The 121,896-nt window shown below is 41.4% G+C and overlaps 6 protein-coding genes across 16 annotated transcripts in view; 4 read left to right on the top strand and 2 right to left on the bottom strand.

Moving 5' to 3' along the window:
- ghsra (growth hormone secretagogue receptor a) overlaps nucleotides 1-3,099 on the bottom strand; it is a 3,120-nt gene extending 21 nt beyond the window's left edge. The window contains exons 1-2 of the mRNA XM_079370084.1: nucleotides 1,092-3,099; nucleotides 1-873 (exon numbers count right to left, since the gene is read on the bottom strand). The exon at nucleotides 1-873 is cut by the window's left edge and continues 21 nt beyond it. Of these exons, the coding sequence (XP_079226210.1) occupies nucleotides 560-873; nucleotides 1,092-1,929 (1,152 nt within the window). The 5' untranslated portion in view covers nucleotides 1,930-3,099 and the 3' untranslated portion in view covers nucleotides 1-559. The remainder of the gene's footprint in view (nucleotides 874-1,091) is intronic.
- Nucleotides 1-13,703, bottom strand: part of nceh1a (neutral cholesterol ester hydrolase 1a) — a gene marked incomplete at its 3' end in the record, with an annotated part of 204,343 nt that extends 190,640 nt beyond the window's left edge. Inside the window, exon 1 of the mRNA XM_079369237.1 lies at nucleotides 13,688-13,703. The remainder of the gene's footprint in view (nucleotides 1-13,687) is intronic.
- pld1a (phospholipase D1a) lies at nucleotides 4,697-32,370 on the top strand. The gene is made up of 26 exons (XM_079369745.1): nucleotides 4,697-4,941; nucleotides 14,647-14,862; nucleotides 15,229-15,398; nucleotides 16,541-16,683; nucleotides 17,354-17,465; nucleotides 17,671-17,736; nucleotides 19,403-19,461; nucleotides 19,700-19,792; nucleotides 20,666-20,818; nucleotides 21,853-22,002; nucleotides 22,623-22,706; nucleotides 24,232-24,313; nucleotides 24,449-24,559; nucleotides 24,657-24,842; nucleotides 25,381-25,618; nucleotides 25,790-25,918; nucleotides 26,247-26,365; nucleotides 26,851-26,964; nucleotides 28,388-28,498; nucleotides 28,599-28,687; nucleotides 28,851-28,964; nucleotides 29,113-29,162; nucleotides 29,272-29,406; nucleotides 29,890-30,043; nucleotides 30,573-30,690; nucleotides 31,720-32,370. The coding sequence occupies exons 2-26, from the start codon at nucleotides 14,679-14,681 to the stop codon at nucleotides 31,942-31,944; spliced, it is 3,189 nt and encodes a 1,062-aa protein (XP_079225871.1). The 5' UTR covers nucleotides 4,697-4,941; nucleotides 14,647-14,678; the 3' UTR covers nucleotides 31,945-32,370.
- Nucleotides 32,371-37,576: 5,206 nt separating this feature from the next.
- Nucleotides 37,577-103,533, top strand: tnika (TRAF2 and NCK interacting kinase a). 10 transcript variants are annotated; one of them, XM_079369001.1, is made up of 35 exons: nucleotides 37,578-38,035; nucleotides 51,327-51,392; nucleotides 68,951-69,007; nucleotides 69,984-70,109; nucleotides 71,765-71,875; nucleotides 75,383-75,473; nucleotides 75,984-76,114; nucleotides 76,197-76,251; nucleotides 76,561-76,639; nucleotides 76,763-76,938; nucleotides 78,266-78,332; nucleotides 78,661-78,862; nucleotides 80,633-80,749; nucleotides 82,422-82,508; nucleotides 83,280-83,486; nucleotides 84,392-84,970; nucleotides 89,031-89,195; nucleotides 89,755-90,021; nucleotides 91,099-91,205; nucleotides 91,613-91,728; nucleotides 92,311-92,408; nucleotides 93,465-93,533; nucleotides 94,074-94,180; nucleotides 94,365-94,467; nucleotides 94,688-94,837; nucleotides 95,095-95,191; nucleotides 95,328-95,504; nucleotides 95,620-95,763; nucleotides 96,177-96,311; nucleotides 96,950-97,050; nucleotides 97,254-97,403; nucleotides 98,269-98,286; nucleotides 99,727-99,886; nucleotides 100,561-100,700; nucleotides 100,970-103,533. In XM_079369001.1, the coding sequence occupies exons 1-35, from the start codon at nucleotides 37,979-37,981 to the stop codon at nucleotides 101,051-101,053; spliced, it is 4,596 nt and encodes a 1,531-aa protein (XP_079225127.1). In that variant the 5' UTR covers nucleotides 37,578-37,978; the 3' UTR covers nucleotides 101,054-103,533. The 10 variants fall into 10 exon arrangements, with proteins under 10 accessions (XP_079225133.1, XP_079225127.1, XP_079225129.1 ...); XM_079369003.1 differs by having other exon boundaries at nucleotides 94,365-94,458; XM_079369004.1 differs by lacking the exon at nucleotides 98,269-98,286.
- A 315-nt stretch (nucleotides 103,534-103,848) lies between these two features.
- On the top strand, nucleotides 103,849-110,017 carry slc2a2 (solute carrier family 2 member 2). The gene is made up of 12 exons (XM_079370204.1): nucleotides 103,849-104,088; nucleotides 104,545-104,640; nucleotides 105,055-105,263; nucleotides 105,510-105,634; nucleotides 106,550-106,665; nucleotides 106,756-106,918; nucleotides 107,368-107,474; nucleotides 107,798-107,878; nucleotides 108,176-108,280; nucleotides 108,394-108,495; nucleotides 109,269-109,472; nucleotides 109,601-110,017. Exons 1-12 carry the CDS (start codon nucleotides 104,074-104,076, stop codon nucleotides 109,793-109,795), a joined length of 1,518 nt encoding a protein of 505 aa, XP_079226330.1. The 5' UTR covers nucleotides 103,849-104,073; the 3' UTR covers nucleotides 109,796-110,017.
- Nucleotides 110,018-113,168: 3,151 nt separating this feature from the next.
- Nucleotides 113,169-121,185, top strand: eif5a2 (eukaryotic translation initiation factor 5A2). 2 transcript variants are annotated; one of them, XM_079369380.1, is made up of 5 exons: nucleotides 113,169-113,278; nucleotides 114,193-114,360; nucleotides 114,500-114,604; nucleotides 117,528-117,665; nucleotides 117,983-121,185. In XM_079369380.1, exons 2-5 carry the CDS (start codon nucleotides 114,199-114,201, stop codon nucleotides 118,043-118,045), a joined length of 468 nt encoding a protein of 155 aa, XP_079225506.1. In that variant the 5' UTR covers nucleotides 113,169-113,278; nucleotides 114,193-114,198; the 3' UTR covers nucleotides 118,046-121,185. The 2 variants fall into 2 exon arrangements, with proteins under 2 accessions (XP_079225506.1, XP_079225507.1); XM_079369381.1 differs by lacking the exon at nucleotides 113,169-113,278 and adding an exon at nucleotides 113,345-113,582.
- Nucleotides 121,186-121,896: the final 711 nt, after the last annotated feature.

Below are 121,896 nucleotides of genomic sequence, written 5' to 3' on the forward strand. Positions count from 1 at the left end.
ACGCGCACTCTGTATCTCTCTAAATGAGTACAGAGGTGCCACAAGTTCTACAGTGCTTTCTTTGTCATCCAGAATATAAATACAATATAAGGCAGTTGTATAGGTTGAGGATAAGAATGTGCAGGTCATGTGTGTGCTTTTTCAGTGGCATGCACAGCCTTGCTCTTTTGTGTGTGTGAGGTTGTTTTTTTCTTTTCTTTTTTGGATCAATATAATTACTTGAGGAGGCTGTTGTGTGTTTTGCACTGTCGCTCTTTTCTGTTGTGTGTGCTGATGAGTAGGCTAAATGGCACTTGCTGAAATAATCCAACAAGAAAGGTTGAAAAAGAAAATCGAAGTTAAATTGATGCATGTTTTTCACAATGACAATAGAGACTCGCAGCCTTTTCTTGCTCCAGTTTTTTTTTTTTTTTTTACTGTGCCTTTGTCCCATCAAACATTGAAAGTGCCTGGCCTGTAAACAAAGTCTTTTTCTCAGCCTGGCAGATATTGGCTTTTATGCCTGATGTGTTGCACACTTTCCACAAACTGCTGCAGAGTATTTCAGACACTTTGACGTTCAATAGCTGACTGTTGATTCCGTCCAGCCGTTCAGGCCGTCTCCCTTCAGGGTGCTGGCTGTGCGTCCTCGTTGAGGCTGGCTGTCGGCGAGGCCGAAGAGACGCGCCGCTGCGCCCCTGTACTTCCAGGACATTGTGTTGTAGAGGATGGGATTGATGGCGGCACTCAGGTAGAAGAGGACCACGGACACAAAGCTGCAGTACTCGGACAACACGGACAGCAGAGGAGACGGGTCGTCCAAAGAGCGAAACTGCAGGTAACGGCCCACATGGAACGGCAACCAGCAGAGGACAAAAGCCAAAACCACCACCACTGCATGAGGAGCGAGAGTGAAAAAGGTGAAGAGTAGAAAGACGTGGTTGCAGAGATGGATAAAGAATAAGACAAGGAAGAGTTAAATTACACAATCTTAATTCAAACTTTCTTTTGTTGTTAAGATAAACACATTTTATTCACTCTGATTTCGACCTGTATAATTTCACCAATTTTGACAACATGCTTTTGCGTAATTGCGCGCTCTCCAAACTTACCCAGCATCTTGATGGTCTGTCTGTTGCTTTTGTCGCGGTGTGCCACGCGGGAGTTTATGTTCGTCTCCATGTGTCTCTGCCACAGCCTGCGGCCAATGAGGCTGTAGAGCACCGTGAGGCAGAACACCGGCATGAAGAAGAAAACCGAACTCAACCACACCATAGCCCCCATCAGACCCGACTCCACCGCGTAATGCGTCATCTTACACTCACGAGTGTCCACCTCCTCCAGGGAGTAAACAGTCTCATTAATCCCCGAGCTGTAGTTTGGCGAGGCCATACTGTCGCGCTCCACTCCCACCATAACAAACACGGGCCCCGCACTGAGCAGCGACACTGTCCACAGAAGGAGAATGAGTCCACGCACTCGCCTTTTGGTCACCACGGCCTTGGCGCGCAGCGGGAAACAGATTGCCAGGTAGCGCTCCACAGACAGAGCGGTGATGCTCAGGATGGTGGAGTAGGTGCACGACTCTGACACGAACTGAAAGAGTTTGCAGAGCGCGTCCCCAAAGCGCCAAGGCCTGTACCTCCACATCCGGTACAAGTCCAGGGGCATGCAGAGGAAGATGAGCAGGTCCGACACGGCCATGCTGCACAAGTACAGGTTGGTGGTAGTGCGCATGTCCCGGTACTTGCTCACCACCAAAATAGTCATGACATTCCCTGCCACCCCGACCAGAAAGAGAAGTGTGCACGCGATGGTGATGGCGGTAAGAAGAGGGATGGAGTAGTAGTTAAGCGGAGGCAGACCGAGGTCAGTGTCGCCTGTTGCGTTAAAAGTCTCCCATCTGCAGTTTTGGGAGATGCACAGCGACTGATTTGGCCAAAGGGGCATGCTGATGCTGTGCGGTTATTCACGGGGCCGTATCTGGCCCTTACTGCAAGAGACACCCAGGGTCTGGGACTCTTTAAGCCCCTCGGCACTCATTTGAACTGCCATCATCATGGTTTTACTGGTAAGGACAAAGATTGGCAGCTGTGCGTAAAAACCAAAATTCTCGAGATCTTACACTGAGTCTGAGATCCTACAGAGAACTCACAGTCAAGAATACAAAAAACATATTTCAATACGACTTAAAAAAAATCCACTTCGCTTGAAACCAAAACCCTGAAGTGGTGCTGGCTTCCAAACAGTTTGCAATAACATCTGTATGCAGGCATCACCAGGTAAAGTCAGGTGTATTCCAATCAAAAGAGATGCAACAGGAAAATGCAAGAAAAAAAAAAAGCACTGATATCTATTTTCCAAAATTTACTGGAGAGAAAAAGACGAGTAGCATCCGGAATCCGCTCTGTTTGTGTTCATGAGTTTACGTTTTGTGAAAAAAATAAATAAATAGTGAAACAAGCATCCTTAATACGCCAAAGACGTCCAATCAGCAGCAGCTCCCAAAACAAACTAGAAGATCTGTTTACGACTTGCACCGTGCAGCATGCGGAGGTGAGTCACTGGCATGCGGGGTCGTAATGATGCGGTGGCTGCGTGAACATCTGTCCTGGGAGGGTGAAACTCATCCACACACGAGCGGGTGAAAAACAACAGTGACAACAAACACTGTTTGACAGAACGGAAACAGTTTAGTAAAAGTAACAAGCACCACAAAGGAACGATGTGGTGTCACTCTGAACATAATCATGGAAGTAGGACCTCAGTCGCTCTAAGTTGAACAAAGTTGTTGAGATTGGGAGAAAAAAAAATATCCGAATCTGCTCATCTGGTGCTAGTGAACATTCCTTCTGTGTAGCCAGACTCCCAGTGAGCAGAACACCATACAGCCCACAGGTGCAGTGCTGCTGCTCTGGACAGACTAGTGTGTGGGGGTGCGGCAGTGAGTTCAGTGCTGCAACGCCACCCACAGGTGCTTTAGTGCAGTGATGACAGGGGCTAATTCTCACCAGCTTCAGAGAAGTCTTAGGAGAGACCGTTTTGAAAGTTGTTCAGTGGGAGTTGTCCATGATTGAGACCCAAAACAACAACCTATACTACAGGAGTTCGCCTTTGCAGTGAATCCTGGAGAGGTGAGCAAAATGTATTTCCCCAAAGAGGTCAATTTTTGGCAATATTAAAAGATTGATAATGATTTCTCCTTATAATTGCCCAGTTAAGGTTCATGAAATATTACTGCAGTACTGTAGGTCTATCTGTTCCTTATTTTAACGATGCTAAATGCATTTTATTGGTCAGTTTGAAGGCCAGATTCATCCAGGCACATTTCTTTCCCCTTGGTGAATACAAATAATCAGAAGATGTCTTGTGGCTAAAACTGTGAATTGATGGACATGAAACCTTCAATTTACTACCGCTAATAGGCAAACCTTGATTACAGCTTGCTTGAGGCCTGAACGTAAGCGTGAATGTAAATACAGTGTGACTTAAATGTATTTTTACTGAACTGATGTGATCCTCAGGACTCAAATATTGTTATCTATTTGCCCTTTGTGCTGTGTTTACCAGGAGATACTCTTATGTTTATTACCAGTGAATCATGATATGGGAGAGGCAGAGAAAAAGTGAGACTGAACACAAGAGAGAGAGAGAGAGAGAGAGTGTGAGAGACACAGACGTTGGACAGAACACACGCAGGACATGTGTCCTTTGAGCTTCTGATACCATTTCAGTCTAACTGGTAAGTCGCTTTTTGCGCTCTTCTTTTTTGTATTTGTATCCAGACAGAGTGTTACATGAGTTTGTGCAGATGAGTGTGAGTGTTTTTGGGGGGGTGATGATTTATAGGACAAATCTTAAACTTTCCATCTGACGTGTGTATACTAAATAATCCAACTACGTCTCAGTGGACCTCAAAACAACTGAGGATAAAATACAAAATAGATGGGGTTTTTTCTGATTAGTCCATTAATGTCTGTGGACTGTGATTCAGAGGCAGATTTGCTGCGTTGTGTTCTGCTCATGTGATTCCCTTACCGCTTTACCTTTCCAGGCCCAACTCTCATATGCGTATAATGTATGTGGATGTGGAGTGTGTCTGTTAAAGGTGGTTGAAATCTTTCATTCTTGATCCATATTATGGGTGTCATTTTTGCCAGAACGGTATGTTTACAGGGTGTGGTAGTGGAACACAGGGTAAAGTCCCTGTCATCAGGAAACACGTCACGCACACACATTTGCGAGTGTGTGTTCAGTCTGTGAGCTGGGTAACACATCTGTTCATCCACAAGATGGAAGCAGAGATCTCTTTTGATTTTACACTCAAGCCTGTGTATCAGTGTTTCTGTATCACTGATCCAAAATCATGAACAGTTGTAAAATGAATGTACAAACACAAATGTGATTGAATGAACAAACCCACACTACCAAATCAAATGTTTGCAGACAATTGTTGTTTTTTCTTCTTTGTTTTATCTAATTTATAAGCAAAGTCTTTGAGTTTTCACGGCTCATCATTACTCAAAAGGCACACACTTAAACACACTATTGGAAAAAGAGGAAAGTGTGAGATGATGAGATAATAACTGGCAGGATCAGTATTGTATTTTCTCCCCAGAGGACTCCTCCTACTCCAACAGAGTCCAGAACTTTATATTCATCCAATAAGAAAAGCATGTGGGAGGAACCTGCTCGTGTGATTGGTGCAGAGTTTCACAGCTCCCTCCCTCCCTCCCTTTCTGAGGAGTTGGAGAGAGTTCCCTGTTAGTTTTTTTTCCTCAGCCTCAATTTCTGAGTTGCAGAGGAGAAGAAGGACTTAGCCTGCCTGCTGCCTGTGTACGGTGGTTGCCAGTCAAGTTGGAGAGAGTGCGTGTGTTGGCATTGTTGTCGATTTCAGTTTAGCAGTGAAGTGGATCAATGAGACTGAGCAACATGTGGGCTGCATGTCCACAAAAAGAGCAGGTGGGTAACGTCTCCCTCTCTCCTTTCTCTACTTGTCTCTAAATCTGCTCTGGTCTATTTGTGTCCATGGGCTGGGGGAGATCTGTGTCTCTGTGGCCCCTTCTTGGGATCATGTAGAAGAATGTTTGAGACTTACTTCTTTGTGTTTTGTTTTGTTTTGTTGTGTTGCTGCACTAAATATGTTAAGTTGTAGCTCTGTGCAGTCATGGTGGAAAGATGTCTTTGGTTCTTAAGTTGAGTTTGTGTGCACTTTTTTTTTTTTTTATCAATGAAAAGCTGCAACAAGTTGAGTGTTACTTCAGAGCTGTGTTTGTGTGTACTGTACTGTCCTCATGACCCTGTACTCACACCCCTCTGTGAAAGTTAGTCCCTGCAGTCGGAATGTCATGCGAAGCCTGGAGATATTTTGCTTCTCTTTCTTTACTGCTGCTCGCTCATACCGACCCCTCCCCTTAACTTTCCCCCTTCCTCTCGTCTTCTGTTGTCTTTGCAGCTGATACACATGACACTGACCTCTGGCATTCAGTAGCCTTCCTCTTGCACAGGCAGTGACCTCATTACTGTTGTGATGCAGTAATCTTGAACTGTTGCTCCTTTCTCAGGCTGAAAGTTTGTGGTTGAGTGTTTAACTGTGTCGACCTGTTTCATGTGGTGAAAGGTTTTTGTGATCAGTCACGAATCTGAACAGTGGGGGAAGACAAAGAGTTTGAGTTTGTGGTCCATGACAAACTCGTCTTTTGTTGAAAAATGGAAGTCATGTTTTTCTTATCCCATGGCTGCCTGTGTACTTTATCTTCTTTGGAAATGTTGAAAGAATCTGGGATATCTTTAGCTTAGCAGGCAGATTTAGTGCTTCAAATTTGTTCCAGATGTGGGCAACTGTTTCATATGCTCGCTCAATATCTTTGAAAACCCACAAACCCTTTTGCAACTTTTTAAAGGTAATCATTTGTGTAGAATCGAAATTGTAATTATGGCATTTTTCAACAGACATCTGTTTCTGGAGCTTAAATTGTGGATCTGCATCACAACACTATTCTCCATCTTGCTTGTCTTGAGCTGTTTTTACACATGCAGTTAAGGCCTGGAAATTTCCAGAAATCTTCAAGGCGAGCAACGTGTAAAAACGAATGGCTGAATGTTTCACTCTGACTTTACTCTGAACATATCTATGCCAAGCCCCAAAGTCAAAGTTGGGTAAGCCTTTGTGTGCACGCAGCATGTGACATTCAGGAGGGGGCGATGAGGTGGAGCTGGACACAGTTCATTAAAATCTATCAATTGAGCCGAATGAAATAAAACAACATGCGAAAATAGCAAAGATTTATTTCCATAGTAAAACATGTTCACTGTGTCATTTGGTGCACAGACCTCATAAACACTTTAGATTGTCTTTTTGTCTAATCAGTTTTTTTGTTTTTTTTTGACTATTTCTCGTTCTGGGAAAGTCTTGTTCAAAACCTATGTCAACAAGTCCAAAACATCAAGATGTGTCATGGTATGAAGGCATGGAGATGAAGGCATGGAGATAGTTTTGTTGTGAAACATTCACTGCTTTGTCTTTTAATTAACTGGAACACAATACAATTTTCACCATTCTATTGGGTTGAAAATAAAGTTATCACGACTCGGTCTTTAACAAGCCAAACTTATCTTTATGACCTGTTTCAAGTCAACTTGAGCCGATCATTTCAGTTCTCAAATGTCCTATACTTTCAGCCCTGCTACTGTAATGATGGCGACTGGGAGTCACATAAGTACTCAGAGGAGAATTTTTGCTTTGGTAATAACCAGGCTCTGACTCGGTTGCCGTGGTAGGCCTGAGTCAGGCTTGGCTTTAAGTCAAGCAGAGAGAGCAGTTCCACCACTCCATCAGCACAATGATGCCTTGTTTTAGCGCCAGCAGAACACTACTCTGGCGATGATGACACTTTTCTCCCGCTCCTTTTCTGGCATCCACTGTATGTCTTGCTTTCTCTGCCTATGTGACCATCCCGATCCCCCTCTCCGTGGTGTGAAGGATTAGATAATAGGCAGCTTTAGTGTGGGCAGAGAGAGAGAGAGAGAGAGGTGTCACAGACCTCTCTTGTTGCTTCTCTCTCTCTCTCTCTCTCTCTCTCTCTCTCTCTCTCTCTCTCTCTCTCTCTCTCTCTCTCTCTCTCTCTGTACCATCTGCGCCATGTGGAGCAAGGCACGGCACAGTCTATAAATGCCAAGTTAGACTTATTCCAACTATACGCATGCAGTGTGTCAGTGTGTGTTCACCTGTTACCATCAGTGGTAGTCTGTTACGCAGACGATGTGGTGGTGTACATTTACAATAGATTCAAACATCCACTTTGAAAGGCCAGAGATGTCCATCAAACATCCAAGAATAGATGGTGCATGTCACAAGTTCTATCTATCTTTTTCCGAACACTGGGTAATCAGTGACAGCACCTCTGCTGATGTTGACATAGTCATTCAGTCCGCCTCCAGTGTTCTCTTCAATAATTTGACACTTTGCAAATACGACCAAAAATGTAAAAGCGGAGGGACAAAAGTGGGAGTAACAGTTACTGTTTAAAACAGAGATATGAAGAGTTCCTGTGACTGATGTCTTAGAGTTTGGTAGAGATAACTAGACTGTATCAACATCACACCCATTGATTAATAAAGCAGCTGTGACAAATCTTAATGACTAATAGTTGATCACTGTGTCACACCTTTAAAATGAAATGGCAAAAGTGCAACTAGCTACAATGACGTTCACTGCTTCCTCGAATGTATGATTAAAATCTCATAATTTGTAGTTTTCTCACTTCTGATTGGGATAGATCTGCCGCTTTTGTCAAAAGAAAAAAATCCAACAACAATATCTTTGATATCATTTACACCATGAAGGTCAATCCTGAAATCATGGTGTTAAACATAATGGAAATGTAAAGAATATTTACACGTCTATAAATCAAACAGATTTTTTTTCATATGATAAATAGCTTTACACACTGCTGTGAAATGACATGTTTTAACAACAGCAACACAACCAAGATTGTCATTTAAGATGTAGGATTACATTCTTTGTAATGTCTCTATAGTTCTTTGGTGTTTTCTTTGTGTTTCCTCCCAAACCACATTGTTAATGATCAGCCATCAGAAGTGATTAAAATTAAGACCCATTTTTGATCACTCTGACAAGCTGTGTAAACACAGCTGTCTCTTCAGTGTCTCAAGTTCTTGTTCATAGCTAGACAGTGGAAGGGGATAAGATAACAAATAAGGGACTTCAGTGGAAACATGAACACCATCAGCCCTGTTTGAGGACACTGACTCCGTTGAAGGTTTGTTGTAGGTCTCATGCAGCGTTAGTAACTCCGCTCTCAGCAGTAAACGGCTCCTATCTTTCACACCTCATCGTGCTGCTCCTGAATCAACACACTACAAACTCCATTGGCGTCACAGAGATGTTGAATGTGTGGTAAAGGCGAGGTCAAAAGTTTTGCCATAATTGTTTGAACTGTGAAGATTTTTCATTCATTGCTGATTCTTCAAATGGTCTGAAACAGAAGATGACATTTGTATGAAGATGCAAATGTAATATTAACATCACATAGTTGGGAAAAAAAGGTAATCCAGGAAATTCAATTCAAGACCACGAGAATAAAATGTTGTTGCGAAACAGCACTTTTGGACAGAAATAGCGAAGCAACAGAAAATGCTGTTTCTGTTTTTCAATAGATTCCTCCATGGCGGGTCGACCTTGTCCTCTTTCCCATGTGACCCTCCCATGTCCCTGCACTGTTGCAGAATCAGGCTTACTTACTGGACAAGCTTACGTTTCTGTGTTTGGTTTTCTCTCTCTCAAAGGAGATGAATGTGTGTGGCTGTGAGAAATAAAAGAATCAACTTGAACACATTACTGATTGTAGTTTAACCTCGTGTAACCTTCAGTGATTGTTTAACTTTTGGTACCACTCTCCAATGCGCCCAAATGTATCATTAACTCGTGTTTTATTGATTTGGTTCATCCTATAAAAAAACACAGTCTGCAGTTCAAACAATCAATAAGGTGTCGCTGAAAAGAGCTTTTGGCTCACCCTGTTAATACAGGCCATCAGCTAAAGTTAGCATGTCAGTATAGAAAAGTATCAAAATGTTAAAGCTAAATGGGCAACATTTAGCATTTTTGCTGCAGTGATTCCTGCACAGTACCTGCTGAAAAATACAAATTCACTTATCAACTTTTTGATGTCAACCATGATCATGAATCAGCCTTAGAGGTGATCGGCACAATATTTCCCCCCTTGTTTTTAGGTCTTTATTATTATTTAACTCTAAGCAAATAGAAATACTGTTACTCACATAATCTTGCTTTTTTAAGACTAACCTGCTGCTCTGTGAGGGACAGAGGCAGAGATGCCGTGCTATCCTGTGGAGCTTTGTAAACATATCAGAATGTATTTTGGTGTTTCAAACATATGCATTAATCTCCAGCTGATCTATAACCTTCTCTCTCACACCAGAACAGATACTATAGGGATGCAACAATAATCACCCGACGGGTCAGTTTGTACCTCAGTTTGAGTGAAATCAACCTTGAAATGTCGAGAAAGAGTAAAAAGTGCTGCCAGACTTTCCAAAGTTTTCAACTATAGTGCGTCTTTGATTAAAATAGTTCTCCTGATATTGAAGTTAAATTTTACATTTCATATAATGGATTTTTTTTAATATCAGAATTAATGAAGGCTGTGTTGTGCATAAAAAAAAAAGTAGTAATATCTTTTAAATGACTTTCTGGTGCTCGGTGAGTGGTTACGTTTTATGTGTGGCTCATTAAAAAGATTGAGTTCCCACTTTAATGATTTAATGATACCTCATTCATTCCTCTCTCTCTCTCTCTCTCTCTCTCTGTCACACTCCACCACAGCTCCTCTGCCTGTCAGGTTGAACTGTGTAATGCTTCAGGTTGGGCAGAGTGCGTACCCCTTCAGACGTTTTCAATGTCTTCATTTCACCACCAGGCTTTTTTTTATCATGTTTCTCCAGTTTTCAAAATCACTTGACATTATTAACAGTGATGTTGTCTATCAATGATAATAAAACGTTTCTCCACCTATTGACATCTTGCCTCATTAACACTTCTAGCCATTTGAAAGTCACCTGATAACTTCATATTCTTTGGTATCACAGTATTTCCTACTGCCCATTCATTTCTCTGCTAACTGGAGCACCTACTGTATGTACCATGGCTTCACACTTCTGTCTATTTAGATCGTACCCTGACGTTGAGTTGTGATTTTGAATGATTTGCATATGAGCTAGTAATGGTTTTCCGTAAGTATTGCCATGACAACAGGACAGGAAGCAGGAAGCGCTCCATTCGACTGTAATAATGAGATAACCTGTGCATGCTACTATAACCTCACCGTCTCTTTTATTTTCTGAAGTATCACGCTGTAGATGCAGCCACCATGACCAGTGCTTTTAATGTGCCTGCTTATATTTAACACATGTGTGCAGACATTCAAAGCGCATGTAGAATTCCAGCTCTGAACACTGCAGTTAACCTTTCATGTCCTGCTGGGTGGAGGTCATGGATATTCTTGGAGAAGCTTGAAATACTTCTGCTGGAATTCAAGATCGCACGCAAAAGCTCATTCATTTGGCCTTTTTTTTTTTATTTCATGACATCGTGTTTGTCTACCAAGACAATAATAATAATTATAAATGGAGCTTCAATAGCCTTAGCCTAGTGGCCAGTTTCGGTAAGGTAGGTATGACACATATATCTTCATTCTTAATTCTATCCTCCAACTCGAACTTGATCAAATGTCGAAGACACTCACTCTCTGTAGGTTGGTCAAACTCTGATGTTAAAATAGTCTTTTTCATAATCAGAAGCAGGAGTACTGTCAAGCAAACATCAAGGCCTATGCAGTACTCTTCCTCCAAAGAGGCATGACAGAAAACGTTTGAGAACCACTGGCCTATAATCTGGTTTTAAAGAGTTGCTATACAGTGGGGCGCCGGGGTTCGAGTGGTTAGGGCGTGCGCCCCATGTACAGAGGTTGCACGGAGCCGGCGACCTGGGTTTGGGTCTTACTTGTGGCTCCTTTTCCATGTCTCACTGCTCGCTCTGTTTTGCTGATTTACTCCATCCACCATCCTATTTCTAGATTTAAAAGCATAATCAAGAAAAAAAGGAAAAAAAAGTTTTTGAAGTTTGTAAAAGGTACATTTCCCCGTTTATTTCTTACTGTATAAAAGGTTACTTGAAAAGGATTTCTATTGAATTCTTACACGTGTCTCAATTCAGGAAAATGAAGAACGAGAGAATGAATGAAGAGAGCTAAGTGTTTCTCATGAAACCCAGACACTCGGTGACTCCTCTGACTGTGTGAGCGTGTTACAGCTTGTTGGTGCAGTGAGAATGTTTACCGTCAGCTTGTCATCTGTTGGCGTGCGGGCTCAAGTGTTACTTTCTTGGCATGAACATTTTTAGCTGCGAACTGAAGAATTCGGCACTACGCAGAGAAATAAATGCTAAACACCTGTTTCTTACTTTAGCTGGAGGAGTGATGTTCATCCTCTATCGACACTTGTCTGGAAAAGAGTTCAGGATGAGGACAGTCCTTACAGATAAAACCCCGATAAGTCTGAATGAGAGGGATTGCTTTCCTTTTTTGGCTCCACTGACTGTAAACACATTGACTTTTTCTGTGTTTGTGTTTGTTGCCACCCTGACTAATGTTCGAAAAAACGATGAATCACCGAAAAGCTCATTCCTTTGGTGCTACTCCTCCCTGTTCCCAGGCAGAGAAACGATTGCTCTGTCTGCTGTTTTTTCTTCAAGAATTGCCAAACTCATGAAATAACTTTTAAGGGATTTCTAACTCTTCCTGAATCTTTGGGCCTTATGTTCTGAAAGTGTTTTTATTTCGCTTGAAACACTGTTTCTGTTCGAAGTGTCTGCTTATTGCATGTCTAATGTGTGCTATCATGTTGACTTTATTTGTGGCATGATGATCATTCTTTTACACTGCATGAAGCGTTTGGGATCACTGTGAGCTGCTATGAGATAACCGAAGGCCCTTCTATCCCTGCCCGTGAAAACACTTTCATTTCTTCTGTGTAACTCTTCTTTTGAGCTCGCAGGCCTCGTGCACTCTTACACCTGTATGTTGTTCCCTCTGCTGTTTGTCTTCAGCTCTGCCCACGCAGATGCAGCTCCTGATTCTTTTTTTGAGTCCTTTTTTTTGCCCTTCAGTTTGACTCTAAGGTGTTTGACGTCACTTTATTGGGTCCATTTGTGGGTGGTTGTTGTTGTTGTTGTTATGCTGCATTCATGTGCTGCTCGGGTGGTCCAAGTATCCAAGTTGGGAAGTCGTTCTTTTGACTTTCGTGCGCTCGCGTGATTTCAGTCCAAAAAGTCGGAATTTGAGCAAAGAGTTGATGTGTAATATGTGAATTTAGAAAAAAGTGTTTTTACATTAAACATATTCTGACGTCAAGTCGGGAGTCGAGTTGTTGTTTCGACTTGAGCAGGTGTTTGTGTACATTTTAAAAGTCGGAAACATGTTTCTCCGATTTATCCGACACCACATGAATGCAGCATCAGCCCCACTGAGCCGCCTTATGGTGGGAGCGTAACAGGACGGAGGCCCTAAGCAGACATGCATCCATGCATTTTAAAATACACTGTGTTAGTTTGAAGTTTCCTCTCGGGCCCAAAGAAGGCTCAACATATCACATTAGTGTGGGCAAAGGCAGTACGGCCTGTCACAATGGCCAGCCTGAAAATGATCCTGTAATCACAAGAAATGAAACTTACAAACTTACTATGAGCAGCCTGAGTAAAGGTGTAGATAAAATAACCTGCTGAGATGTGGGGACTTATTAAAGAGCGAGAATGAGCATGAATATAATGTATGAAAGCTTGATTGTTTCGGGCTTCCATACTGTGAGAATCTTCCAGAACAGTCTCTATTACACCCCAGTGAATACATCCTGGGGGGGGGATTTTTGGTGAACTTTTATAGTTTGCATGCTTTATTCGACAACATGTTTGTAAAATAAGAGATGAAGAAGGATCTCAAGGCAAAGGAAGCACCGACTGTTCCTTTCTGCTTCTCTCTTTCTTGACTCTTTTCTCATTCGTCGTCTCGACATTAATGCATCACAAGTTTGTGGATCAGTGTTGGATGACTGATTTTTCTGCTTGCGTGTCTTTTGTCTGAACGAGTCTTTCTTCTCTTTTGTTATTGTTCTCTTTTCAGGACCGTTTCCTCCACTGTGAAAGATTAGGAAAGATAACCGAGCTATTGCAGCTACTGTAGGTGCCGCTTTTGTCATCCTTCACACCCCGCTTGGTTTTCAAGAAGTCTGCTCTGAAAGGGAAGTCAGAGACGTTCGGAAAGCAAAAATGAGAAATATCTTCATGCTTAAACGTCTCAGGAAGAGTTTATTTGACATATTTAAATCCCTTTTCTGAGACGTGTTTATGGTTGAGGAACTGGTTAAAGTGTAAACATGAACTTCACATGACAACATGTAACCTTCTCAGTGTTTACATGTGTGCATGCTGCAAATATTGACTGATAAGGTGTAGAAAGTGTGTTCAGTCTTTGAAGTCACAGAACCAGTGCAGGTGTAGACATGACAAAGTCAAAGAAAAACAATGACAGAATATTTAGTGAGGTTGTCTAATTTGAACTCAATCTGCTGCTCTCCTCTCTCAGTAACAGGTCGACGACTGAATGAAGTGGACACATCAGGCTGCAGATGTTCTGCCTGGTTTACACGTGTCTGTGGTGGATTCAGACAAATATCTTGAAACATAATGGCACTGGAATGCCAATGGGCTTAAAATGGGCTTCCTTGATGTTTTCCTCTCTGTTAATGGTGTCACGATAGCGTGCAGGGTTACTGTATATGGTCTGGTTTGTGTGGAATGTTCTCCGCTGATATTTTCATTGTGCATGTTTTTCATGAACAATTTCACTACAGTCAGAGAGTTTATCGACTGGGTTAGCTTCCCCCCCTGGAGGCACAGACAGCAGAGGTGCAGAAAGACAGTTTTATCCTTCGTCGACTTAAAAAAAAACTTGCAGCAGATGTTTGAATGGGGGGGGGGTGCCTTTAGAGGGCAGTGCTGGTGTAGCTCTATTGTTATGTGGCATTACCATGATGTATAGAACAGAGGCTATAATCCTCGTCACACTGGTCACAGGTTAGACCCCTAACGTGATGCTGCCCCCCCCCACCCCCCCCTCTCTCTCTCTTTCCCCACAGTTACTCTCTCTTTAAAAAAAGGGCCCCAAAGCCCCCCCAAATAATCAAATCCAACTATAGAGGATGTTGTCCTTTACCGTAGAAGAATTCTCTGCAAAAAACACAAACCTAGCACCCTCCAAAGCCTCCCTCCACACCTACAAAGAGCATACTACCATATGTACTCACGCACACTCCTACACACACAAGAAATGTCTCCTTCTGTGTGTACAGTGAGAAGCATGTTGCTCTCCTCTAAAAGAAGGAGCAGATTGTGCAAAGATTAGTCGGCTTGTTCAGTTCTGCATTTTGTGACTTGAGTGGTGACCACGATTGACCTTGAAACCCTTCCACAGCTGTGTCTACAGTGTGTGGTTTTATTATGGAGTCTGTCTGTCTGTCTCTTTTGGAATCGGTTATATACACAGTAGCTCATGACATTTTTTTCTTCTTCAGGTTCGCCCTGCTCTTTGGGTTAACTGCTGAGCATGCTGGGTAAGGCTCCGCCAACGACCAGTCGCCTGAACCTGGTGAACGCTGAAGTTTCTGACGCCACAGCGGCCCTTGACGAGCCAGATCACATCAAAATGGCCGACCTAGTGGAGAGCCTGGATACCAGGGAGCTGGACATGGGAGAGGGAGAGGAGATCGACTATGAAGGGAGCTCCTTGGGTGCGTTTTGACATATGTTCTGTTTGTCTCAATCAAAGTGATCTCAGCAAAATTTAACCAAGAAAAAAAAGAAGCAATGGAGAGAACATGATCAAATAAAACAAAGGACATACTGCTGAGCCTCAGACCTGGTTTGAGAGTTTGGATTTTTCCTTTACATAATTTAGATCTTACAAACTTTACCGGAGAACAAAACAGACACATTTGACCTCACACCACGAACTAGCGAAGCGCAGAAAATCTTCAACAAAGGCCGACTGTTTTCACTGAAGCATCCTACTCACTCCCAAGAAGCCTGAACAACTCCTACATGCACAACCTGAAACAACATGCTCACCACCCTCTCTCTCTCTCTCTCTCTCCCAGGGGACACTCGTATCCCGTTTTCAGCCGTGTACGCCACTGTAGGCTTTAAAGAGGACAGCGCTAAGGTCTACCTCCCCACCGTGCCCATCACTGCCCGGATCCTGGAGGTGGAGAGATTCACCACTGCGCAAGACCGCTTTAACCTGTCGCACCACAGGAGCGTCAACAAGGTCCTGACCACACACAGCTAATACTTCAGGCAAACATTGAGGGAAGATTCAGAGATGACTCTGTTTTCTTGTTCTCATTCCTTTGGTCATTTAAAAAAAAAAAAAATTTAGAGGAGTTATTGTAAATGCTTCTGTGGTCTCAGCTTTAATGTTGAGACGACATCTTCAGCTCCTTTAACACAGCTGTCTGTTAAGCAAGGGTCTCCAACCTATTTCTCGTATGCTATGGGAGCTTGTGGCCCGGTTTAGGTCGCCCAATAGTTACAAACGTTCAACAAAAGATGCAGCTGGAAAGTCTCTCAATCAAATACACAAATTTCCCACCCAATCCAAAACATTTAACCAAGATAGGCTTAGCAGCTTTCTAAAGTTTTTATTTTTATTTTTTTCTAATATGTTTGTCATCCCCTGAACCCAAACAAAAATGTAACACAACCTTTAATCAACATGTCCGGTCCGTTTAGTACGCTAGCTAACTGAGCTAAAGTGACCCATGCTATAAGAAGGCTTGTTTAGCCAGAATTGTGATGAACAATAAAAGTAGCCATGTCAATAAAAAGCAGGACGTATATTCCCGCGTGGGGAGAGGTAAATCACGTTATTCACAAATGTGAGCGACGAGGGTGTGTGGGTGGTCTCGTAGCTTTTCAGTCAGCAGAAGAAGCGACGTGAAGCACCACCACGCTTAAGTCCATGGTAACTTCACACAGAACTTACCTTTGGAGGAAGCTGTATGAACTGACGAGGTGAACGAGCTGAAAGCAACAGCTATTAATGGTGGTAACAGAGGTATCATTTAAAGTGGCGCACACCCAAGAAGCCTTATTGGACCAAATGGCGTGATGATGAAGGAAGTGACTGGCCACAGTGACTGTTGTCTACTTCTGCTCATTTACATGTTGGTGCACATGTCATTACACAATGACACAAAGTCTCTCCACTTTGTGTTTTTGGAGTATTGACGTTGGACATGTAGCTTGATTGAACAGGTGTTGTGTTGATAGTTTGTGACTAAAGGTGAGCGTGATGTCAGATGGAGCCGCTGCTCTAATTAGATGATTCAAACTGTAATAAATTTAAAGATCATCATGTACACTTCTTCATGCCCTTACCCCCCCGTGTGTGTTTGTGTGTGCGTGTAGTCTCTGCCAGCAGTGTTTAGGATCGAGCTGAAGCACGGAGAGTTTACCTGGGTAATAAAGAGGAAGGAGAAACATTTCATGGAGCTGCACAGAGAGCTGAGGACGTACAAGACCTTCATGAGGATACCGCTGCCTTCACGCAGGTTTGTGCCTACACACACATAGATTTGAACTCCCACTCAGCCATTCACTTCTCCAAGCATCACGTTTTGGATGTAAACAGAAATTCACATGCATACTTGTTTCTGATATCATTGCACTGACTTGCAAGTCTTCTCAAGTTTTTTTTATTACACTGAACCAACTTTAATTTGAAGAATTGAACATGTTCTTTAAAGAACAGTTCTTCGTCCCTGCCTGGGAAACAGATCATTGAGAACTTTTTTATTTCTGAACTGCACGTTCCTTTATTTTAACTTCTTCCATTGTGTCTCTATTTTTCCCTGCCCCTCTCTCTTTCTCTCCTTCATACACACTTAATAATTCAGGAATGTGGCCCTTGGTGTTTAACAGGATCTACTTTTTGCCCTCCTCCCTCTTCCTCTGTTCCTGTCAGTGTTCTTGGCCACTCAATAAATCTCTGTTTCATTCAGTTTATGTCCTTTTGTCTCCCTGTGGTCCTGCTTGAGATAAAAAAGTGCAACAACAACCCACAAAACGTCACATTTATCCAAGCGTTTACAGGAACACTGGAAATTGTGTTTGAATTTCAGAGCTGAGAACGTGTTTTGTTTTTAGCCTTAGGCAATTTGAAAAGCACTCTTTGGAAAAGTGTCCTCAAATGGCCTGTACTTTCTTTCCTCTCTGCCTCAGCCACACAGTGAGGAGAAGGACAGTGAGGAAGAGTGAGGTGAGGGAGATGCCCTCCCTGCCGAGGGGAGGTGGAGACGAGCTGGTGCGAGAGGAGCAGGTCTCCAGCAGGAGGGTAAGTCACAGCCGCGTCTGCAGCCTCTTTCACTTTTGTCACATCTTAACATGATGGCAAAAAGCTCTCCTGGCACACACTTGTTGCCATGGCTCTTAAGTGTGTGTGTGTGCGCGTGTGTATGTGTGGAAGTGTGTGTTTACACGCATGATTTTGACATTAAAATACTCACAATGGCCAAAATGAAGTGTGTGTGTTTTTACAGAAACAATTAGAGGACTATTTGAACAAGCTGCTGAGGATGGCCATGTACCGCAAATATCACCACACTGTGAGTAATCGTACTAAGCACTGCAAGCTGTGTCACTTTAACACAACCTAATAAAGACTGCCTGCCAAAGTCAAATTACACTTCATATTCATGTTCTGTTTATTATTCATTTCTGTCAACGTGAGCCAAATGTACCACGCCGACTTCTGTAGAAACCTGAGATGCACTATTAAAATAAACACATGAACCTGTTACTGTACTTTTCATTTTACTGTCCTCTCCCCTCTGGCTAGAACATTGTGTGAGAACACACGACATGACTGTGTTTACCCACAGCACTCTGTCTGCTTTATGTTGACACATAGGTGTTTAAGCGTCTGATTACTCATTGAAGCTCCTGTGAAGAACTTTTATCCGTTATAAAACATGTTGACATGGATGGTTTTTTTTAGGTAGGTGTCAAACGACATAAACTATAGCATACTGAGGAAACAGTCTTCCCTTTACATTTTACACAGCAAATGTTCACAAAGATACATTTGACAGTTAAATAAGCAGGATGAGGGCCACTGGTGGAACAGTGGTTAGTGCGCGCGGGTCATGTACAGAGGCTGTAAGACCAAGGTTCGAATCGACCTGTGGCTCCTTTCCCGCAAGTTGTTTCCCACTTTCTCTCACTGATTTTTTCGACTCCATCTCTCCAGTTAACAGAATTTGTATCAAAAAACAAAAACCAAAACCCTACCTGAGGGGGTCCTGATAGCCTTATGTCACATGCCCCATCTATGAAGGGAATCATCCTTTAGTAAAAAATATAAAGACCCCCCTCCTCATTACTGTACAAAGTCATCAACTTTACGTTGTGTTATGCTCTGTTGGTCTGTATGCTTTCCAAAAACGCAAAACAAAATCCTCACTGTAAAACTGTAAAAAACTGTACAGCTATCTTGAGCGACTTATAAAACTACTTCCTGTTTGATGGTGAACACTTTTTTAACATGTCAACAGCATTTGACGCAGACTTTTGAGCTCAAAATGGGAGTATGTCCAAGGTGTCAGGACGGTCCAAACCAATTGTGAGGGAGATAGTAGCCACCCTGTAGGAATGGCTAGTTGTAATTCAGAGGCAGCAACTTCCTGTTGTCAACAGGTGGCGCAGTGACGATAAGAGAAAAGAACAACTTGAAGGCCTTCAGTAAGAATAATGCACCAATGATCAAAATGTGACTTTAACATGTTTAATTTCTCGTACGTGAGACAAGACGTTCAAATTATTTAACGTTAGCTTCCTTACGTTTATAATGTTAGCTTAAATGTAGAATTCCCTACGTCTCACTCATCCAAAGATTTTCTACATAAAACAGGTGTGGCTAAACAGACAGTAGATTTATGAGTTTAATCTGACTTCTTGGAGAATATTGTACTCTTTATTATACTAATTCACTGACAGAGCTTGCTCACACAGCAGTAGGCCTACTATTTTTGGCCGTATCACCTTCCCTGATGTGCTGACGTGCATCATTCTCACACTTAACAATTTAATATCTGAAGTGATGCCACTTGTTGAAATAATTTAAGCGACCCACTTATAGACGGTATGTATAAATGTCATTGGTATCTGCTCACAAAGTCACACGTCTTTCTGTGTACAGTATGTCTGAATGTTTTCTTTGGCTAGCTGTAATAAATGAGTCATTGTGTGAAAACTCTTCCTGTCTGTTCTCAGATGGAGTTCATTGACATCAGCCAGCTGTCTTTTATTCATGATTTGGGACCCAAAGGACTGTGAGCACTGACTCTTCTTTCAAATATCTCTTTCTTCTTATGTACACAAAACAGATCCTGTGTCAGGTGGATGAACAGTTCACAGCAGAATTAAGTTCTTGAGCTTAAGTTCACAGGATCAGGGGGACAAAGTTATTTTCTAAGATTAGACTATTTTACAAACTTCCAAGTTAAGATCTGTACTCAACCTGCATTCCAACTTTTTGCAGATGTTTCACTTTTTTTCCGTCTCTTGCAGGGAGGGGATGATCTATAAGCGCTCAGGCGGACATCGTATACCTGGCATGAACTGCTGTGGTCACACCCAGGCTTGCTATCGCTGGTCCAAACGGTGTGTGATTACATCTCTCCTTTTTTGTTGCTTTGTCTGTTTTTTCTTTACTGTTGTTCTTGGTTTTCAACCTTTTTCTTATTTTTCTGCCCCCCCTCCCCCACATTTTGCTCTAGTCACGCTTACATACTGTGTAAATGTTGCTGTTGCTATAACATGTTTTCCCATATTTAAGCAGTTCTTATTTGTTTTTTTGAATGGAAGATATGAAAAAATCATTTTATTTCTCAACCACGTTGACAACAAATGGAAAATCCTTAATGTCTTAAATAGGATGGATTGGAAAGATTTAATAGCAGATTTGAAGTGTTTTGTTCCTTTTGTACTGGCAAACTTGTAATGTAGGTGTGATGGAAGTACAAATTTCTGGCAGGGAGCGTTCTCAGCGCGGGTGTTAAAACACAGTGACCGCACTTTGCATATTTAAAAATACAAAAATAAGAACTTCTTCAGAAGTGATCGCGTTGGCTCCTTATTTGTAATTTTTTTAAACTTTCTTATGTATTTTGCTAACACAGTCTTCGCAGCATGTTCAAACCAGCTGCAGTGACACGCGCTTGTCTCTTCATTTGTTTGTCTGTTCCTGTCCCTTTCGCTTCGTCACACCCAAATTATTATGTGAGCATTTTTTTTTTTTTATTGTTTTTTTTTTTCTTCCAAAGACAACACAAAATAAATCCCACACGTTTGAAACGCTCAGCCCGTCCACCTACATCCCCATGTTGATTTTCATCCTACACCCGTTCCAGGAAACAAGAAATACAAGAAATGGTCCACAGAAATCCACAAGAACTTCACACAGAAACACAAATCACGAATCGTGATGACCATGATAAAAACTGTTTGTGTGTGTGTGTGTTGTGTGTACTGTAGCTGGCTGGTGGTGAAGGACTCCTGCCTACTGTACATGAAGCCGGACTCAGGGGCCATCTCCTTCGTTATGCTAGTGGACAAAGAGTTCAGCATCAAGATGGACTCCAAAGACACAGAGACCAAACATGGAGTCCGGATTGATAGCCTCTCCAGGTTATTTTACTGTGTTTGTGTGTAAATTATTTCATTTGTGTATCAGATGCCTGTAGTAAAGATTCCCTCTAACACAAATAAGTTTGCATTTATGGGTGGTTTGAAGTGTAGAAAGAACATGTTTACAAAGTGCGCCTACAGCATGTCCTACTGTATCACAGAAGAAAGGCCTATAAAGCCAAAAAAAAAATCCTTAAAAAGCAGAGATAGCATTTCCAACATAGCGACCGCCATTGACGGGCTTCAAAATTCCACTTCAAAAAGCCTTCGATGAGGTCACTGAGACAATGTCCGTGTTTTATACAGTCTATGGTTCTATACATAAAAATAATGACCAAAAAATTCTTTCATAAAAAATGAGTAAATAAGTATTTATTTTGGTGGCCCCTGTGGACCAGAGCAGTACCTCTTATTGTTTTTCTGACGTCCTGGAAATGTTGTCAGTTGTTTTTTTTTTCTTCCCCACAAAAAGTCACCCTGCTTAATCTAAACAGTCCAATGAATCCCTCATTGAGGATCTTTGCTAATGAAAAAGTGAAAATGGCTGTTTCCAGTGTGCGTAGTTGATCACTTCATCGTAACACCGACTGTACCCTGAGGAAGCACTTTTAGCCATTAAAAAAAGAAGGGAAAAAAAGCTGTTTAATCTGATGGTCTTGTTTATAGCTCATGATGAGACATCAACATTAATTTCAGCAGGTTTCATAACCAGGTAGGTTGTTAGATCCCCTTGATACCATGTGCTCAGCACAGTGATGCTTTTACCACAACTCCTTCATGGTTGGTCCACTATCATCGGCTGGGCTACCACAGGCTCACTCACTTCAGCTCAAAGAATGAACCATATGTTCTCTTATCTGCTAGTATTAAGCACTTTGTTTTGCTGAGGCCAACAGCTCCATGTAATCACTTCAGGGACCGCCAAAGAGAACTAAAAACTGGATTTTAAATATTACCACTTGAAAGATAATGTGAAGGATTTCCTGTTTCAATGTAAAACATATTTTCTACTTCTTTCTTCATTCTCTTGACAGGACCCTGGTGTTTAAGTGCAGCAGCTACAGACACGCACGCTGGTGGGGTCAGAGCATCGAAAGCTTTGTGAGGGAGAACGGGAAGGCTTTTCTTCGAGATCACCGCTTTGGATCTTTTGCACAGGAACAGGAAAACATCCCGGCAAAATGGTAACTGTGCATTTGAAACTCAAAATAAACACATTTTCCTCATAAATTCAGTTTTCTTTGTGTTGAAGATGTCTGACAGGTGTGAGCCGTTATCGCTCTGTACCATCTTTAAAATCTTTTCTTAAATCCTCCTCTGCTGGCAGATTGTGTGATACTGAATCATCTCATTATGTCGTCTTTGCACTTAGCTCGGATCCTTGTGAGAAAAACATGCTTTGCGGCTGTGAGCAAACGGACAAAGAGTGTTTAAAGAACTGTTATGTCATGATGACACAGCGTTGGGTGCAGTCTGACGCCTGCAAGCTTAAGAAAGTTGGGGAAGTGGAGACACAGACGCACTTCCACTGCCCTCGATGTCTTGCCTCCTTTTTTTTGCGCTGAAAAACAAACTGTGGTTTTGTGTTGGGCTGTGAGAATCTGACGCTTCTGAAAAAGCAGAAGTAGTTAAACATTTACTCTGAATGGTTCAAAGTGGGGCACTGCACACGCTTGTTTACTGTTGTGTAAGTGTGTGTGTGTGTGTGTGTGTGTGTGTGTGTGTGTGTGTGCTTATAAATAAGCCTAAGTGACAGATGTCTACGTTCACAATTCAATCTGAATGATTGTGTTTTTGTTCTCAGGTATGTGAATGGAAAAACATACATGGAGGACGTGGCTGATGCTTTGGAGGAGGCCAAGGAGGAAATCTTCATCACTGACTGGTGGTGAGTGTCATTGCATCTCCAGCTGCAAGAACTGCATGAGATCACAGAATTCGGTGCTTACTGAATATCGATCCGGGTAATGAAAAACCTCAAAGCACATGTAGGCTAGGTCAGGTCTCTTTATTTGTATCTGGAGGTAGATTGATAGTGAGGGAGTCGGCCTTATTTTGCACACATGATCATGAGGACAAGCCAAGACATGATGGTGAAAGTGACAATAGTGCTCAAGACTAAAAGTTAACCATTCAGAACACAAAATAGTATAATATTATATACCATCAATCAAGAATATAAAAGTTTGTAAAAACAAGCCATACGCCCAGCTGTGAGCTGAGCCAACTGGACACTGGGCTACCCTGAAAGTGTCGTGTGTACTGTCACACATTACATTTTACATTACCCACAAGCCATTGCTCTCAGCCAGTAATACAATGGTGCTAGCTCTAATTACAGTCCATCCACACACCCAGAATAGAAACACATTGACAGAGAGACAGGCTCGCTATAGTATCTGTCTACTTGTTCGCTACACCCACCCTCCATGTGTCACCCTGCACTTTTTTATGTGGGGTTTGCATACCTGTGTGTTATTTTCAAGGCAAGGCATCCAATTACTTAATAAAGTTTGGAGTGTGTGAATTTAAAAAAAAAAGAGAAAAGGAAAAGTGGTGTATTTTTTTTTTTAAGTATTGAGTTATATAACAGGAAATAAAACACTGTATTTGTTCGCAGTTTTCATTGTTGCGACGGGGTCGTTCAAAACAGTCTGCAGTCCCTCAGAGACGTATCTGTGTCCGTTTGACGTGGCTGAACGCTTTTTGTTCCAGGGCTGTAATCACAGGGCTTATGGTTTCAACCAATGAGATGTCTGTGTAAAGTGAGACAGTTGAATTGTAGACATGTAAGATCAGGGCGCCAATGGGATTGAATCCTGAGACTTTATTAGTGCTTAATGTCTATTCTGTCTGAATATTAGGGTCAGACCGATTTTTGGTGCTGATACTGATATTAATTTTGGAGAAGTGAAAAAACAAAACAAAAACTACCGTACCGATAAATCAGCCAATATCTTTCTTAGATACTCATTTTGTTCATCCCTTATTTGCAGTTAACAAATATTTATAATTAAGACAAGATAGTCACTCAACTGGAGAGTAACTTCACATGTACCTGCATCAACACTTGACGCTCTGGAGGGTGATAATTTTAAATGTAAGCCACATAGCGCCCTCTGCTGGTGACAGCGAGAAGGAGAAATACTAGTCTAATACAATGTAACTCAAATTAAAGGCTATTTAACCGGTGGAAAATTCTCACATATCTGCGATTAAATAATCCGATACAGATAGTCCCTGAATACAGTAATATCGGCGGATATTATCGGCCGGATGATCAATCGGTTGGGTTTTACTGTGAACTGAATGTGTGAAAGAATTCTCACTGTTGATCTCTTTCTCTCTCTCTCTCTCTCTCTGCGCCTCTCATTTGTCTTTTGTTTCTTGGTTTCTGTGACTTCCCTGACCAGGCTGAGTCCAGAGATCTTCCTGAAGAGACCTGTTGTCGAAGGGAACCGGTGGAGGCTGGACTGCACCCTCAAACGCAAAGCTGTAAGTATGGATTAGACAAACGGCTAAGACGAACACAATTATGTTGAACATAAAAAAGTCACAACGTCCTCTTCATTCTGGATACAAACCAAACAAATATATTTAAACAGTCAGTTTCACATTTTCTTTCTACAGCAACAGGGAGTTCGCATCTTTGTGATGTTGTACAAAGAGGTGGAGCTCGCCCTCGGCATCAACTCAGGCTACAGCAAGAGGACCCTCTCGCACCTGCACCCAAACATCAAGGTGACTAAATCACTCCGGGTAACCAGAGTGTGTGCAGGAAGATTGTTTCACGTACGCCTATGTGAATCAGTGTTGCGTTTCATTTCCTGTTGCTCAGGTGATGCGACACCCAGACCACGTCTCCTCCTCCGTCTATCTGTGGGCGCATCACGAAAAGATTGTTGTCGTCGACCAATCGGTTGCCTTCGTGGGTGGTATCGACCTCGCGTACGGTCGCTGGGACGACAAAGAGCACAGGCTGACGGATGTCGGCAGTGTGACGCGCTCTGTTGCCCTGGAGCAGGTTGGACACACAAATACTCACAAACACACACACACACTACTAATTAAAAATCAACAGTTTGGAGTTATTGGCAATAAACACCTTTCCAACCTCCTGACAAATGGTTCCAATAAAAGAGGAGCAAACAGAGCAAACTGTGTGATTGTAACTCTCACAGTTGGGAGGTGTTGGTGGGGGAAGGAGGAAGATGAACTGCGTGTACCCTCAGTGACAGCCTGTGGTTTTTATGCTGCTCTCTCACAGTGCAAACCTTTGAATAGGCTGCAGGTTTTATTTCACTAGTTTTTTGTGGTTGATTATCCGTAAGTCACAGACTTTAGCCTTTCCTTTCAGTTTCTGACAGTTAAGCACAATCATCCCTGAGCAAAGCCTCAACCTCTAAGATGTCGTTTTAGATTCCTTTCCTGTGTCATTCCAAAGTTTGAATCTGTGTGAACAAAAATGAACATTTTCACCTTCCCATAACTACATTGCATAAACGTAGTTTATGGGTAGTGCATAGCTACTTTTTTATTTCCTGTTGTTTCCATGTTCCTAGGCCGGCACCGCTAACCCTCCGTCCAGTAAGGGTGTTTCCTTTGTCGACGGGATATCTGACGGGATATCTGACGGCATCTCGAAGAGTAACGGACAAGAGACGCCACCCAGTGAACCGTTGGAACTGCCAAAGCTGAAGGGGATTGGACGCAACAGGAGGGCTCGCTTCAGCCTGTACAGACACCTGCACAAACACACTCTGCAGCATGCCGACAGTGTCAGCAGTGTTGACAGCACGGGTGTGTTTATATAACTATTAAAACATGGATATAAACCTTAGTTTATGTGAACTGCAATTGAAATATGCTTGACAGAAATGAGCTCCATACCATGAAACATGTGTAAAAAGATTACTTTTATTTATTCTGCATGTGTTCTTACTGTTTTTCTTTGTGTCTGTGTGTTTGTAGGGAGTGGCTCCGTGCGAAGCCTCAAGACAGGTGTCGGAGAGTTACAAGGCAACACGCGCTTCTGGCATGGAAAAGATTACTGCAACTTTGTGTACAAGGACTGGATCCAGCTGGAGAAACCTTTTGATGGTCAGTTAGAAAAACAAACACACACAAATGCACACTCACAGAAACTCACTTTTTCTTACTAATAATTCAAGTCATCTTAGATATGCTGGTCTCTATTTGTTCTCCTTGTTGCATACAGTATGTAGCTGTGAATCTTATGACATTTCCTGTTAAAGTAGCTTGGTGAAAATAAATACATAAATAGTCTTCTGGAAACTAGTTGTGTTGAACAAGCAGCATCAAACACTTCCTTGTTGCATTGTTTTCTCTCCCTCTCTCTGAACCAAACTCTCCTCTTTCTGATGCACTTTTCTTCCTCTCTTTGTTCGCTTGTTTCCACACTACGCAGATTTCATCGACAGGTACACAACTCCCAGAATGCCTTGGCACGACATCGCCTCTGTGGTTCATGGTAGAGCTGCTCGGGATGTGGCCAGACACTTCATTCAACGCTGGAACTTTACTAAGGTACTGTGTCAACACACGCACACGCACACACACACACACACACCCATACATACAAGCACACACACGCATACACACACTGAGTCCATTGACAAACAACAAAGGGATGGAGAGCCGGATGAGGACTTAAAGCTGAACTTGTTTAACCAGGACTTAAAAACTAAAGCTTCTTTGTTGACATACTTTAACCAACTTTTTAGACTGCTATCTTATTATTAAACGATTTCAATATATGTAACACTTGTGCAGTTTAAATCACAGTGAGTTGCAAGTGAGTGAGTGTTATGATTTTTTCAATTAAAAGTCAAACAGACCCATAAACAGTAACTGGGCAGATTATGACTAAATGTGTGGCTGAATCAGTGGAAAAACACTTTAATCCTCGCGCTCAAGCTTTCCATGGCATCATTGTTTTTTCCCTCCATTTCTCACTCTTTTTTTTCCTTTCCTCCTCTGACACCTATGTACTCCAACTGCATCCACTTCAGATCATGAAGCCAAAGTATCGCTCTCTGTCTTATCCATTCCTGCTGCCCAAGTCTCACTCCAGTGCCGACGAGCTCAGATATCAGGTCCCTGACTCCGTCAATGCCAAAGTGCAGGTAAGAAAAAATGCACTCATTCGAGCACTATTCACAAAATGACGCATGGTGAGGACTGTTTGGTCTTTCCTTTCTTAATAATTACACAAAATGAGAAAGTCGGGGGAAAAAAACAACCAAACTATTCACCAAACTTAAAAAAACCACTGGCAGAAAATTACAGAGAGAATGCACCCCCCCCCCCACCCCCCCCACCCCCCCCCCCCCCCACAAAAAAAAAAAAAAAAAACCCCTCCCACTTTCATGTTTGACTTTCCACAAGCAAGTCTGCAAGCACCACTGGACAAAGATAAAAGAGAGTGAGCGTTCAAAGACTCTCCATGCGCCAAAAAGTTATATAACTTCAGAGGTTTGCACTTGCGATTGACCCTCGAGGGTTTGCAGCCTCAAGGAATGCACCTTGGAGAGAGATGGTTGACTAAAATAAGAAACAAGGACATATGGGTCTTATCACAACTCCATCAGGTTTATTTGACGTTTCATTGTTACAGTAGCTCTGTTTAATGTGAGAATGGTTTAGTGTGTAAAAATTAAACAGAGGGCCTGATTCAACGGCTAATCCTGTGCAAAAAGAGACAAAAAGACAGCTCTGTAGAACAAACTCTGTTTGTGTCTTATTATAGGAGACGTCATTCATTCATTTGAGCAAAATGTCTATTCATTCCTATGCAAATAAGCTTCACTGCAAAGAACTGTGTTGTCCACAAACAGCAGCCACAGACTTCTGCTAGTTGGCGGTAACTGCGCTACAGTATTTAAAGTGGTGTTGTCATACTCAAAGTTTCCAGTGATCAGAGTTCTGCCTCTGGATCACCGAAAAGTGAGCCTTTAGGTATGACTGACATTACGAATGTTACTCTAATAAAGGGTGAACTTTTTTAAACATATATATATAATGCCTTTATTTGTGAGACAGGACAGATGGTACAGGTGGAAATCAGAGAGAGAGGAGGGAGAGAGAGTGGGGAATGGCATGTAGGAACGGAGCCACAGGTCAGATTCAAAACCTAGTAGTATTTTAGCCTCCATACATGAGGCACGCTAAATAACCACTAGGCCACCAGTGCCACATCTCCACGTGATTGACAAAAAACAATTCCATACTTAGTGCTCAATAGTGTTAGTTATGGTCCACACGTCACATGCAAACACAACTTGAAGTCATAAAGGTGGGAAAAGTAACAAACAGCAGCTTTTTGTTTATAGTGTGATCAATATGGCTGTCAATGACTGGGATGTCCACAATTGGACAGGTTGACAGTGAATCACAGAGTTGACATACAGCGTCAAACAACAACCCCCTTTTAGCAACTCGGATGTCTACGTTACATTATTTCGGCGGTATTTAGCTCCTACTCTTAAACATACTCACATATGGTCGACTCATTTAACCCCTCTCATGATCTCCGTCTGCGTGCACAAGGTGTTACGGTCAGCGGCAGATTGGTCTGCGGGCATAAAGTACCACGAAGAGTCCATCCATAACGCCTACATCCAGGTCATCGCTAAGAGCAAGCACTTCATCTACATCGAGGTAAAACACACAGAGAGACACACATCCTCCAGACGCACAACGTCATCCTCATCTTAAATGTCTCTGATTGGTTTTGTGTCCCGACTCCCTCTCCGATCAGAACCAGTTCTTCATCAGCTGTGCCGACAACCGGACGGTCTACAACAAGATCGGAGACGCCATCATCGAAAGGATCCTCAGAGCATACAAGTACATCTCTTTATTGAGACCGTTTGTTTGTCTGCATGAAGTTTCTTTTTTAAGTACGTTGTGTTTGTAATCGAAATTAGAAGTGAGTTTCCTTTTTTTTTTGATTTACTAGTGGCACTGCTGGTGTTTGTCTTGCATGTAACTGATCCGTGTTTGCTCTCAGGGAGGGGAAGAAGTACCGTGTGTACGTGGTCACCCCTCTGCTTCCTGGATTTGAGGGAGACATCACGACAGGAGGAGGGAACGCCCTCCAGGCGGTCATGCACTTCAACTACAGGTGAACCACATTGTTATCAGTCCCTGTTTCATTTTGAAGGAGGAACAGTGAAGGGAAATGAGAATGCAGTTGTTAAATTCCTTTCTATATTCCTTTCAAGCTCTTGGACAAGAATATAATACATTTCATAAATATTCTGCCTCCTCAGAACAATGATCAGAGGGGAATACTCCATCATCTCCCAGCTGAAAAATGAGAGTAAGTGCAAAAACAAACTAAAGTGTTCAATCTTAATGGCTAATATGAAGTGAAGTTCATTCTCTTATCTCCTGCTTGTTTGTGTTTTTCTTCCTCCTTGTCCTCTCAGTGGATGACCACTGGATGAACTACATCTCTTTCTCCGGTATGCGAACGCACGCCGAGCTGGAGGGCCGTCTGGTCACGGAGCTCATCTACATCCACAGCAAGATGCTCATCGCTGACGACAACACCGTCATCATCGGTGCGTCTCTCTCACGTTCTGTCCTTTTTTTTTTTTTCTTCGGGTTGCTTTCGGCGACTGCTATTTTAGCATCTCTGTCTTGACACCATTGAAAATGTGATGAATCTCAAAATCTGGCATTTTTTCTCAATCGCTCACCATGTGTGCAGCTAAAACATATGACTATAAATACTATTTAAAATAGAAAATGGGCCTGCTGCGCCCTCTGCTGGGTGATGAGGTGCAGCTCACTGCTACAACAACGATCAACAGGTCTGAAAATCCTGAACGCCTTCGTTTTTCCCCCTTTTTTGTAAAGACATGAAAGACTTTTCTCGTGATATTTGTGTTTATAAATGCTCCTAAAGAGAACATCAATGAAGTAAAGAAGTTCAGTGATTTGATAATGAACCCGTACAGTTGTTGTTGTTTTTTCATAATTAAAAAGTATGCTAGCAAACAAGAAGTGAGAAATGGATTTTCTGTTTGTTTGTTTGTTTTCAGGTTCTGCGAACATCAACGACAGAAGCATGCTGGGTAAACGCGACAGCGAGGTGGCAGTGGTTATCGAAGACTCTGAGAAGGTTCGTGCTGTGATGGATGGACAGGAGTATGAAGCTGGACCGTACGCACTCCAGCTTCGCCTTGAATGCTTCAGGTGTGTGTGTGTATGTGTGTGTGTGTGTGTTTTGGGGAAAACCCTGTTCCAAACATGCACTTCTCTGGATGTTCACTCATTCACTTACAGCGGGAGAATATCACAGTGTGGAGTTGTGAGGCCAGCTATGATTAAAAAAGAATGACGCAGAACAACAGAGTCGGCTATACAATGCTGTAATTAGAATGTTTGCCTTTATATCAGTGCCATGTGTATTTAGTAAATGTCACCATCCGCTCGAGGTGCGACCTCTCATCAGCTCACACATGTAACTCAGCCCGAAAACTTCAGGGCCCATATTCACAAACATTCTGAGAAGAAAGTTCCTGACTTAGTTTTAAAACATCCTAGCAAGGACTTTTAGCCATGGATTGATTTATTATGACAGGTACAGTACATTTAGATTGATTTAAAAATGTTGTGCCTTCCTTTGGCAGAAACTTTTATTGCATAATGAAAAAAAAAAAAGTCTTCTAAATGTAGTGCAACTTTGTCCTCTCGTTCTCCTCTCGTCTCTCTATCTGGACAGGACTGTCCTTGGAGGCCATAATGACTCAAGTATCGACTTCTCCGACCCGATCAGTGATCGCTTCTATAAGGAGGTGTGGATGACCACAGCTGGACGCAACGCCACCATCTATGAGAAGGTATGGTTTGATGTGGTCGTGCAGAGAGGATATGTGCCTGATGATTGAAATACGTTTTCACGGGAACAGATGACAGCTGAGGTCTTAATGAATCGATAACCTTCATAATGTCATGAATGCATCAGCTGAAAAAGTCTATGTGAGCATGCGAGCAGTCTTTAAAGGTTATCGTGGTCATGATTCAGTGAAAGAAACGTTTCACGTCATGCATCAAACTCTTATTCTTAAAAGAGCTGTGTGGGGATTTAGCAACACCTAGTGGTATAGTTTCACACTGCACACAAGCTCAATAACGAGCCTTGTTCTAAGATATTCATAAAAAAAAGGCATACATGAAAACATCCGTAGGAATAAACGCAGTTGATTTCATTGTTCTTAACTCTCCATGTTTAAAACACTGAATCTTAAAGTTCTTGTCGTAGTGGGACGTTCAAGCAAAGGTTGTTGTTAACTTAAACAATTTGAGCTCAATATGGTGGCCATATTGGGACATTTTAGACTGATTTGAGTTTGCAGTGTTTTGTGCTCTGGGACTTTAATTAGTGTTCGTGATTCATTTCCAGCCAGTTGGAGCCGAACAGAGCCTCTTCTGTCGTTAGAATCTGCCCTCGGGGACGCATGGATGTTTGTGCAAATATTAAAGCCTTGTTATAAAAAAAACAAAACAAGTTAAATTAACAAATAATCAGAGTTAGGAGGGGTGTTTGATCTGTGTTATTAGTGCTGAAAGTGTGGGGGTGTTGAGGGGTGGATTAACATAAAGAACTAAAGAATAAAGAAGCCTCGGCCAGGATTTTGTAATGTGACGCACGACTTGCAAACCTTTGGGGCAAGAAAAATTCTCACAGTGTTCCAGCCATGTCAAGATAATTCTTTGAAAGCATATTGCACTCCTCTCTGTACTACCCTCTGTGGGCCTGTCTTTCATTGAATTGGTTCTTTTTTGTTTTTTTGCTTTGTGTTTGTTTTCATCTGTGGCCTAATGGACTCCTGAGTCTCTCCGTAATGATGATGATGATTTTGCTGCAGGTATTCCGCTGCCTTCCTTCGTCCTTGGTGAGGAACATGTCCGAGCTGGAACAGTACCAGTCCAAACCAGGTTTGGCCCAGACAGACCTGACACGCGCTCAAGAGGAGCTGCGTAAAATCCGAGGCTTCCTGGTCCAGTTTCCTCTTGACTTCTTGTCCGAGCAGAACCTCCTGCCTTCTGTCGGAACCAAGGAGGCCATGGTCCCGACTGAGATCTGGACGTAACTTTTCAGCGTCTTGATCGAAGTATCCAGATTGTTGTCCTCCCAATGGTACTTGTGGATTAAGAGGTTGCTGGAAGAGAAGGAGTTAAAAAAAATGTAGTTTGGATTGAACTGACTGCTGGTCACTCTCAAATCTGTTTCTACTGAAAACACTAAAGAGCAGTTACAACGTTGTAGGGAAAGCACTACGTTTTGGGATGTATGAAGAACAAAAAAAAAGCCACATTTGAGGACACTATTTGTGACTGCACTCAAGAGGTCGGGATGAAAAACATCTGTTTGAATTTAGGGTTTTGGGAATCAAACTCTGGATGCCTGACACTTCTGACCACTTGAAAAACTGACAAAGCAACAAAGATTTCGAAGGGACCAGGGTGAGGCTGAAAAAAAAAAAAAAAAAAAAATATATATATATATATATATATATATATATATATATATATATATATATATATATATATATATATATATATGGCAATGTCTCTAACATATATTTGCCTCTTGGTTGTAATGATCCCAAAATACACAGAGATGTTGATGCATGTGTTTTGTGATATGTGAATGTAAAGTGCAGTAGTGCCACGTTGGTTGTTTTTAAGTTGTTAAGCTGCTTTCGAACAAAATTGTCGCCGTTGCATGGAGTATTGTTTTCTGTAAGACAAATCAAAACGTGACGGCAGTGAAGCGCTTCACACAAAGAAATTTTGACTCAAACAGCAGTGCACTAAAATCTAGTTTACGTGATTGAAAGAATGCATGTATCCTATGAAAGCTCTGGAAAAACCCTCAAAGACATTCATGTGTCTCATTTAAAGGGATTCAAAATCATGAACCTTTGACCTATGTAGAATGACTCAGTTAAATCATCCTGCATTCAGAATCGTTAGGATTCATGTTTATCAACTGAGGGTGCATATTAAAGGCTACAGCACAGAGTGGATTAGACAATCAGCCCAGAAATACAAAGGTGTCATTTCCTTTTTGCTCAGCAGATGGCGCTACTGTCCCAACAGATGGTGTTTTTGCACAGACGTGCAGGACAGGCCTTTCAGCTCTCCTGACTTCTATGAACCTAAAGCTTGTTTAAAGTGCAGAAATAGTCTTTGAAACAATATAAACAACACTTCCTGTAACATGTGACTGATGTCCGAGTCAGGGCTTTGATTGGACGATGCCGTTTGAAACCACTAGTTTCCGGTTTTTACTGTCCTGTTTTCTTGATGGAGCATTTGACTGAGCTATGATAAGATTCTCTCTTCTGAAAACATTTCTTTTGTTGTTTTTCTTGTAATGTATCAACCTTTATATGTAAAGAGCTAATGAAGCTTTTTTCTATGGACACTTCTGGTTTTTAACCTGAGGCAATTATCATATCTGTGTATGTCTGAATGTATGGACTCTTTTCTCACCTGATTTCACTTCACTTTTTTAAAAAAAAAAAAAAAATTTTTACAGAATCATGTTTGATCAAAAGTCAATGTGAAGTTAAAACACCACCCCTGTAGAATCCAGACATTGTCAACCAACATGTCATTTATTGCAGACAGTACGCTGCTATACAAAGTACCTGATTAAACACGGTCTCCACGGTTATGACACACGAACATACCCTGGAGCCATCCGAAGGTTTAATCCTCTTATCAAAGATTCCATTGGCAGAGCACCTTGGTCTTCCAAGGAAAGGTGTATCTGCAGGCTTTTCTCCAGAATATGTGAACACTAGGTGCAGTATAGTTCATGTGATGTGAGAATGAAATGTTGATGTTTTAAAGGGACCAGAAAATGTAATAATGTTGACTGAAGTGATCATGCGTGGAAACACTGTGCTCTTTGTTAGCATTTTAACAGTGACGTATTTCATTTTGAGTTTTAATGACAATTTCATCCTTCTTCCTTCCTTCCTTCCTTCTTCCTCCTTTTTTTGTCACTACATCATTTGTAGGTTTGGAGTCATTTTAAAGTCTTGAAACATGTATTTTGTAAATGTTCGGCATGGTTGTATGGAGTTGAGACTAAAAACTCTGTTTATTTATGGGAACCTTTATGTGTTCTCCTGAGCCTCACTTTAGTTTTTGATGTGGAAAAAATGTTCTTTATACAAATGTGCCTGTTCATCAAACCAGATGTTAATTGTCATTTTAATGGCCTATAATTAAAAAAAAGCGTTCATTCGATTTTTTTCATCACAAACTAATAAAACATTTCAAAGTCTTTGGGCTCAGAAAAGATGTGTTATGGGTAAAAGGCTGTTGGAGCGTGAGGACTTTATTTAGCCCGATCTGAAATGTGTATTAATCCAAGACGGGGGAAATGTTCCAGTTGCTCTCAAACACAACATGGCAGGAGGAAATAATTGTATAAGCAATAAGTACCAAGTGAGAGTAAAAATAAAAAGTTATGAACAATGCGCAGGTTAGTAAAGATATAAGTAATATTAACAGATAAACACAAGCATGCGGTCCACAGTTCATGTCAGAGGGGCTGCTTGTTAACAGGAAATATATAATAATTTGCTTTGAATGTGTGTGAAGGTGTGATAGGAAAAAAGTCTGTAAAGTGATTTTTTTAAACGTGTTTACTTTGTCTAGTTTCTTGCTTCGGTCACATTTTCTAACGTCTGAGGTCCAAACTGCACAATTTTCGGTAAAGAATCTGGTTGGTCTTAAAATCTCCGAGATTTGGGTTGTGATTTTTCACTAAGTAGTTGGTGGCAGGTCCTCAAGCTAGACGAGCTGAGAAGCACTGCTCCGGTCTATGTTCAGATACAGTTGTATAATGACAGTTTTGTAAATAGTTATTCATTGTTCTGAGGATTTTTTCTTTTATTTATGTGATTTGGGATATTCTTTCCAAAGTAGGATTCTGCTTTGATTTAATATCACAGAATTATTATTGTTTTTCTTGAGTTTAACTATGAGACTTGAGTTGGGGTAGTCTTTGAAAAATCTGTGGTATAAACAAGATTTTAAGTCCTAAACTTAAATACAGGCAACACCCCAACGTAAGCTGCTCCATAGTAAGTCAAAGTGTGTGAATATATTTTAAAAAAAGAGCAGAGTTGACCTAAAGTGCCACCATAGTTCATAATACTTATGAAAAACATCCACACTTACTGCGTCAGCACAGGTGAAGTTCTTCAGAAACACAAAAGATAATGAAAATAACAGACCTGGATTAAGTGCTGGCCTCTGAGTCCTTCCTTCTTCAGATGGATTACAACATGACTGGAAACATATTCTTTCCAAGTCATATCTTGACATTTTTTTGGCAAGCAGTTTTACACAAGGACTCTAAGTCACACAAGGTGGTGAGACAAACAAATGAGACTGAATACTTTCTATTTATTGATCATATTTATAAAGATTGTTATGTTTAAGTCAATGTGGCCCAATGCATGTGAAAAATACATATATGAAAACATACTCCACTTCAAAAATGACAAATAACAAAATAGACGTCAGTTTACGAGCAAGTTACATAACAAAAACTGGTTCTTCAATTCATAGGAAGATTGATGATAATCATGACTGTACCCACATAGAAAATGCACATTTTTTTGTCAGCAACATAGAAATATGTTGAAACTATGGGAGCACATGAGGATCAACTGCTGACAAAAAAAAGCAAGACTATATTAATCTAAAAAAAAAAAGAAAAAGAAAAAAAGAGATACAACAAAACTCACATGGATTGAACAGAGCAGGTTAATTCAGGTTTGGGGGATGTAGCATCCAATGCATAGACTGTAAATATAATTTTATACCTTACTTATGTGTGTTGTGCAAATGCTGTGGGAACCTTAGGATGCCAACGTTAAGGATACAATAACACTAATAAAACATAAAGAAGAGAAGGCAACCATCCAAAGAACACTTTGGGCCAGGATTTTATAACCATCCCTGGTTCCTTGGTATTCTCTCATTGTTGTCTAGTTTAACAGCAAGTTACAAAACAAAAACTGGTTCTTCGATTGATAGATTGATGATAATCATGACTGACATGATTTTGGCAAGCAGTTTTACACGATGAAGCATAAGTCAGGCAAGGTGACAAGACAAACAAATGAGTGCATTTTTGTTCTTTTACATAATAGAAGCCAATTGCAGTAACAAAGTCAAAATAAACATACATACTGTCCCCTGTGTGTTTCATGATTGCATTTTGTACACTGTCTATCAAAGGTCGACACTGGACTTTGTGTAAAATGAGGAGCGAGGCCTTGAAAAGGTCACCTGTCAGACTGTTACATGTTTAGTACATGACAACATTCCTGTTTTCACTTGAGTGGTGACGGAAAACTAAACTGCACACATTAAACACATTTATGAAGAATATTTTTTGTGAATACAAGAGTACATTTTTTATTATAAGGCCAGGAGAAATCATGTTTTAAGTACTATGTATGTTTTAACGCTAGAATACTCAGATATGATTGATTTGAATCTGAGGCAAATCTGACAGTGATGTTTTGATTCTTGTCATCAAATATTTGATCTGCGATGATTGAAGGTGCTTTATGATTGCTTGTGTGTAGGCATCATTTAGATAGGATTCAGTCTTCTCCTTCTCCGAATATTTCATCATATTTCCAGCAACATTTTACATTGATAAATATAAATTTACCAAAATAAATCCAGTTTCTGACCTTTCAGAATTTTTTTTCTTCTGCTAAATTAAAACTATGAAATATATATGTTGTAGCGCCATATATATATATATATATATATATATATATATATATATATATATATATATATATATATATATATATATATATATATATGTTCTTAATATAAACTAACTGTAACTAATTGTATTTAACCTATTTTCTTATGTTTTCCCCAGGCTTCTGCAAAGTTTAATTTTTTATTTTGTAATGCCAGTTTTTTTTTTTTGTTAATCATGTAGGTGCCTTTTAGTTTTTACATTTTGGAGAAATGGAGCAGGAGGTACCGATTTGATTAACCAATCAGGACTCCATGTCTCCCTGCTGTTCTGTACCCCACCACTGACGGAGTTTATACTGCGAGTTTGTCTGCAGGCAAGACAGACAACCGCTTGGGGCTCCCAGACTATTAAGGGGGCCCCAAATCAGCAGAGAAAGTGTGCAAACGTTTGCAATGACAGTAGGAAACCTCCCTTAGGGATTCTCATCTGACAGAACTCACTCTTTGTCCTGCTGACATTGGTTGGAGGGCCCCCCCAATTGATTTTTGCCTAGGGCCTCAACAGACTCTACAATCAAGAACATGTGTTATTATGACATTTAGTGTTTGCTTAACTCTAAATGAGACATGAGAGGAATGCAAGTGATGAGCTGAGGTCCGTTTTTAAGGGAACACAGAGCGTAAAGGAAGATGAAGCACTGAGAAAATGCTTCTTTCAAATCATGATAGTTTTAAAAAAATCCCAACTCTGACTTTCATTACACTATATTTCTGTTTTCATTGCCACGTAAAAAAAAAAATTAAATAAAAAAAAAAAAAACCTACAACATTGCAGGACCGCAGGACAGTTAGTCGTTAGTTTTTTAATGAGTTAAGTAGAAAAATGAGAAAAGTTTGGGAGTCCTGGCTGCCTCACCAAAGCCCGCCCAGAAACAGGCGTGGTTTGCCGGCAGAAAAGCACTTGTCTCCCCCTCCCTCAGCATGTTCACTTACTGTCACAGCAGCAGCAGCGCCGGTAGTATCAGCAGCACGCTCTCCTCTCGCGCTCACCTTCCTCCTGTAACCGTCTCCATCTGCAGCAGATATGGACCTCGAGCTGCTGGTGCACGCGACCCTCTTGCTTCCCGGTGCTGAGCTCTAGCTGGCTTCATTGACCGGGCGCGAGGCACCGAGCAGAAGGAAAGGAGACTGTTTTTATCCAGCCGCTCGCAGAGACATCACTTTGTTGGAGAGAGACTGAGAGAGAGAGAGAGAGAGAGAGAGTGAGAGAGAGAGAGAGAGTGAGAGAGAGAGAGGACCACACAGTCGTGACAGCAGAGGCCGTTTCAGGATATCGAGCTTTTTTTTTTGGCGTGTGTGCCCTCCATCATGGCGAGTGACTCCCCGGCTCGGAGTCTGGACGAAATCGACTTGTCCGCTTTGAGGGTAAGATAAGAATATGACTATTTATTTTTCGTAAATGAGAGTGGCCGGTTTGTGCGGTTTCTCCTCTCTTTGCACCTCACAGCGCTCCTTTGAATAGCAAACCGGCAGGAGAGAGGAGTCAAGGAGAAGGAGCAGGAGGCTGCGAGAGGCGGATGTGTAGGAGACAATGTGTCAAATGAAAGATGAAACAGTGTATTTAGATATAGCGTGACCACTGCCTCGTGCTTCTGAAGCTATATACACCAGGATGGTTGTGTGCGTGCGTGTGTGCGTGCGCGCGCGCGCGTGTGTGTAAGGGGCTGAGTGGAGGTAATAGCAGAGATTTTGCTAATCTGTATACAAGGGTTTGTATATATTACCACTGGGACACACTATAGGCCCTGAATCAGACAGCAATGGAATTTAACCTTCTTAACCCCCCCCCCCCCCCCCCCCCCCCCACACACACACACACACTCACACACACACACACACACACACACACACGCATGCACATACTCACACTCACAATGCAGATTTTCTTGAGTTGAAATAAGGAGACAAACTCCTTCCTTGATTTCAGGTCCTACATTTCCACCTCTAAACAGAAAACTAGTTCCCCCTTCTCGCTGTTTTTGGAGCTCTTTACACCTGTATCTAGTGTGTGTGTGTGTGTGTGTGTGTGTGTGTGTGTGTGTGTGTGTGTGTGTGTGTGTTTGCCTGTGCAAGAAAGAGTGTCAGGCTACCTGTAGTCACCTCATCGTCATCTTCATCAAAGCAGAAGCACTGCATGCTGCAATAAGCCACTTTCTTTTGTTCATCCGGTGTGTTGCTGCAAACCACAACACACTCAGACAGACACACACACACACACACACACACACACACACACACTCTCTCTCTCTCTCTCTCTAACAGCCCCCTGCGCTTGTGTTTATGCGTGGATACCCTTGTTTTCACTCCGCTGGGCATGCTGTGTACGTGTGTGATATTCTCAGTGTGTGTGTCTGCCGGGCTAATATCAGCTGCACACATGTAATGCGAACGCTGTAGAGGAGTAAAACAAAAAGAAGAAGCTCTTGCTAAAAAAACCTGTTTCCTATTGTGAGGAATGAAACCAAATCACACACATGCATATGTCAAACATGCACACACACATTGCAGTAGTTGTCAGACTGCCTGTGTTTGTGCCCTTTATCCTGTCTGTGTCTTTGCTTGCTTCAGTGTTTCTGCTCATCTGTCTACTCAGTTCCTCCTCTTTCCTGTCCATTTTTAACTGCCTGTTTTTTTTTTCTTCCCTGCATCGTGTTTGTGCGACTGACTGAATGCACCTCCCTGTCTATCTGCCAGCCGCTCTGTCTCTAAGCATTATCTCTCTCTGCCCACCTTCTCCTTCTTTGGCCTGCCTGCTGCATGAAGGCTTCACAGTCACACGGGGAGGTGAACGAACTGTTGACAACAAACGACGATACACTCGCAAAGGTTTACACACGTGATGCATGTTTTGACGGGTGGAGAAACGAAGGTCTGAGATTTAGAAAAAAAGGGGGCCGTGAGAGAAGAGCGGGAGAGGGAGCGAGATGAAGAGGAACGAGGAAGAGGAGGGGAAGTGTCTGTGCATTGGGAGTCAGGCCATGCATGTTCTGTTCTTTCAGAGGCGTGATGGCAAGCTCATGTCTCTCACTGTGACTCAGAGGCCGCTGCAAGGACACACACACACACATACCCATACACACGCATGCTCAGGTTTCTGTTACATGCATGGACACAACTCATCAAAAGTGATCATTTCACACCCTTTATTTATTTGATTCAGCGTGTTTGTGTTTGCACAGTCACGGATAAGAAACATATGACAGCTTCCGAATCTTGTTACTGTTTGTTCACTTAAGTTCAATCAAAAGTCAGAATGAGTAAAAAGAACACATTTCCAGTTCTAAGGCTGGTTGTGTAAAAAGAGATGAGATGTTGCCCTTTAGCACGAGCATTAAGCCAAAACAAACGGCTGTTTGGCGACACCTCCGCTCTCCTCCAGCGGCACACCTCCAACTTGTCTTCACTCACGTTAGCATGAAAGAGTTACCAGTTAGAACGCATCGTAATTAAGCACCATTGGCTTCAATTAGCTATGGCCTGAATTGTTGTTAGCAGGCTAATGTTAGCACACTTTGGTTAGCTCATAGCTTCATATTACACAGATGTAAACACAGAATGACTGTGATCCAAAGACACGTGACGTCCAAAAAATGAATGGTAAATACAGAGCAAACACGTATAAATAGTATAAATATAGTATAAATACATCTAATATTTTGATAAACATCAGTCCGTTTGAAAATATGCAAACACAGATATCAATAGCTGATTTTTTTGTTGTTTTGTTGCAACAGTTAGCGAGCCAGTGTACTTAGCTGCTGATTAGGACAAGAGGTTTATTTTTTTGGCGGAAGAAGTCATCTGGCTGAGATTTGTGTTTTCGTAGTCAAACGTGACAGAACATTTGAGCGCTGTGGGAGTCTTACACCGTCTCTGGGACAGATCGGAGAGAGTCAGTTTAAAAAAGGGGGCGGGACTACAGCAGAAAAACATAAAAAAAATATTAGAATCCGTATTTGGATTAGTTCTTTCTTTAAATGTCTGCGTCACAAAATTGAAGTAAAAACATCAAATCTGTCTCCCTATGTATCTCCATCTCTTCAACTTTACTACTCACTTTGCTTTTCTGACCATTTTTCCATCTTTTCACGATGCGTTCTGACAGGAAATAGGTCAGCTGGCTCTCTGGCAGGGTGGAGGGGGGCGAGATTATAATACTGACCCGGGTGGTGGAGATGAGGGATTGTGTTATTGTGTCTGTGTGTGTGTGGGGGGGGGTTCTCTTGGGCACACTGACCCTTGCACACACACACACACACACACATTCACATTCAAGAGACAGAAAGAACTGAGTGGGAAGTAGCAAGGAGAGAAGTGGTGTTTCGAGTTTGCTGGCTCTGCACGTTTCCCTTTTTGTCTTTTTCTTACTCTTTCTCTCTCTCTCTTTTTTTTAAAATGCCTTAGCACACCTCGCCGTTGTCACACACTGACCCCCGTCTGCACCTGCGTGTATGCCGCGTGTTTCACTCGAGCAGGAAAGGCTGGAGTCACAGAGATGTCACCGCTTGTTTCCCGTCTTCCCTGTGACTCACAGTGATGCAAAAAGACCAAAGGAGGTCGAGACAGACGCTGTGGGTTTTTTTATACAGACAGTGGTTCTGATTTATGTAAAGCGAAACTTGTGCACACAGCACACACACACACACACACACACACACACACACACACACACACACACACACACGCGCGTACGTATGCAAACAGGTCAGAGGCGTCAGAAGCACGAGTTCACCCAGTCAGCTGAGGAGAGCAACAGATGGGGAACCAGCAGGAAGCACAACCTCCGCCGTCACATAAACACACACACAAACCCGCACGCTGCCAACAGAGGAGTGTGCTGAGCAGGGACTCAGGTGTGAGAGCCGAGATGAAAAAGCGAGAGCAGGTGAGGATGGAGAGACAGTGACGGAGAGAAAAGGTGAAGAGCTGGAGTGATGCATTCACAGAGGATTTAGAGGGATCATTCCAGACAGAGGAGAGAAAAAGAAAAGCGACAGTAAGGCTGGAAGGGTGAGATGTGACCAGTGACTAAAGTAGTCCAAAGCAAAGAGCCCTCTCCACATCCCCCCCCCCCGCCTCCCTCCATCCCTGTTGCCCAGTAAGGCCGCATTCCTCGGCCCCTCACCATGAACGCCATAGTAACAAGGCCACAGCAGTGCCCAAGGCTTACACAGAGCTTATTCATGAATAGTCTATATACTGTATGGCAGTCTGTCGCTGAGAAATGCCCCTCTCCCTCCCTCCCCTCCTTTTCACTCCGCCTGCCTGCTTCTAGTTGACCTATTTTCTCGCCCCCAAGTCACTGATGGAGCTGCATCTAGTCTCTTAATTCTCTGTTACACGTACACGAGCACTTAGTTCCAGAAGTTGGCTCTGAATGCATGAGAACATGAACATGAGGTCCTCGCTTGTTTGAATCTGCCAAATGAAATTCCTATCATAAGCTTAAGTGTGGAAGAAGCTGAAACAAGTTCCACTTGTTTTTTTTGGATAGTTTTAATTAACAGTTTGTACAAAGCCAAAAAGTTTGTTTGTCTTTCTGACAGTTGTCACGACAACTGTTTGTGTTTACAACAAGCATTACTTATCTTTTCCACAAGTGATTGATAACTGCATGTGAGGGATCTCTACTAATTGAAGATAGATTTAAGTAAGATATCAGGCAATGTATGGGGATTTTTTTCCCTCCCCATTATCGGTATTGGACTCAAAAATCCCATATCTATCGGACTCTATGCTGCGTTCCGTTTACCTCGGAACTCTGATCTCGGAGCTGGGAATGACACCCGAGTTAACCGCGTTCCAGTTGCGGACAAGTCGGACAAGCGACATTCCAGATGCGTTTGTTCACCACCTTATTTGGTGAACAATGAAGGTTTATTCTCTGATGGGCCCACTGCCCAACAGAGCTGTAGTATTGCTTAATATGTAAATTATGCAATCTGAAACTTTTTTTTTTCAAAAGGTATCTCCATGGATACCTTTTTGTTTTGCTAGCAAAGGTATCCCCAGATGATAAGACAACACACTCTGTGATGGTTTCTGAGCGAGAATAACCTGACAACACCTCCACAGAGAGAACTTGCACGATACCGGCGGTGTGATGGATTTAATCACACAAGAAGACGACTAAGCTGCTGTTAAACTTTTACATTTCCATGTTAAACATCCCTGTCGATGCACGTAGTAGCGGACATATTGGATTTGAACTCGGGTTGCTGAAGGTTCTTCAAGTCTTTTCCCAGTCGTAATTCCCTCTTCAGGGGGCGTTCTTGAGAGTATTAAAAAACCACATGATATGATAATATATGATAGAACATGTTATCATACATTACGATGTACAACAAAAGATGTACACTGATGACATACGTGATATGATGGGATTCAAAATCATAGAATATAATGTGCTAAAATAAAAAGAGTGACTGTATAAGACAACACAATAAAAATAAATGTCAGTAAGATGTTTGTTTTTCTTTCCTAGGAGAAAAAATTAGTTTGGTTTGTTTGTCGAAAACATCTGTTTGTAGTCATTAAACACACAGTTATTGAGCGTGCAGGGAAAGAAAATGAAACTCTTAGAAGAAGACATCACAGTCTCTCTGATTACCAAATGATTTCCTCAGAAGTGTCGAGAGCGTAAACAGGACGGAAATCAGCAAAGATGATGCCATAACATGAGAAATAAACAGAAGCTGTGATCTTCTGGATTATTGCTTCGTGTTTTATGCAACATGTTCAGTGTGACTTTAAAAAAAAAAACACAAAAAAAAACACCAGCAGACACCAAAGACCGTGCTCTCTAACCGACCGGCTTCACTCTCATACTGTAACGCACAAAGTGTAAACACACACTTGATCTGGAGTGCCCGAAGGAATCAAGCGCACGTAAACAAGCCCATAGTAGGAGCTGAATCCCTCCTGTGGTTTCTGAACACGTGGCGCTGCAGGGCAGGATGGATCGAAATGACAGGAAAAATGAAGAAGAGAAGATGAATGATGAGTGGGACGGAGGGATGGACCGAGAGATGGCGAGAGAAAGATGCGAGATGACGGATTTGGCAGAGACGGATGGGACAGATCGAGGAGGTGAAGAGAGGGGATGGGTTCATTAACATCGCAGAACAAACTCCACGGCCTGGATCGTCTTCGGCTGGGCTGTAAATCTGCGATTAAGAGTTGACTCCTGTTAATGTACTCGACATGTCTGGGTGAGGAGCTCGGGGGAATTAGGCTACCACAGCACCTCCTTGTTAAAGCACACAGGAGTGAGTCGTGTTGTTAAAGTGTAAGTGGTTTTTATAAGAGGCAGACCCGGCCCCAGCATGACTCCTATCATCCTCTTAGGGTCTTTAATTCAATACACCCCACTCCTCTGTAATTCACTTTCTAAAGACATTAACTGCACTCACCTGGCTGCTCTCTAGTGCTCAGACACATCTATTTTAGATTCACATTACACCTAAAGCAGAGCTATTTAACTGCACCGAGACAATTCATGCACTGCTAAGCTACCATCACTCTTCAAAAATATGCAGAATCAACACCTCATAGATTTTTTTTGTTCCCACCTTGGGGCCTCCGAACACACTTTAAAGTTCCCCATTAACATATCCAGCAGACACAGAGCAGCATTAGCATTCGTTTGGAGTCTTGTTTTTAAGCCACCTGAGGAATATAAGTCCAATATTTATTTTCTCACACTCCAGCTCTTGTGCTGCGGCCCACTAATGGCCCCATATTTTTACAGGCCAGATGCTAACTTTCTGTTTTTATTGCATGGTGCAGGCCAGGAGGAATAGAATAGTTTTTGTTGTTGTTGTTGTTGCTGATTGTCTAACTACTAAAAGCCAAGTTTTAGATGATGAGAGTCCCCATTTACACACTATGACAAATTACACAAAGTAATCTGAGCCAATTTAGCTACAGAAGTATTGAACAGGACAGTTATTTTAACATCACACATTGAACCACTGCAGCAAAACCCTGTCGAACTTGCGCTTACATCTTGAGTTTGATCTTTTTAAAGGACTCATTTCTTTATGCCTTAATGTGAGAGACAGGACAGAGGATAGAGTCCGAAATCAGGTAGGGAGAGAGTGAAGAGTGGCATGCTGGAAAGGAGCCACAGGCCAGATTCGAACCTGAACACCCGCTTTGAAGAACATCATTTAAATAGGATAGGTACCAAATTGAAATCAAACATTCAAAAAGGTTGAGACAACCAATCAAATGCATCCACATATCAGTCAACAGGGTACATGCAAGGTGGGCTGGTTAGGTTAGCTAGCCAGGTAACATGGAGGTGAGGGGCGTGTTCAACAAAAGCTTTAATAGGACAGTCCACATTCATTAAGGAGATCAGCCAATAGCATCTCTGTAAATTAGCCGGAATTAGCGCAAAAGCTACATTTCATCTGTAGCCGAGAGACGGCTACTAACAAAAACAAGCACAGGTCGAAGGACAGTATACACAACATCACACAAAGAACTCACAGACAATAATACAAGCAAATTGGACACATTTGTCAACTGTAAATCTTGTTAAAGTGTCTGTGTTACAGAATTTATCTGAAGTACTCACGTGACTTCCTGTTTACTCGCGTGTTTTATTTTCATGATCATATTCAACACAGTCCACAAGACAGACTGATAAATCCCCGACATGAGCCTAACAGGCTATCAGATCTGATGTAATGTGAGGTGAGAATCCATTTATGTGGAGTGTTTTTTCCCCCCGTTTGTCCTTTAGTTAAAACTCTTAACTCCGAATGGTCACCTGGGAAATTGCTGCACGTGCAGCACCCACCCTGACCTTCTCACTGCACAAACACACTTATTCACCATTTTCCATCTGATTCTTGGGAATGAAATGAAGGGCTTAGGGCGGATTAGAAGGTTGCATGTTTGCCAGAAACAACAGAAACGTTCAGGAAAAGTCGGATCGGAAAGTCTCAAGTGATATTCTGAATTTAACAAGCGACACAACATTTACGGGTCGCATGAACGGCTCTGCTTTCTCAAACAGACGGGTACTTCTGTATTGACCTTTCATGGAATGTAAAGGCACTTTGATGTAGCTTCTGACATCAAGTTTCTGGAAAGTGAAGGGTCATGATATGATGTGTGTAACATACTACATACTGATGATGTGTAACATGTTGCCCATACAATTATTAACAGGGTTGCGTGATTCTGGATTATTTGATATTTTGCGAGACAATCATATTGTTATAAATCAAGATATCTGATGACCTGAAGAATATGCACTGCTTCTGACATGGATGAAGCACAGGATTGACTTATCCTTCCTTCAGCTCCATCACTTCCCTTCACATTTCCTCGTTCACGTCATAAGCGTCCCCATGCAGTTGGGATGCAGTAGGCTAACTGCTACTAGCACCTTGTATCTCTTTTAGTGAAATATCTATATTTGGCATCAGCTGTTTCATGAACGTACACAAGTCTGGATGACAGTAAGTTGATTTATAAATACCTTGATCGACCCCGACTACATAAGCAGTCAGTATAAAGCATTCCCATTGGATGAAACAGCTTTTTCTGGGTCAACACAACAGTGGGATTAGAAAAAGAGCTTTTTGCTGACATGCATTATAGCTATTCATGTAGGAGCTGATCATGAGATGGGTCACACACTTCTGATGACGTTGTCGTCTGATGATTGTAAACATGCCCTGACTGTTACTAAAGTTTCCATCTGAAAAGCTTAGGTTGTTGTTATGGTCATTGGTGTTGGCTTTTTGCTGATGGATAGATTTGAATGTGAGTCATTTGTTTCGGTGTTACAGCTAAGTTTAGGACTAGTTAAGATCAGGAATGTATTGAAGAGGATTAAGGTTAAGGCTCACGGATGGAAAGAATGAATGCCGTCTGTAAATGTCCTCACATATGTTGTGAAGTGGCTTTCACAAGAGCTGAAGCCCTGCACTCTAAAACCCATTACTTCTCATGGCCGGTGCTGCTCAAGGACCGATATCCCCTGTTCAAAGAAAAGAGTGGATTCATCTCAGTGGCCCTGTGCCCAAAGTTAATCTCGCTTCATTCTGCTTTTTCACAAAAACATTCCTCGTCAAGGAGACATAGCAAAGGAAAAGAAAACCAGAGGCACAATAATTAAGACCAAACAGAAGTTTTATCTTTGGATGTACAAGGATGTCTAAAGTTCACTTCTTCAATGTTGCACTGAATGCTAGAAAGACAACATTAAAGCTCTCCTCCTGACTTGTCGATAGGTGTTGAGTGAGGTGAAGTAAGCTGTGTGTTATAAAAGACACTTGTTTAACTTTTCAACAGTGTTGTTGTTTGACAGACTGCCAAGTCGGCTTTTTGCATTTCTAAATGGTTCTTATCAAAGAAGTTGAAGGACGTCGTTCTCTTTGGTAAAATTGGGAGATTTTGAGCTACTATGGGGAAAAAAAAAAAAAGAACTGAAGTTTCCCACCCTAGAATTGTGCTCAGTGAGTTACAAGGGCTCTCTAGTAGGTCTTTCACACTTGCAGAAATCTCGTGAAAAACTCCAAATATTTCCAAGGAGGAGGAGCTGTGTATGTGAACGCAAACAGCCACATTTTTCACTCGGACTTCATCCGGAGTTTCTCCTGCTCAGACCCCTGGTATTTTTTCCGTAGCAAATCTGCGTGAACTGATGTGAGAATATTCACCTCGAGCTAATAGAAAGGGGGGGAGTGACGTTTCCATACTGTGACTGCAGCACGGTGAATATGAGTATACACTCAACGACTGTGATCTCCACGCACGTTACTATTACGTTTTGTGTTTGCCATTTTGTTCTCCACTCTTGTCTATATTATTCGTATTCTCAGTATAGCGAACTCTGTTGCTTAAGCAGCTTCTTCCACATTCCAGGTGTTTTCAGGAGTGCAGATGTGAAAACCGTTTAGCTTCAGCTTGTGGAGACTCTTCATACTGTAAGTTCATGGGCAAGGTTTGGCTGGTACATACAGCATGTAAACAGGCAGGTAAGCTATTGGTTCTTTGCATTTGATCAGAATCACCGGGCGAGTCTAAAACGTGTTGAGGTCAATCGCACCTTCAGGGTTAATCCAAACCTCCACCACCACCTTCAAAACACACTTTTTGAGAACTGAGGAGTGAATCTTATCCTTACGTCTCTCAGCCGTTTGCTGTTGTTGTCAAACTATATTTAATGTGCTACGAAGTTTTAGCAGCTTCATGCAGACGTACACGAATACACCATGATTCATCTGTCACCCGTGGGGTCATGTGGCAGTCATGTGACGCCGGCAAATGCTCAGAAGGAACACAACATGAAGTCAAAAAAAAAAAAAAAAAAGGGGAAGGCAGCAAAAATTGCTCTAGTCATCGGGAAACATAAAACACTGACACAGACATGCACACGTACACACACACACACACACACACACACACACGTATGTACACACACTCAGATTGCACTGACAAAGCCCGGTGCAAGCTGAGAGCTCATTCTGCAAGTGGCCTATAAAATATGAATGATATCGTGCTATATTTTTATCAGCGAGCCTGAGGACATGTATGAACTGGAGCAGCAAAAACACTCCGTTTCTCCAGCCACAGCACTCGCTCAGTGTGTTTGTGCATGGGGAAGACTAGGCTCCACATGCATGCAAACATCGTGTAATCTTCCAGTAATTTAGGCTCCTGCATGCATTTGCATCCAGATCATATGCCCTACGCGTGTATTGTGCGTCGACTTCGTACACTATCTGGATGTTTCTGTTGTGAAAAAAACGGCAAGAGAAAGAAAGTGCATCCTCAGGGAGCTGCTGTCAGAACTTTGTATGCAGCTCAGAGAGTTAATTCACACAGCTGCCAAACAAACACGCAGTTGAAGAGTTTAAAAAGGAAGTGAGGAGAGGAAAAAAATGTACCTGCACAGGCCCGAAAGCCAAGCAAACGAACACACACTGACTGAGGAAGGTCGCTGACTGCACGGTTAAAAAAGCTTGCAGACTTTTTTTTTTTTTTTTTTTTTCTCTCACTACAGTTTAGTTAGACACACTCAGTTTGAGCCCACTCATACTCGTTAGAACGTTTGAACAGTAGCCTTTGTGTAGGAGTGTGCTTTTGGCTCAGAGCACGAGTGTGTGTGTGTATGTGTGTGTGTGCTTGGTTATGAGAGTGTGAGAGAGCTAGACAGCGGGAGGATGTACTTGAGACAGAGTGCGAGAGAATGAGTTTGTCTGTGTTTTTTTTTTTTTTTTTGGTCTGGTGTTTGAATGTGAGGCCAAGTGAATGTGTGTTTGTGTGCTTCACACAACAGAGAAAGAAGGATGAAAAAATGAAAAGGAAGGAGAGACAGAGAGAGAGAGAGAGAGAGAGAGAGCAAGAAAAGCACAAGGGCCCGTCTTCAGAAAGCGCTGACAGGTTGACAGGTCTGCTGAGACCCACAGAAACAAACATATAGAGAAAGAGCGAGGGAAAGGAAGAGAGAAAGCGAGTGAAGAGAGGGAGAGAAGTTGAAAGGATTCTGAGGAGAGAGAGAGAGAGAAAGAAAGCAAGCCGACAAAGAACACCTTACCAAGCGCCAACCTCTATTGAGTGTCGAAAGATGAAGCCAATGTGCAGGTACATTAAACGGCAGTTCCTAGACTGTCCACTTGGGGCTTCTTGCTCCAAAAAAACAAGATAATTTTTGTATTTAGACCAGACACTAACTTTTTTTTTTTTTTTTAAGGTTTATTTTTGGCCTTTATGCCTTTATTGATAGGGGAGGAAAGTGGATAGAGTCGGAAACAGGGAGAGAGTGGGGAGAGACATGCGGGAAAGTGGCCACAGGCCGGACGCGAACCCGGGCCGCCCGCGCGAGGAACAAGGCCTCGCAACATGGTGCACGCGCTGCCGCTGCGCTATCGGCGCCACCGACACTAACTTTTTTTATAAATAAATCATCCTTTTTAATTACATGGATGTTAAGAGCTATGCAACGCTCATAATTAGGGGCATGGCTTAGTTGACTGAAAGGCTGGTGCTCTTTTCCAGGAGGCTTAAGGCCCGCCTCTATGACTGTTACTAGACTAATGAAAAGTCAGATAGAGATACTATTGTTTGGCTTCATAACGCCTCTTCAGAAACCTTTGGAGGAGCAACTTAGGGTTAAGTGTCTTGTCCAAGGACACGTTGAACCGCCAACCCTTCCAGTGGAAAGACGACGACTCTACCAACTGAGCCGTTCCGTTTCCTCTCTTGCGTTGGCAATCATTTTGTGTTATTGCCTTCATTATGAACCGCCACATCACTTCTTCACCAGCCTTGCAGAAGCACCCAGTGCAGACCTTCTGAAAAATGCAGTTTAAGAAGTCAGCATTCAGTCAGCCTCGAGCTTTGCCTCAAGTGAAAGATCTCATTTTTAAACTTATTAATTGATGCAATTTCCGCCATTTTTTTTTATCAAGAAAAAGGGGAGGAAAAAGAAAGATGATGTCAGAAATGACTTTGGTTCGCTTTTATTTTTAGCTCTCCCGCTAGAATCAGCGCTGACTTCAAGGTTATCAACACTTGCAGCATTACAAAGTCAAATTGAAAGAGTTCCAGCTGGACCACCCAACAACACCTCACACCTGATTGTGGAATAAGATAGCCAGTGTGAGATAAATAAGAACTGACCTTACTAAATAAGGGAACAACAGCAGTGATCTGACATCCCCACAAAAAGAAAGAATACAAAGTCTAGAAGGACACAATGAATGATGAAATGAAACATTTCCCAAACTTTTCTAATAGCATAAAGGAAGCTAAGGAGAGAAGGGGCTCACTGTTTCTGGGACTCTCTTGGAATAAGAAGAGCCTTGAAAATAAAGCCCCGTCCTGGACTCTGTCAGGAGTGAAGAAGAGAAAGAGAGAACGAGTAGATAAAAAGGGTGAGAGAGACATGGATGGACTTTGGCTGGTTGAAGAGAAGAAGCAGAGAGTGTGAAAGAGAGAGAGAGGGTGAATACCAACTATTGTTGGAATTCCGTAGCAACATGCAGCGCAGAGAGAGAAAAAAAAGAGGGGGTGGGGGGGGTGAGTGTATGTGTGCAGGGGTCAATGGGTTTTACCCTCTGTTCAAGTTGTTTATCGTAAGAGATGTGTCCAGTTCACTGTTGGAAGGCTATAGCAACTGAGAACTTTAATTCTAAGCTAGTCCGGACACAAGCTAGTTCTGCATTTCAGATCCACGAGCCACACTTGAGTTCAAGTCCAACTTCTCCCAGTTTTTAAAAAAGGCAGCTATCTGTATCTGTTTTAGTGTGCGCTAACAGGTGGTTAGCTTGTCCTGAAGGCACAGTGGCACTGTACCTCATGGCTAACATTAGCATTTTAATACCAAAATGACTCCTGCTCCATTGTTGTAAGTGTTTAGTAAGTGCTGTTGAGGGATGAAAGCGATGATTGTGTGTATATCTATATCTCTCTCTAAAGATTAATGAATGAATTTAAAAAGGATGTCTGCAAATATATCAGTATGATATTTTTTTCTCGCCTCCTATTATCGGTATTGGCCTTGAAAAGTCTGTTTCGGTCGGGCCTAATCTTATCGCTGCATTTACCCAAATCTGACACCAGCATCATTGCGTTATATGTTAGTACTATTCTTCCCACTAACCCCACTTTGTGTCCTTTTTTCTTCCAGGACCCTGCTGGCATCTTTGAGCTGGTTGAGCTGGTGGGAAATGGCACCTATGGGCAGGTGTACAAGGTGAGATAAACGCACACTTGGATACACAGGGTTGTCTTCTCTTGGATTTTAGGACTCTACCATATCATCAGCTTTTATTTATGCTCTTCAAGTAGCATGTTTAGGAATAAAGAGCCGACTCTGTGACTGAAGGAAACCGAGAAGACAAAGATAAAAGCAGCGCACAAGCTTAAGAGAAATGGAGCTAGTGTAAGAGAGGCTAAAATGGCGAGAGTAGAAGCAGAAACTGGGACATATTCAAGTGCTTCTACCAGAATTTCCCTTACTCCTTTTTCTTGACTCTTTCTCTACTTCCCTGCTGCTCTGTCTGTACTTCAATTTCTTTCTCTAACATGTCTAAACATTTCTCCTGAAGTTGAGGTTTTTTCAGTGTGATGTGTTTCCTGGGGACACAGGAAACGCTTGTGCTCATTGTGTGTGTGTGTGATGCTGTGTGTGTGAGTGTTTGTCTGTCAGCAGCTCTCAGCTGTGTCCCGCTGTCGTTTTTAAACCCTATCTCAGGGCCCATGTCGCAGCCTAGACTTCCTCCTTTACCGATGATGCGCAGCCATTCTCAGGTCTCCGCTTCCTGTTTCCTGACTCTGCTGTTCATCCTGTCACTGAGCAGGATGTGGCGGCAGCTTGATACACTCTGTTTGATCACCTGAGCAGCCGTAAACACGTGTTTGTTAAACAGGTGAAGGTATGGGCATGTGAAGCCCCCTGAGTGCATTGTGTGTGCATGAGAGAGAGAGAGAGAGAGAGAGAGAGAGAGAGTCTAATGGAGCAGGGAGTCAAGGTCAGGTGGTGATGGAGAGGAGCTTTACACCTTACACCTGATCAGATGAAAGGTCAGTCAGAGGTAAAATCTGTTTCTCCAAGCTTCAAGAAAATGTGTATGTGTGTGTGTTCGAAACAGAAGATGGCAAAAAAAACCCACCAAAGCAGCAGAGAAATGGGAGAGTTATGCGTACCCGTGTATTGCTGATTCTGCTCTCTCGGTGAAAGTCACGGCTCATTTACTTGCTGACTTTCAGCCACTCTGTTCCTATACATTACCGAGCCAAAGATCGCCCATGGCAACAGCCCCGGCCTGTTGGGTCGGTGGCAGATACAGCTGATCCATACTGGTTTGTGATCGACCGCCAGAGAGTGTGTTATAGTCTGTTATGAATTCATCTCTCAATCATCTTCTGTTGGGTGAAATTCAAATGAAACATTTCTACCTTTTGTTTTGTTTACTGAAGATTTGAATGTGCACAGTCACATTTTCAATGCAGCGGGAACAACTAGGGTGTTAAGTGTCTAAGGACACATGGGTAGCTGGAGGAGCTGGGGATCGAACCCTGCACCTTTCATTTGACAGACGACCGACTCTAATGTGAGCCACAGCCGCCTGAAAACATCAGAATTCTTTGTAAACTGTGATATATGAAAACTTTCTTTCACTTTGATTTGACCAGGTTTGTCGTGTTGAGATCTCGGGTCCAGAGACCTGTTCAGACAAAACTTTACCCAGAACTTCCACCAGATACGGGTGCATTGCATGTCCGCTCTGAACCCTTTAAATGGAGTGTTTCATTCTGAAATAAACCGGATGTTTGCCTTAACGGAGGGGAGACAGAGCGAACATGATCAACACATAGACACATAAAGAGCATTAAAACACCTTTAAGTAATGATTTTAAACTTGTATACAAAGACAGCCTGGATTGCAACAATTTTCAGGAAAAAACTTCCAGGGCTGCTGAGTTTATCGTCTGAGCCTGCTCCGTTTGTTTCACAAACACTCAAAGCTTTCTTTCCACATTCATTTGTAAACAACAAATGGTGCAATTTATAAAAAGCAAAGGGTGCTGTGTCCATGCTTCACGATTACGAGGGCAGATAAGTAAATGGGAATGCGGCTCAGACTGTTGTTTGGCCAGAAAACAATTGGAAACATTTTTTTGTGTGTGTATCTTGACAGCAAAGGATTGTGTGCGGTGACTCTTCTCATTTGCTGTCAAGACGATGTTTCCTGCCATGGCCTGCATCGAGCTCTAACACATCCACGTTTGTAATATTTTACATTTATCTGCAATATAATATTGACAATATGTGCTGTTAATAGTAGTTTAAGTCATTCATAAAGGAAACTGTGTAGGCCTGTTGTAGTCAGTTGTGTTGGTAGCTGATATTTCTGTCTTAAAGGATGCAAAGTAAGTCGAAGTTCGGAGATTTCCACAAAATGTGAGCAATATCTGATAGAAGTCGACATCTTAACACAAAATATGAGTTCAAAGGCAACACAAAAAGTTCCACGTTCTCCTTTGTACTTATAAATACTGGCCGTTCAGTGCTGTAGAAGCAGATAAAGATGCAAACTAGAAGAGATTGGATTCTCACACACAGATAAGCGGCACAATCGAGCAAAAATGCCATCTATTTTAAATTCCTCATGCGGTTGAGATCCCTCGTCTCCGCCTGCAGAGGATCAGCTCCTTGCGAGCAGGTGAATCTGTGACTCACTCGGATGATAAATTGACCTTCAGCCTGCTGGGTATTAGTGAAATGGAATTGCTCCTGCTCCCGCTGAACCATTTTTAGACACTTGTTATGTCAGAAAAAAAAAAAGTAGCACATAAGAATGTACACTGCTGAGGTATCCTCAGTATGGATCAGCGAATACTTGGGAAGGGAACACGTGAAGGATTTTGGCTCGCATACAGAGATACAGAGACAGGAGGGCTGTAAACAAGAGTTCACTGGTTGTCTTTGATTCCCAAAATAAATTAAATTAGCTCGGTGGCGAGGGGCCAGTTTAGCTTTGATGTATCTGTGTGAACATTGACTTCAAGTGGGAAAAGTTCTGCGCTGATTTCTTCTACTTCTACCAGCAGTTAAAAAATAAAAAAATAAAAACTCACCAGATGAGTCCTCTACCAAAGCTTTTATTTCGTTATCCCTTGTAGATGTTTTGTATTTATGCAGATAAAGGTGCATATAGCGAAGGTAATCAAATCATCCTTACTGCAAAGTGACTGTTTTTCATTTCACTGAAACTGAATTATTCATATCCGTGGATAGACGAACGTAGACGTACCTTTGGGCTTATTAAAACTTTCATAACCTCGTCGCATAGAGGGACAAATGCAGCAACTACGAGCTAAAAACAGTTCCCAACCCTGAACAGGTAAAGTTTTTTGACGTTAGACAGATATATGCAGGGTGTATGAGTCATTGCTCATCCTTTTGTCAGGTCACAACACTTTCTCATTTCAGATAGCAGAGTTTTTCTTGCAGCTAAAAAAAGACTCTAAAAAGTATTCAGCTCATTCTGCTGCAGGCGTTTGTACAGGGTGTGATGCGTACTTAAAGGGGGAATAAGGTTGGGTCAGTAAATACAGTAGAAGATGTTAGTGTTTAACACTGTACAGTACACCATATATAAGACAATCTTATAATGAAATGTTACGATATCTGATGAAACGAAGAATACAAAATGCATCTTCTGCTATTTGGTGTCAGGTTCACTTCTTAAAGACGTTTCACCTCTGGCTGCTGGTATAGCTCAGTTGGTAGAGCAGTCGTTAGACATAAATGAACGTTTACAGCTTGGTTCATAAAATTAATTTCGCAGGAGAACTAGAAGATCACGCGGGAATAAAAAGAAAGACGACGTGTTGCTTTGTCTTTCTGAGGTTGTTTTGTCGTTTGGTTTCACGTGATGTTGACAGAAATGATAGAAAATATGCAGCGTGTTTGAAACGGAGCCGAGCGTAGTGGCGCTGCTCGAGCGCTTCGGAGACTCACCGCTGCACCTCTTGTGGAGAGACCATTATTGACCAGCGTGGCAGCGAATTACAAACCACAGCTACTTTGATGATCCTCCAGAGGCCCCTGCAGTAACAGATGTGACGTCACTCAGGCTTCACCCATTGATTTTTTTTTTTTACAGTGGTTTGAAGGCTATGGTCTCATTGCAGTGGTTGCAAGTTAGACTCCCAATTTATTGCCATACTGATATTTTCTCCCACTCCTAATAAGCTCTTTAAAGCTTGAGATAAATAGGTTTGCGCAAACCCTGCATACATGCTCGTGTGTCTACATAGCGGCCCGCACAGTGTTTTATGTCACAGGTGACCAGCCCTTCAGTGAGTCTGCCAGTGAGAGATAACAGGTTATCAACAATTCTATTAACCCATCTAGTTAAATGATACAGATCTGCTCCACTCTCTTGCTCTCTCCCTCTCTCTCTCTCTCTCCCCCCTGAAGTCTCATCTCAATTAAAAAAAAAAAAAAAAATGATGAAAAGTCATTCCAGGTTGTTGTTTTTTTCTCGCAGCTTCCCCGTCAGCAAAAAATAGTTTAGCCGAGAACAGTGATAGACGAGTATCCGTGGCGAAAAGATAATTTTAGCTCGACTTCTTCTTCTGTCTCCCTTTCTCATCTTACATCTCCGCGGCGGTTTTCTTTTCCGTGTTTTTCCCCCCCTTCAGTCCTGTCATCCCTGCCCTCTCTTCTTCATCCCTAGCTTCTGCACATCTCTCATCAATTTATTATCGAGTTTTTCTTCTCGTTTCCTGTGGGTTGTTTTTTTTTTTTTGATTTTTTTTTTTGGACTGCATCTTCCCTGGTGAGCTGTACTTAAGGGAGCAGCCTTTGCCTACAGTTTGTATATATAGCTGCTACTGGCTGCTCTAAAAGGGCCATAAATAGAGAACACGGGTAATGCTGAATAATTAAACACATTCTCCTTCCACTTCTCTCCCCTCTCTGTCCTCCTCTCTTACTGTTTCCTTTGTAACTCTCTTATCATCTCCCTCCTCAGTATTTCCTCATTCACTCTCATCTTTTTAACCCTTCCTCCTCCTCCCTTCACTCTCCTAGTTTCTTGATTTTATATAACGCCAATGTTTAAGTCCTGTATTCCCCTTCTGTCTGTCATTCTGATGCCTGTGAATATTTGATGGGCCTTATGGGAATTCAGCACTAAGGGGGAGGCGGCAAAAGGGACCATCCTCGTCCAGCCATTGGTCGATACATTCTCCGAATGACTGACTGATAGGATACCTTATTGAATGACAGACTTATTGATCAGGTAATTGATTAATCACAGCTCCTGGTCGTTCCCGCGGGACACGTCGTTTTTCTCCCTGTTGCATTCAAGGACAATCCGAGCGGGCAACTAATCATATCTCGGACACGAGTACACAAACATGTGAGTGATGACACATGCAGCCCAAAGTCTCATCGACTGTCACCTCGATTTTGTCGGCGACAAGAAAACGTTTGTGTGTGTGGTGTTTTTTTTTTTTGTTTTTTTTTATTGTCGCCATGACTCTGCTGTCGCCATGCAGAAAGAGACGAAAGACGCAGAAGGGAAAAAAAAGGCAGACCAATCTTTCTCTCCCTGTTGACAGAACACCATCCACTCTGCTCCTCCTCAGGCAAAGTGCTCCACACACTCTTTAAATATTCACCAGTCTCTACAACACACACACACACACACACACACACACACACACACACACACAAAGACGTTGGGGACTGGGCTGTATGGGCTTTTATATGCTCACCCATTGTGACAGTGAGTCTCTGTAAAGAGCAGCTATGTGGTTTCCATTTACTGCACCAGAGTGTGTGTGTGTGTGTGTGTGTGTGTGTGTGTGTGTGTGTGTACAAGGGGGTTAAAATGAGCATGTATGCAGTGTCTTGGCCTCCTGTTGCTGTGTGTGTATGTGTGTGTGTTTTATGTGGGCAGAATGATTTTCTCATCATGCAGAACAAGGATCTGTGATGTCCACAGAGCGTTTCCATGCTTGTTCTGGTGCATGATCAACCGTACCGTGCCGAAGCCAACCTCCTCCAATCGTGCCCGGTCCAAGGAGGTGTTCTGTGCTCGAGCACGGTACATAGCGCTCACTGTCGTCACATAAACTGGACTTGACTGGACAGATCGTGTCAGTGCATTTTTACCTGCAGTGCCCCTTCCTCTCTCCTCCCCTTCCCTTCCTCCTCTGCCCTCTTAAGAACATCATAAAACTTCAAAGTACTTTTTTTTTTTATCTTCCTTATCTGCTGGAAGTCAAGCTGCAAAGGACTGTGGGAGAATGTTTTTTCTCTCTGCATGCCTGCAACAGCCACCTCTCTACCTCCAATACAAATGTTCCTACACACACACACACACACACACACACACAGAGCTCTAAAAAGCAGCATGGGGTGTGAAAGCCTGGGTATAAGAGACTTCCAAAAAGGATGGAAGACAGAGTGACGTCATGCATCTTTCTTTGTTTGATGTCCTGAAGTCCTCCAGCGAGTGTTTCTCAGCAGGAAAGAAGATCAAAGCAGCAGCATGCACAGTGTGTATCGCTGTGAGAGTAGTCACTTATTATACTGAAATGGCAACTTGTCAAATCTCTGTTTGCCATTATATTTTCTACTGAGTGTTATGGCTTCTTCCACTGTGTATAAATGTGTTTTATTTAAGTTAAGTTGGCAACAAGCTGAAAACTTCTGTTTTGAAAATCGAAGTCGATGCGAAAGTGCTCATCTGTGTGTATTCAGTTAAGGGAAAGAGTGATGCATTAATAGGCACACTACAGGCGTGGCTGATTTGACTGACAGGTCGGAGAGAGTTTTAGCTTTTTTTTACATGGTTAGACTTCTTTACAGCAGGGGTTACTTTATCGCTTAAACATGTCCTGAGACTTTTTGTCCCATCACTAATGCTTCATGTTTCGTCAATCACAAGAATTCAGTAATTCAAGACTTACGTTTGGATTGAGGCTCAAGCAACATAAAAACATTCACACCCATTAATTTGGCTCTTCACGTTGGCGATGGTACTTTATAGGTAGGATTTTCTGCACAACCAGAGAAAATGACTCCGTCTCACAGTCTCTGTAGTTCTCATTAGATTGGTTGGTGTGAAAGGAAGCTGACATATGTTCATATAAAAAATGTATGCAGCACTATATGTTAGCATAAGTGCTAATGGGGATGCTGCTGGAAGGTCTCAGATGGGAGCAGGCAGGAAATGGGGCGTGGGCATGGTTTTGTGTTTTTCTGTTTACACTGAGTCGATCTATGTGTGAACCTGTTGTAACACACAGTGCATATCCCCAGTGTTGTGTTGTGTAGTAGTTGAAGTTGCTTACAGTTTGACACCGTGTCATTGACCCTCTTCATTGCTGCAGATTTGTTGTTTGTCTACGCAGATTTTCACACTCACACAGACACATACCGCACACACTCACACTTCGGTCTATATAATCTCTCGAGTCCTCACGAGTGAACCGTGAACTGTGAACTGTGACTGAGGTGGATGTTGCTTGTTACTGTGGGAACAGCAGATGTGCTTGATCTGCCCATATTCAGCAGCACACACATGTGCACGCACGCACACACGCACACATTCACGTTCACACCTGGCAGTTTGTTCATTAGCCTACATCACTCTGTCTTCCCTAAGGCCACACGCCCCACTTACCCACAATGCACTCCTGTCACCCAGACCGGGGTCAATTATCTCTGCCGGATGCCAATAACAATCATTCATTCCCAGTCTGTCTTTCATTCATCTCCTCCCCTTACTGGAAGTTAACCAATACTACTTATACTATTTACAGCATAGTTGGACCTCCCATGTTTGTATAACATCATGTATTTAAAGAAACTGGCGACTCAGGAAAAACAACCATGATAAATAGACTTTAAGAATTCAAATCTAAGAACCTACCAATCAATGCTATAACCCGCAGTTAGCTAAAAGTGGTGAGGCGATTCAATGGATTGTTTTGGTAGAACAGTGAAAAAAAGCATTACAGACAATGTGTGCTATATAAGGAGCCATTTATCCAAGGTTTTCCCCTCACAAGCTAGCTGCCTATCAATAGTTGTGACTAACTGTTCATCAATAGAGAAGTCAATAACCAGCTCTGCCTCTATTATTCTTCCTGCCTACTCTCTCTCTTCTTAATGCGTCTTTCTGAGACTGAACCAGTTAAAAAGATTTTTTAGGTAAAACTGGATATTGATAACCTTTTAGCCAGCATAGACAACCGTGAATGTTAGCATTCACTCACTGCTAACAGAGGCATATTTTTAGTGCAACATAAACTAAATGTATTTTGTAGCACTTAGCCATTTCCTAGCTAACATTGGGCTATTTTTTAACTTGAATTTAATGTATTTTCTGTTGGTCAGTAGTGTAACATTTTTCATATATGTTACACTCATATACTATATGTAAGCACTCAACCAACTACGTACTAGCTAACTTAACTTTAACTAGTACTTCTCTCTGTAGTAGCCCATTGTGTAACACAAACGTTGTAATGTTAGCATGTGGCCTCTCCCTGGCATGCAGTAAGCTACTGTAAGCTAGAAAGTGGCTAAAAGCTAACGGGTTTAAATGTGCTGTTTTAGCTTGAAGTACGGCGCATGTCCCAACACTTTATTTTTGTCTGTTGTCTTTTCAGTTGCTGTTCAATGTGAAAGGGGTGAAATAAAAACAATTTGCCATACATTTACAGGCATTTAAACCCAGAACACAGCGGTAGAACATTATGTAAGCGGCCTGCAAGTTAAATGTTGGAGGAAAATGCTGCTGTGTGAGTATGGTAAATTCTGTCCTTCTCTGCGCCCTTGCTCAGCTCTTTCTCCTCTTTCTCACCTCTAAAGTCAGTACAGTAAATCAGCTCAGTAGTTCGTTTGACCTCCAGAGCCACTGGAGCATGATGCTGATGTGCTGAACCTGCCGCTTTGCCTCTTCACTGCAGCCTTCCTCCTCCTCTTCCTCCTCCATGGCCCTCCTCATCCTTCTTTGTGGTGTTCTCTCTCTCTCATAAATTGCACTTGAGTCCCTCGTTCGATTTTCTTCGGCTTGGTTTTCCATCTGAGGATGTTTCAGCTCCAGTTTGTTCCTGGGTGCCATGACTCTGACACATTCAGAAACTGTGATTTAAAATGAGAGATAAGTGAGTGAGTGGGCAGGTCAATGGCTAACAGAATGAATTAGCCAGTAAGTGCATTATTGAGCTAACCTGTGTAAGCGTGTTAGCCACTCAATGAGGTAATATATTAGTTAGAGGACAGAGCAGAGTTTTAGGGGGGGGGGTTGCACAGATGTTTAGAAGGATTTCAACACAACACATCTGTGTATATGAGTTTGAGTTTCATTTAATCTGGGTCAGCCACAAATGCCTTCTAAAAATACGCTTCGGTCACACATACATGCTCATCCAGTGAGTGTTGATCCTGTTAGGGTTGATTTATTTCCATCACATTGAATGATGTTTTATGTTGATGACATGCTTTTACTCCCTGACCTTATGCACACATCCAAACACACACACACACACACACCCTCTTTACATATAGACTAAATTATAATTCTTGATTGTGTGGATTATTTTTTTTTTTTCTTCATGTACGCACTTGATTTTTGTTTTCAAACCCAATCTATAACTCTTCCACAGCAAGTGACAGATGTTTTTTTCTGTGATGATCATATATTCTTTTGTCTGTTTTCAGACTTGTTTGTCTTATTTACATTTTTTTTGTCTGCCTGCCGGTAGTAGTGATTATTTAGCGCTGCAGCAAATCCTCTCCCTGACCCCAGATTAGTCTGTTTTCTATACATTTATCAGCCCGCGGGTTTGCTAATTAGCTTCTGAACGGGCAGGTTATATTTCAGGCCTCTGATAGATTATTGTTTCAGTGGGATTTAGCCAATAATATGGGTTCATTTGGAGTGGAATTGACACTCGCTCACTGTTTGTCTCTCCTTCCTGCAACAACCCTGCTTCCTTCGATACCTCCCCAGTCAATAAAGACACTCTGGACAACAGATCATTGCTCTCATCTTCCTCCCTCTCTTCATGTCCCTCTTTACTACTTTCATCACCTCTGCCTCCCTTTCTTTTTACTACCTTCTTCTCCCAGAAAAAAAAAACCTCATACTTGTATTTGTTTCCACATTCCCTCCTTTTAAATCTCTTGCAGTCTCAATCGGTTTCTCTTTTCCTCCCTCATGTTCGAGCAGCCTCGGGGTGCTTCTATATTTCCTGGCCGGTGCAGAAGTAGATTGGAATGGAGGCCTTTGTCACTTTTATTTACTGCCTCACTGATTCCACAGCGGCGTGTGTGTGTGTGTGTGTGTGTGTGTGTGTGTGTGTGTGTGTGTGTGTGTGTGTGTGTGTGTGTGTGTGTGTGTGTGTGTGTGTGTGTGTGTGTGTGTGTGTGTGTGTGTGTGTGTGTGTGTGTGTGTGTGTGTGTGTGTGTGTGTGTGTGTGTGTGTGTGTGTGTGCGCACGTGTGAATGCGGAGTGATTGCAGGTGTTTGAACTGCAATGAGGTGTGTCTAGGAGTATTGCCCCCTTATTTCTTCTGACTCCTTCTACCAGAACTGTGTTTGTGTCATTTGTTAGCTGAAAGTAGCTTTAATTCTCTGCTAGCATGCTGGGGTTGTAAGCCTACAGACTAGAACCAGTGGGTGTTGAGAGGAGGGTTCAGACTGAAACCCCGGTTGTCTGAAATCCTTCAACCCTAACGCAGCCAAACTGCAGATTGTGTGTGTGTGACAGCAGTGGGAAATCTCCCTCTACGACCTGCCTGTCACAGAGCGACAGACAAGAAGAAATATACAGAGTGAAAGCCCAGAGGCGTGCACCATAGCCCACTTCTCCCATACGGCTACAGCTACCACTCAGTCAACTCCTTCCTGATGTCTGTCTATGTTTGTGTGGATGGATTATCATGACGGCACAGATTAGGGATTATGGTGTGACCCATTTCCTTTTTACAAAGAGTTGGCTACAGACTCTGGCAATCTGTTCCTACTGAGTGTGTTTGTGTACATTCATATGCTTAAGCCTGTGCTGAATCTTTGCAAACAGGAGAAACGCAGGTTGTAGATCGACCGTTACTCAAACAACCAAAATGACAAAAACTAACGAATGCAGACTCAACTTTTCCCTTTATTCTGTCTCCCACTCCATATACCTTGTATATTTCAGGTTGCTATCAAATGACTAAATTGTTCCTCTTGCTAACATATATTGCATAATATCCTTTACTCAAACAGGCAGATAGGGATTGATTTGAATTGGTATTTAAAAATGTTACTGTGTACGTGTGAATGTTCTTACACTTTCAAACTATGATTTTAAACTAGTATTTTATAGGTCATGTGCTATAAAAAGAGCGACCTAAAAATGACAGAAAGTGATTCATTGCATTATCAGTGCTTTCACTGCGGGGTGAACTTTTTACATGTGGATTATTTGATAGTTTTGGCACCAGAATGTCTTCTGACAGAAAATAATTTATGGATAAAGATCTGCAGAAGACAAGTTAAAAACCGATTTCTGCATCTCACGGGTACTGTTAATTAAGACCTATGTCAAGGGTTTACGACTTTAACTTCAAATCAAATACGAGAGACTCTACTCTTGAAGTTGGCTTGTTCAAGGTAGAGTCTGAAATTAGCTCATGTGAAATGAAAGAAGAAAGAGACAGTTATTAAGCAAGCATGGATGCGTGAAAACAGTCATCTGAACTTGGTGGTTGTTATGGTTAACAAGTTTCTATTTTAGCAGCCAACTGTGAACGTTCAGATATTGCAGGCAAAACAAAGTGTCCACAGGAGAGCTAAATAACACGCAGATACAAAGCCAAATGACGTGTGAAATGTGTACCATCAAAGCATTCTTCATTTGCTCCTTTTAAAATACTTTGGGGAACCAGTAGGTTTTTTTAGGATCATCATCCTTCCAGCTGCAAACCTGTGAGGCCAAAAAAGACAAAATGATCATGTTAAGTACATTTAAAGTCTCTCAAATGTTTTTTTTAGTTCTCTTTACTTACTATAGTGTTCTGAAAATGGGTCGAGGTAATGACATTTTTACTTAATGCATTAAGCTGAGACATGGGCTGAGACGAGCAGAACCACAAGTGCAGGTTTTTTAACTTTAATTCAATGTAGAGTAAGGCTCAATAAAGTAACAAATCAAAGTACAGAGCTCGTTCATTTTGTCATTTCATTGTAAAGTTTGGATGACCTTGCAGCTTGGCCACACCACAAGCACACACCGAGGACGGATGCCGATGAAATCCAGCTCTAGCTGCTTTTCTCTTCATGTCCTCGCTCATTTCTCAAATCACTTCTCCATCCTGTCTCACTGCCTCCCTCCTCCCTCCTCCCGCTCCTGATCTCTGCTTCTAAACAGCAAACCATCACATACCTTCTTCTATATGAGATTGTGAGGGCGTACGTCTTCTCTATGTATGTTTAAGTGTCGTGCGCACTGTACACAGGCCAACAGAGTCTGTTGCTAGGCTACAACAGGAAGTGTCCTGCATAGTGAAAGTGTCTGACGGGGTGTCTTTGTTGTTGACTCTGCAAGGGCATGGAAGTATATGCAAAAAAAAAAAAAATACACAACACGCTGTCGAAGTATTTCTCACACAGAAGCATTTGGTGTACTCGTATCCAGCGGGTTGTTTTTTAAAAGCAGGTTGGTCTCAGCTAACTGAGGCTGCAAGCTGAGAAAGATGAAGAGATGCTTCCCTCAGCAGCCTGCAAGTCCTCTCACTCCTGTATGTGTGTGTCAACATTCAGCTCTGTGTAGCAGCAGAAAAAAAAAAAAAAAAAAAGGTAAAAGGGCACCATTACGCTCTGCACATGCTCTGCGTATGGAGTGTTTTACGGGCTTTCCAGGTCCACGTGGCAGGTGTAATTAATCATAGTTATGTGTAGCTGATAATTGGTGGGAGAGGTGTACTCGGTGACAGTCTGACACCTCCCTCACCGTTCAGATGGAGGGGGGACAGATGAGATGAAAGATGAGATGACATTGGACAAATTAAATTCGGTTATGCATCCCTGCAGATATACTGACGACATGATGAGCTGTTGCCAAAAACAGGGCATGAACGTCTCGAAGGAAGTAACCAGGTTCAAAAACGGGTTGCGTTGTAACAAGATAAAAGGTTCTCTGTTAATCGCCAGGCCTCTTGTATGTAAACATTGGTGTTTCTGACTCTAAGGTAGTTTGATTTGATCACCTTACACTCACAATCCTTTTTTTCACCCTAAGTCTGATGTATGAAGGGAAATATTTTCAGCCCCAGTGTTCACTTCAGAAATGAAAAACTTTTGACACAGCCCTGGACAAATAGAAATTTTAAGCCAAAGGGAATTAGATTGTAAAGCAATTCAATTTCTGTGTAATAGCATTAGAATGCAGTTGTTGTTTTTTTAAAGATATTTCCCAGCCTCTAATCATCATGTCACCCTTTGGATCACAAAGTGCTTTGACCAAGCAAACAGAAACATAATTTCCCCAGCTTTAGAGGAGGCCGAGTCATTGCTGTTTAAAACATTTGACCGCTTATTTACTCACCTTACTTACTTTCACTCTGAGCTGACAAAATATAAAGCCGATATTCTCAAAACATATGTATGCACATCAATGCTTGTGGTTTTTGTTTTGTTGCTTGTAGCCTTCCAAAAATAGACCAACACTCGATTTTGAAACCCCCGACCAAGTCGATGGTTTTAGAAGCACTGATCCGCAGGGATGAGGCCAAGTAATGAGTCTTCTATGATGCAGGCGCCTGAAGGCTGATTGGAGATCAGTTCGGTATCAGTCTGCTGTCTCCACCACAGCAGGGCCATCCAGGCGGAACAAACATAGTCAATTTGGTCTGTTATCGCTCACACACACCTGGGCCGGCAGCATCACAGCTCCCTCTGTGTGAGTGTGTGTGAGTGACAGATGTTTGGGTATGGTTTGTGGTCAAAATAGAACTGAAGGATAAAAAAAGGGAAGGATATGATACGTAATGTACATCAGAAAGGAAGTATTATGCGTGTGTGCATGATCACAGTGTGTTTGTTTTGAATTACAGACACACTCGGGCCCAAGTCAGTTCGTTTTGCAGAAGGGGCTAAACGCATAAGAGGAAGCAAAGTGAAAGGGGCTGCAGAGTTCTTGGTTTGTGTCATATTTGCTTGTCTGGCTGAAAGCTGAATGCTGTTTCAAAGGTATTAGCGTTCAGCTCAGTCATGTTCATGAAGGACCCAAGCTTCACAGGCTGCTGGTCTGAGCTGTGAGGCATGAGAGAGAAGGAGACAGAAAAGACAAGGGAAGGGATGGGACAGACGGGAGGGAAAAAAAGCAAGCGAGACATCCAAGGGAGAGGAAAGGAGGAATAATGAGAGGCATATAAAGAGGAGATTGTGAGAAGTTAAGAGGGTTTGATAATGAGAGAGAGAATCAGAGGGATAAGCGAGACAGAGGGAGTGAGAGGGACAAAATGTAGATCTAGGTCAGAGAGGCAAAGCAGTCAACAAACAAGTGGAGGAAGGGATGAACAGGCCTGTGTGGCACAAAGTGGCTCCTCTTTCTGAATGGGACGCCTGCGGAGAAAGAAAGATTAGGCTATCCAAAAAAAACATTGAAATATCTTTATTTAAAAGATTATCATTAAATTTGAATAAATAAACAGCTTAACTCTTTGCAACATTGATTGTCAGTGTCTTGTGTTGTGCATAGATCCAGAGTCCAGTAGTTTAGCTTAGATTAACCAAAAACAAGACATCTGCCTGCGGGACTTATCTAATCAACCTGACTGCAATGGTTATTAAAAAAAAGACTAAGGCGACAAAGACTTCTGAACCAACTCATGAAGATGATGTTGCTCAACTTCTGCCTTTAAAAAAGCAACAAACTGGAGTACAAGTCACGTTAGCTTACATTCTGGCTATTGAAGTAGGCTAGCTTTGTGTTGTTATGCGTTAGGTTTGTTAGCAACCAAAGTAAAAACAGCAGAGATAGCCTGCCGGAGAGTCCTTGTAATCTTATTTCAAACCTAAAGCTAATTGTTTTTGCCTAAGCTAATAGTTAAGCTAAGCTGTTTCCTCTGTTTTGAGCTAACTGTCTCCGTGCCACAACTCAAAACTTGACACAAAGAAATGAAAGGATATAATCCTCCTTAATAAATGCTTCAAAATAGTGAAAAACAAAAGATTTCATTTGTCCATCTTTAAAATTATTGAGTCACACTTTGGAAATTACCCTTAAAAGTTTCCATAGCTTTAGATAAAAGTCCTAACATTTCTTATTTTGCGTTGCTTTAATAAATCTATTTAACTAAAACATTTGTATATAAAAAAAAATAATTTGTTATTTCACATGTGGTCTAATCAACTACTAAATACTATTTTAGTTGACATTCTTACAGCCAGGATCCACCCTCAGCATATCTTTGAATTTGCAATTAATGAAAAAGCAGAGGACAAAGAGAGAGCAAGAGATAAAAAAGAACAAACAGTGCTAATTCCTTTCTTTTGCACCTTTCACTCTTGGTCATTTAATAAGGCGGGATGACATTACTGCTGGAGGAGGGGAAGAGAGATGGAGGTTGTCAGGTGGCTCAGAGTAATGAATCTTTATCCAGCTCTGATTATGTCCATGTCCAATATCTTTTTTTTTTTTTTTTTTTTTTTTTTTTTTTTTTTTTACACATCCTCTCCAACTCCCTCAATCACTCTCTCTGCCTTTTTCATGCCTGTCTGTGTGCACATGTGTGGGTGTTTGCAAGAGTCCCTTTGTCCGTGTGAGAAGCTATAAAAGGAGATCTTTTTGTATTTCATGTGTGTGTCTGTCTCTAAGTGTATGCGTGAGTTTCTGGTTTGTAAGTGGCTGTAATGCCTTTGTTGGTCTCAAACAAAGCAAGCCCTTGTGCTTGTGGAATTGGGGCAGTCTGATCCTAATGAGAAATCCCTGTTCAATCTTTCCAGCTCTTTCACTTTCACAGAATCTGGACTCTCTCTCTCTCTCTCTCTGTCTGTGTGTGTGTGGTGACGCCAGTGTCCAACCATCCACTGGTGCTTAGTTTGCACTATGCAGTGCTACATTTAAACACAATAAGTTATCATGTTAAACTCATACTTAATGTTGACTTATTGTTTTAAACTCTTCTCACTGTCCCTGGATGATGTTAGCATCATGAAAGTCAAGTTGCAGGAATCAACCAAATGGACTGATAAAGTTTGGTTCCTACTTACCGCTCTGATAGCATCATCACTTCCTCAATTGAAAAAGAGAACAACAACTCTTGCCACTTCTGTAAAGTATGCAAGACAAGCAGCGTGTTCACCTGCTTTGAACCTGAAGATTCAGTAATGTTTAAGTCAAGCACTGCTGCTGCCAAAGCATGATTGTTAAAGCACAGGAAAGCTATCGAGCTGCCTGCATTATTATGCAGTTAAGAGCTGTTTATAGGCTTTTGAATAACTGGCTACTTGCAAGCTATTCATCAAGTACAATGACTTTTAATGAACCCCTTGAGTACAACTGATCTATTAAATCAGCATTAAAATGGATTATGAAGACAGGAGACCACTAGAAGTTCGGCAGAGACTTGTCCTGTTACTGTGAAATCAGGAAACTGTCAAGTCTTAGCTTTGTAGCTTTGTTTGTCTGTTGTTGTTAGCGTATCCTCTGTTTTGGCGTTAGCACTCGTTATCAACACAGCCTTTCGATTTTAAGCCCTCAGGAGGCCCTTCAGAGCCAGAACATTAATGCCATCTGGTTTACAAGAATTCCAGAAGGAAAACAGTCCTGCCCTTGTTTTTTTTAATGTGTGTGTGCTTCTGTTCATGTGTATGTCGGTCTTTGACTCTGTGTGTTTGTATTTCTTTTGTTTTTGCCACTAATGCTAAGCTGTTCTGCTCAGACTGTAACATGCTAATCAGTTGAGTCCAGACAGGTGGAAGCAATAGCCGTCAGTGTTTTTAGCCTCTGTAGCCCTGTTAGCTTCATTAGCTAATCACAACCACAGATGCTCTGTTAAAAAAAAAAAACCACTTGGGCCGTCCACTCGCCCCTTAGCTTACAATCTCTCGCTTCTTCGCCTCCTTGCCCACCTCAGGCAGATTCTTAGCCTCAATATTACAAAACGCTGCCAAGTCTGTGTTTGTTCCTCTTCTTCTTAGACTGTCAATCGTGTTTAACTACTATTAACCATATTCAGCATAGTCAAGTGTTTCCATGCCAAAACGGAAAACATTGTTCAAGTTAATACAATGAGAAATGGTTTTAAAAGTGTCTTGAATTTGGCTTGCTAGCTTGAATTAGCTTAGCCTATATTTTGATTTTGATCGAAATCTTTATGTCACCAGGTCACTGTCTGTGAAATGTGTTCATTATATTACAAAGAAAGAGACCTAGAGGCTGCATTTCTTGAGTTTTTTTACATGGCTGTTGCTTTCTTTGTGCAATCAACTTCACAATAACAATCTTTAAATTTAAAACCGATTTAAAACCAAGTGGCGTTAGCAACTGCGTGTATGTAACTCAGTTTGGGAAGTGACACTCTGGATGTTCTTTGGATTCTGTCTCTGTTGTGAAGTGTTTTTAATAATGTGTTAACCTGTATTTTCCACATTCTGGAAATTGTTTTAATGTAATTCAGACTGACAGTGAAAGAAATGTTAACTTACAGTGGACATTGATATCTCCACTGTCCTGTTTTTGTCTGCTTGTGTCATTGACTGTCCCCCTTCTTTCCTCCTCTCATCAGGGTCGCCATGTTAAAACTGGGCAGCTGGCAGCCATCAAGGTCATGGATGTCACTGGGGTAAGATAAACACACACACACACTCAAGCCCTTTCACACTCGTGCACATACCCACGCACAGAAAAATCATCTCAAGTGATTATACCACCGCCGACCGTGTCATCTAATTATGAGCGATGAGTCAGAGCTAGCGATTGTGTGTACGTGTGAGTGTGATGTGGCAGAGAGGAAACGAGGACAGGCCTATTGCCATGGTAATATTAGCTAGAGGTATTAGGACAGCAGTGTGGTCTCAGGCGTGTCTGTAAAGCAGGAGGGAATCTCAGCTATATTTAGAGATCCTCTCACCCTACGCCTCGCTGTTTGCGCTCAGCTGCCAGCTAAACAATGAAGGACTGCAGGAATGAAGGAGCACAGAACCTGAATGAATGAATGAATCGTTAAATGAATGAATGAGAAATGAACATGTGCAGATGTATGTGAATGAATAAACAAATAGCCAGAGGATGAGAAAGAACAAGCGATGAATGAAAGAAAGGCTCTGTGCAAAAATCTCCTTAAATACAATACAAATACGACCGTTCTAATTAACGATTCAAAATTAAATGAAGGGCAAAATTGCGAGCTAAATGATCCGACACTGTACAAAATCAGCTTACTAAAGCAAGTGTTTTTGTTTCCGTGGCTCATGAACATTAAATTGGAGTAATCAAGGCATAATTCTCCGTTATTGTGAATAATTAATAAGAAATTACAGTTCTACGTAACCAACTGCCACCATGACAGCTTGTTTCAAACACTTGCTTTTGGCTGTGTGTCAGTAACCCCCCCATAAAATCAGAGTCATTAAAAAGTAATTCTGTTATTGTGGGATATTTAGATCCCAGCTGTTTCCATTGTAACACCACTTAGCTGAGCATCAGTGGACGCAGATTACAAATCCATCAACGACTTTATCCCTTTTGCTCTATCGACATCGATTCAGGATTTAACAGCAGTGGTCACCTGTTGATTTTTGTCCCTTCGTGTGTTACAGGATGAAGAAGAGGAGATCAAAGCAGAAATCAACATGCTGAAGAAGTACAGCCACCATCGCAACATCGCAACATACTACGGAGCATTTGTTAAGAAGAACCCTCCCGGCGTGGATGACCAGCTATGGGTACGCAGTCATTTCCCGTTTTTGTCTGTTTGTTTTTTTTTCAGGCATTTTTGCAGCCTGTGCGTATGAAATAGAAGTGAAACATGGGGAGAGAACGGCTACGGAAAGAAGCGACGTTCCATTTGTCACTATTATGTTTACAGTGTGTAGTTTTGTGTGCATTGAAATATGTGCTTAATGTGAGAAGATATAAAGTGTATGAATAAGCTTGCAGCTGGCGAGCTGCTGCAATAAATCATGAGTAAATGTGATCTCAGGGAGCTCTCTCTTCTCTGATCTGGTCCCATTCATCACACAACAACAGTAAGGCACACAAATATGGTATGCATATACAAAAAGCAGCTGGATCTTGTGCATGCATAATTCCACATGACTCAACAGCAGCTCGTTTTGTGTTTCTTTTTAAATGTGATTTGACGCACATGCCCTTATGTCTATGAGTGTTTCTTTTGTGTTTGCCGTGTCAGGGTACACATGCACACACAGGATCAGAGAGGGTTTCGGATATTACTTGCCAGCTTCCTATCTCCCTGTGTAATCCACAGCGATGATGAGAGGAGCTTGAAGCAGAGCCAGAAACTGACCAGCTGAACTTTTGCCCGCATATCTCTGCGGATGTAATGCTTGGATGGATAGAAATGAAGGGCGGAGAGGAGAGGAGAGCTGAAGGAATGAGGCAGCTCAGGATGAACAGAGGAGAGTGATGGACAGAATGGATACTCTTTAGTTTGGGTCAAGAGACAGATTAGATTCTTTTGTATGATCTCATGACCTCGTTGAGTCAGTTTGTGAGTCGTGTGTGCGTGTTTGTGAAGAGAGTGACAAAGAAAGGGTGCAACATAACTGTCTGTGTATGTGATGTGTTACTAATGCTTAAACACTGATCAGATTATTGAGTGTTTTCTTAAGGTTGAAGACTGTGCTCTTCACAATTACACAATTGATTAACTCATTAACTAATGCCATGGTTTAAAAAACTGAGCTCATTATAGTTCTCTGTATTCTAACGACAAACGATAGAGAAATAAAACCCTGAATTTGAAGTAAAAACGCAAGCCGTTTTTAGATTACACTGCAGTGCTGAAACGAAGCTCTGCTGACGCTCCACATTTGTACTTTTTTACATTGAACCCTACAACAGTGTTTTATACTATTATACAGTAGGTGTCCCTGTGTGGGATTTTCATAGCCTTACAGTGTTGTGGAAACCCAAGAGGCATGATGTGTAAGCAATCAGCGCGAGCTTCAAACACACTCAAACTGGCACACACAGCCCTGATCCATCCTGCCAGCTCTGACGTTTTGTTGTTACCTCTGTGACATTTACGGGAAGGCCTACAAGTCCCATCTTGAACAAGCAATGTCAAATGGGCTAAATATTCACAACATATATTTTTTGTATCTCCAAACTGTTAGACCCATACTGTAACACTTAAGCTGTTATTGATGTGTATGCTGCCTCAAATTGATGTTTTTTGGGGTCTTCAAATGTGATTAGTTGTAATTCATCCCAAGTTGAGGAAAGGATGTCCACAAATGACAGTGCATGTATTAATGAACAGGTGTTAAATGGGATTTACCTGCTTATTTCAACAATGTGAACAAGTGTAGCTTCTTTTGCAGGCCAGTTTTGAATTCTCCTTCTGTGTTTGTAGCTGGTGATGGAGTTCTGTGGAGCTGGCTCGGTCACAGACCTGATCAAGAACACCAAGGGAAACTCTCTGAAAGAGGAGTGGACCGCTTACATCTGCAGAGAGATTCTCAGGGTGAGTTACTGACTCTGACTTTTTTCAAGTCATTTTCTGCAAACTTCACCGGTCTTAAGGTAGCATCATCGTATGTGAATGTGGAACAAAAAAAACCTTGTTGATATATCCTCTTAATGTATAATGAACGCTGTGTGCTGTTATGTGTTTGCTGTTAACAGTAAGAGTACTTCTGTTTGCAAGGTAGATGCTGTCAATGAATGCTTGGCTGTTAATCATGGGAAAATGCTGTTGGGCATTTTTTCCTAGTTGACCGTGTAGGAAATCTCTGCAAAAATCAATGTTTCCACAAAAAAAAATTTATTCCCAAAACATGTTTAATTTCATTTAGTTTATTTAACAATCCTTCAATGTTTTTGTAAGAATTTAACCATAAACTGTATAAACAAAGATAACAGGGCACCGGTAGCCTAGTGGTTAGTGTGCGTGCTCCATGTACGGATTAAGTCCTTAAGTCCTCCAGCGGGCGGCCCAGATTTGAATCCAACCTGAGGTCCATTTCCCACATGTCATTCTTCACACTCTCGCTCTCCACAATTTGTGATTCTATCCCCCAAAAATGAATGCATAAAAAGCCCCAAAGTAATCCTTTTTAGAAGAAGATTGTTAGGAGTCTCTCTGTAGAAGAAGCTAGGATAATAAAAGTTTTACAGAGATTATATTAAAGCAGTCGAACATGTTTTTGTTCCACAGTAACTTTGGTTATTTGCCCTGTTTCCTCTCATGACTTCCCTTTTCCTACACAGGTGTAATACTCTCCAGTAAAGCTCAGACTCATTTACAACCAACACAGCTAAAATGATTTTATGATCAGGCCTACTTCTCCTGAGCATCGACAAAGAACAATAATTCAATTAGAAAAACGAAGCCTCAGGGTTAACGAATGCAGTTACAATGGAAAATTGAGCTTCTGTCACCTCTGAAATTATGACTTCATCTATTTGCTATTTTTCTCAAATCGCCTCATGTGCACTGTGAGCTGATGGTTTCTATTAGAGGTAATCACACAAGATCTGACTAAGCCTGTTTAGTTCCAGTGAAACCTTTAGGTGACCATTACCATAGTAAGAAATATTCTAAAGTATATTTGCTGTTTTCTGAATTTAAATCAGTGTTTATTCCTTTTATTAAAGGAATGTATGCTGATGTTGAATTCCCTTAAAAATACCAGCACCATAAAAAGCCACTTTCTTAATACAAACCTGTCCCCCTTTTTAAATAAAGAAGTAATGTTCTTTTCAGATACCCTATTTCAATGATGTCTGTGTTGGTTCTCAGTTGTCCAGGTCATGGTGAATTCAAAGCTTGATCCAAATGTGTTTGCATGGCATAGAATAGGAGAGCCAGTGCTTCAGGGTAGGAGTCTACTTATATCTAAAGGACAAAGGACACTGCTTTGAAGATGACAAAGGACAGAGCCTATTTGGGGAAGGCTGTTTGTATAAAAAGGGTGTTAAAGAAGCCAAAGGCAGGGCCGGTAATTTTTAAAAACGTGCATGATTTTGAAAGTAGCATTCCCTCAGTGCTCCATCTTCACCCACCCTCTCCCCTCTGTACACCCTCAAAAGCCACGCCCCCTCACTTACATGCACACGCGCCATTGGTCCAGAAGCGGGGGTCAAGACTCTCTGCAAAAACTTGATTCTTATGCGAGTCGTCCTTAACCATTAGCATTACCATGCTAATGATCCACAGAGGCTTACATTTCGGGCTCCGTCCACCAGTTAGTTTCGAACTGACGAAGCCTTTCAGAGGAGAGGTGAAATGTCTGCAAGATCTTCAAGTCCAATTGCCTTTGAATTCTTTCAGTGTTCATCGCTCTTTGGCATGTTTTCTTGATAACCATCCCCAGTTGTTTTTGTTCCATCGTATCAGACTTTCTAGAGCGATGAATAGATCTCATTCTACCTAATCTTATCTCTGCTTTCTGTTCTTGTGTATTTGTGGAGCTGAGGGCTAAAACCTCAAACACTGAGCAGCAGTATCACTGCATCTGGTCAGATATCTGCAATGCTGCTCTCAACAGAGGGAACAATACTTCCTCTCTTGTTTCCACTTCACTGTTTTCCTCTTACCCATCATGTCTCGTCTTGTTGTTTGCTCTCTTCCCTCTCTCTCTCTCTCTCTCTCTCTCTCTCTCTCTCTCTCTCTCTCTCTTTCCATTCTCTTTCTTTTGTATCCTCTCTCTCGCTCTCCTTCCACTTCGTCAGTCTTTTTTTTTTTTTTTAAATCTTTGTCTTTTTACCTGCTTTAACCCTTTTCTGTCTCTCCATTTAAACATTTTTGATCCTCCAAGCTGTCATTATGACAAAGGAGAAGGAACCATAGTTCATGTTTGAACCCCGGCTGCCGACTTGGAGGAGTTTAGCCTGCGTAAACACTAACATGCACACTAACCACTCGGCTACCAGCAGTTTTGAATGGATAAACAAGATGCTTCACTTAAATCGGGAAAAACTCTCATAACCAAATAATATACTAGACTATATATGTGAATATATTCAGCCTTCAAAACAATATCAATATTTATATTTAGAGACAGAATCTGCTGGAAGTATCGTACAATGAACTTCAGCTAGAATATTGTGTCTTCTTCCCCTACCCCCGTTTCTTTGCCAACCAAAAAAAGAAAAAAAAGAAGCCCTTTTGACTCATTTGATTAAAATGTCATGCACGAATTATGTGCTCAGCCCAAAAAAGGCTTAGAAGGCACGAAAACCTCAAAGATGATGAATAATACTCAAGATACAGACCTTCCTGGTTGCTCTACGCGGCCCTGGAAACCAAAGTTTAAACAACACTTCCGTCCTGATGTTGATGATGTCACACACATCTTTCAGGGTTTACACGTACATTTCTTCTATCAAATAGTGTCTTCTCTCATATGAAAGAGAACATGTACGGGTTGGACCTGCAGGGTAACCAAGGAAACGATGCCATGATTACCTGAAGACTCTACGATGCACCGTTTAAAGGGTATAATTAATGCATCAAATCACCACGATTAACCGTTGAGTTTTCACCACTTTCCTGCTGAGTTTTGCTTCTTCTTCTTTTACATCGCTCTCCTACATCTTTAGCCAATTAGATGCAGAGCACACGATACATTCATTCATATCATCAGCTCATCTTTGAGGAGTCAAGAAGTGATGAATCAAGGCTGCAAGTGAAATCTGTGACGAGCGGGACTTTTTTTATTTTTCATTTTTATTTAGATGTCAATATTTGGCACCAGCAATTTGATTATTGTGTGACATGAGTCAGGAGGATGATAATATATTGTCCAACTCACACAAAGATGTCTTTTGAAAGTTATTCCACTGCACAGCAACATTTGTACCAGTGTTTGAATTACTCATCTTCAAAGGGAGGCCAGAAGTTAAGATGTGGGAACAACCTGCTCAAGAGCACTTCCATTTTAATGATATTGATGATTATATCAATTGGGACTTGTCTCTTCGCTGCTATGGCATTTCTTTACCATGTGTCTCTGTCTCTCGTCTGCAGGGTCTGACTCATCTCCACCAGCACAAGGTCATCCACAGGGACATCAAGGGACAGAACGTCCTGCTGACAGAGAACGCAGAGGTCAAACTCGGTCAGTCCCACATCTAACTTAACCTAACTTGGCTAAATGGCTGTTTGATTTGAGGGGGAGCGGGAGATTTAAAGTTTGAGATTGCTCCTCTGAAGTGTGTTTGTGTGTGTGAGGCTTTTCTTTGCTTCTTTTATGCTGAATACCAGACGACCCATCTCTGTGTAGCTCTGCTGCTGTTCCCGCTGCAGAGTGCTGAGGAACTAACTCTCTCTCACTCTCTCTCACTCTCTCTCTCTCTCGCTCTCTCTCTCTCTCTCTCTCTCTCTCTCTCTCTCTCTCTCTCTCTCTCTCTCTCTCTCTCTCTCCACTCACTAGGGAGGGGATTATAAAGTGTGTTTGTCTGTAAATCAGAGAAAATGTCACTGGTTGAGTTATTTTTTTTTGCATTTAGAATTTATAATGGAATCCAGTGAAGCCTTCAAAGCACACAGCGAAAAAAAAAGATTCAAATAAACTACAGACTGTAACCAGAGGTGTGTGTGTGTGTGTGTGTGTGTATTTCCCCTGCAGTTGACTTTGGCGTGTCAGCCCAGTTGGACAGAACAGTAAGCAGGAGGAACACGTTTATCGGGACGCCATATTGGATGGCACCAGAGGTTATCGCCTGTGACGAGAACCCTGAAGCCACCTACGACTTCAAGGTGCGCTAACAAAGGACGGTGAAAGTTTGACTCTTGTGGCTTTTTTTTGGAGTATTTATTCACTGTGTTTCTCTGCTTACAGAGTGATCTATGGTCACTGGGAATCACTGCAATAGAGATGGCTGAAGGAGCACCACGTACGTACCTTTGCAACCATTATTAACGTCTAGTTATGTTTGCTAACGTGACGTTTGGACATAAGATGCTAAATGACAAAGTGATGCAGCAGTACAGCTGCAGATCTATGATGGGGATAATGAATTTAAACATGGAGACGCCAGCTGTGTTTGTGTGTTTAAGTTTTACAAAATAATATTTGTATTGATCATTTATTTATTTTAGGTGAGGGCTAACTCCAGCTAGCTTTGATATTATGCCATAAAAATGTTTCACATAGTTATCCACATTCACCCTAATACGCCCTCACTGCCTCCTGATTTCTTTAGCTCTGTGCGACATGCACCCAATGAGAGCCCTCTTCCTCATCCCACGTAACCCCGCCCCCAGACTCAAGTCGAAGAAATGGTGAGTGAGCATTGATACTAAAGAGCAAAACAGTTAGAAGCAGACCAATCAGCCCAGGCATACACTTAGTGATAGGTAGGTTTTTGAATCATTTTTTATTTATTTACACGTGTCTGATTTTAGGTCGAAGAAGTTCCAGTCGTTCATAGAGAACTGTCTGGTGAAGAGTCACGACAAGAGACCCAGCACTGAGCAACTCCTTAAACACCCGTTCATCAGGGACCTGCCCAACGAGAGGCAGATCCGCATCCAGCTGAAGGACCACATCGACCGCACCAAGAAGAAGAGGGGCGAGAGGGGTGAGGAAGAACATCTGCTCGAGTGGATTGAAACCCAGATTGACATTAAGACGTATTTTGTGGAATTTTCCTATTATCAAAGAGTGAGAAGATCTATTCAATAAAGAAAAAGCCAAACCGTTTGCTCAGCCAATAGGTGGCTTGTATTGTAGTTTGTCCGGGTTACTCACACTCATGTGAAACGAACTTTGAATAAAAAACCTCATTGTCGGCCCTAACAATCACAAACAAAGCCTGTGAATCTGAGAACCTTTAACATGCAGACAAAAAAGTTCAGTTAAAGTTGTGATCCTTAAAAGATGGTTTTAGATCTGGTTAGTTTGGCTTTTTGAATGCCGAGGAGGGATGGTAGCCTGCTGGTTGTTTGGTATTCCATAGGGAGAAAAGGCAAATTCTTAAACAATGTATATTGGAAAAACACGTCAGTCCAAAACAAATGCAAAGACAGATGCTTTTTTTGCATCGTGTTTTTTTTTTTTTTTCCATTTGCATCGCCTGCAAGTGTGTTTGAATTAGAATCGAGTGAATCTGCAGCCTGTTTCAACTAATGGAAATCATTCAGACCTTTGCAGGGCGATTGCCCCTGTTGGCCGGCATAGTTCAGACACACACTGACGCAAACGGCAACACACATCAACGCGTACTTCCTTCACACTTTTACACAATTACACAAAAATAGTCTGCAAGAATAAGTTGTAATGCAGTTTTGAACTGTCACACAGATGCATATGCTCGTCCACATTTTTCATCAGATAATAGTTTTCAGTGAGGCACAAAATAAAGTGACAGACTTGTTTTTCAAACCACCACACACACACACACACACACATTAAGTGTGAGTGATAGGCCGACACTCGCACACCGCCACTGCGTCAGTAAGAACCACATTAACCGCTTCATGAAACAGCCCACTGCTGTCCTGATGATGTATAGAAATGTCCTGTCATTGTAGACACGCTGTGTCTCTCTGCAGATGTCACTCTGTCACAGAAGACATGTCTGCGAGGAGGCTTCTCTGTAAGAGCCGGGGACGCTTCTACAATCATAATGCTTTAAGAATAAAGCCGAAAAAGCTTTCAGCGAATATTCTCCACCTCACTTCACTCAGTTAAATTACAATTCATACTTGCATTCAAAGCGTCTAAAAAGATGGAGCCTGAAAGGAGTGAGGATCGGGGAATGTCAGAATCATGAGTGGTTAGGAAATGAACAGGAGGAGCTGAAGTGAAAGATCTTCTCTGGTTATTTCCTTACTGTACCTTTTTGATGTGATCTTTTCTGTTGTTTCCATCACTTAATATGTTTGTCTCTTTCCTGTCGCCATCAGATGAGACAGAGTATGAGTACAGCGGCAGTGAAGAGGAGGATGAAGAGAGAGAAATGGGTGAACCGAGGTCAGTCTTATTTCTCCTCATTTAAACAAAAATCATGAATAATTGCGTTCTATTTTGTAAGTTAGTGTCCAAACCTGATCTACCAGAAAGTCCTTTCTTTATTTCAAAATAAAAGCAGGCTGTATTCAAATAGCAAAGTACTCTCAAGTGAGGACACTACAACATTTTAAAATACAAGCCTAATTATGTTTATTTCTAAATGCAAAAACAGCAATTCATTGTTTCGATCAATCGTGATTTAAAATGTTTATTGTTTGACAGCCCTGATTAAAACATTTACAACTGTCTGTCGTTACTTGAAACATCTCTTCTCTAACTGGTCCGACAGCTCCATCATCAACATCCCCGGAGAGTCGACCCTAAGGCGGGACTTCCTGCGCCTCCAGCTGGCCAACAAGGAGCGTTCGGAAGCACAGCGGCGCCAGCAGCTGCTGGAGCAGCAGCAGAACGACGAGCACAAGCGCTTACTGTTAGCTGAGAGACAGAAGCGCATCGAGGAGCAGAAGGGGCAGAGGCGGCTGCTGGAGGAGGTAAACACGAGGGGGTTGAAGAAGTGATATTTTTACACATAGACAGCATTAACAATGGGAATAGGCAAAGTGATGTCACCCACTGGTTCAGCAACTTCCTTTTTTTAAGCCATGAGTGAGGGCGCTGCTGTAGTTATGAAAGCTATTCGTCTGTACTGGTGGACTATTTCACAACACAGACTCCATGAATAACTACAAGAACACAGCCGAGAGGTTAAGTTCAGTGACTAAATTAACTGTGGCGGCATCTATGAGTATTCACCTGTCACTCAAGTGAACCACACTCCTGTGATTCATATAATTAAAATGAGCGAGTTATATTAATTTACCCATCAAGAGAAAAACAAGCTCAAGAGACCTAATCTGATTGTGTGCCAAACTGTAAACATGTTTAATGAAACTTTAAAGTAAGACATTTTGATATTGGTCCTGTTTGTGATTGATCCCCTGTTGGACACAGCCTCAAGTGGCCATTCAAGGAACTGCAGTTTCGGAAACGTCTGCTTTGAGCCAGAGGTTGTCACTTAATTCCCATCAGCTTATACACACAAAAAAGCAACATACATCAGTAGATACAGATTTACCATGGATTGAAAAAATGTACCCCTGGAGATTAAACAGAATAAATCAGATTACATTCTTACACTTAATAGAAGCCTCCTGTTTGTTGGCGACCATTACACTGACACACTTTAAACATATTTAAAGGCATACATTGTCCCTTTTCTGGCACCTTAAATTTAGAAAACCTCACATTTGGAAGAGACTGCAAAAGAAAGGGTAGGTGATACAGACACAGACTCTTTCCCCAGTGTCCCTCGTTTAGTTCCAGTGAGCAGGCTTATTGAAGGAAATCCTCAGCCCATAATCGGTGCGCTCTGTCTGGGTTCCCATCAGGGGTTTTGCCTCCAAACGCACGGCTGATCACCATGACTCCCCTCAACTGACTTGACCCACACACACAGGGCTGAGTGTGTGTCTGTGGACATATGCATGTGGGATTCATTACACGTAAATACATGTTAATGTGGGTTTTTACACATGCACATACAGAGAAGACATACAATTTCAAATTTAACTTCATTTGTGAGGGACAGTGTGCAATAAAAAACATAAATGTAACCATTTGATGCATTGCACCAGAGTTAGCCTTAGGCTAATTTACATCTGCAGTCCCTTTGGCAGGTAACAAAACAACATATAAAAGCATACATCATTCAAGAAGTAACAAATAGCAATATATACATAAAATGCCCCTTGCAGACACACACACACACACCAACACAAACAACAGGCCTTGTCAGCCCCATGAGGTTTAGGTGTTTTTGAAATCTGTTAATTGTTTTAAGGGAAAAAAATAGAAGGGAATGTGAACATGCAAAATCAAAAATATTTCTCCATTATGTATATCAGATCAAAAACTTGAGGAGAGCTGCATCAGTATGTAAGAAGAGTAAATGCCACACCTAATAGTACAACCAAGTTCTCATAAATTGTATAATTGTTACAAATCACAACAGAGTGATACCCTTTGTAAATGTATGATGTATGTAGAATGATCCAAGGCAAGGTACATTGTGGAGATGTGAAACATAGAAGGAATAATCGCACACAAAAAGAAACGATGATCAAATGAGTTCACATATCAGAGTTTCAGCGTTTGTGTGAGAATCTCTGCTGAGGCAGGATTTCTTAATTTGCGTGAAAACAGATAAACCCCTTTTTGTTCATTGATCTTGAATCATCTGGTTGCGTCTGTTCTCCCCGCAGCAGCAGCTGCGAGAGCGAGAGCTGAGGAAGCAGCACGAGAGGGAGCAGAGGAGGCGCTACGAGGAAATGGAGCAGCTCCGAAGAGAGGAGGAGAGGAGGCATGCAGAGAGAGAACAGGTTCGTACACTTTCTAGTGTCAACAGACTTTGATATTATTTACAACACAATTAACGCCAATAGCATGGGGCCACAGAAGTTTTAACCATCATGACAGCTCATGTCCAAAATCCATGATTTGCCCCCTAAACATTCTATGGTCCTCAGTTTCTTTTGATCATTTTCTTCTTGAGTCATTCAGACTTTACCCACTTAAATAACCTCAGGGATGTAGTCGACTCAGTCTGTTTATTTAGGATTTCAGCTGCAGGCAGGGAACTTTGGCATTTTTAATCTGATGATGCATTATTTTCTAGGCTCATAGTCACTTTCTTCCTCACAGCCACTTTAACAGAACTTCCAACTTTCTTTCATTTTACTCAACTTATGTAAGCATTAATATTTCCATAACAATTCCACATAGTTTGACTTCTAGGTAATTGTTGCGACCTTTAACCTCATCTCTGTTTATAATAGTGAGTTACAGGGATTGAAAATCACTGCAGTGTCCTGTTCTTCTTCTAACCACCATTGCAACTATGTTACTAATACACAAATAACAAAAGTGGCATCCCAAACACATGAGAGCAGAGGACCTTTCCTGAGGCTGATGCTGCTTATGGGGGCAATGCATTCTGGTACATGTAGGCACTGCTTCACTCAAACTTCTCTCTTTGTATAAAAGTCAGTAAAGAACCAAGTGCTTCATATGAAAATGTTTTCCATCAACACTAAATGAACATCCATGTAAACTGTGAGCAGTGAACAGACTGAAGTGGATACTGATGCCTCTTTGTGACCCACTAAAGAAAACAAGACCATAAGAGAGTAGATCTATTATTTCAATATTGATATTATTATGCCTGAAACAACCGACACAGGGTAGGTGTCTCATGAAGTGATTAACAGGCTGCTAAAACTTTATTTTATTTTTTTTAAATTTCCAATGACTAATACATTGAAAAGTTAACGAGAGAACAAGATGAGATTGTATGATGAAAAAAACCTGCGTACTCGCGTCATCTGCAAAAAGAGAAGACGGACAGGGGACGCCAAAATTCATTAAACTTAAAGCTCGTTACAGGAGCTTTAAACACAAAGAATGTAAAATCTGCCGCTCTCGATCAAAACCATAACAAAAGAGGACATCAAGGCCACCAAGGAATCATGGGAGTGATTCTCACTCGTACTACTACTTAACTTCCCATTTACCCCCATTATTTTTTTACTTACTGTTTTGCAGGGAAGCTAAATATTTACATATATCCAGAGCTTGTTTCTATCTTCCCTGAACATTTGTCTTACTGTTGACAGTTCTTTCACTCTCTATTATTGAACGTTCTGCTGGCCATATGTGTATAAATCTGTCTGTTCTTGTCTCCCTTTATCGCTCTGTCTCTCTCTCCTCCCACTCTTATCAACTGTTTCTGGACTGAAATGTTCAAAGCTGTTCTTTCTCCGTCCCTGTCATTTTTTTCTTCTTCTTTGAAACACTTTACAAATGTTCCAGAACAAGGTCTTCTTTCCTCTCATCCCCATTGTCTCTCCTCTTTACAGCCAACTCAGGAGATTAACGTCTCCTTCTCTCTTCCTGTCTCTGTCTTTTTTTCGTCTATCTCAGTGTTTGGACGTTCAGATTTCCTGATCTTGTTCTCAGTCTATTTCTATCTCCTTGTGCCGACATGCTGCTCAGGAGTATATCCGTAGACAGCTGGAAGAGGAACAGAGGCAGTTAGAGATTCTCCAGCAGCAACTACTACAAGAACAGGCGTTACTGCTGGTAACCACAGTGCTACTGCTGCTCCCCATTCGTGTTGTGTGGCCCCCTATTCCCCACTGCATGCACCCAAAATGCCAGTAGAGAGGAACAGACTGTGAGGGAATGCACAGTCTGACTCTCTAAACCTGTTAGCCACGGATTTGAGGAAAAAAAACATGAAGCGGAAACAATGAATTGCCTTATCTCTAATGTTTGTGTGGAATTTATTCACATCACTGATTGCATGTACGGTAGCATTACATTTGCTGGATCTCAAAAGACTCCCCAGAGGGCACAGGAAAACGGTTTTGTCAGCCTCAATCGTGTTGGCCCACACAAAGTGAAAACATCCAAGAGAAAATGGGACGTTGTTATTTCCGCAGAGGGTTTCTCTCACTGCCCCAGTCTGGTCTAGTGCGACAGATCTATGTATTATTTGTGAAAAGATGTCTTTTGCATTTTGTCAACCGAGTCATGGTTTATATTTGAAGAGAAGTTTGTTAAAGGGCGCACAGACAAAAGCCTGGAAACCTTTTGAGATCCATCCAAAGTAAACACAAGAGGCCAGAGAAAAATGGCCTCCTCCTCCTCCTCCCTTCCCTTTTCCTTCTTCCCTGCCTTCTTTACGTCCCAGTACCAAAAACTGCTCATATTTCATCGTATTCAAGGTGTCAATCATTTGTTTCGACGTTTCAGTGTGCAAGATTTGTGAATATGTGACACCAAAATCTGATTCACGTCTCTCATCTCCTGTCCTCTCTCCGATACTCCCTCTGCGCCTCTCACCCGCAGGAGTACAAGCGGAAGCAGGTAGAAGAGCAGCGGCAGGCAGAGCGCCTACAGAGGCAGCTCCAGCAGGAGAGGGCCTACCTGGTGTCTCTACAACAACAGCAACAGCAGCAGCAGCAGCAGCAGGAGGGAAGGCAAGCAGAGAAGAAACAGCTTTACCACTATAAGGATATCATCAATCCTAATGACAAGCCTGCCTGGGCTAAAGAGGTAGGTAACCACATGCATTGTTTACAAAGATAAGCTTGCAGTTAGTCAATATATTTTCCTCGGATGTGAGTGAGTTCCATCAGGAAAGTAGTTCACTGAACATTTGCACATGTTGGTGATGATCCCAGTAATTGTTTGGACTCAAACCCCTGTTACATCGCACACACCGAGTGGCCTTCTCGTGTTCTTCACATCCAGCAGGTGGAACTGAAAGCTGCAGTCAAAGTGGGGAAAGTGGATTCATATACCTCGCTCTTTGAGTCTGAAGATTAAGATATTCAAGAATTGACCATAGACTGTATATACAAAGTGGATAAAGCCCCCCCTCCCCCTCACATTATAAATCATGATAGAGGCAATAAGTCATCTATTTATGAAGTAAAACAAGAGGATCATAAAATCATGCATCCTGACATCAGATTAAATGAAGTGTACAAATGACCCTTAAGAGGTCAAGTGCAGGATTTATGCACTTATTCACCCTCACCTCTTGGCATGTAACTCTTTACTCCGTTTCAGCACAGTACAACATTCAGTACAACATTAGCCCACCATCTTGATCTTTTATGCTGCTGTCAACAGAAGCCTTACTCTAAAGCATACTCTGCATTATCTTTGTTTTTACCTTACATACGATCATTACAAAGTTAGGAAGTTATTTCAGCCTCTGGTTTTTATACAACTGGACTCATTTCTGCAACCTGTGGAGTTGCCTCCTGCTGGTCATCAGCAGAAATGCAGATGTTAGGCACGTACTTACTGGCTTAACATTGGGAATAAAAGGGTACATCCACGTCTTATATCTGGTCTATGGAATTAACACTGTTGTATTGATTATCCAACCGTGATGTCTACTTTGTCTGTGTCTATGTTGTTGCTCACCCTCCTCTGACTCTGACTCCTAGGTCCTGAAGCAGCTGCATGTTCAGGGTAACCCACCCCGCCCTAACCTACGACATCACCAGTCATTCAATCAACCACCTTCATTTGCTGGCTCTCACGGCCAACGCCAAGCTCGAGCACCTAGGCGAACCCCGTCCCATGCTGCCCAGCTCTTGTCCAACAACCTACCACACATCCGTATTTCACTAGACAATGGGGAGTCCTTAGATCCAGGGCTAAAGCAGGAAATAAGCCAGCAGGTCAGAGAATTCAGGGCTCAGAGACGCAGTGTAAGGAGCTGCAGTCCAGGGCCCATCCAGGAACACAACCAGGCTGCTAGCCAAGGGCCCAGTAGGGGACCGAGTAAGAGTCAAGGGCAGGTCAGCCAGTCCAACCAAATACCAAACCTTCATCTTCTGGGGCCCTGTAATCAGAAAGAGAAGCCACGAGACAGGCCTCTTTCTGCCCCAAATCATGCAGCCATCCATGGTTTGTCTCCAGACCCTCAGCCTAAAGCCCTTCATGGTCATCCTCAGTCCCCGGCACAGATCCATAGACCTCAGTCTGGAGCTACTCCTGTTACCAACCCTGTGGTCAAACTGGTAAATGTCCGTCCTCGTTCTAGGTCGCACTCGCCTTGTTGTAGAATAGAAGTAGCACTAGAACCAGAGTATCAGGAAGGTTGGCAGAAGGAGTTGAAACCTGCTGTCAGCCAGGAGAACTTTCTCCTTCAAGTTCCTGATAACAATCCTTTTTCTTTCCTTTCATCTGATTGGGATATAAGACCAGAGGGATGGGGGCAGAATGCAGTAAGGGGTCACTCTTCTATGTGCGACCTCAGTGCTTCTGCCCCAGCAGCAGTACTCAGACAGAACATGGGCAGACCAATGCATAGTCGCTCCACTGAGTGTTTGCCAAAGAGTGCTCCAACAACTCCATCTCATTTGATGGGCCTCCGTCCTCACTCCTCACTCCAAACCTCACCGACCCTTTCCCCCACTTCAAGGTCGTTATCCTCAACTACCTTATCCCCTCCATTCTCTCCTGACTACTCAATGTCCAACACACTCTTGCCAGCATTCGGTTCCCATCCCCATTTCATATTACCTGCCTCCACCCATCACTGCTCCCCGTATAACTCTCCCTTTGGATCCCAGACTCTGGTCCACCCGAAGTCTGTCGAATGCTAGTGCTTTTCCACACATGTATTTCAACACACACACACACACACAAACACACACACGTTTGTATTTCGATTTTTGTGACTGATATTCAACATTCCTTGCCACAAATCCATCTCTTAATCATCAATAAATTGTATTTGTTTTGCACCAATTCATAATCAATTTGATTTTAAAACACATTATGAAAATAACCATAGTAGACAATGAGGAGCCATACTAAAACTTCCTAGTATAAAGAGTTTCATGTAGTGGTGCTGAATCAACTTAGTGTAGTTCAAAGTGTTCCTTCAGTTTTTTGCAAATCAAGAGGAATCCTGTCTCAAACGAAACCTTTTCTTTGACTTAATTATAAAAGTTCTAAATTGTAAGTCTTATGTTTATGACCTTCTAATAGCCCAGCAGAATATCATAATGTATTTATTGCAAAAATGCACAGGCACGAAGTATACAATTACAGTAAGTCCTAGAAACTTTTCCACCGCCCCAAAAAGGACCCTGCTCTGGAAGAAGTACTTTCCGATAGCGCAGGAAGACCGTAGTGCAGCACACTTGTGGTGCTGGTTAATTCCGTGGTAGTGTACCTTTTAGTTGCCGCATCACATTTTATGCCTCATTTACAAAAATGTTTCATGGAATCACAGATAATAACAAGCTACTTTTAAGCTCCTAAAAAGAGGATCGGAGTGTTTTAAGTCAAATGTACGTCTGTTGAAACAGCCGATGTCCTCGCTTATTAGAATAAAATCCCAACCTCAAGGTTTAAAAGTCAAATTAGTTTTCGCAAAGATGGAAGTACAAACATATTATCACATATTGCACTTATATATCAAACACCCATTACCATTGTAAAATAAATCACACATCTGTAAATACTTTTATCAACAAAGTGGGGTGTCTTTTATGGGTCGTTTTTTTTTTTATAATCGAGTGTATGCATGTTTTGTTTATATTTTTTAATTGAAATTTTAATTCTTAAAACCGGGACTGAGATCCAAAAGGGAGATGTTAATTCTCAGGGACAGTCCTAAATAACATCCGGGTCCATTGGTAGTTAAACCCAGCCCAGACCCAACCCCCCTGCCCTGCCTGCCTCCTATCACCCAGTGCCCCACCAACCGTCATGGCAAGCTGCTTCCTACCTGTACTGGTGGTGTTGTCTTCGATGAAACCCGCCCATCAATACTTAATTTTAGGTCAGTCAACAAGTCATCTAAATGGTGGCATGGTAATGGGTTCTGGCCAAGTGGTGATGGGATCTTTCAAAACATTCCAAACCTCATTAAAGTCCCTTTGTCCTCCATCTCCTCTCATTCTTCAGCCGTCTCGAAGTTCTTTCTCTCTGTAGAGGGGCAATAATAACCATCTTCAAATGCTTTGTTTACCTTGTAGAGTCTCTGCCATAAGCTGCATTTCCACCACATAACCTTTTTCCAAGGGAAACCCTGGAAACTTTTCAACCTGTACAACTAGCCCTAAATCAAGGTCAAGACCATTCTATTCGACCCTCAAATGTTTCCTCTGTTTTTGATTGGTCAATTACTCCCAGCATTCAGGAGACATTTGACACATCAGCGGATGATTTGTGTTACCTTCATACAGCTTTTAAGACCGAAGTGGGAACGTCGAAAATAACTGGAGGAATCTTTTCATTCCATGATGAAAGGTCCCCAGTATTACTCTTGGTGGAAATGTGGCCTTTGTAGAAAAAGCTTTTGGGTTCAATTATTCAAACAAAGATTTTCCAGCACTACCCAAAAGATTTTTCGTCAGTTACATGATCTTCTTATAGTACTTCTCTCTTTGGTCCTGTAGGTCAACTCATGTTAATGCTAACTCTTGAACACAAACTGCCTTCACAGATCTCACCAGCAGCTCTTCTCCTGAATCCAATAAATTGTCCTTGTCCATCGGTTCTTTGTACTTAGCTTCTGTTTGTGTACAGTCTTTGTCAGTACGCTCTGACACAGGCTGGAACGTTTTCTGCCACCATATTTGTCAAAGTTGCCTCTTTGTAGAATACAACCCAGCAGGCAAATAACAAACACAGATTTCAGGCAATGCCACTGCGTTGCATAGTTGTTTTTACCAATTTCATAATCTGACTGGATTATGAGCTCATAGGGGAATTACAGAAAGCTTCAAAAGGGGGGAGTTCTCTATGCCAAGGCCCACGTATTTCACCTGGAAGCTATAGACACTACACCCTGTAGAGCCATAACCAATTGTTCAGTGGATCGTTAAGAGTGGAGAAGTGGGATTTGTGCAGCTGGAAGCATTCCTCAGAGCCTTCTCTCACTGCGCAGCAGATAATCTAATAATCTGATTACACTAGCTACAGGAGCTTTCTGCTTTCCTTACTCATGGACGTTTGGTGCTCTTTGGGACACAAGTGTGTAGAAACAGTCACTCTGACTGACTAGTAAATGGACTAACAATAAAACATGGTTTCATATGTGTGCACACATGCTACATTAATTTGTAGTGGAATCCATGATTTTGGTTTGACTGGGGTGCCTGTTGATTCTTGACTCACCAGCCATCAGACACTCTTACTTCTTAGCTGTACGTGGGACATGGAGACACAATGTATTACTTATATGTTGAAACCTAAAACTACTTTGGACCATAGAAAAAAAGTATAGTATAGCTGCAGTCATGTTATACAAATCCATATTTGTTCAGTGTAAAGTATCAGAGTTGTTCTATTTTAGATTTAGGCCCCAGGTTATTCCCAGGATGCTCGATTATCAGTACAGCTCTGACACAGTCAAAATTGTGTGAATCTGAATTTGTAAAAGCTACAGGATATTATTATGTAGCTGTAAGCGTAGGTGAGAAGTATTTTTTTTTTCTGGGTTTAATTTTAAAGCTCCTGTGCAGAACGTGATAATTCGGCGCCCCCTGTGGATAAAGCAGTATGTCGTCACTGTTTTCTGATTGTGTCCTGTACGTGTGCTTTTTGTAATGTCAGACCCTCCCAAAAAAGCATCCAGCTCTCGTTCAAATAAAGATGTGGAAGTTATTAATCTTCATGCTGATGCTCTGGTCTGATTCGGAATCTCATAGAGAGACAACAATTTAAGTCTTAGTCTGTTCAATCAAAAAACTCCTCACAGGAGCTTTAACGTGACAATAAAAAAAAAAAAACTTCTCACACAACCTGCCAGTTTCGATGTAGAATAATTATATGAAATGATTTGGAATCGCTCCAAATGTCATACCTGACTTATGGTTAGAGAGAAAATAATTAGAGGGTAATAAATTACATCTTGACTCACGAACATAAAAACATGTTTACGGTTGAAGAAAAATATGCACAGTGCCCTCCCACAGCGCTAAGAGGTGTTAAGATTGTCTGGTGGCGTGTTTTGATGCATGAAGCTGATCGATCGGTATCCACAGTAGTGGTGGTGAAGTGTGTTGAGCGGTTGTGTCGTGTGCCGGGCCGTGAGTGACAGTAGTGTGTGACCCGTCTCAGGTGGAGGAGCGATCTAAGCTGAACAGACAGAGCTCCCCAGCGCTGCAGCACAAAGTGTCCAACCGCATCTCCGACCCTTCCCTCCCTCCCCGCTCCGAGTCCTTCAGCAGCGGGGGCATGCAGCCCGCCTGCACCCCACCAATCCACCGCTCCATCGAACCACAGGTGTGTGTGTGTGTGTGTGTGTGAGGGAATGGATGTGCAAAAGGGAAGGCATGGGAATGTTCGGTGTGTCTCCAAAACACCAAAAACATCACAAAACTAAGTGCCTATAACATGAACTCTTTTGAGAGTTCATGTCTGAACTGTCTTTTTCCATTTCAATTATTATCTAAGTATTCCTATCTTTATTCTCCTATTTCACCTACTCAAATTCAAGTGCCTTCTGCTTTCTGATATCTCTTCTTTCTCCTTTATCTTCTCTATTCATTTATTGTAAATCATTTTCTGTCTTTATTATTTCTTTTCTTCTACCAACATCTCTCTCCACACTTAGATAGATTTCTTTCTTTTTTTAAAACTTTATTTTGCAGTTTTCCATGAACAAACATACCATTGTCAAACATAGACACAAGGAAAGTAAATAATTAGATACATTTCTGAAACCTTTTACTACCTCACTCCTCTCCTTCATTCACCCTGGTTTCTTTCCTCTAACTGATTCAACCAACCATCCCCGGACTAAAACTCCTCATATCTCCCTCCGTCTCTCTCCCTCCTGCAGATGGCTCACCTCGTCCCAGTGAAGACCCACTCCAGCTCCATGTCCGGCTCTCAGTCTCTGCAGGACCAGACAGGTTCAGCTCTGAGTGAAGGCATCAGCGTTGGCTCCCCAAGGCCTGACATGCCCCGCCAGAACTCAGACCCCACCTCTGATACTCCCGGGCCCCAGCTGCGGGCCGCTGGACGGGAGGAACGAGATCGGGACAGAGAAAGGGATCGGGATCGGGACAGGACAGCCTGGCTGAGGGAGGAGGATCTCCCACCCAAGGTCAGAGAGTTTGTTTGAGGAAGGAGGACTGAAAATAAATTTTTATCAAATATTATACAGAATATAAACTTGTGGTATTATGTAAGATCTAAGCAGCATTGTTCACATGTTATACAGGATCATCTAAAGATAGTGAGTTGACTTTTCTTCACAACTTTTAAAAAGTTAAAGATATATTGGTTCACATTTTACAGACATGCTTTTAGAAGAAAAGCCTACAAATGTGCACAGTTTAAATCAGCGAGGGAGAGAGATTGGGAAGTGGCATGTGGGAAAGAAGCCCCATGTCAGACTGGAACACGGGCCGTCTGCTTGAAGGACGACAGCCTCCGTTCACGAGAGCTTACCACTTAACCTGCGTCCCAATAACTCATTAGTAAACCAGCGTTGCCCTCAGCATGCATGCGTTCGACCTTTTACAGTCAGTGGAGGCCTTTTAGTTTTAGCGCTTTGTTATCACACTATTATGCAGTCTAATCTATAATTCAGAGCCCCTCAGATTAATTGCTCCTTAAGTAGAGGTGGTGAAAAGACATATTTTGTTGTGTAAGAGCTGAAGATCAGCAGATAGACAAAGAAACTTTTGAGTTAAACTTTCGATACACTCTGTACTTATCGCTCCCATAAAAACATCTGTTATTGCCCATCTGACATTTTTATTAAGCGTGCCTAATGTCAGTGCTGACTGTGTTTTTTCTGTCTGTCTCTGGATTTCAAATTGATCGTTGTTTACCTGTCTGCTCTTATGTAAAAGAATGTAATTCAATTCATGCGGGAACAACAGCTACGTGTTGCAACATGTGATATGTTGTATAACACCTGAACGTGTGTTGGCAGAGCAAAAAAAAAAAAGACAAGACTCACATGGATTGTCCGTAACTGAATCACATTTTATTGGCCCTCGCACCTGTTTCAATACAAGCTGATCAACATAACTGTGAGAGCGACAGAGCCAACAGTTGACACTGCCAGACTTCATTGATAGGATGACTCATAAATCATTCTGGGGAAGAATTTTAAACTTCCTGCTCGGCGAAGCTGTGACACTCGTGATGACCCTCTTGTTTGTTTGTCCAGGTCCCGCAGAGGACCACATCCATCTCCCCAGCCTTGGTCAGGAAGAACTCCCCGAATGGAGGAGTGGGTCTGGGCCCGCGCACTGGTTCCCAGCTCATCCGGGCCAGGTACTGTTGACGTCAGAGTGTTGAACACCTCTTAGGTCTAAACTAAACAACAGAAGTGATCTTCATAATTAAAGGGATACTTCACCCATTTATATGAAACTGTGTATCATTAGAAACATGGTAGTAGTGTTGAATGGTCGTGAATCCAGCCCTCATTTTGCCCTGAGACGAGAAAAATAAGTTTTTCTTTGCGTGGAAGTTTTCTTCATGTGATGTAATATGACGCTTTTTGCAGTATCCCTTTAAGGTCAACTTTAAAGCTATGCTGGAAACATTTATTTATTCATTTATTTTTTGTTGTTGTCATACCTTTGGCGTGCTGAGTATTATTCTTGATGATTTATTGTACATCATAACCTCAACTCTCGTCTTACGTTCCCTAACCGTGACGTTTCCTCCTGTTCTAGTAACCCTGACCTGCGGCGCTCGGAGCTCTCTCTGGACGCCATGCTGCAAAGAACTTCCTCCAACTCATCATCCTCTTCTTCCCCTTCATCTCAGAGAGGCTCCGCTGAGAGGAGAGGTACATAAATGTTTGAATGCGCAAAACTGATATGCAAACAAACACACACACACACACACACACACACACACACACACACACACACACATCTTCATCATCAAAACACGGACACACTTCCACCCAAACAATTCAAAACAGGTGCAGTTTTCCTGCATTCATGCAAACACATGAATCACACCAACATCCACTCACACAGCTTCAGCGAGCTTCAGAGGCTATCAGCGGGACGACGCCAGGCGCAGTTCTGCTCTGATCAACCTGTCTGATGTGCCCTGTTGCTCTCAGCCTCCGGAGAGATAGAGGAGAGGAAATGAGAGGGGGAGATAGAGAGAGGTGTCAAACAACAGGCCAGAGGGATATCTAAGATATGCATGGATCTCCCTTTGACACACACACACACACATAGCAAAGAGAGAGGATGAAGTGTGGTGGGATCGGTCTCACTTCATGTCATTTATCATCATTTCAGGTGGTTGAAAATTAAATGTGTAGTTTCAGAAAAGGAAGGACAAAAAAATCAAGCATTTTTAATCAAGCATTTTAGGAACATAAAATGTACAACTTTTCTCTTTGATGTATTAGGTCAAGCGAAGCAGGAAGGATCCCCTCCAGGAGCCAATCAGGAGGTAAAGCCCAGACAGGAGGAGGGCCGTGAATCAGCCAGACCCAGCAGACCTGCTGTGAGTCAAATAACACAGAGACACACGTTCACGTTCTGTCACATCAGTCTCCTCTCTCCTCTACTTCCTTCTTTTTTTGTCTGCTGTTCATCTGGTTCTTTCTGTCTCTGCCTCCTTCTCTTTGTCCTTTCATTCTTCAGAGCTATAAGAAAGCCATAGATGAGGTTAGTGACACCCGAGTCCCCCTTACTTTATTCCCAGTTTTCTTTTTTCCTCAGTCTTCAGAGATCCCGTTTTACCCCTGGCATGGTGGAGTTAGTTGACTTACCAAGAGGATTATTTTCAGTTTCATTAACTTCAAAATATCAGGGTGTAATGGCGATGGCAGTGCATGTGTGCTTCTTCACACCGAGACACAACTGAGAGAGTGAACATGGATGCGTGGATGTGTGTGCGCGTGCGTGCGTGAGGGTTACCTGAACTGCCAAGCACCTGATACGTCTCTGCATCTTTTTCTTCTTCCTGTTTCTCTGTCATCACTGTTTACTGGTCAGGAGGAGCTGGTAAGAACCACCGTGTACGACGGCGTCCTCCCCTCCTCCCCCGTCTGCATGATTTGGTCTGATCCATCAGCTGGGTTGTAGGGTGGGGAGGGAAGGGATGGGTGGAACCAAGTGGGCGGGGTGCTGGCATGGGGTTGATAGGTAGAGAGGGCGCAGTGTGATGCTGAACCAGTAGGACATCAAGCTTGATTCTCTTTCCTCTTTCTCTTTGAATGACCTGTAAAATATTGCTTGTGAGAAATCAAAGTGCTTCTCTGTGATCACTTTTTATCTCACAAAATAAAAAAAAACTTGACCGATGTGAAGCAGAAAAAAGGGGGGTCTCAGATAAGCACTCGTGTTCCAGGACACTTGTGTTTCCACGGAAAGATGTTTGTGTGACAACGAATGAGTTCTCTCCTTCTCCTGATGGTTTGTCCTACTCTTTGCTCCTCTCTGCTCCCTTCACCCCTCTATGTCATCTGGTTTTTTGCACTCCTCGGGTTCTAAGACGAGTACAGAAATGATTCACTAAGGGAAACTTTCTCCTCTCTTCCTCTGTCCCTTCTTGTAGGACCTAAGTGCTTTGGCTAAGGAGCTCAGAGAATTGAGGGTAGAGGAGGGCAGCAGACCACCAGTCAAGGTAAAATGATTCAGATGTATTTGTTTATACTGTAGTATTAAATCAAACGGAATAAAGGTATATATATATACCTTTATAATTTTGAGTGTGATCCTTCTTAGAAGAGAAAAAGGAAACATGGTAGTTTTTTTTAAGTCAGGCTAGAAAACATGTCAAATACAAATAGCTGTTTAGAAATGAAAAGTTTACATCGGCCTTTTCTGCTTATTAAGTTCTTTGTTTCTGTTCATTAAGGTTCAGTTCACTGGTACTTAAGATAATGTGGAAAAGTCAAAAAGCTCCCATTTCAAAATGGTTGATAGGTCTTTGAACATGGAAAGCACCTTTTTAAAGAAAAGCCATTTTTGCATCTGACTTTCAAAAATGAAAAAACTGTGACAGAGTGGCAGAGTGGTTAATGCTGGCAAACATTTACAACGTACCCAACTGTCAGTCAAATCAATGATGGCACTTTAATATCATCAATGTGTTATCACATGGTTGACTTTCGTAAACTTTGTGACTAATTGGCTTTATTTTGTTTTCTATGTGTCGGTAAAGGTGACAGACTATTCGTCCTCCAGTGAAGATTCAGAGAGTAGCGATGAGGACGGAGAGACAGTGGGACATGATGGTACTGTTGCCGTTAGCGACATCCCCCGCATCATGTAAGTTGTCCCCTCTATTTTTACTTTTTTATTATCTCTGTTTTTCCTTTCTTACACGCTGGACTTGTCAGTGTTTATTTGTGGGGGGTATTTTATTTGTGGATTATTCCCTGTGCCAGCAAGCTGTCAGTTTAGTTTTGGAAGAATTACTTTATAAATAATTGTGTTTGTGTGTGTGATGCAGGCCAGCAATGCAGAGCAGCAGCGAGTCTTACGGCGGGCTGACTGAGGACTCTCTGGGAGATGCCTATAATGGCTCCAAGGACGGCACTTTAGTGGTGAGAGAGGTGATGAATGTGCGCACACACACATGCATTATGCACACTCGCATACACACAGTCACTAGCATCAAAGAAGTGAAAGAAAATATTGTTTTTGTCTGTCTTTTACTTTCTAACTGGTGTCATTTCTCTTCTCTTGCTGTCACTTTCTCTCTAAACTCCATCTCTCCATGTTCACTTTTTCTCAACTCTTCTCTCCCTCTTTTTTATCTTTTAAATCTCTCAGGCAGAAGAGAGGAGGAGGGGTGGTCACTCTGAGAGCAATGGATTTGGCAATCACAGTAACCATGGTAACCTCCCTGACCTCGTGCAGCAAAGCAATTCTCCCTCTGCCACACCGACCTCCGCCCTGCAGGAACTTGGAGAGATGCCTGAGGTAGGTCATAAACCTTCATTTTACGACATGTCGAAAAACTATAAAGTTTGATGAGTGAAAATTATTTTAAAAATCCAATAAAAATCCTCAGTATAATTTCATCATTCTCCTTTATACATAAAAAATCAACCGCTACCTAGCTAACATTAAAGGTCAATAGTGTTACCAGAGATGATAGTAAAGGCCCATTTCCTAGCTAACAGAAATATTGGCTAGTTAATAGTAATGTTAGCTAATGTTAGTTTTCTGTGTAACAGTTTGGTGTGGGATCCAAATCATCCTTCACACCATTTGTTGATCCTCGTGTCTATCAAACCTCCCCGAGTGACGACGACAACGAGAACTCGGCAGCGGGTAAATAAGCACTTGGTCGCACATTTACTAACGCAACACTAACTTTCTGATTGGGAACAAAAGAGATTTAAGGGCAGCAAAAAGGGGTTTTATTACTGTCTGTGCCTACATACATTTTGTTTCCCTTTTTTCTCAGCCATGTTCGCTAATGAACTGCTGAGACAGGAGCAGGAGCAGGCCCGACTAAACGAAGCCAGAAAGATCTCCGTGGTCAATGTCAACCCCACCAACATCAGACCTCACAGTGACACACCAGAGATCCGCAAATACAAGAAACGCTTCAACTCTGAGATCCTGTGCGCTGCTCTCTGGGGTAGGAGCCAACATCATTTACCTTTCAACTAATCCTGACTCCTTCCATCTTGCCGTTTGTGCATCTTTCTGCGTCTCCTTACTCGTTTTTTTTTTTGTCTGTGCACTGCTTGCAGGTGTGAATCTCCTAGTTGGGACAGAGAATGGTCTCATGCTGCTGGATAGAAGCGGACAGGGCAAAGTCTATAATCTTATCACCAGACGACGCTTCCTACAGATGGACGTCCTGGAGGGTCTCAACGTGCTAGTCACCATATCTGGTAGGTCTAACACGGACACACTCATACTGTGTATGTAAACAAAGACATACACCCCTTTCCTTTTTTTTTTTTACAACAACAGATGTAGCTCGTATCATACTGTCCTGTACTTTGTGTAACTCTCATCAGCTTGTGTTTCCTTTTCTTAAGATTATAACAGCCTAAAATAAAGTTTAAGAAAAATCAATCTCATATAAAACATTGTTGCAACATTATTATTTCAAGTTAAATAGAAATCAAAAGTACATATTTGAAAACTCCCACTTCTTAAATTCCATTTAAAGTAACAATCTAAGTAATCTCGGTCTATGGTCAAGTAATCTTCCATTATCTGCTGTGAACAGCCTAGTAGTTTTAAATTATTTAGGAAATCTATTCTCATCTCTCCCACTTTCTTTGTCGCTGCTCCTCAGGGAAAAAGAATAAGTTGCGTGTCTACTACCTGTCCTGGCTGAGGAACCGAATATTACACAACGACCCAGAAGTGGAGAAGAAGCAGGGTTGGATCACGGTTGGGGAGCTGGAGGGCTGTGTGCATTATAAAGTTGGTAAGGATCTGTCTGTTTGTATTTTTATCAAACTAGATGAGCCTTTATTTTCTTCTTTCGCATGGATTTAGGTGCATTCATTGTGATTTGGCCTGTTGTTCCAGATTGAGCCAAATTTCTTTAATTTGAACTGTAACAAACAATGTTTTTTTAATGTCTTAACCTTTAACAGGAACAGTATTTACGTTCATTTGGATAAGATTTTTTTTTAAGAAGCTTCAGAAACAGTTTGTAATTGAGTGACTGTATTTCACCTTTGCTACCAGTTTCTCAAATGTGGTGTCATTACCTATTCTTCATGCCGCTGAGAGAAATTGATGTACAATCCAAAATGTGGATGTTCATTCTTTTTGTTTTGATCCGCAAAAATTGCACCCAGTTATTATAACCCACGGACTTCTCCGTCTCTTGCCAAATGCAGGAGATTTTGTCGAGAAAGGAAGAAGGGAAAGGTAGCAGTTGGTGCCAATTTTTGAGGAGCAAAAAAGGTTCATGTACCACATTATAGTCAATACAATCAAATGTGAATGATGAATGCTGGGGCTGGTTGTCAAAGTTAAAGGGTTTGGCTGTTCATGTGTATTAGTTCAAATTCAAAGTGTGACTAACATCTGTATGTGTCTGTGTCATGTTTTCAGTTAAATATGAGAGGATTAAGTTTTTGGTGATCGCTTTGAAGAACTCTGTGGAAATCTATGCCTGGGCTCCCAAACCCTACCACAAGTTCATGGCCTTTAAGGTACAGAAACATGCACATACTTAACACAAAGGGATACTAAGTACTCCCATTTATCGATACAGACTTTGTTGTGTAACCACAGATAAACCATTTAAAGTTCCAATATTTGTTTCCCTCTCGTTCCATTTTCACCTTGACTGCTTTCCCATTTTCTCTTATATTCTCCTCCTCCCCCTGTCTGCTACTCTCTTCCTTTCTTCTAGTCGTTCACTGACTTGCAGCATCGTCCCCAGCTGGTTGACCTGACGGTGGAGGAAGGGCAGAGGCTAAAAGTTATCTTTGGCTCCAGCGTGGGATTCCATGTCATCGACGTGGACTCGGGCAACCCTTATGATATCTACATCCCCTCACATGTAAGTGTAGGACTGTGCTTGAATAAGTACGACTCCACCTCTTTCATTAATAATGAATTAAACAGAGAAATACACACTTGGTTTCGGACATCAGAGAGGATAAATCAGTGTCTGCCTTGTTGCCCAAATCCTACAGTCTTATCTGCAGATTCTTTTTTACCAAGGTCAGCAGTGGCTCACACAATGTCTCATGAGGACTGGCCTCGAAGAACACAATGCCTATCACTTGACAAATGACCCCTTTTGATTGATTTCCTGTCGTGCAAGTAAAAGATTGATTGGTACTTAAGTTCTTTTTTTTTTGGTTATTTATTTATGCTGCACTGGGACTTGGGATGTCTAAATTAAGTTTGTTGAGATTAAATTAAAAAAGTTACAAAATTACTTTCATTACAGAATATTATATACAAATTTTCTGTTGCAACAACATTAACCGGATGAGCGTTATTGTCCATAAGTCAAGCTTTTCTTTATGTTGCAGCATTCACACAGTCATAATTCTCACTTGAATCACTCACAGAGGAATAGCAAACCACCAGTTTGCATGCTTGAATGCAAATCACTTTGCATACAGATCAGTTGTTTTGATGATGGCTTCCAAAATGTTGTGCTTTTTCTCAAATAAAGGCCAAAGACAGGTCAGCCCAAATTCATGATTTAGTGGCAATATTTCAGTAAATAACCAGTACATATAGCTGCGAGGACACGCAATATGTTGTTTGTGATCAGTTTAATGACTGAAAACACTGAGATCACAGTGATGATTCAACCTTTCTTTAACTCTTTAGTTGATTGTCTAATACAGTTTTTGCCTTCAATCAATACCTCCTCTTTCTCTCTCCTTCCCTGCCAATTTTTCTTCCAGTGTGCCAAAGCGTTGAAGGTGACATCCTACAATCTACCCTTTAGATTAGACCAATTAGATCTCTAGTGAAACCCCACAGTGGATGCACAGAGGCACACGTGTCACTGTGTGCTACTGTTCATTAGAATAGAGATCAACAGATCATCCACCTAGAAATCTGTAGAATGAATAAATTCATCTTACCCAACGGAGACATACAGACTTCATTTCACTATTATAATAATAGTGATAATAATAGAAAAGTGTAAGCATGAATGCTACATTTCAGAATAAATACAGTTTCTCATGGGCTAAGATGAGTTTTTTCATACTGTATATCACTTAGCCTACTCCTTTTACTGATGTGACCCTTTATACGCCCTGGAACCTGAGAAGACTGAGGAGACTGCTGGCACAAATAATTCACCATGATGAAATGGTGGCCTGTTTTCCTCAGACATTAAGCTCAGGAAGAGAGGCTAATATGTTTAATGTTTCTTGATGTAGTTTGTCAATTTGGATATAATTTGCCATATTGTAATCATCTGAGTGTTGACCAACTGAAACGGCAATGAATAAGGAACATTTTAATGTTTAACAACATGTCTGATGCTGCAGCTAAGTCAGTGCTAGATTATGACACATTTTTTGCTAACATTAGCTTTAGCTAACATCCCTGTTACTTACTAAAAGCATACAGCTAGCTAACTTAAAATCACAGCTGGCTTTCTAACAATATGTTAATTAACTCCTATTACTGTCAATTGCTAACACTAAGCTAACATCATTATTAGCTTGCTAACATTTTGGAAAGCTAATTAACCCTTTGTTGTTATGAAAAATAAAACCTTTTCTACTTAATTTTTTCAAACTGCCGTTATCATTACAGTGTAATTTTGCTAGCAGAGTTTATAGGATATGATTAGCTGTTGGCTACTGCAGGTAAAAGTTATCATTCTGTGTGTACCAAAAAGCCTGACTTGGTGTCCGTCCTTTTAAAAAAAAAAAAAAGAAAATTGAGCTGCTAAAGAGGCAGTAAAGTACTATTGTAAATATTTTTACAATATTATGACCTTCGGTAGAAAATGGCTGCCATGTGAAAATGGTGAAGAGGGATGGTTTCTAGAGGTGGGAGGACTTTTCAAAAAGCCAGTCTGACCCTTTTGATCAACTCGTGCGTCTGATATTTCGCAGCCTGGTCAACGTCCTCAGACTTGCTCTTTAGAGGATTACAGAATGCAGGCTGAGTGCCAGCCGAATTCTGTTGAATTTAATTCCCATGATGAATCCTTTTGGGACATTTTAATCTAATGTAGAGTTATGATAAAATGTGTCGGATTCAATCAAAGTCTCTAAAATGTTTTCGTGTGTATTTGTCATAGATCATTTTGGGACATTTTAATCTAATGTAGATTATGATAAAATGTGTCAGATTCAATCAAAGCCTCTAAAATGTTTGCATGTGTGCATTTGTCATAGATCCAGAGCCAGGTTACACCTCATGCCATCGTGGTGCTTCCCAAGACTGATGGAATGGAGATGCTGCTGTGCTACGAGGATGAGGGCGTCTACGTCAACACATATGGTCGCATCACCAAGGACGTGGTGTTACAATGGGGAGAGATGCCTACCTCTGTTGGTATGTCTCAAAAACGTGTTTCTTGTTCAATGTAAATGTTTTTTGTTTTTTTTGTTTCTTTTTTATCAACTCTGGATTTTAAAATCATAGAAAAACAGTCATTTCAAAGCTCTTGGTATGCAACCACCAACTTTGTCATTTAAAATGAATCATGCTAATACCAATATCAGAGCTGATATTGCAATTTAAATCAAACGTGTTGAGAGTTCTTAGAAAATCCACTAATGGGAGTTCATTGAAGGTTTAATTGCATTCACAAATCAGTTCATAACATCTGCTTTCACAAGGAGGGCTTCAATTTCTGCTTTGTGGAAAGGAATGGGGGGGCGAAGAAAAATGGATAGAGTTCATCAACAGTAAATTAAAAATGAAAAGTCAGACTGCAAGACGTGGAGAGAGATAAAGGAGTGGGCAACCAAGGGCTGAGAGTCAGACAGGAAGGTGTGTGTCAAAGAAAAGTTTCAATCGGGAAAACATACTTAATATCTTGTTTTCTACTGCCCTCATGTGGAAACTTGGAATATTACACCTTTAGAGCGACCAGTTTTTAGGCAACTTAAGTCTGTATTGAGGATTCGTATGCTCTGGGTTATTACATAGCATACTCTGTGATATTTAAAACTGTTCATTTGTTTTCTCTCCAGTGTGGCTTACTGTTGTTGTTTGTTTTTCAGCTTATATCCATTCTAATCAGATAATGGGCTGGGGTGAGAAAGCCATAGAGATCCGCTCAGTGGAGACGGGTCATCTGGACGGAGTCTTTATGCACAAGAGAGCTCAGAGGCTCAAATTCCTTTGTGAGCGGAATGACAAGGTAATAAAAAAAACAAACAGTGGATAGCAGCTCTTTGATTCTTTATTACTCTTATCTATTAGTCGATGTTGTGCAATGAATTAGAAAAATGATTAACTTGCTCTTGTCTTGATTTCTACCGAATAGTCCTAATTGCATCTCTGCCTCTGTGGAAAAACACAAACGTTTATAATCTGTTAGTTACACAGTTTTTTGTGTTTATTCTAGTTGTTAAAGTTATCTCTTTAAACAGATGACTGTAAATGTTTATGATGTGTCTCCCTCTTTAGGTTTTCTTTGCATCGGTGCGTTCAGGAGGTAGCAGCCAAGTTTTCTTCATGACCCTCAATAGAAACTCTATGATGAACTGGTGATGGGTCGTACCGCTGTCCACTCTGCCTCACTCTCCCATTGGCCGGCCCAGCGACACACCTCGGACCTGCGCCACATCTCACGAAAGGAATCCGACCGACCGAGAGGCCACAAGTGAACTCTTTAAACACCGGAGAGACTTAGAACGTGTAGAGAAAAAAAAGTGATTATAGAGAAAAATAACAAAGACTTATATAGAGAGACGTGTTACTCTAGATTATTCCGGGTCATGCAGAAGCCATCAACTGACTGGCAGACTGGTGCCACTGACTTTCCAAATATTCCTACTTTCTCTGTCTCTGTCTGTGACTCTTTCCCCTCATTGTCTGGTGCGTTCAAGTATTCCACCTGACTCCCCCTGTCTCTGTTCTTTTTCTAACCCTCTCTTAATCCCCTGCTCCCTTTGTACATCCTTGTAGATCTAGTCATCACTTTTTCAATCCTTTGACACACCCATGTGCTCCACTTGTCTCACTTTGTATCTGGCGTGTGTGGGAGAATTACAACTCAGAGGCCGGAGAAAAAGATGAATGCGATTTAATATGAATTTAAATGTATTCTTCCGAATATGACAGCAGGGGAGGACAAATGTATTCTGGATGGCAGACAGCCTGATTGATTTTCTCTCTCCCTCCTACTCCACCACCTTCCCCTCTTCATCCTCCTCTCACTGTCGTTCTGAGTAAACTGAATTGTGATTTAATTCGATGGCATATCGCTGATAGAGATGCTGCGAGAAACTCTGCCGTCATAGGCGGGTGTAAAAGTATGCAAAGCTTATGTCTGTGTCCCTTTAAGATCAAATCACTGCTCTGTCTCATCTCCCTTTTTTTAAAATCCTTTTTCCTTCCTTCTATCATCATCACTCATCCCCCTGTTTTTAAACTCTGAAGGTGCTGCATCAGATTTACTGTAATATTAAATGAACAATGAGAGCGTCATTCTGTTCATTAATCTTCTTTTTTTTTTCTCTCTCTCTACGTGGCTGCGTCAGTCAGTCTATGAAGCTTGATGAAATGTACAGCACATCTGCGTGTCTATGAAATCAAGAGTGTGTTTGTGAGCGTGTGCATAAATGTGAACGTGTGTGTGTGTGTGTGTGTGACTTGGTGTTGACATGAGTCCCGTTGAAATCAATTCTGAATGAAAGTGGGATTAAAAAAAAATAAATCAACGTCCGGAAAAAAACAGTCAAGTAGTTCAGTCGCTGTGTGTGAACTTTTACTTTCATCCGATCGAAGCCACATTAAGTGTGTTTACAAGCAGGTTTCTGATATTATCTTCTGAGAATGGAGTTCATGAGGTGGTGTATTTGAACACCAAGCGTTGAAACAATAGGCAATATAAGAAGTTAATTTACTGGAGAGTGTTACTTTTTTTTTTCTTCTTTAACACAGTATTCGTGCATGCAGCCATGTTGCTGCAGGGATAAAAAAAATATGCATTAAAACAGCGTATCCTGAACACAACCTCAGCAGGATACACGCCGCTGTGCTGAATACCGTGTGCATGTAGGAGCATTCATTGTTGAACGCTGTGCTGTCCTTTTTGAATTGCGCTCCTTACCGTTTGGTTCTTGGGATTTTTTTCGGGCTCCTAACTGTTTGTACAGTGCCTAGCATGATGTAAGCAAAACTAAAAACGGAGGCCAAATGGTAATCGCTCGTGTTCTGATTAATGATTTGGTTGCCTAAAACGTTCTTCTTCTGTTGTTATCTCACTCTAAAACACGTTGCTGATGGTGTTAAAAAAATCTGACCTGATTTATTTTTTTCTTCAAAGAGTAACAGATTAAACCTCACCAATTTCTTTTGAAATATGTAGTACAGCTCAGTCATTAACACTGAATTGAAGTAGTACTAGTTTATGCATAATCATCCATGTTGGAGAGCACTGTAATGCAGGTTAGTTTTTTTTCTGGTGAGTACATTGTAGATTTGACCTTCAGTTAACAAACATAAAGTAATGCACACAAAAAAACACTTAATTCCACAATTATACAACACAATATTTTTTTTCTTTTAAATTATTAAAGTTTTATATTCTCAATGACTCGCTTTTTACACATCCATACAGTAGCTTCCTGTGCAGCTCAAAGTTACGATCTGCTACAGGATGCAGGTGATCATTTTAGCAATAAAGAGCTGAGCTGAAGAAACCACCGTCTTCCCTGTGTCTGTGTGTCTGTGTGTGTGTGTGTGTGTGTGTGTGCGCACATGCATCCGTGTGTATCATTAAAGAGCAAATGTATGAACGGGGGCATTATGAATATGTTGGTCCATTAGGACTCCTCCCACGGGAAAACGCTGACGCGTCATTACACTGAGGACTCTCTTTGCAAAGATTGGACAAACACTGTATTCTTTACTCTGTTTCTCATTTTCTTTATTTTAAAAGAGCATTACTAATGTCATGTTTGGGGATTTTATTTGTTTTGTAAAAGAGATGATGTAAGAGAGAAATAAATGAAACTAGAACATTACGCCTGTTCGGTTGTGTTGTATTTTTTGTGCTCGTCTCTTTTTGAAAGTGTGCACATCGTATCGGCGACCCTCAGACTTTGCTCACCTCTTAGTGTATCATTAACAAGAGTGTGTGTGTGCTATGACAGAGAAAATACTCTGTGAGCCCCGTTATTTGTAAGAAAAGATAAAATTTTGAATCTGTGGAGAAAAGTATGCTATGTTGTTTTAATTTAAGAAACCTTTAATAAGTGGAGTGTAAAATGGAGTGTAAAATACAGCATTTTACACTCCATAATGTAAAAGCATGAAGATTCGTCATGTGTTGATTTCAGACTGTTTCCTCACCTTTATCATCAATTTATTCCTTCCTTGCAAAAGTGTGTGTTTGCTCACATGTAGAAGTCACGGTCGACCCGCTTCACATGTGTTCAGTTAGTGTTGGAAAGTGTGCGCCTGTACCTATGTGCATGTATGTTTTAGTCAGTGAGTGGACACAGTGTGATCAGGCGTGCAGCTTTCATTGATCATTACCTCCTGGCTGACACTCTGGACCCATCATGGAGTCGGGGAAGGTAAGCGCATTCTAGGCAATGCCTGGCAATAGAAAAATGTAATAAAAAGAGTTTATATGTTTTTTATAATGTGGGTAAAATGTGCCAACAGGGAGATGATCACTGTGCTGTTGACACAACTGTAAAAACAGCTGAAATTTGAAACTGAAACATGTTGTGTTAGTGTCATCAGTGTTATCTGTATTTGCATAGTCATCCGGACGTCAGCAATAACAATATCTCATTCTTCAAAGCAAATCCAAAATCCAAAAATTGTTAATTTTGAAGGAACATTTGAAACTTCTGTGTTTAAGCATTCTTAAGACGAAGAAAAAAGAACAGAAAAAAAACAGAAACAGATTATGTTAATTACAAAAATTAAAATCTGGTATATGCAAGTAGTTACAGATCTCCCTGATTGTGTATTGTGCATGTTCAATTCTGTTTGTATGTTTGTCCACATGTGTGTATCTGCAGCAGCTATCAGGTACGTTGGCTTTTTCAGTGTTTACAGCAGTTCTGGGGTCTTTGCAGTATGGCTACAGCCTTGGAGTCATCAACGCTCCACAAAAGGTAAAGGATCTTTTTTTCACACGGACTTTGTCTCTTTGTCTTCACACTGATTGTTGGAAACAAAATAGAAAGTCCATATAAACAATTCTAGAGTCACTTCCTGAAATCGCTGACATAGTTGTGCATCTTCAGTTTCACTATTCTGCAGCACGAGAGGAAGGCAAGGCAAGTTTATTTATATAGCACATTTCAACAACAAGGCAATTCAAAGTGCGGGACGTCAAAAGCAGAAAAAAAATAGTCTAAGATACCAAGGAACAGCTCCTTTTGTCACTGCACAGAAAGTAAACCTTTACACAAGCTATTTCAAGGTCTATTGTATAGATTTGTCCAACGTTTCAGCTCTGTATTGTGCATCATTTTGAGTGTCATGATGATACGTATTCATGATCAATACACATCTTTTTTTAATAGGTCATTGAAAAGAATTATGGCCTGTCGCTGGGTGTTTGGTCAGAGAGGTCGGCTGTCCTGTCAGTAAACAGCACAGAGGAAGGAGAGTTCCTCGAAGCAGGGTCGCATCCTCAGGTGATCATGTACTGGTCACTATCAGTGGCGATCTTCTCTATTGGTGGCATGCTGTCCTCCTTCCTGGTGGGATTTATAGGAGACCTGAAAGGAAGGTGAGAAGGAGAAATAATGACACAATCGTGACAATGAAAAGTTTGGTGGCAAAAATGCATCTTTTTTTATCTTTTTTTACTTTTTCTTGAAATTGCTTATCACTTGTTTGTTTTACTCTTTTTCAGTGACTCAAATAAAACATTTATTTCACACTGAAATAAAAAAAATATTGGAGCAGAGATACAGAGACATTTTTTTAACATTCAATCTACTACTACACTTTTCTATCGCTTACTATTTTTCAGAGTTAAGGGCATGCTAATGGTCAATGTTCTGGCGATAGCAGCTGGACTTCTGATGGGTCTTTGCAGAATGTGGAAACCTCACTTCATGGTCATTGCCGGCCGTGCTGTTATGGGCTTTTACTGTGGTACAGTAAAGCATGTGTTTTTCATCTTTAATATGTCACATAATTCAGTTAAAAATACAATAAAAAACAGTTAGAACTATAGAAAATGCTATTACTTCTTTTTTACAAAGCTAGGAGTGGGACAGAATATTGACACTGAACTATATTTAGAGGCACTGTAGAGGCGTCAACAGGCAAGGTAGGCTAACTAACTTGGGGCCCCAGGCCAGTAAGAGCCCCCCAAGGCTGACAACTGTACTGCCCTGCTTAACATCTCAGGTGTTACTCCTTCATTACAGTTAACTGAAGGAAAATAACGAGGAATGATCTGTCTGGGAGTGAGCAAAACAAATGATAAAGAGCATCCGAACACAGAGCAGACATATTGGTGGTTGGAGGGGCCCTAATTTAGTAATTGCATAGGGCCCCAACAGACTGGAATCATCACTGACTATATGTGAGCTTGACTTTTGAAAATGATGATATCTCTGGTGCCAAATGTAATTTAGATAATGTAATTTAAAAAAGCTATATGGCACTCTTAACAGCCTTCACTACCTGTTTGATGGTGGCGCTCATGACATGCTTGAGAGTAACTTGAACAAAAGTCACTCCCAAAAAACAATGTATCATTTAGTGATTGTCTTGCATTATACAGATTATCGCAAAATTGCAATATGGTAACATTATTGTTGTCGTGGGCCATGTAGAATGTTCCACATTGCAATGCATCGTGTCCATACCATACCGTGTAGCCATAGCAAACCGTATAGTGAGTTGTCACATGACTCTCATCCCTATTTTAAGCTCATTTTTTAAATTTAAAGATAAATTTGACCTATATTACACAAGTGTACAAGAAAAAAATCCTTTGTCTGTTGTCAAGTCACAGGTAAATGTTAGTTTGTTGTTTAGCTTGTGATGTGTGTGTTTCAGGGTTGTCATCTGGTTTAGTGCCTATGTATATCGGGGAGATTGCCCCCAAAGCTTACAGAGGAGCTCTGGGAACAATACATCAGCTGGCAATTGTTGTTGGAATTCTACTTAGTCAGGTAAGATGCAGCAAATTACAGAATTACACTGTGTAACATCCAGTAAATGTGACTAACTAACTGTGTTTGTTTGAATTTGCATTGTTTCAGGTAATAGGCTTGGACTTTGTGCTCGGTAATGATGACATGTGGCCCCTGTTGCTCGGTTTGTCTGGAGCTCCGGCAGTATTACAGTCTCTTCTGCTGCCTCTGTGCCCTGAGAGCCCACGCTACCTTTATATTCTACTGGGCCAGGAACAAGAGGCTCGAAAAAGTACGAACAACATACAGCAAGTGTCCTTATTTTGTCCCTGTAAAACTCTTTTTTTACACTTTTAATGCTCAGTTAATACCAAATCTACAACATACAGGATATACATTACTTGAATGCAGTATTTCAACATATTGGAAAGTATAATTATTAGCTTTGTTGCAGATTGCTGATTTAAACTTCAATACCATTCCCATTTAGGATAGCAAGCAGCTTAGTAGCATAGCCTAGCCTTGACTTTGCCTCAGTCCAAAGTCTGCCAAAATCCAAAACCTGGTGTTCCTTTACCACGTCATTCCCTCTGACCACTGTCCTGTCCAGGAAGCAATATTTTACTTGAAATAGAGCCTTTTTACAATCCCTTAAAACAACTCAGGGAAAAAATAGCCTGAAAACTTCCGTTTTTCAAAAAGTCATTACCGCAGACAGTTTGATCTTCTGTTTTGTTGCAGGTCTTCATCGTCTAAAGGGGGCCTATGATCCATCTGCTGATCTGGAGGAGATGAGGAAAGAGAAAGAGGAGGCAGATAGGGAGGACAGGGTCTCTATTCTTTCCTTGGTAAGTCCCTATACTCTCATTTCTAGAAACATAATGCTAATTGTAACTATATAAAATATCACTATTTGGTTTTTTAAAATATAATCTTCCACTGCAACAATCCTAATATACTATTAACAATCAAAGTGCAGGCATTCCTCTAAACCTTTTAACATAATCAGTAACCAAAGTACACTGAAAATGTCATGTTATCATAGTCTTTATTTAAACATTAGTTAAATGAGTCTTTGCCTATAGTAGTTACATGATAGTTGCAGACTTTTACAAATAAAAAAATAGTTATGGATGGTATTAGCACCCTCTTTTTTTCTGTTCTCCTCTAGATCCGCTCCTCCGTGTACAGACAGCAGCTGCTTGTTGCCCTCATGATGCATCTTTCTCAACAGTTATCTGGCATCAATGCAGTAAGTGCTAAATTGGATGATTGGACTCTGCCTTTCATTTGCTCTTATTCAGTTTGTTGCAGATGAATTTAAATCCTGGCATCAACTGACGACATGATGAACTTAGAGGAAATATTGTTTTTACTGTTTGAGAATACAGTCGGACATGTTTTGAGGTGTGACATTTGTTTCTTAAAAGTCAAGGTGGATATTGTTCTGCAATCTAGTTAACCTTCCTATCACACCAGTCTAGCAAAGCAAACACAAGGGTCTTCTCTATATTTCACTAACTGAAAAACTTCTTGTGTTTTCTTGAAGATATTTTATTACTCAACGGATATCTTCACTAAAGCTGGTGTGGATCAGCCAGTCTATGCCACTATAGGTGTTGGGGTCATTAACACAGTCTTCACACTGGTGTCTGTGAGTGAACATGTTCATTGATTAATACACACACAAAACACAACCAAATAATTGTGTTCCCTTTTTTCATTTGCAAACCGAATCGCCGACGAACAGTTTACTGTATGTTTTAGGTTGCACTGGTGGACAGAGCTGGCAGGCGCACTCTGACTCTGGTTGGTCTTGGAGGAATGTGCTGCTGTGCTGTTGCCATGACCGTGGGCCTCAATTTCCAGGTTTGATCAAAAAGAAAAGTGGTATTCCCTCAATGCTTCGTCTGCACCCACTCCCTCCCCTCTGTGCTCCCTCAAAAGCCACTTACTGTACATGCACAAGTGCCACTGGTCAAGAAGTGGACCTCAGCTCAAGCTGCGAGTGAGGGCTCATGCATGCATGGGCTCGAGAACAAGCAGGGAGACAAGAAGGTTTCGATTGGTTCATCAAATTGGTACCTCATGGCAGACATTGGTCAAGGTTTTTACAGGCTTACAACTACTGCAGATGACTTATTTTCTTCATTTCTTTTTCAGGCCACATAAATTGTTAATGTCTGTCAGGACCTAAAGATAATTTCAACCAAAATCTAAAAAATGCCTCTGAACAAAATGACCAACCCTGCCTTTAAGACTAGTTAGGCATCTTTAACTGCACTACCATTATGGGACAGCCCGATTCAGTGGCCTGGTCTGAAACTGTTTATTCTACTCTACATCATGTGCTATGTCAAGTGTCAATTATAATCAGCGAAGCCCATTCATACACATTCTCATGCTGCTCCCGAAGCAGCAGGACCAACTGGGTTAGGTTTCTTGCCCAAGCTGCTCAGCTGCAGGAGCTGGGGATCAAACCCCCCACCCGATATGAGAGAGGACAACTCCACTGAGCCACAGTTGCCCCCAAATAGTCATTTCACAATTACAACAAGTATTAGTTGTCATACGACAATAAAAGTTGGCTGTTGGTTTTTTTTATTTATTTATTTCCTGACTGATGTAATATTCTCCTCCAGAGTGACTATTCTTGGATGAGCTACGTTAGCATGGCAGCTATCTTCCTCTTTGTGAGTTTCTTCGAGATTGGTCCTGGTCCCATTCCATGGTTCATAGTTGCTGAGCTATTCAGCCAGGGACCTCGACCGGCAGCCATCGCTCTCGCTGGCTGCTGCAACTGGACGAGCAACTTCATCGTAGGCATGACCTTTCCCTATATACAGGTATGAAGAAGAGACACACAGTGTAAACGTTTGTGAATTACGCACTTGCGTACCTGTCTGCATGTATTTGCCTCATTCACCGAAAATCATTCATACCGTCGTTTCCTTCTTTTTCTTTCCCCTTCTAGAACTTGTTGGGTTTTTATGTGTTTGTTCTGTTTGCCGTGCTGCTTCTCGGCTTCACTGTGTTTACTTACCTTCGTGTCCCTGAGACCAAAGGCAAAACGTTTGAGGAGATTGCTGCTGTCTTCCAAAAGAGAAGAAAGAAGAGCCCCAAAGATGCCACTGAACTGCAGCAGCTCAAAACGTCTACAGATGCCTGAAAAGACTATGCTATGTGCAGCTTTGTAGGATCTGTTATGCTTAGGAACATTTTTTAAATCTGACAGTATTTTAAATGTGATATGAACATTCATACCTATAGTATTGTAATCATTATTAATAACTAAATTTCACATTTTTACAAAACTTTTGTTCTGATTTACATTATGACAGCTACACATGTCCATTATATGGAGTGTTGTTTACCTGGAATCATTATCGAAACTTAATATGCAGTATTATTGTGGTTAAAGTGACCGTTATCAATATTGGTCTCATTTGTATTGGAAAGGTTCAGCTGAAACATATCAAGTCATTGTTTATAACTTTAAATTTGACATCACCTCTACTGAACGTTACTGTCTTTGCTTTTTTTTTGCATTACATGTTTCTATAGTCATTTGAGCAACAGCAGGCAGCTGTCTTCATAAAATCAGCTCCAAAATCCCACTGAACACTCACACTGCAATAAATGATTCTGTAGTCATGTATATTTAACTTAATATATCTGATAAAATGTATTCAATATAAATGCGTTTGATTTTGTGGGAATTACTGCAGTAACTTTCAAACAAAAATGCTTAAGATAGTATCTGCTTATTTTGGTTGCATTAAATACAATCTTTATATTTATCTAATTCTAAATTTAAGAGAGTTTTTAATGAATCCAACTATGATCCAACTCAATAGAATTAGCCAATTTTTAGTTGATGAGCACTTCGTGTTGTTTTGCGCCGGTAGAAGGAAAGGCGTGATGCGGGGTCTGGAGAGGTCATGAAAAAAATTAATTATATATATATATATATATATATATATATATATTATTATTATTTATTTTTTTTGTTTGTTTGTTTTAAATCAAACAATTACAATTTGCATTCTAATCTAAAGTTTGCATTCTAACATGTCTGCATTAATAACTGTGTTGCAATAGTGGCACAGGTATAAAAATACATTTAATTTAAATCTGAACCATGTTTCGCTTTGACCTCTCACATCATACCTCGCTGCTCTCTGACTGCGAGAGTGGGAGGCAGACGTGACTCATGTGAGGTCGCGTGAAAAATGTATACATATAAATATTTGTTTTCTTTTTCTTTTATATCAAACACAAAACCTCGACACTTCTGTTTTAATAACTGTATCACAGTAGTGGCCCAGGAGAATGCATACAAAAATACTTTATTTAAATTTGAACTATGTTTTGCCAGATTGCTGTTGGAGTTTTACAAACTCACACAGAAAGTTTGCATGACACTATCAAGAAAAGTAGTGCACACTTGGTCGAAACCAGAAGCCAAATACACTATTACATTTGAATTTTAACTTTGCTCTGGCTGTGTCAGTCAGATTTTCTGGATGCTATGAAGTTTCCCAAGTCACTGTTGTGTTCACAGCTTGTTTTTGCTGCCCCTCAGTGGCCAAAAGCTGTTATATATTATCTCTTACTGAAGTGTCCAATAGTATTTGTTCGACTGTAGGATGTTTGGTAAGCACTTACTGATATCTCTGTCTGTATATAAATAATGACAGCTGCATTTCTGTCTTGATAAATAATCATAAGCCTTTGCTTTTTGTCACTTTGCTTGAATTATTGATTTCCCCTGTGAAGATTCTTGTTCGGAAGCTAATTTCAGTATACGTTTTATGGTAGGAATACTTTTAGCACCTTAAGATTTTCTTTTAAATGTAAGGTACGCTACAAATAAAATGTATTATTATTATTATTATTATTATTATTATTATACGGAATTTAAAGAAGTTTGTTGTGAAATTAGGACCCAGTAGAAATATTTCAGTGGTGGACTTTTGGGTTAAAGAGGAGAAATCTTGTCTCATAGAGTCTGACATTTTCACTGAGGGTTTAACAGTTGATGTGGTTTATTTCTTCAAGGAATCTTTAAGGAAACAACACCTTTTCAATTTAATAACTGTTGCACTGTTTGTGGTAACTGCATCTAATTATGCCAGTGGACTCCAGATCCAATAACACCATTGACTGAAAGCAGACAATGACTATGATTGAGAGTAAAATGTTTTCTGCGTTCATACAGGTCATCCAAAGACAGACCCTCTTACATCAAACAGTCTGTCTTAACAATTATACAACACCTAATAACTTTATAGCACCTTTCAGTACACAGGTGTACAAAGTGCTTTGACATACTGTATTGCAATTGCCATTGACCCATCATAAGAACCATCAGAAGAGCCATCATATAAACCCAACACGAGCAGAGACCAAGAGCACCAAAGATTTATGATGATGTAAGAAACTCAAAGAGCTAAGAGCAAATTAAAATGGATAGCAGCAATAAAAAGGTAAAACTAATACCACTGGGGCGACAGTAGCTCAGTCTGTAGAGACTTGGGTGGGGGGGAACAACTTCCAAAATATGGAAGTTGTTCTTATAGCTGCAGAGGTGCCAGGGCACTTCCCGAGCACTGCCAGAGTGCCTTGAGCAAGGCCGAACCCCCAACCACTTTGGTGCGCTTCCTGCATAGTAGCCCACTAATGCATGTCCACAGGTTTTGTTTGTGCATGTGTGCTTCCACCAAGTGGTCAGCTTTGGTTTAGTTTAGCTCGGTTCATTAGCATTTCTTCTGTCAAAGGTTGGGAATGGTACCAAAATAAGGGATCTGTACCGTAGCCTAATACTTTTTTGATACCCTTCTGTTGGGTGCCAAGGTTTTTCTTTTTTGTTTTGTTTTCCGTTTCCCATTCTTCTTCTTTGTTGAACTTTATTATAGTGGGCTACACTGTGTTGGACTGCTATGAAGTCACACTATTACATCAAGCTGACACGCTACATCTTAATTTGGCTTAGACCAGGGTTTACCAAACCAAACAGGACGAAACTGTAGGCTGTTGAACCAAACTGGACTGCTTGGTGGACAGGGGGCTACAGATTTAGCATCTTTAATAACCACATTTGAACCTTGTTTTCCCCTCAATCTTTTTAATGTTTACAGTTATGACAATGTACAACAAATAGCCTGTTACAGACCGAGCATGACTTAATGAACAATGAATATGAAAAATGAGATATAATATGGAATAAAAATCTGTAAACTTTGGTTTATTTCTGAAGCTTGTATATATATATATATATATATATATATATATATATATATATATATATATATATATATTATATTAATCCAGTCATGAACATGAAAAAAACGTGGTTTGACTTTCGAAAATCTATGTTTGGCCAAAATAATTACGTTATCCTATATTATGCTCCTATTATGTCTTCCCGTTTTGTTTTTTGTTGTCCTGCATTTAAATACCAAAGAATTGTTTAACCTTAGCACCTTAACACTGTCATGTTAAATGCTATGTCATGTCAACGCTACAACCTACTATCACCATGACAACCCACGTCACAGAGCTCGTACCTGCCCCGTCTACTCCTCCTGCATAACAAAAGCTTTACGACACCGAAGTGACTCTCCCTCTTTTGGTCCAAGGAAGACACAAGGTAAGCTGAACACACAGGCTTTCAAAGTAACATTGTCACACGGGGAATAACGTTAAATTATCCGACGATTGTTGACGATGGGGTCTTTTTAAACCTATATCCATTACGTGGAGCTATTTGCGGTCTGCGTAGTTAATAAATAACTTCTTAAACAGCGGGACGGTGCTCAGTGCAACTTGAGCTAACGTTAGCATCTGTACTGTCAGCTAACTAGCTATCAATGGGTGTGGGTCGTGTTAGCAACGAGCTAACTAAGCTAACGATGACTGGGAAAACATTCACAAGGCTAGCTTAGTGGCTCCAGGTAAAGTTGGAGCCGGTGAGCCTTATTTTCTATAATGTTTGCTAGCTGTTCAGGCTAAGCTATCTAGCGCAGTCGGCTTATTGTTAGATAATTAAATAAAGTCAGTAAACCATTTACGTTAGCTAGCGTGGTTATTTCGGACAACACGTGAACGACACTCCAAAACGATGACGGGGGTGGAAAAACAGCGCAGTCTTATGCATTAGCTTTCCGATGCTAATGGGGGATTGTACTATGTTTTAAACTACAGCTTGAGAAGATTTCAGTAGCCGTCGAACAATGGGTCATGAAACACTTTTAGTCGCCCCCTTTCCTTTGCCTTCATTGATTATAAGGCTTTTACACCCTGACACTGTTGACTTCCTTGAAAGAAGTTGAAGCATGACCACGTATGCAAAACTTTTCCAGAACAAGGTGTTCAACTCCATTGATTTCCGGCAGCTGGTTGAACTCTGACTCCTATGTTTGTGTTTTAATAATCTGTGTTGCACAGTTACAAACTTAATACATTTGATTTTCCTTATTTAAAGTTTAAGTCGTGCTTACTGTTAGTTACATGTTTTTGTTCTTGTATTTTTCTCTTTCCCGGCTGACTTTAAACGGCCTGTAGTCAATCATGGCAGATGAGGATTTTACCACTGCGGAGTCCGGGGCCTCCGATACCTACCCGATGCAATGCTCTGCCTTGAGGAAGAATGGCCTTGTTATGCTGAAAGGGCGTCCCTGCAAGATCGTTGAAATGTCTACCTCCAAGACTGGCAAGCATGGACATGCCAAGGTTAAAAAAAACTCCACATGCAGGTCTCTTTAAGCCCTGTGTGTGTGTGTGACTTTTTTTTAAATTTTATTTTCTCACAAGTTACTTCAAATACTTACTTCCCCTAAAGCGCGATCTTATCCTTTGTGGATTTTCTCAGGTTCACCTCGTTGGCATTGACCTGTTTACCCAGAAGAAATATGAAGATATCTGCCCCTCTACCCATAACATGGATGTTCCAAATGTAACAAGGAGAGACTATCAGGTGAGATGTCCTTCTTTAATGGCTTTTTAAAACCCAGAGTTCACTAAAGGCTGTGTTTGAGTTGGTCCTGAAACCGAAAGTGTATCCCTGGTCTCTAGTAGGTCTTAATGTACTGTTGAGAACAACAGTTCATCCTTTTTCCATAATTTACTGGGTTTCTTTGAGCCTTATTATATAGATTAAATGTGAAGAAGGAATTAAAAAAAAGTGCTTTAATTGCTAAATGGGCGTGTCGCATGAGTCAGAGCTGAGCTGTCTTTTTGGCAGTTGTGAAACAGTTAAAAAGTTTTGAACTGGTTAAACAGGCTCGACCAGAGGAAAAAATAGTTGGTTTAGTCCTGGGAAGAGAAACAGTGGTTGGACAGTGGTGTTTAACCTCATTTGTTTGAATCATGCTGTTGGGCAAAAAATTAAATAAACAAATAGTAATTGACCATGTAAAAATCCATCCAGTAGAGCAGGGCTCCAGACTAACTTTTCTCGACACCGTCCCAGAATTGTCCTGAAAAACTATTTCAACCTCCCCGAAGTAAATTTGAACTGAGAAATTTAAATTTTGTTTGTCTGTTAATGTTAGTATGAGTTTGATTATGATATAAACCCTTGCATTTTATAATATAGGACGCGAAAAACACATTTATATCAGGTAAATTGATAATTGACATGCACGTTGGGTGCATTAGTTATTTAAATGACATTTTCAGAGCTGAACAATTTCTTTTGTCCTGCAGCTTCTAGACAGGTGGGAATTTTCAGAATTCACTAAAGATAAAATGATTAGACGACAGGTTACAGATTGAAAACACAAAGTCTGTCATTGCAAACTGCATGTTGGCACATGGAAATAATGAAATGTACCACATTACAGAAGAAAACATCAATAGTTATATTTTGTATTTCAGTGTTTTTGAGAGTACTCATTTTGTTCTTATTGCTATACAAGTTACAGAAACCATGACACAGGTTATTGTACCTGCCCTGATGTCAGGGCTTTAATGAGAGAGAGAGAGAGAGAGGACGTGTTAGCGTCAGCCCACATCACAGGTTAAACCTGCTCACATGTTGTCACAAACGCACTGAGTGTCTCTGATCGTCTTCACATATTTTAGTGCCAGGCATGAAAACATGATCATATGTTTGCAGATAGACAGACGTGAACTTCTCCCTCAACGTTGATCAATTCAGTCTGATCAGCTCCGTGTGGAGTTTTTTAACTGACTACACTCCGTTTCAAAACTTTCAGCATGACCGTGGCAGTCTGTTCTTCTACGTGTCCGTATTATCATGATCTAACTCTGTCACTGACTTTTATATGCGCCATGAATCTGTGCTTTCTCCGGGAGTAATTCGAGGACGCATTTTAGCGCTGCTCTCCCAGCTAACCGTGTGCCTGTGCGGGACATTGTTTTCGGAAAAGACGGGAATGTTCAGGATTAATTACATATTTGGCTACAGTCTGATGAAAGCTGGTAATGGAGCGCAACAGCACGGCAGGCTATTGTTTAGAAGTGACGTCGCGCTGTTTGTGAATGAAGTGATAGATGGACTGATGGATCTATTAGCTCTCGCACACAATAAATAAAATAGATGTATCATTATATAGCGCGAGGAGATGCGCCGAGTTGTATTAAGCTGGTGGTTTGGCATCTCATTTACTTAGTTACAGTAGTTAAGGAACAACAAATGCCTTTCGTCCCGGGGAAAATGTTGGTTCGTCCCAAACAATTGTTTTACGACGGGACGCCGTTAGTGGCGAGCTCAGCAGTAGAGAATCATTAAGTCCTTTTTAATGTTTGTTTTTAATTTAGAGCCCTCTTTCAAAAACTTTAAAAACTGAAATGACAAGTTTTCAGTTTTACTCGATGTGATTTCTCTTGGCATTATGTACACGAGGATGCTTGTACTATGAAGGGCCTACTGCGTGTGTTTTGCGTGGGTAGACCCCAAAAAGTTAATGAAGAAAAATCTGTAATAAACATGGCTACCTTTTAAATCCAGTGTATAAGACACACTTTTAATACCTATTTTTTCATCTTAAGTTTGGCAGCATCCTATACACTGGTGCGACCAATATACCAGTATAAAATGCTACGCACCGTCATTATGGCAGGTGCAGCAGACGCTTCACTGCGCGCGCCTGATGCAGTATAAGAAAATGCATACCCATTCATTGTGCTTGGAAGCTGATTGTACGCTGACCTGGGAAAGACAGTGACAGACCGGTCTAGCTTTTTCACATGCATTTACAGAAAACAGTGGCATATTGTTCTGTAAATAAACCTTGTCGAGTGCTCTTTTGGTTGAAAGAGTCTTACGTTAATTTTTAAGACCAGCGGGTGTCGGACAGAGAGCTCGTGTCTGTGCTTCCCAACTTTCACTGCAGGCTGAAAGCTCAGCAACTGTACCGTTCTCGGTACACAAAATGAAAACGGACAAAACTGAAAAAAACACAGCGGTACAGGAATTACACGCTGGAGACTCCGCTGAACACAATCGAAATCGTCACACAGGAAGTGGGTTCATATTTGTTTTTCTCTCGGAGACCTTTAAAAACACGGCGAGTCTTGAGTAGCGTGCCACTTATATTCTGGGTTTGAAGGTTTGTGTGCTGCAGTTCAACTGTGACTTTGAATGGAGCATGCGTGTACAGCAGGACGCAGTCACTTACAGAAAAGCTTTTGCTCTTTGTTACAGTTTAGAATTAGTTTGTGTAGCTTGACCCTTTAGTTAGCCTAGTTTTCTTTTCTACATTGTCTGTTTTGTTTTTTTGTGTGGTTTTTTTAGCAGTTTACATTACTCAGACATTTAACCTACAAGTAAGCTAACAGGCTTTTGGTAATAAATCTCCTTTCCCCTGAAAAGCATGCTTTATATTTTCTAAGTTTAACTTTGTTTTCTGCTCTTTTTCTGATTCCATTTGCAGCTTTGTGATTTAGATTCTGCAGATGGTTTCATGACCCTGATGGGTGAGTGTGGAGAAACCAGAGAGGACCTTAAAGTGCCAGACAATGACGTGGGCAAAGATATCGAGAAGAGATTCACGAATGGGGAATGTCTTATGGTGAGTATGTTTAACCGTCTCGTACTCCAGAAGGTTTATACCCTTTAACGCTTCTTGACTGCTTCTCTAGATGATTTAGAAGCTCATTCAGAAGATGCCATTTATAAAATCTGCACCAGGAAGATCTGTGAAAAAGCATCCTATCCTAGGTCTCTCCTCGCAAATAGTGACTGACCGGCAAGATTGTTTTGATTGTGACCTCTGATTCACAAACAAATGAGCTCGGGAGCGATAATAGCACAAACTGCTCTGCGCCACCGTGACAGCGCTAGTGCGATTGTTCAACTGGAGCTCATAGTTTTCTCTTCCCTTCCCAGGTGTCTGTGTTGAAAGCTGTATCACAGGAGGAAGTGATCGCCACCAAAGGCATGACTTCTTAATAAGTCCAGGACAGCGTTGGAGACGTCCCACTCCAATGAGCCACTACAGCTTCGAAGCATCACCAAAGTTAATGGCCTTCACCCCACATCTCCACAGTTTCCCCGCTGGTCAAATGAAATCTGGAAACTGGACTGGGTCAGCTTCATCAGCTGCACCTTAGGCTCAGGGCCGACCAGCATTCTCTTCAAACAGTGACCTTATCCACCCTTAGCCATCAAAGCTTCTCTTTGCTGTGGTTACTGATATAATTCCAGGAATTTTAAAAAAATATTCCAGCAATTCATAACATTCTTTTTAGACTATGGAAATGCCTTTTTTTTTCTCTGTGTGCATTGCTTTTTAAAGTCATTCCTTTTTGTTTGTTTAGAGCTTGTTTACAGCGGACGTGCTGAACAATGCTTGCATCTTAAATTCTCCCCCTTAATGTGTTATTTCTGCTGGCTGACGTTAGACCTGAGCAGCTCCAGCTCTTCTCGTAGACTTGACAAAAGAGAGATTTCACTTCACTGGTGATAATGATGGAATATACATTTGTGCATCTCCAAACTCAAACATATTCACAAGCACACTTACAATTGACTTTTCTACACCTGCCTTAGCAGCTGAATTAATGTCGAAGGCAACATTGAATTTACTGTGCATTTCAATCTCAAATCACACAAGATTTCTACTGCATCCAGCCAGGTCACAATTAGATTAGCTTTTTGTAGCGGGGGAACGCTGCCTTCTGAGGCGTAACAGGCATAGGCAGGGGGGTGGGGGGGGGGGACTTTCTCCTTTTATGTTATCAAAGTTTCTTTCACCCGAGGCCTTTATCAGCTGAAAAAAGTTTAGCAAAAGACCTTGTTTGAACAAAAAAAAAAAAAAAAGTCAAACCTATGCTATTATGGTCTTTAAACAATTTGTATTTGAAGCTTCTGAGAAAGCTAATATTTCATCAAGATGCTAAACACGAGTTCTGAGGATTGAAAAAGTGGAAGCAGCTTCAGAAGATGTTGCCACATCGAGCTCTCCATTCCATCGCTGGTTTCCAAACATGAGTGTGAGAAATTAGCTCTTATTTTGGTTGTGTGTTGAGGAGGGTGGCTGTAAGAATTAATAGAGTTTTAGTGGGTCTGTGCAGTTGGGGGTGGGGGCGGGGGGTGTTAGAGTTTTTGGATTATGGCTCATGATGATTAATAAATTATGATTGGTTGTAGTTGTCTACGTTTACATACACTAGAAACTGTCGTCGGGGAACATCGGGTATTTCAGGAAATCAGAATGCCTAATGGTTGCTGTAGAATCTGCATTGGCATGCAGGTGGTCAGTTTTCACCCCTACCTCCTTCCTTAAAATACAAACCGTAAAAATATTAGAAGTTTATTAGCAATATCTTTGAAGCGCTGCAGTCTGAGCTTTTTTCTTTTTCTGTGTTGGTTTTTCTAACTGAGCATTTGGACTGACGCTTGAGAAGAAGCCTAATTAAGTTATTATCCCACTGTGCAAATGACTTACTTAGATTCTTTTTTTTTTTTTTAATGGTGTTAGATTTCCTACTTAAGGGCCTTCAAGGAGCTACACGATCTTTACTCCTCCTACACCTGTCGTAGCAATACTTTTCCAATTTACATCTGTTCATGAACGTGTGCTCGTGTTAAAAAAGAAACTGAAGCTACACGTTCGAGAGAGGGATGAGGGAGGTGTAACACGTTTGTGACGTCAGATTGACAATAACCAGAAGATGTAACTGGTTAAGAAGTGTGGTGTCTAGCCTTAAAGTTAGCCGATCTGTTATGTTTGTTCTCACTCCATTCCACTTAAAAGTCCACTTTCATTCCATCGAGACACCAAAGTAATCCACTGAATGTTATTTTGTGGCTCGAGCGCTACATTTCCTTTTGTTTCACATCATTCCATCTTCACTGTGCTGTATTGTCCTGATTAACACTGAGTTAGAAGCTCTGGCTTTCTAACTAACGCTCAGATTTTCACTGGTCGTACAACAGCACAACACAAGTACTTTGGAGCCGTTATACTGTAAAACTGTTTACTAATTCTAAAGGTTTTATATCTTTTTAAGTAGAGCGGATAAGCATTAGACCAGCAAACTCGTTGTGTAAGGAAGCAGTGTTGTAGAAACTTGTCTTCTGGCTGACAATCAGAGGCAAACGGGAGCATGTGGTGACAGTCCTGCTCGTCTCCATGAATCATCTCTCCCTGATCCCAAAGTGTGTTCAAGTTAACCCATCGTATGCAAATGGAAGAAATGCTGCAAATAAGTTCAACTAGTTACAGGCAACACTGGTTTTTGTTGTTGTTGTTGCAAACATGCCATTATGTAAACAAGTGTGCTTCTTTAACGCGTAGCTCGCTCTCGCAAATTTTTCTGTTGCTCAGTCTAATGTCAAACTATTCCCCCCCTCCATCTCCACAGTTGTAACTGAAGATAACGGTCTTCCTTAAGCCATATGTACGACAGGCTGTGACATGTCTGTTACATCAATATTAACCCTTTTCTTGCCTACTGTTCTTTCCAGTTATTAAGCTCCGAAGTACGTAGCTCTTATTACAATTGCATCTTGTCTGCGATCCCCTGAAACATGGAGAAACGGGAATGTCCTCTTGATATAATTAGGAAGAATGTTTACAGTATTGGAGAGGTGGCCCTGTCCTTGATGGTTTCGCATAGATTCTGAAGGGCAAATAATCTCAGGGCTTCAAAGAAAGTGTTTAGGAGATGTGTTACTTTGACCGTGTGGACGGTGAAGCTTATAACATGAGTCCAATAGATTTTTCTTTTCCGTTCTCTTCTCTGGCGCCTCAACGAAGACTTGTCATTTTCTCTTAACTCTGCTTTTTGTTTGTCTTGCAAGGAACTGTTTAAATTGTATGTTAAAACCACCTGTATTGTATTGTATTGTTAAAACAGGGAAAAGGTGAATTTATAATTCTGTATCCTTTTATGTTTTTGCAAGTGAACGTTTGTAGGATGTTTCCACAGACTGACACTGGGTCTCTTCTTCCCTTTTGATATTTGTTAGCAACAGTTTATTTGGGAAATTTGACCTCGAGTCTCATCTGATGCATAAAGATACAATACATGGGCTTCTGTCTTCTCTATTCTAATTAAAGTTTGGCTGCTGCCTCGAAAAAAAAAGAAATCACTACTCGTCTGTCTGTTATCCAGATTCAACTAGTTTTTTTTTTTTTTTCTTTTTCTTTTCTTTTCACATTTTGCATTGATGAAATGTTTCTGGAACCTTCTCAGTTCTGATCCCAAAGGGCCCAGTCCCTTTTACTAGCCTGGCGTAGCTGCATGTTTGGACGGATAAATGCAGCTCTTAAAGAAATACTTGGTTGTGAGTCCAGCCCTCATTTTGCCCTGAGATGAGAAAAAATGCTGCGGGTTTGTATAGTGTTACCAGTTCAAGCAAATTATCAATTTATTTAGAACGTGTCTTGATATCCTCCCTACATATGTGAGTAATGAATGTACAAATACAAAATTAGGTTAGTTCACCTCAGGATAAGCATGAAGACTCGCAACACTTGAAAACTTCTTGAACTTTTATGTAGTGTGAAATTTGTTTTGGTGTCCTGAAAGTTTTAGAGCATGGACTCTGAAGTCTCACCCCTGTGAAAAGTCAGCGATCACTGAGGTTAATACAGATCCTGACTGTGACACAAATGACTGATCTAAAGTTCACAGCAATACATCAAGAGAATGTGTTTATTGACATTTAACTATAAGAGGACTTGAATCAGACCCTCTGATCCCATACAGACCGATTGCCGCCCCAGCCAACAAAAGTCTGTTAACATGCAAGTCTTATTTCATTCAAAAAAGGAACCTCATCCATCATATTGA

This window comes from Symphodus melops, assembly GCF_947650265.1.
Source record: "Symphodus melops genome assembly, chromosome: 19".
In the NCBI taxonomy this organism is placed as follows: Eukaryota; Metazoa; Chordata; class Actinopteri; order Labriformes; family Labridae; genus Symphodus; species Symphodus melops.

Excerpts from the sequence above, each read along its gene's own strand:
- pld1a (XM_079369745.1), top strand. The coding sequence starts at position 14,679 with ATGCTGGGTAAGGCTCCGCCAACGACCAGTCGCCTGAACCTGGTGAAC. Across the intron at positions 26,366-26,850 it reads AACGCTGGAACTTTACTAAG|ATCATGAAGCCAAAGTATCG; the intron begins GTACTGTGTCAA and ends CATCCACTTCAG. Across the intron at positions 30,044-30,572 it reads CTTCGCCTTGAATGCTTCAG|GACTGTCCTTGGAGGCCATA; the intron begins GTGTGTGTGTGT and ends CTATCTGGACAG.
- tnika (XM_079369001.1), top strand. The coding sequence starts at position 37,979 with ATGGCGAGTGACTCCCCGGCTCGGAGTCTGGACGAAATCGACTTGTCC. Across the intron at positions 78,863-80,632 it reads AGAGGCGGCTGCTGGAGGAG|CAGCAGCTGCGAGAGCGAGA; the intron begins GTAAACACGAGG and ends TTCTCCCCGCAG. Across the intron at positions 99,887-100,560 it reads AGAGATGCCTACCTCTGTTG|CTTATATCCATTCTAATCAG; the intron begins GTATGTCTCAAA and ends TTTGTTTTTCAG.
- slc2a2 (XM_079370204.1), top strand. Across the intron at positions 106,666-106,755 it reads TTGGAATTCTACTTAGTCAG|GTAATAGGCTTGGACTTTGT; the intron begins GTAAGATGCAGC and ends GCATTGTTTCAG. Across the intron at positions 107,475-107,797 it reads GGGTCTCTATTCTTTCCTTG|ATCCGCTCCTCCGTGTACAG; the intron begins GTAAGTCCCTAT and ends GTTCTCCTCTAG.
- eif5a2 (XM_079369380.1), top strand. The coding sequence starts at position 114,199 with ATGGCAGATGAGGATTTTACCACTGCGGAGTCCGGGGCCTCCGATACC. Across the intron at positions 114,361-114,499 it reads GCAAGCATGGACATGCCAAG|GTTCACCTCGTTGGCATTGA; the intron begins GTTAAAAAAAAC and ends GGATTTTCTCAG. Across the intron at positions 114,605-117,527 it reads TAACAAGGAGAGACTATCAG|CTTTGTGATTTAGATTCTGC; the intron begins GTGAGATGTCCT and ends TTCCATTTGCAG.